The 144,179-nt window shown below is 33.0% G+C and overlaps 1 pseudogene; it reads right to left on the reverse strand.

The window, feature by feature from the left end:
- Positions 1-56,572: 56,572 nt before the first annotated feature.
- On the reverse strand, positions 56,573-111,535 carry LOC149543636 (uncharacterized; annotated as a pseudogene).
- Between the last annotated feature and the right edge of the window lie 32,644 nt (positions 111,536-144,179).

The raw sequence follows: 144,179 nt of genomic DNA on the forward strand, positions 1-144,179 counted from the left end.
GCTTTCCATAAATTGTAATTGCTCAATGCTCAAGTTACCTGTTATTGGTTTGGATATCTAGAAATAAACCATAAAATAGGGTCAACATATACCTCACAAGAAGACATGGCACCATGTCAATTCAAGATTAAGTTTCAACCTTAGTTGACCATTAAAATTAGTACTATAATTCACAATCTTATCAACAAACAATGCAACTTCAATCTAATCTATATTGCCTACATAATTTCATTTGATCCATGCATGAAACATAAAATGAAATCAAAGTCAAACAAAAACAAAAACTAAAATCAAAGGGATACAAACTTCCAGAGCAATATCTCCAATCAAGGTTGTCCACTATAATCCACATTTTTGTAATTTAATTCATGCCAAAACATTTTACTAAACCAGAATAAAATAACATCAAACAATCATCTGCTATAATTATGACAATTATGGTACAATTACTTTTTATAATGGAACAAGCAAACCCAACAAGCTTTGCAGTTAATGCAAGAATTTTACCAAAAAGTGTTCCAAATAATAAGAAAATATATTTGGTTGATATTGCTTTTCTGGCATTACAAATGGTTACAAAGAAGAAGATGATGGTGCTATGGCTTCACTGTAGTGGTGGCGAATCTTTCATCCCTCTGGACCACCCTTCTCTCTTTAGTTTGTAATAAAAAGATTCTAGAATGAGTTCAAATCTCTCTTGGCAAGACAATCAAATAGCCTTGGACAACCCTAGATGTAGTTTGAAGCATCAAGATAGTACAACTAAAGAAGAGGAGTTTGTTGATAAGAATAAAGTAGAGAACTTGACTGTTTGTGTTTGTAACTCAAAGAAATAGATACCAGTATCTAAGCTCTATGCTTTTTGATTTTGTTGTTGAGTCATTGAAAAGATGTACTAAAAGATAATTTAAACCTATCCTTCTACATGGACCTCTAAAGGGAACGAATTGAAATTATAAAGAATATCAAGCTCCAATCCGCTATCTATCAAAAATTGTACATTTTGTTTTACATCTGTCCATTGAAATTGTACACTTTGAAATGTTATATGTTTTGGTATTTATTGATAAGTATTTCCTCAACAGTTGAAAGCCTTTGTGCTTCTACCCACTTCTATAGGATGAAGGTTGGTACTTGTTTGCTAGTTATTTTATAATCTAGTTGAGCTTTGCTATATTTTTTGGTTGAACTTCAAAGAAATGTAATAGAAATTTGTAGACATCTAGGCTCTACCAAAAAGTATAAAATTTAGTATAAATTGTTATACCATTCAAAAACAAAGACACAATGAACAAATTCTAGGCAGTATTAAATTCAAGATTACCATACAAACATATTCATTTACTTTCTGTGACTATGTAATTGAAATAGAGGGTTGAAAATATTGATCAAACCTTCACAAGAAACCAAAAAAATTATGTCCATTGGTCATACACAATCAAAGATCTAGTCATGTAACACATATATAAAGTTACATGGAAAATAAGAACACCTAAATAAAAAAGGTAAGTGGTCTTCTAATTGCATAAATCAACAGGAGGATAAATTGAAATTCTCTAGGCTATGCATGGCATACACGTTGTTCCACTAAGAAAGGCTAGTTGTATACTCTTTAATTTTTGTAGAATTTCTATGAATGAAAAGAAAAGACTAATAAAATAAGTTCAACCAATAGAAAAAATATAATTTCAATTCTATACAATAATGCAATAGTCTCCAATAACTATAGGTTTAGGTAAAGTTTTATCATCTAACACATTTTCCAAGAATTGTACTAATACTATAAAAGTGAGTGAAAGCTATAGTCACCTCTCTTATGACAGGGACTAAAAACCTAGTCATAAATGCAGGGACATTGAAGTTTGTGGAAAAAGATAAAATAAGAAATGGGGGCAATTAAGCATTATTCCACATGTCCCATCATCATTCATTCCTAGAAAACTAAGCGCCTCCTTAAACTAATATGCCAAAAAAAGGGGCACCGGCTACGGTGCAACATATTTGCACCGTGCCGTCTGCGTTTCCGTCAGTCTCCCCACTCCTCTGACGGCTTCTCCGACATGCACGCTTTCAACTCTCCCGTACTCTGTTGAAAGTGCTGGACTTTCTGACATGTACTTTTACATCCCTCTTTTATTATTATGATGTTTATATTATTTTGTTTTTGTAAATTGTAAATGTTTAAATGAGTAGAATATGTATTATTTTTTTATTTTAGATAAGTAAAAAGATTTTAGATACATATTTTTAATGTAAATTTTAAATTTTAAAAATATAGAAATAAGATAAAAAAACATTTATTTTAAATAAGTAAATTATCTATAAAAAAATTGAATTTTTTAAAATTTATTTATTTATTATTATTATTTTTTAATTAATGGATAAGAAATCGAAGCCACAAAATTTGAATATCTTAATTAGAATGGGAGATTAAAAAAATTCAATAATTTCTTATATTTTATAATCACATTATTATCAATATATTATAAAATTTAACAATTTTTTATATATTATTAAATAAAAAATACTTTACCAATAAGTAAATTTTAATATATTTAAGATTTCTAAAAATCTTTCATTTATTTTATAAAATTTAATTTATTAATTTTATTTTATTATATATTCTATGTTTGTGTACTTGTGACTCTTTTATTTTTTATTTTTTTTATCTTTATACTATAGTTGTGCATCATCTTTAATTTTGAAATAATCATAATGTTAAGATATTAGATCATGACCATTAGCTATGTTAATTTGTTACGTTATTATTCAATTTTATTTTTTAAAAATTATAAATGAATTTATTTATGAATATATTATAAAATTTAATAATTTTTTTATATATTATTAAATAAAAAATACTTTATCAATAAGTATATTTTAATATATTTAAGATTTCTAAAAATTTTTCATTTATTTTATAAAATTTAATTTAATTATATATTCTATGTTTATGTACTTGTGACTCTTTGAATTTTTATTTTTTTATCTTTATACTATAATTGTGCATCATCTTTAATTTTGAAGGATAATCATAATGTTAAGATATTAGATCATCGTCATTAGCTATGTTAATTTGTTATGTTATTATTCAATTTTATTTTTAAAAAAATTATAAATAAATTTATTTAGAATTTTATTAAATGAATTTTTTAATTGTATTTGGGCATATCAATCACTATAATTATTATTCTTAAATTCTGAACCTATTGTCTATTGCATTATTGCATTTATTGGACATCGGAGATTAATTAACACAAGCATAAATTTTTTACTTTTTTTACATTTATTTAACTATATTATGTTATAGTTATTTCATGAATGTTCCACTTTAGATTTGGGATTCCTTTACTTGTATTTTATTTTCATGTTAAATGACTTAGATGAATTAGAGGAGTGGAAGTCACATTTTAGTACTTAAATGAATTAAATGACTTAGATGAATTAGAGGAGTGAGAGTCGTAATCTTAAATGAAGGAATTACTTAGATGAATTAAATGACTTAGGTGAATTAGATGAATTAGAGGAGTGAGTGTCTTTGAATGACTTAGATGAATTAGATTAAATGAATAAGTTGAAGTCTCTTTTAAATTGAATTTAAGTTGACCTTTTAACACTAAAGAATGACCTTTTTTAATATTCACGACTTTCACTTTTTTTAATACTCATGTTGTTTAATATGACTTTCACCGTTTTTATTAGCCATGTTATTTAATATTACTTTCACCTTTTTTATTACTCATGTTATTTAACACTTCACCTTTTTTAATATTCGTATTATTTTTTAATACTCGTGTTATTAACATGACTTAAATGAAATAAAATTAGAGGAGTGATCATTCTAAAAGAATTAGTGTTAAATTAATTAGATTAATTAGAATTAGAGGAATGATCATGTTAAAGGAATTAAAGGAGTGAAATGAATTAGAGGAGTGAGAGTCCTCATCTTAAATGAATTAGAAATCATGTTTGTGAGACACATTGTACGTTAAAATTGTTTCAAAGAAGATTTTAGATATATTTTTTAATTTTTTAATTTTTAAAATATAATGATAGAATAATTTTTTTTGGAGAAGTAATTTTCTTTTAGTGAAATTTAAGTATTTTACTTAGAATGGAAGATAGAGAAATTCAATTTAAATTATTGTTAATATATTATAAAACATAATGAAATAATTTTATATATTATTAAATTAATTAATTATAAATTTAATAAAATATATTTTAAAGAAGTATATAATATGAAAATAATTATTTTATTTTAGATATTAAAATAGATTATTATTTTGATTTTTATATTGTTGTAAGTTTTAAATTTTTGAAATATAGTAATTAAATAAATATAAGTAAAATAGTTATAAGAAAAAAATATTATATTAATTAGAATGTGGATAGATTAAACTCAATGATAAGGTGACTTTTAATTTTAAAATTTTAAAAACCAAGTAAAATATATCAATTAGTGAACGAAATATTAGAATAAATTTTTAAATATTATTGATATTTCAATCTCGTAGCACACACTGTAATTTATCATGAAAATAAGATATGGGTAAAGAAATCTGAATGGAACATTCATGAAATAACTATAACATAATATAGTGAAATAAATGTGAAAAAAGTAAAAACTTTATGCTCATTTTCATTAATCTACATCCAATAAATGCATATGAGTATAATAATTATAGTGATTGATAGGCCCAACATACAATTAAAAAATTTATTTGACAAAATTCTAAATAAATTCATTTATAATTTTTAAAAAATAAAATTGAATAATAACGTAACAAATTAACATAGCTAATGGTCATGATCTAATATCTTAACATTATGATTATTTCAAAATTAAAGATGATGCACAACTATAGTATAAAGATAAAAAAAATAAAAAATAAAAGAGTCACAAGTACACAAACATAGAATATATAATAAAATAAAATTAATAAATTAAATTTTATAAAATAAATGAAAGATTTTTAGAAATCTTAAATATATTAAAATTTACTTATTGGTAAAGTATTTTTTATTTAATAATATATTAAAAATTGTTAAATTTTATAATATATTGATAATAATGTGATTATAAAATATAAGAAATTATTGAATTTTTTTAATCTCCCATTTTAATTAAGATATTCAAATTTTGTGGCTTCGATTTCTTATCCATTAATTAAAAAATAATAATAATAAATAAATAAATTTAAAAAAATTCAAATTTTTTTATAGATAATTTACTTATTTAAAATAAATGTTTTTTTTATCTTATTTCTATATTTTTAAAATTTAAAATTTACATTAAAAATATGTATCTAAAATCTTTTTACTTATCTAAAATAAAAAAATAATACATATTCTACTCATTTAAACATTTACAATTTACAAAAACAAAATAATATAAACATCATAATAATAAAAGAGGGATGTAAAAGTACATGTCAGAAAGTCCAGCACTTTCAACAGAGTACGGGAGAGTTGAAAGCGTGCATGTCGGAGAAGCCGTCAGAGGAGTGGGGAGACTGACGGAAACGCAGACGGCACGGTGCAAATATGTTGCACCGTAGCCGGTGCCAAAAAAAGGTGGGGACAAGGTGAAATGCCTCCTCACATCCCAGTTTTAATTAAAAAGCTAATCATACATGCGGGGCCGGGGACACTGAAGTTTATGGAAAACCATGAGATAGGAAATGCTGGATAGCCACTATGTGAAATGGGAGCACGTATCTGGAAAGTACAAACAAAAGCTTAAGACACATCAATCACTTCAGATTTCTTAATCATACGGCGGCATCTTCTAAAGCGGAAAATCTTGGAAAATCTTGCCACACGGGAAATCTTGGAAAAATGTGGCTAGTCCGATCTTTATATTTATTATATTTATTTCGGAACAAGAGGGTATCATCCGTTTATGGCCCACTAAAACGTGGTGCACGTTAGAAAACTATATTATATCAAACATCACATAAAGTTCGGTCAAGGCTGTCAACTATTTTTACAATAGTAAATAAGAAAGCTCTCCAGAAAACAGGGTTAAAATATTAAAATACTTCATCTTTTCCACAGCAGTCATCGAATTCATGCATTATGATAGTGAATCTATGCAATATTTATTCGATAATTTATCATTAGGAGTATTATCCATTCTAAATTATAAATGAGAGAACGTTTGAAGTATTTAGGTATTCAATAGTCATTAAAGCATGGTTCAAAATTTCAACGTCAAAATAACAACATTATTTTTCCTTCAAATTTCTAGTTTGAGAAAAATAGAATTACCTAGTTCCAAAACATTTTAATTGTGAATTTTAGTCGACATCTTAAAACAAAGGTTTTGGTACCCAAATTGTGTTTTTTAAATAATGCAATCATGCAAGATGTTGGTGTTTTGAAACGTTATGGGTTTCAAATTACCTTGATGAGAATAAAGTACATCTAGGGGCAGCTAACTCCCATCTTTAACATACTATTTCAGACATCGGGCCAACTCTAAGGCTTGACTCTTCTTCTACTTCAGGCTCTGCAAAACCTAGGCAGGTGGACTTCAGATTCAATCAATATAGTACCAATGCAAAAACATACACCTGAATCTATTAAGCAGATTTAATCCTTATATCTCATAATACTTATGCAATAACACAAATCTACAGTAGCAAATTGCAATTCCATGAATTTCACATGTTGAGTGAGGATTAGACTTCTCAGCTCTTCAACATGAAAGGGGGAAAAGCATTTGATTAAAATGTTGAATTCAACAAAACCCTTAATATGCAGCAACATGAACAAGTGATCTTTTAACTGATTAGTGCCTTATCTATTTGGCAATTTCATGAATCAAACACATATATATGGATATCCGATACTTATTCATATATTCAAATATATGATCTATTCATTCACCTTGTAAATAGACATCTATGTTCAATCTAAATTTCATTCTTACCTAATAGCCTCCTCAAAAAACTTGCAACCTTGTTGATTTCTCTGAAGCATTTACATAACTCCTTGAATTATAAGCAACAATTAAACGACATACAGCCTTAAGGGGCTACAACTATGACCTAGACTCTTTGTTCAAAAATCATAAAACATTGAAAATTATCTGAGAAAGGAGACAAGATCTAAAATGAAAACTCAAACACTTGTTGTTCTTTGTATTGATTCCCTTGAAATAATACATTCATATGCCTAAATTTAAAACAAAGAAACACCTAGTAGATCTGAACTATCTATATTTATCTTTACTACTAATGTTCATACAAGAGAAATTGCTAAAGAAAATGTGGTGTCACAGTATGGAAACACATCAAAACTAGAACCAAAACACGGTCTCACATCAGTGAGTGATTTTTCTCCCAAGACTGGAACCAATGCCATGAGAAAGAAAGAGAATGATATAGAGAAAGAATTTCTAGATTTGCTCTATGTCTGACATCTATCCACTTCAAAAACCTTGTCAAGAAGTGAAAAGAATCTCTCTATTATCTCTCTATAACTGGTGAATCAAATCCTTAACTATTTTGGCTCTCAAAAGTATAAAGTATCTCAAAAACTTGATTGAAAAATAACCACTTTTGATGCCAAATCTCCAAACAAGGCAGAGCCAAAAATCAGTTAATGGGCCTCTAGAATGCAATACAATCTTTTCAAAGTTGTTTTTTCCACATTCAAGCTTCAACAAGTCTTTAAATCTACCCTTTAACCAATTTTGATGATCAATGATGAAATCTACCTATTCTGTTGAGAATGCCCCAGGAATCACAAACTTGCTTATAACTCGAACCGGTGAATAGTTGTGCAAAAATTGACTTCATATTTGAAAAGTTTGTCTCTTCCTAGTTTCAATGGTATATTGGAGTGCCCATTTTGGTGAAAAAATGCCCCTGTTATGCCCCTCTGAAGTTCAGGCTTCCATCTCATGGCTTTGCATAGCAATTGAAGATTTCAAAAATTTGATACATTATAAAGTTTGAACTATGTCATTAAATCAAACTTTATTTAAAATGAATACATGCATCTCAGAAGACATAATAAAAAATTAATTTTATGACTTTGAAATTTTCTACAATCTTCTACTTGGGTCAAACTTGGTTTGACCATTGGTGACACGTGTCATTACATGATTGGCTCTTTTCTTGCATAGCTATGAGATCCCTCCAATTGGGCACCACATGGCATCACTTGATTTGTCCTTCTTGCTGCCATGCCAACATCTCACCTCATTATGCCATGTCATGGTCGATATGTCATTATGTTAACTATCAAGCAACTTCACCTTAGCAACATACAAACATCCATCAGATCTATCATGTGGCACGATCTAGTGTATCTATGAGATCTACCCACCACATTACATCCTCTCTTGAAATTTGTGCCATATGGCAACTTGTAGTTTGCCCAATCATTGCCATGTTATCAGCTCGTTATTGCACAAATTGCCCTGGCTACCAGTTTTCATCATCTGGTTCACTGACTACATCTAGGTGGGACCCATGACCTTCTTGCCATATTTCCATGGTTTTCTAGTAGGTCGCTATGTCGTTACTGGAAAACCTTACCATTTTCTAGTTGCAACATAATGCATTGCCAGATTTTTAACTTTTCTTGCGACTGAGCTTCCATGCTAATGTCATAGTCTAGGTATTCATGTTCCTTCAAAATTTATTCAACTCTTGCCTCCAACTATCTGGGTCGGACCCACCACATGAGCTTTCCTTCCAAAAGTGATGCAGGAGCATCCAGAAGTATAAGGGCAATCCTGTGTCACCCAAAAAAAAAGTACTTAGACTTAGTTTCTGTTTCATGTGTTTTCATTTTTGGACACCCATTTGGGTCAAATAAAGGTTCCAACTCTCACAGTTCCACTATTAGTGTGCTAGTAAATCTCAAAAAAAATAGGAGTATGTAATTCAACCATCATTTTGGTAAACTAGAAGGTGTGAATTGGCCAGATGAATGTAATTGTGATTTAGAGCATTCTAGAAAAAAGAATCAAGTCAAAAGGCCCCACGGTTTGAAAGTTATTTCAGTTTTTCGAGTTTTGGAGACCTCCTAAGAATGCTTCAAAGTCAGGTTAGGGGCATTAAATGACCTCGAAAAGGGCCAAAAAATGGAGGACGAGCTAAGCTGGTCCATAGGGCTATAGAGCGCTTTGAGAGCTTTCCAGAAATGTAAATAGTTCGTCAATCGGAGCTACGGTTCAAAAGTTATGCCCCCCGGAAGTTCGGTTACCATTTTTGGATTCTTCTAGATTTGCGCCGACTTCTAACACAGCTTCTAGAGCCTTCTATTTGGTTGGTGGATGCCTACTAGCACTTTCTAGAATGTATTCCTAGTCCTTAACCCTCCGAGGTCTATTTAAGGAGATTCCTGGCATTGTAGAAGGCAGTTCGGAGTGGAGTTTGAGAGGAGGTACTGATAGGAGAAATTATCTCCACATTTATGCTATTGTAAGCCCTTAGGGCATGTTTCGAAGTTTATTTTCTCTATACTGAATGTACTAGCTTATTTTTCAGTTAATACAATTTCCCTTCTTCTGTTGTGTCCATTCTGTTCTTGAGTTGTGTCCCCATCAAAAAGGCTTGTGTCTCATAGACACAATGCAATGTGAGTCCAATAATATTTAAGGACTAAAACATTCCCTATACACCCAATGTGGGATAAAGGTTTGAAAACACCTCCATCTTCTTGCACATCCACCTATGATTGTATAATCGTCCATTTGTGCCCTCAAAACCTTTTCTTAACAAACCCAACAAATAAAATGAGTTGCAATTGTGGAGCCAAAAAGTATAGGTTGCTATAGAAATAGCTATGACCATAGCAGCTGCAACCAATCTCCCATTTGTGGGCATGCCAAGCTCGACAAATCCCTCTCAAATAGATTAAATGGATTACCATTTTTAGAAAATATTTTTCTGAACTTGAGGGTAATTTATATTGGCCCAAACCATATGCATTGCCTCTTCAACTCACATGGATGCTCACTGCTTGTAGATCTTGACACTCCTGCTCATGCCGCGACGACTACTTCCTTTAGCATGAATGTTGCTCTTGCTCTATTTTTATGCCATCTCCCTTTGTTTATGTGGGTTTTTCTTTATGCTTCCTAGGAGTATTATGAGTCCTTTCTTGCATGGGCCTCCTTTATTACTTCATAGCCCCTGTTTGAGTCTTTTCTCCCATACCTTTTGTGCAGACTATGGCATCTTCCCTATTTAAAACTATGGGCTCCATTTTTGAAAAATGTGGATCCTTTGACTTTGTGTGCTGCTTGTTCTCCTTCCTATCTATGGGTTCTTCCTTTCAAAAAGATTGTCTTTTCCTTCTAAGAACATGTACTATAGATACCTCATCTTTGGATTTTTAAAAGAATAACCCTCCATGATACAACTAATGGATTGGGTCAAATCCACTTGGTGCAATATTGATCGTCCTTTTATCTCATTGCTCTCTAAACTTTGAAGCCTTTTTCCAAATCAGTTTTCAATTGTGCACACTACCTCTACTTTATGCATAGAGAAAATTGGAAACAACTTTCTCCCATGCTACAGGCATCTAGGATGTGGAGTTGCTTATTATCACATGGAGGCTCATTTGTTCATGGTGTGAATGGCTTCTTTTCTAGACTCCCTTGCCTCTCCACGTGTTTCTTCCTTTTCTTTCTAAATTTTATAAGAATCTTCTAGCAAGGAAAATTTTGTGCTGCAAGATCTAATTTTCCCTTTAGCATATTAGAGTCTTCCCTCCACATTAGCACCTGCTCTACTTGCAATAGAATTTTCATGTAAAAAGTAAGCATGGCATATATTTGAGCTACATGTTGATCATATAATCATTCTTCTTTTATTGGCATAGCCTCAGTCTGTTTCATCCATTATGACTATATAACTAGCTTTTGTTCAATGTATCATTATTGAGTCAAGAACTTAAACCTCAAAACATGGAATTATAAGATTAGATAATAAACTCTTGATATTAATGTCTAATAATTATTATAGATTAAATTTAATCATGAGTAAGTGAAGATGGAGGGTTTTGCATCTTTGATGCAGGAGCATCCAGAGGTATAAGGGCAATCCTGTGTCACCCAAAAAAAAATACCTAGATATAGTTTTTGTTTCATGTGTTTTCATTTTTGGATACCCATTTGGGTCAAATAAAGGTTCCAACTCTCACAATTCAACTATTAATGTTTTGGGTTAGAGTTTTTAATCACCTTGGGATATGAGTAAATGCCAAAAATATAGGGGTATGTAATTGAGCCATAATTTTGGTGAGTTAGAAGCTGTAAATTGGTTGGATGATTGTAATTGTAATTTAAAACATTCCAAAAGAGGAATAAAGTCAAACGGCCCCACAATTTGAACGATATTGCAGTTTTTTAGCTTTTGGGGGACCTCCTAAGAATGCTTCAAAGTCAGGTTAGGGGCATTAAATGACCTCAAATAAGGCCAAAAAATGGGGGATGAGCAAACCTGTTCCATAGGGCTATACGACGCTTTGAGAGCTTTTAAGAAATGTAAACTGTTTGTCAATCAGAGCTACGATTCAAAAGTTATGCCTTCTGAAAGTTCGGCTACCATTTCTGGAGTCTTATAATTTTACACTAACTTCTAATGCAACTTCTAGAGCCTTCTATTTGGGCAGTGGATGCCAACTGGCACTTTCTAGAATGTATTCCTAGTCCTTAGCCCTTTAGGGTCTATTTAAGAATATTTCTGGCATTGTAAAAGGTAGTTCAAAGTGGAGTTTGAGAGGAGGTACTGAAAGGAGAAATTATCTCCAAATTTTTGCTATTGTAAGCCCATAGGGCATGTTTCGAAGTCTGATTTCTCTGTACTAAATGTATTAGCATATTTTCAAAGTTAATAAAGTCTTCCCTTTCGTGTTGTGTCCATTATGTTATTTGGCTTGATGCCATCAATCTTCTATATTTGCAACTACTTAATTGCAATCATGATTTGATCACAATGTAGATTATGTCACTGATAGAAAAATTGGCATGCGAAACAAAAATACATTTGAAGGTGATAAGGAAGCCTGCATGAATTGCAATTGTGTGCTTCAAATGGCTTCGACACTCCAAATACAACACAGCTTTGAGCTTCCACCCATATGAATAAATATAAAAAATTGATAGACAAAACAACTCACTTTCAAAAGGTATAATAACTAATGGGATCTGGAGACTAGTTTGCTAAGTTCCACATTCATATACAAGCCCAAATTTAACTAACTCTATCATTCTATGACATGATTTCAAGACATGCCATTTCCACTAAATGAGATTATTCCTATCAACTATTTAACTTGAAGTAGATAGAAGGATAACAACCAAAATCTCTCCCATATACAAGATTTATTAGGTACTCCTAAGGTTTGCACTTATATGGATCCACTTGGTCTCATAAAACTTGTTTCACATATTTAGAGTTTATAAAAATTAGAAACATTATGATCATTCTTTAAATTTATCTTAAAACCTTGTTCATTCTCAAAAATTTGATGAATTTAGCCAGGCCCCAAAGTGGGTCCAACTAAAAAAAAAATCATTTTTGAACTACTAAATTATCAAACTGCCTTACTAAACATCCAAAATTGATCAATGGTTTGCTATTAAAAAATCATTTTATCATTAATTTGCAACTTGTCAACTTCTTTCCAAGAGGTCCTTTGACTAGCCTTAAAGACTGACCCAAAACCTGATCGAGCTCTAAAATCTGACACATCAATTCATTATTTCGCATACTTGCACCCCATCAAATCTCGTCTCATGATGAAATCTCAATCAAAAGATATTGACTATCAAAGTTGCTTATTTAAGATCACCTACATAAAAACATGTTAGAAAACACTAAAATGCATTCAGATTCATCTTCAAAAACTTGGTAAATTGACACTTGTGGAAACAAAAATTGGGGCATTGATTCTCTGTCACAAGGGGAGTATGAATCTGCAATTAGGGCTCATGATGAATAACTAGGCACAAATGGCAAGTGGTCAAAGTGGGCTACTCAAATTTGTAGACTAGAAACACTTGACAAAAAATCAATTTTTGCAAATGGAATGGACCTAGGAAAGTGCATAGACGGATTTGTCAAGATTTGAAAATTGGAAAACTTAATGTATTTTTAGAGTACAATGTAGTGGTACAATCCATTCAATATCACCTATCATGGATTTGAAGGTATGACATCACGAACAGGGCTTCCAAACCATCTGCATTTCATGACACTAGTGAAACTTTATAAATTGAGAGCAGAATTGCATTTGAAAATTGATCAAACGGATTCGTCATAAGCTCAAATTTGAAACATAACAAGTCTCTGACCTCTAAAATGTAACATAATAGGAATTTTCTCATTTAGGTGAACTAGTTAAAAGTTATAACTTGTCAAACAAGGCCTTCTAGAATTTTGAACAATTCATATCAACATGACAACAATTAATGTCCAAAGTTGAGGGATTCAAAACATAGTCAAACAGATTCAAAAAAATTCAAAATTTAAATCATAGGCTCTCTAGTATGGACACTAAATTCTTCCAAAGTGGTGATTCATGAAGCATAACTAGGTGTGAGATATTTAGATGCAAGCAAGGCCTCCTTTCGCTATTTGACATGCAAAAAATGTAGAACTGATAATTGCTCAAAAAATGACTTCAAGAAATAGCTCTGAAAATCAATTTAACTTCATGAAACAAGTGGATATGATGAATTGAAGGTGTCAAAAACATTAAACACCTCTTATGCTTCAAATGGGCAATTGGGTACATATGCATTTAAAAGCATTTATAGGGCTTAATTTCTCAATGGTACTCAAAATTGAACCTTCAATTTTGAGTTCCCATAATAGCTCTATCTGGGGATGCATGTCCCTTGCAGGCATAGTAAGGATTCAAATCTCTTGAATAAGCAAACCACACACTTGAACTTCAAAAACCTCTCTTGCACAACTTTTATTGAAAATAGGAAACAACTACTTCTACTATGTACAAATGATGGCCACAGGCCACTTAACTTCAACAAAAACTTTTACCTCTATCAAACACTTGATTCTAACTTATGTCTCCCTGAGGTAAGCTAGAAAAAAACTTTTCCATCAGTTTCACCAAACAAGTTAGCATCATGAAACAAATCGCTTGGTAAAATTAAATCTACACCTTCACTTTCATAATGCATACAAAAACTAGCTTCACTTTCAACCGCTTGCTCACTATGAAAGTTATGATCAACATTCTTATAACTATTAGACTCAAATTGAAACTTTATTTCATTTAATGTGTTGGGACTAAAAATTGCATGTTTCATTTTTAGTCACATTTCGAAAATTTTGAGAAAATTAGGCCTATAAATGCTTTGTGAAGCCTATGTACCCCACTGTACCTTTGATCCCCAAGAATTGTTTAATGCTTCTAACACCTTCCTTTTAGTGTTTCCACTTGTTCTCTGATGATAAATTGACATTCTGAGTCATTTGGCGAAGTCTTGTTTTGAGTTGGTGTCATTTCTGCATTTTCACCTAAGTGTCAAACAACGATAGGAGGCTATGTTTGCATCTGAATATCTTTAACCCAAAATTTTTTCATGAGCTGCCACTTTGGGAGTATCTAATGTCTATATCCAAGAACTTATGTTTCAAATTTTGAGTCATTTCAAGTCCATTTGACTAGGTTTTGAATCCCTCAAAGTTGGTCATTTAAATTTTTCATGCTAATGTACTTTGCACCTAATTCTAGGAAGCCCTGTTTGACGTGCTATAACTTTTGACCAGTTGATCAAAATTCTCAAATTCCTTTTGCATTGAATTATAGACATCAAATACTTGTTATGTTTCAAGTTTCAGCTTATGACGAATTAGTTTTTGAATGCGATTCCAAATAGAATTTCTAACTTTTTACTGGTGTTAGTATTTGCAAATTATTTGGTAGCCCTGCTCGTGGAGTCATAACTTGAAACCCTTGATTGGCTGGATCAAATGGATTACAACCCTGTGTTGTCTTCTTATAATTCTCCAAGTGTGTTAGTTTTTAAGTCATGACGAATCCATATGCACACTTTTCCAGGTCAATTTCGTTTGCCAAAATAACTATCTTGCCATTGTTCCAATCTACAAAATCTGAGTGGCCTACTTTAAGCATCTTCCATTTGTGTCTTGTTATTCATCATGAGCCAAAATCATAGATCCATAATATCCTCATGACAGAGAACCAATGCCCAAGATTTCATTTCCCCATGTGCTCATTTGCCCAGTTTTTAAAGCCAAAGTCGAACCTGGTTTATTGTTTTTTGACATATTTATCTGCAAGTGTTTTTAAAGGTCAACTTTTTTGGCTAATATCTTTTTATTGGGAATTTGTCATAAGACGAGATCTAACAGGGTGAAAGTATGCTCTATTTTTATGCCATCTCCCTTTGTTTATGTGTGTTCTTCTTTATGCTTCCTAGGAGTATTATGAGTCCTTTCTTGCATGGGCCTCCTTTATTACTCCATAGCCCCTGTGTGAGTCTTTTCTCCCATACCTTTTGTGCAGACTATGGCATCTTCCCTATTTAAAATTGTGGGCTCCATTTTTGAAAAATGTGGATCCTTTGACTTTGTGTGTTGCTTGTTCTCCTTCCTGTCTATGGGTTCTTCCTTTCAAAAAGATTGTCTTTTCCTTCTAAAAACTTGTACTATAGATACCTCATCTTTGGATTTTTAAAAGAATAAACCTCCACGAAACAACTAACGGATTGGGTCAAATCCACTTGGTGCAATATTTATCGTCCTTTTATCTTATTTCTCTCTAAACTTTGAAGCCCTTTTCCAAATTAGTTTTCAATTGTGCACACTACCTTTACCTTATGCATAGAGAAAATTGGAAACAACTTTCTCCCATGCTACAGGCATCTAGGATGTGGAGTTGCTCATTATCACGTGGAGGCTCATTTGTTCATGGTGTGAATGGCTTCTTTTCTAGACTCCCCTACCTCTCCATGCGTTTCTTCCTTTTCTTTCTAAATTTTATAAGAATCTTCTAGAAAGGAAAATTTTGTGCTACAAGATCTAATTTTCCCTTTAGCATATCAGAGTCTTCCCTCCATATTAGCACTTGCTCTACTTGCAATATAATTTTCATGTAAAAAGTAAGCATGGCATATATCTGAGCTACATGTTGATCGTATAATCATTCTTCTTTTATTGGCATAGCCTCTGTCTATTTCATCCATTATGACTATATAACTAGCTTTTGTTCAATGTATCATTATTGAGTCAAGAACTTAAACCTCAAAACATGGAATTAGAGGATTAGATAATAAACTCTTGATATTAACATTTGATAATTATTATTGATTAAATTTAATCATTAGTAAGTGAAAATGAAGGGTTTTGCATCTTTGATGCAGGAGCATCCAGAGGTGTAAGGGCAATCCTGTGTCACCCAAAAAAAATATACCTAGATATAGTTTTTGTTTCATGTGTTTTCATTTCTGGATACCCATTTGGGTCAAATAAAGGTTCCAACTCTCACAATTCAACTATTAATGTTTTGGGTTAGAGTTTTTAATCACCTTGGGATATGAGTAAATGCCAAAAAAATAGGAGTATGTAATTGAGCCATAATTTTGGTGAGTTAGAATGTGTAAATTGTTTGGATGATTGTAATTGTAATTTAGAACATTCCAGAAAAATAATTAGGTGAAACGGCCCCACAGTTTGAAATATATTGCATTTTTTCAGCTTTTGGGGGACCTCCTATGAATGCTTCAAAGTTAGGTTAGAGGCATTAAATGACTTGAATAGGGCCAAAAAATGGGGGATGAGAAAAGCTGGTCCATAGGGCTATAGAGGGCTTTGAGAGCTTTTTGAAAATGTAAATGGTTTGTCAATCAGAGCTACGGTTCAAAAGTTATGCCTTCCAAAAGTTTGGCTACCATTTCTGGAGTCTTCTAATTTTGCACCGACTTCTAATCCGACTTCTCGAGCCTTCTATTTGGGCAGTGGATGCCAAATGGCACTTTCTAGAATGTATTCCTAGTCCTTAACCCTTTAGGGTCTATTTAAGAACATTTTTGGCATTTTAAAAGGCTGTTCAAAGTGGAGTTTGAGAGGAGGTACTAAAAGGAGAGATTATCTCCAAATTTTTACTATTGTAAGCCCATAGGGCATGCTTTAAAGTCTGTTTTCTCTATACTAAATGTATTAGCATATTTTCAAAGTTAATCAAGTCTTCCCTTCCATGTTGTGTCCATTTTGTTATTCGGCTTGACACCATCAAGTGGTATCAGAGCAAGGTTTTCTTGAGTGTGTAGACATAGCGCCGATTGTGAGGCAGTTTGCACCAGGACTGTGTGGTTGTGGATTTGAGTTAAGAAGATGCCTCCATGAAGAGAGCATGGTGGAAGGGTCGGAGCTATTAATCTTGAGAAGGTTAGAGCCCTCCAGAGGCAGGTTCATGCATTGCAGGAGGAACTCCGTAGAGGAACAAATATTGTTGCAAGTGGCAAAAGTGAGGACGATAATGAAGAAGAAGAAGTTGAAGGGGAAGTTGAAGAGGAAGTTCTAAACTAGAGGCAGAGGAGAGTCTTTTAGGGGCATTACTAAGTTTGGAAAAAGACCTACAATTAATGTGGGTGTATTTTTAGGAAATTTGAAACTGGATGAGTTGATCAACTGGATTAATGAATTGGAGGAGTACTTTGAGTATGAGGATATCAAGAACCTAGATAGGGTTAAGTTTGCAAAGGCCAAACTAAAAGGCCATGCCAAAATTTGGTGGCAAGAGGTTCAACTGGAAAGAAATAGAAGAGGAAATGAGAAGATCACAAGGTGGGATCATATGGTGGAAAAACTAAAGAAGCAGTTCATTCCTATTGACTATGAGCTAGATTTGTTTAAGAAGATGCATGTGTTAAAGCAAGCAGGAAAATTAGTCTAGGAATTATAGAGGAGTTTTACTGACTTTTGATTAGAGCAGGGCATGGAGAAGCAAATAAGGAGAAGGTTGCTCATTATATCAGTGGGTTTCAACCTAGCATCTAGGAGGAATTAAGTCTAGTAAGAATGACCAACATTGAGGAGGCATACCAATTTGCCCTATGAGTTGAGGAGAAACTAAATAAAATGTTTGAAGGGAGAGAAAGAGGACACGGTCAAGGAGGAAGGGGCAGTGGTAGGTCATCTAGAGGCCGAAATGAGACCCAAAAGAAAAATGAAGATGTGGGTACTAGCAAGAACCAGAGGAACAAGGGTTTCAACTACTCTCGTGATCAAGAGTTTGGAGATCAAAGAGGAAGAGGTAGAGGACATGGACAAGAGGCTTTCGTGGTATTTGTTTCCATTGCAATGAAGAAGGTCATCATGCCTTTGAGTGTCCTCAACAACAAGGAACGATACATAGGAGAGTTGAAGGTCAAGCTAGGGTTGCTCATGTGGATGAAGATGCATAGTCATCACATTTAGAGGATGCAGAAAGAGGAGAGACTTTAGTAAATGAAAGGGTCCTACTAAGTGGTGAGATTGAACCAAGGAAAATGAGGATTCTATTTCATACTAGGTGCAAGTGTGAGGATAAATGTTGCGATGTGATCATTGATGGTGGTAGCACTGACAACTTGGTGTTAGAGGAGATGGTTTATAAGCTAAAGCTCAAGAGGGAGAAATTCCCCCAACCCTATCAGATTTCTTGGGCGAAGGATGATCATAAGGTCTTGGTAAGTGAACAATGTTTAGTGACGTTCAAAATTGGAAGTTACCATGATGAAATTCTCTGTGATGTTATTCCAATGGTTGTCTACCATCTATTGTTGGGAAGACCATGGCAGTTTGATAGGCATGCAATATATGATGGTTGTGCAAACACATACTCTCTAACAAAGAATGGAGTTTGCCACAAACGAAAGCCCATGATAAAAGAAGGTGAAAAGGTATGCAACAGTGCTAGGATCTGTCTTGTTGATGGAAGAAAGTTTTTGGATGGCATGAAACATCAGTGTATCTGTTATGCTTTGATTCCTACAAAAGATAAGGAAGGTAGTAGTGAAATACCACTTGAAGTTTTAGATTTATTATGTGAGTTTGGAGCTATCATCTCTAATAATGTTCTAGAAGAATTGCCACTAGTAAGGAAAATCAGTCATTAGATAGATTTAATCCTTGGAGCTAGTTTGCCTAACAAACTTGCTCACATGACAACTCCTATTGAAACTGAGGAGCTAAATAGACAGGTTCAGGAGCTATTAAGGAATGGTTTGATTCGAGAAAGCCTAAGTCCATGTGTAGTACCTACAGTACTGGCACCAAAGAAAGATGGAGAGTGGAGAATGTGTACAGACTCTCGAGCTATAAATAGGATAACCATCAAGTATTAGTTTCCTTTGCCAAGAATGGATGATCTTATGGACTACTTGAGTGGAGCTTAGTACCTCACAAAGATAGACCTCAAGAGCTCCTATCACCAAATACGAATATGAGAAGGAGATGAGTGGAAAATTGCCTTCAACACCAAGGAGGATCTTTATGTGTGGCTAGTCATGCCCTTTGGATTGATGAATGCCCCAAGCACCTTCATGAAACTTATGAATGAGGTACTTAAGAAGTTCTTGGGAAAATTTGTTATTGTTTATTTGGATGATATTTTAATTTTTAGAAAGACTTTGGAAGAACATTTATTGCATATTCATAGTGTTCTTGAAAGGTTGAGGGAAGAGAAAATGTTAATTAATTTGAAGAAGTGTAGCTTTTCTAACAAAGGAGTTAGTCTACTTGAGGTTTGTTATATCACCTAAAGGTCTAAAAATGGATCCAGAGAAGGTAAAAGCTATCTTGGAATGGCCTAACCCAAGGTCTGCTACTGAGATGAGATCATTCCATGGTCTGGTTAGTTTTCATAGGAAGTTCATTAAGAATTTTAGTGGCATTTGTGCACCCCTGATTAACACAATAAGAGGGAATAGAAAAGAGTTCAAATGGACTGCCACAGCTACAAGAAGTTTTGAAATGTTGAAGAAGAAGGTGATAGAACAACCTATATTGGTAGTTCCTAGTTTTAGCAAGGTGTTCCAGGTGGATTATGATGCTAGTGGCAATGCTATTAGGGTTGCATTGAGCCAAGAAGGTAAGCCTATTGCATATTTCAGTGAAAAATTGAATGATGCGAAGAAGAAGTATTTAGTTTATGATCAAGAGTTCTATGCAATAGTTCAAGCCTTAAAGAAATGGAGGTATTATTTATTGCCAAAGGAATTTGTTTTTTATATTGATCACCAGGCATTATAGTACCTAAATAGCCAAGATAAATTGAACCAAAGGCATATGAAGTGAGTAGAGTTCTTGTAGAGCTATACATAGAATTGGAAAGTCTAATAGGGTTGCAGATGCATTGAGTAGGAGGCATTTGTTGCTTACAATAATGCATGTTGAAGTAGTTGGGTTTGATGAACTCAAGAATTTGTACCCTAAGGATCTTGATTTTTCTTCAGCATGGAAAGATTGCAAAGAGCATGTTGCTATAGAAAAAACCAAGTTGCTAGACTATTTGATTCAGGATGGTATGCTGTTGAAGGGTAGCCAATTGTGCATTCTAAGGAGTTCCATGAGGGAAAATTTGATTAAGGAGAAACACAGTGGAGGGATGGCAGGGCATTTTGGTCGAGATAAGGCCATTGTCATTCTTAGAGAACATTATTTTTGGCCTCAAATGTCATAGGATGTGAAGAAGTTTGTATAGAGTTGCCAGGTTTGCCAAGTGGCCAAGGGATTTCGTCACAATACTAGACTATATCAGCCATTGCCTATTCCATCAAAGCCATGGGAGGACATAAGTATGGATTTCGTTCTTGGATTGCCGAGGACACAAAGGGGTAATGAATCAGTATTTGTGGAGGTTGATAGGTTCTCCAAAATGGCACATTTCATCCCATGCCACAAAACTCATGATGCTGTCCATATTGCAGACTTGTTTTTTAGAGAGGTGGTAAGACTACATGGTCTCCCAAGGAGTATAGTTTCTGATTGAGATACTAAATTTTTGGGGTATTTCTGGAGAACATTATGAAAGAAGTTGAGAATGGACTTGAAGTTTAGTTCTACACATCACCCGCAGACTGACGGACAGACTAAAGTGGTAAATAGAAACCTGGGCAATTTGCTGAGATGTTTAGTTGGGGATAAGCCGAAGGGATGGGATTTGATTATACCACAAGCATAATTTTCTTACAATAACTCTATAAATAGGAGTACTGGTAGATCACCATTCCAAATTGTATATGGAAATAGCCTAAGGACTGCACCAGAATTGGGGAAGATGGAGCAAGGGGAGAGGACAAGTGTTGAAGCTGAAGAATTTCCTGAACTTATCAAGCATCTACATGAGGAGATCCATGCACACATTACCAAGATGAACCAACAGTATAAAGCTAGGGATGATCAAAGGAGAAGACATAAGGAGTTCCAAGTAGGAGATCTAGTCATGGTACACTTAAGAAAAGAAAGATTTCCAGTAGGTACTTACAACAAGTTGAAGATGAAGAAATTTGGCCCCTGTAAAATTCTAGAGAAACATGACTCAGGAAATGCATATGAGTTGGAGTTGCCAGATCGAATTCACATTTCTCCTATCTTCAATGTTGCAAAATTAACAAAATATCATGATGATGGTGCAGATGAGGGTTTGATGTTGGAGCCATGTCCAATTCCTACTTCTAGAAAGGAGGAGATAGAAGAGATTTTTGATAGTCATGTGGGTAGGAGTACCAGAATTAGAAGGTATGAAGAGTACTTGGTCAAGTGGAAAGGACGGTTGATAAAGGACTCAACTTGGATATCAGTAGCTGAGGTTTTCCATTTGGAATTTCCTCTACCATCCATCAAGTGACAGGGTCACTTTTCAATCTACCCTGTGTGCTTGATGTAGGAGCATCTAGAGGTATAAAGGAAATCCTATGTTGCCCAAAAAAAAAAAACCTAGATATAGTTTCTATTTCATCTAACTTTATTTCTGGATACCAATTTGGGTCAAATAAAGGTTCCAATTCTCACAGTTCCAGTATTAATGTTCTAGGTTAGAGTTATAGGGGTATGTAATCGAGCCATAATTTTGGTGAGTTAGAAGCTGTAAATTGGTTGGATGATTGTAATTGTAATTTAGAACATTCCAGAAAAGGAATCAAGTCAAACGGCCCCAGAGTTTGAAAGATATTGCAGTTTTTTAGCTTTTGGGGGACCTCCTAAGAATGCTTCAAAGTCAGGTTAGGGGCATTAAATGACCTCAAATAAGGCCAAAAAATGGGGGATGAGCAAACCTGTTCCATAGGGCTATACAATGCTTTGAGAGCTTTTAAGAAATGTAAACTGTTTGTTAATCAGAGCTACGGTTCAAAAGTTATGCCTTCTGAAAGTTCGGCTACCATTTCTGGAGTCTTATCATTTTGCACTAACTTCTAATGCGACTTCTAGAGCCTTCTATTTGGGCGGTGGATGCCAACTAGAACTTTCTAGAATGTATTCCTAGTCCTTAGCCCTTTAGGGTCTATTTAAGAACATTTATGGCAATGGAAAAGGCAATTTGAAGTGGAGTTTGAGAGGAGGTACTGAAAGTAGAAATTATCTCCAAATTTTTACTATTGTAAGCCCATAGGGCATGTTTCGAAGTCTGTTTTCTCTGTACTAAATCTGTTAGCATATTTTCAAAGTTAGTAAAGTCTTCCCTTTCGTGTTGTGTCCATTATGTTATTTGGCTTGATGCCATCAATCTTCTATATTTGCAACTACTTAATTGCAATCATGATGTGATCACAATGTAGATTATGTCACTGATAGAAAAATTGGCATGCGAAACACAAATGCATTTGAAGGTGATAAGGAAGCCTGCATGAATTGCAATTGTGTGCTTCAAATGGCTTCGACACTCCAAATACAACATAGCTTTGAGCTTGCACCCATATGAATAAATATAAAAAATTGATAGACAAAGCAACTCACTTTCAAAAGGTATAATAACTAATGGGATCTGGAGACTAGTTTGCTAAGTTCCACATTCATATACAAGCCCAAATTTAACTTACTCTATCATTCTATGACATGACTTCAAGACATGCCATTTCCACTAAATGAGATTATTCCTATCAACTATTTAACTTGAAGCAGATAGAATGATAACAACCAAAATCTCTCCCATATACAAGATTTATTAGGTACTCCTAAGGTTTGCACTTATATGGATCCACTTGGTCTCATAAAACTTGTTTCACATATTTAGAGTTTATAAAAATTAGAAACATTATGATCATTCTTTCAATTTATCTTAAAACCTTGTTCATTCTCAAAAATTTGATGAATTTAGCCAGGCCACAAAGTGGGTCCAACTAAAAAAAAATTCGTTTTCGAACTACTAAATTATCAAACTACCTTACTAAACATCCAAAATTGATCAATGGTTTGCTATTAAAAAATCATTTTATCATTAATTTGCAACTTGTCAACTTCTTTCCAAGAGGTCCTTTGACTAGCCTTAAAGACTGACCCAAAACCTGATCGAGCTCTAAAATCTGACACATCAATTCATTATTTCGCATACTTGCAACCCATCAAATCTCGTCTCATGGTGACATCTCAGTCAAAAGATATTGACTATCAAAGTTGCTTACTTAAGATCACCTACATAAAAACATGTTAGAAAACACTAAAATGCATTCAAATTCAGCTTCAAAAACTTGGTAACCTGAGACTTGTGGAAACAAAAATTGGGGTGTTGATTCTCTGTCACAAGGGGAGTATGAATCTGCAATTAGGGCTCATGATGAATAACTAGGCACAAATGGCAAGTGGTCAAAGTGGGCTACTCAAATTTGTAGACTGGAAACACTTGACAAAAAATCAATTTTTGCAAATGGAATGGACCTAGGAAAGTGCATAGACAGATTTGTCAAGATTTGAAAATTGGAAAACTTAATGTATTTTTAGAGTACAATGTAGTGGTACAATCCATTCAATATCACCTATCATGGATTTGAAGATATGACATCACAAACATGGCTTCGAACCCATCTGCATTTCATAACACTAGTGAAACTTTATAAATTGCAAGCAGAATCAGATTTGAAAAGTTATCAAACGGATTCGTCATAAGCTCAAATTTGAAACATAACAAGTCTCTGACCTCTAAAATGTGACATAATAGGAATTTTCTCATTTGGGTCAACTAGTAAAAAGTTATAACTTTTCAAATAGGGCCTTCTAGAATTCTGAACAATTCATATCAACATGACATCAATTAATGTCCAACTTTGAGGGATTCAAAACATAGTCAAACAAATTCAAAACAACTCAAAATTTGAAACATAGGCTCTCTAGTATGGACACTAAATGCTTCCAAAGTGGTGATTCATGAAGCATAACTAGGTGTGAGATATTTAGATGCAAACAAGGCCTCCTGTCGCTATTTGACATGTAAAAAATGTAGAATTGATAATTGCTCAAGAAATGACTTCAAGAAATAGCTCAGAAAATCAACTTAACTTCATGAAACAAGTGGATATGCTGAATGGAAGGTGTCAAAAACATTAAACACCTCTTATGCTTCAAATGGGCAATTGGGTACATATGCATTTAAAAGCATTTATAGGGCTTAATTTCTCAATGGTACTCAAAATTGAGCCTTCAATTTTGAGTTCCCATAATAGCTCTATCTGGGGATGCATGTCCCTTGCAGGCACAGTAATGATTCAAATCTTTGGAATAAGCAAACCACACACTTTAACTTCAAAAACCTCTCTTGCACAACTTTTATTGAAAATAGGAAACAACTACTTCTACTATGTACAAATGATGGCCACAGGCCACTGAACTTCAACAAAAACTTTTACCTCTATCAAACACTTGATTCTAACTTATGTCTCCCTGAGGTAAGCTAGAAAAAACATTTCCATCAGTTCCACCAAACAAGTTAGCATCATGAAACAAATCACTTGGCAAAATTAAATCTACACCTTCACTTTCATAATGCATACAAAAACTAGCTGCACTTTCAACCACTTGCTCACTATGAAAGTTATGATCAACATTCTTATAACTATTAGACTCAAATTGAAAATTTCCTTCATTTAATGTGTTGGGACTAAAAATTGCATGTTTCATTTTTAGTCGCATTTCGAAAATTTTGAGAAATTTAGGCCTATAAATGCTTTTTGAAGCCTATGTACCCCGCTGTACCTTTGATCCCCAAGATGTGTTTAATGCTTCTAACACCTTCCTTTTAGTGTGTCCACTTGTTCCCTGATGATAAATTGACATTCTGAGTCATTTGGCGAAGTCTTGTTTTGAGTTGGTGTCATTTCTGCATTTTCACCTAAGTGTCAGACAATGAAAGGAGGCTATGTTTGCATCTAAATAACTTAACCCACAATTGTGCCATGACCTGCCACTTTGGGAGTATCTAATATCTATATCCAAGAACTTATGTTTCAAATTTTGAGTCATTTCGAGTCGGTTTGACTAGGTTTTGAATCCCTCAAAGTTGGTCATTTAAATTTTTCATGCTGATGTACTTTGCACCCAATTCTAAGAAGCCCTGTTTGACGTGCTATAACTTTTGACCAGTTGATCAAAATGCTCAAATTACTTTTGCATTGCATTATAGATGTCAAAGACTTGTTATGTTTCAAGTTTTAGCTTATGACGAATCAGTTTTTGAATGCGATTCCAAATGGAATTTCTAACTTTTTACTGGTGTCAGTATTTGGAAATTATTTGGTAGCCCTATTCATGGAGTCATAACTTGAAACCCGTGATTGGCTGGATCAAATGGATTACACCCCCATGTTGTTTTCTTATAATACTCCAAGTGTGTCAATTTTTAAGTCATGACGAATCCATATGCACACTTTTCCATGTCAATTATGTTTGCCAAAATCACTATCTTGCCATTGTTCCAATCTACAAAATCTGAGTGGCCTACTTTAAGCATCTTCCATTTGCGTCTTGTTATTCATCATGAGCCAAAATCGTAGATCCATAATATCCTCATGACAGAGAACCAATGCCCAAGATTTCATTACCCCATGTGCTCATTTGCCCAATTTTCAAAGCCAAATCCAAACCCGGTTTATTGTTTTTTGACATATTTATCTGCAAGTGTTTTTAAAGGTCAACTTTGACAGCTAATATCTTTTGACTCGGAATTCCTCATAAGACGAGATCTAACAGGGTGAAATTATGCAGAATAGAGAATCAGTGGGCCATATTTTAGAGCCTAGTAAGAGGTTTGGGTTAGTTTTTAAGGCCAGTCAACGAACCTTCTGGCACTAATTTGATAGTTTCCAGATTAGTGATAAAATGGGTTTCAGTTGATCAGTCAATGATCAAATTTTATTGTAATTAGTTCGAAATAATCAATGGATTACTTCTGCATTTCAATCATTTGGAAACAAATTTTTTTTAGCCAGACCCACTTTGGGGCCCAACTAATGCTATCAGATTTATAAGGCATGATGAAGTTTTCAACATGATTAAATTACGATTGGAATGGATTTGTTTTATTAAAGTATTGTAATGCAAAAGCAATATAGGGGGTGATGATATAATTGAAGTATGAGGGTAAACCTATTCTGACTAAGTAATGAAGATATTTGTTGTAGCATATAATACCATTTTATTTGAAAGTGTGAGAGGAGTTTGCTGTTGCTCTCAAGGCTGCAAAGGAAGGACTTCTCCACTTGAAGTGTGAATGCCTCCTTCAAGAAGTTGACAATATAAGAGATGTGGAAACAGTTGGCTCCATCTTGGAATATGAAGATGCCAAAGTCGTGCTATCAAAACTAGTGGATGAAGTAAAATCTATAGATATGTCCCCACTTGTAGTTGGCTCTAAATGTTGATTGCTCTATATAGAGGGCCAATGATATAATAGTAGAATGTTTGAAATAGGATGTGATAAGTTGGCTAAGGGTGCATTCTTGACATTGACATCCGACTATGTATAGGTTAAAGAACTCAAGGTAGAGAATTGCAAAGAAGGTGATTCAGAAGTGGATTGTAGTGGAATAGAAAGATGAGGTTTTATGGGCCATCCAATTTGTGATTTTTGTCAGAAAAGATTCTATAGAGAAAATAAAATTTATATGCTTATGCAAATAGAAGATTATACTTGCTACATATGCTAGAGAAGCCACCCTGGCTGCTATGATTATCATCGAAACTACAATGATTTAGAGGTGCACTTCAATTAAGATCACTTCCTATGTGAAAATTCGGAGTGCCTTGCAAAACAAAATTTTATTGTCTTTTCTTCAAACTTTGAGTTGAAGAGGCATAATCCAATTGAACATACTAGAAATATGTCCCACTCTCAATGCAATACTACACTTCAAATTCTTGTTAGCTTTCAATATAGGTGAATCGGAGATGAGCGTGAGTCCCATCAAGGCAGTAGAAGATAAGGATGCCTAGAGCAGAATAAGAGGTGAGAGGAGGAGGTAGGGGATTAAAAGGCCATAAACAGTGTATCCGTGCATCCAAGACAGAGTGTCCTCAATAGAAGCCATAGTTTTAAGGCGTGATGCTAGTCAATATAAGAGAAAGACCATGCAGGAAGAAGCCATTGAAGCCTTGCATCATATGAGGCCTCGCCCCGACCCTTCGTAGCCTTAGTTATTACTTTATCATTTTGATACTCACGACTTGAGATGTCGAGATATTATCTGATACTTAGAACATACTATATGATTTCATGTTCTGTGATGTTACTTTCAGATATATTGATGTTTGTCATTTAAGGCTTTATGTTTATGTATGATGATGAATTAAGTAAAATGAAGGATTAACACATTAATTTTTGGAATCTTTATGATTAAGAATTAAGTAGGATGAAGAAACCCTTATTGATGTACGTTTTAATTTATATGATTCCTGATACGTAAATATATACATATGTACATGTGATTTTACGAGACTACTGATGTGTGCAATGAGTGTGCATATATTTTAGCCGAGGAAATCGACAGAGGAACATAACTGATCTCTATGTGTTAATTTTGGAAACCTGTTGTTCGTAATTCAAGTATTGTATTGTGAGACGTATGTATGTATCTTTCCGTGATCAGTAAATGTTAATGTTCATAAACTATGTTCTTTTAGTGTCACTTGACACTTGTGAATTGTGTATGCTCTTCAGTGTGCTGATTAGGGTTAGTTGTGTACCCTTTGGACCTTAGTTGTTGTTTTTTTAATAAAGTTAGATTAAGTTATGATGTTAGTTATAGTGTTTGGTTTAGTTTTTAAATTAAATTAGTTAGTTTTAAATTCTAAGTTAGTTTTAGTTTAAGTATTATGTTAGAATGTAAGTTAGTTAGTATATGTTAAGTTAATTTACATTCTTTTGTTAGTAAGTAGTTAAGTTAATATTTGTTTTAGTTTTAGCATGTTAGTATCTAAGTTAGTTAATTTATTAAAGTTTTATGTTAGTTATTGTTTGTTATTTGTTAAATATTAATAATTTTAGTTAATTGATTAATATGTTTGTTTTAATGTTAATTGGTTTAAAGATATATGTTAATTCATAAAGAGTTTTAGTTTAAAATTAGTTTAGTTTAGTTGCTTGTATTTTGTTAAGTGTTAGTTAATAGATTATTTTGGTTGCTTATAAAAAGTATTAAATCTAGAAAGTTTCCTTAAATAATTTAAAAATCAATAGTAGATATAATGTTAATTAAGTAATGGTTATAATAAGAAATCAATTAGTCTTAATTTAAAATTATAGATGTAAGTTAGTTTCGATTTCGATTCATTCAATTGTTAGATATTATGGATATAATTGTTAAATTTAGATTTGATTTATTTTAATTAATTTTTAAATGTATTTAGTTTTGGTATTGAAGTAAGTCTGGCTTTTTGAGTACTAATTAGTTTTAGACTTCAGGTCATTGTCTATTTAAAATAAGTTTTAATATCGATGTTATTTGCTTAGTTGTTTCATTAAACTAATTTTGTAGTCATCTACATCATTTTTTTAAATAAATTTTACTATAATGTTGTATAAGAAATGTAAGAACATAAGTTTATCGATATCAATCTTAACAATGTAATCATCCTCATGTTTATAATCTTAAGATGTAATGTAGAGAACCTGTACTTAAAATGTTATCTCAATCATTTCAACTTAGAGCACTTTAATTAATAATTATAATTTATAAAAAAAAGTGTGTGTGTTTTTGCCCTCGTAGTTTGGGCATGACACATCAGTAGCACCATCTATACCCACTAAAGTCAGAAAAATAATGCTAAACAAAAACATAAATACAGAGGAGTTCAATATAGTAAGACATGGAACCCACGCACAAAGAGAACACGCAGACCAAATTTAGAAGTTCACGCCATTGAAAAGGTAGACTCCATGTTGAACTACAGGCAAGACATGCACATAAAGATGGAAAAGTCGATTATCAAAGGAGAGAAAATGCTGGAGCAAAAGGAGAGCTCCATGCCATGTTGAAGCAGCTCAACACTTGAACAGAGGTCCCAATCAAAATTGGTGCCCACACTAGAAATAGGAGCAGCCTATGCAATAGAAAGCCACAGTGGATGAAGAGAGCCCATGTTAAAGTAGAGGTTCCAATTACAAGCAAATTTTGTTGCAGTTATAGTTGAAGTAGAAGTTTACATTTTCTTTTCAAACGCCAAGCAATTAGCACCCATTGCATTCAAAGCAAAAGGAGAGCCAAGAGCAACAAAGAACAACCAATGCATAAAAAGATCTTGGGAAATGTTATTGTAGTTTCACCTTTGCCACGTTGAAGTATTCTCCAGGTAGTTATACTCTTCGCTACTCTTTTCCTTGCGAGATGTCGATGAGCATTTGTTTGTTATGGCTTACCATGCTGAGAACCCATGGTAAGAGGAAAGCGCCATATGTGAAGCCGCATAAGCAAAAGATCACCACAGTGTTGGAAACGTAGAATAGAGAAAAAGGCCATAGAACCATATTTATCCCACACTTGCTGTGGGGAAGAAATTTTTGTTTTTAAATTGTAAAGCACTAGTATTACATCATGAATTAAAGGCAATGGCTTTTGAGAAGGCGAGCAGATGTGGGGTCCCTAAGTGTGATGTTAGCAAGGCATAGACATAAATTTTAAATGAATCCACATGCATGAAGGACCACAGGATTGCGCCATGTGGCATATCCTGTGGTGCCCGCTTCCCCACATTATCAATTTGCAAGGAAGATAAGTAATGCGGGAATGCCGGCTTGCGCCACATGGCAGTGGGCCCCAAGCATAATAATGTGGCATTTCCATTAGCAGATGATAGGCCGAATGATATGGTAACAAGTGGTAGATGATCTTCCAGCTAAGCATGGATTTTGAGGAATTGATGTGGCGTAGTGTTCCACATGTCTCAAAGGCACATTCCCACATGCAACATGGCAGTTGTTGACTGTGCATGCAGGCATGCGAGATTGCGCCATGTGGCAAGCGGGTCTCGCATGGATGGTGATGTGAGGAATATGCAAATGATGTGTCGATAATCCAGCCAATAAAGGAATGCCACGTGGCATCAGTCAACCCCTGTTGACTAGATGGGGGCATAAGAGAGAAAGCAAAATATTTTTAAATGTCTTATGAGAATAGATGCGTTCAAAGAAGTTTTAATTTCAAAAAGGGATTTAATCTAAAGTTGTGACTTTAGATTTTTTAAAAATTTTTGAAATTCAAATTTTAAATAAGTGCAGACCTGAGTGTTCTAGTAGAGGGGGACATTTTCAAAATGAGATTCTAGAGGTTCTTGGTGTGTGATTATAGGCATATTATATAGCGGCGAGATTGGGAGAAGATGAACTTTTCGATTTCGGGGTCAGTTTTTGCATAGGAAGCAGCTTGTTCAAGCTATAGGAGATTTTCTCTCAGATTCATATTTTGCAACTGTATTCAAGTAATGAAGTTCCAAACTGCCTTATAACATAGAGATGACCTAAATGTGGTTAAAAGATAGTTGAAATGTAGTTTAGATCAAATTCTGATAGTATTCACTTAGTAAAATCTCAAATTTTACAAACATTTTAGTGAGCAAATCAAATATTTTGGCAAACAATTTTTCATCATTCAAAAAAGGATATTTACAAATCAATAATAGAAAAATGATGAAATCAAATGAAATCAAAGAGGTAGAAAGATGAAAGAGGTGATTCAGTTGCAAGAGATGGAATTCCAAGTGGACATATGCCAGTTGCATATCAGATCCAGGAATTCCATCTTCTCCTATATCTTTCATTGTAAGGGTCCCAGTTTTTGTTACTGAGGAACTAGTTGGTTCCAGTCTTGGTCATTAAGAAACCAAGTAGGTTAGCAGTTTTCTCTAGGTAATACCAGCAAGGTTCCATTGATTTACTGTGAAACCACATTTCTTTCAGCATATTCTCTCTTGTATGAACAACATTAGGAAGACTAATACATATAGTTCAAATCTATTAGGTTTCTCTGTGTTTTCATTTCATGCATATGACTATATAATTTCAAGGAAATAATACAAAGAACAACAGGTTGAGTTTCAGTTGACTCCTGTCTCCTTTATCAGCTAATTTTCAATGTTTTACAATCTTTGACATAGAGCTTAGGTTGTAGTTGCAGTCCCTTAAGGCTGTATGTTATTCATTGTTTCTTATGACCCAAGGGGTTGTGTAAATGCTTCAGGGAATTAACAGGATTGCAAGTTTTATGATGGGGATATGAGGTAAGAATGAGGTTCAGATTGAGCACAGATGTCTATTTACAAGTTAAATAGATAGATCAAATATTTGAGTATATAAACAAGTATTAGATACCCATATGTGTGTTTATGACTCATGATTTGTCCAATGGTTAAGACACTGATCATTTACAGGATCATTAGTTCTTATTGCTGCATATTTGAAGGTTTGTTGAATTCAACATTATTAAATCAAACGTGTTTTACCCTTACATGTTGAAGTAGGCTAAAAAGAACTAATCATCACTCAGCTTATGAATAGCATAGGTTTGCACCTAGCTACTGTAGATCTGTGTTGTTTCATAGGCCATTAGGAGATATAAAGGGTTTTTATCTACTTTATATTAGATTCAGTGTATGCTTTGATAATTGGTACCATATAAAGAATCTATAGGTCCACTCACCTAGGTTTAGCAGAGCCTGAAGTAGAGGAAGGGTCATGCCTTATAGTTGGCCTGTTGTTAGAAATGGCATGTTGAGAATGGGAGTTAGCTGCCCCTAGACATGTCACTTTCTCAATGGGATAATTGAAAGCCCTCCAGTGTTTTCAAAGACCAATATAATGAATCATGCATGCTATCAACCTTGAATATGAAGGCTTCATACTCAACTTGGGTAATAGAATCACACCTACCTTGAAATTGTGTATCCTTGTGTACAATTGGATAGTACTCGAAGGAGCAGTCAGATTTATACTCACATATATCATCAATGTCCGAATCTAAAACTAATACAGAGTCCTTCAATGATTCTTCACAATCAACAAATGGATTAATTGTCACATTAGAAAGTTCATCATTAAACTCATTACAAGGTGCATGATAATTTTCATTAATAACCTCATCAAACACCTTGTTATCCACATCATTAGATGCAATATCATCATAATCACTATCAAGCACGAAAGAAGAACAATTTGATCTCTCACAATAGTAGGATAATGTATCATCATTAAGCCCATCTTCAATCAAATCTAAAAATTCCATGTCTTCTTCAAACAATGGGTTGTTAACTCCATGTAGTGATCCTCTTTGAACATTTTGACAAAAAATGGGCTGATCATCATCAAGGTTTTCATCATATAAAATGTTAGTATACACTTTAAAACCATTACCCATTTCATCTTCATCGAGACTTTTAGCATGTGAAGAAAAATTAGAACCATATGAAGACACAACATCCACTCCATCAATGAAGCATGTAGAAATTAAATTATTGTTAATCTCATTATCTTCATCAAGGTGATTCAAATGTCTTGCAAACCTATCATTATTTATCTTACCAATATGTGTTGATGCATTGATCTTAGGATCACTCATGTACTACTGATTATTATTGAATGCACCCTTATGGCATTTATCCACACAACTAGTCAATCCATCCTTATAGATAATCCCTTTGTCCTCATATGGTCTAGACAAATCTTCTTTACAACTTTCAACCTCAAACTGATCTACACAATTCTAAATGGAATTTCACTTTTAGATTTAAAAATAATACTCATACCTTTACTTGCATAAGAGCACTCACTTCTATCATTACTTTCTTCTTCCCAATTTACATCAAATTCATGTGAAGACGAACATGTAATAGCACTTTCTTCTTCTTGATATGAGAAAAAACTCTTGTCATTATCTTAACATGATGCTTCTTCACAATATGTTAGATCAACAACTTCGCTTTCATCACTTGAAAGATCACTTCTAGCTTCTTCTTCCTCGTAATGTTGTATGCATGATTCATCAAGTGAACTAACTTTATGTTCTACTGCTGTAATACTATAAACATGTGCATTCAATTTAGTAAGAAGGGAACCATTTCTTCTTTGCAACAAAGAGACTTTATCTTTACATGTCTATATTTCTGAATTTTCAACAAAATTATCTACAATAGCAGGGGTACCTATTTGCTGATTTGAAAATAAACACTCCTTCTAACATTGATTTTTCCTTTGCACCTCATCTTGCCGGCAAACATTCCTAGAAAAGTGAGTCTTGGTTAATCCATATTTTATGTTATTTTCAATCTCTATTTCTGTCATGAATGCCTAATGTAAAGTCTTAGGTTCTTTATCTCTCAATAGATAGCTCATCTTTTTATCAAATGCATCAAGATAAACAACTAGACACACTTGATCATCTAGCTTATTACTTTTATGAATTTCATTTAAAAACTTTGCAAATCTAATATTAAATTTAGGAACTAGCTCATCATTCCTAATTTGAATTTTTAAAAACTTATCAAAATAATCAAAGATGCTTACTCTTTCCCCGAACTGCTTCATGAAGGCTGAAATTAATTCATTCTAGGATGAAATAGAACGTGCTATTAAAAATAAAAACCAATCCCTAGCATTGCCTTCTAAATTTTGAACAAACAACTTCATAAGAATGTCCTCATGAGCAATTTCAAAATCACTAACCAAGTCACTGAATAACTGAACATGATGGTTAGCTAAATTTTCATGGTTTGCACTGAACTTAGGTAAATACTTTATGAGATTATATGGCATAGGGTTAGGAAAACCATGAATTCCATCAAAACAAAATGGCATGTATCTCTTGGTAGAAACAAATCTATAATTATCACTAATCAGTTGCATACTTGATGAAGGGAAACTTGACATTCTTCAAACTTAAAACTCATTCACCATAAATACTCTTAGAATACATTACTTGCAGCAAATCTGGAATTCTTTCTATGAATTCAGAACTTCAAACATACTTCAAAATATAAAAACACTTTTATTGAATCTATCTCTTCACAAAGTATGCTAAAATGTATTAAATCATTCTCCTACTTAGTGCTGAAATTACCACTTGACAGAGAAAATTTGCAAAGCTTACATTCATGGAAACAAAATCACATGAAAGTGTAAAATACTTTTACTATTGCTTTATGAAAACAATGATCTATTGATTGGCATAGGTGTTGATCTCAATTCCTCACACCACTGATCGAATCCTTATAGAGCTGCCATCTCCTTGAGGAGAACTAAATGAAATCACTCATGTGATTCATTTTTATCTTTCATATTTCTTATAATAGTAGATCACATACAAAATTTCAAAACTTTTCAGTCAAGAATTCATATATTCTCTCTTCTTGCTTTCAACTTATCATAACTTTCAAATCTACACAATTCACTTGAAAAGTCATAAAAACATTAATATAACCAATTTGCACTGGTATAGAGATCTCTTAGAGAGTCATCAATCACAATTGTGAGAAAGATTTAAAACCTAATTCATAACATGACAAATCTAAACTAGATTTTCCACTTATAGAACTTTTTAAAACTTCAAAAACTTAGAAGAGAGAAACCACTTTAAAACATTTCCGACTCTAACTTGACAACAACAATTTGAAAACCAAACCAACTGAATTGATTGGAAATCAAACATAGTAGCAAAACAACCTATACTCAATCCTTTAAATAAAATGTTGTCTTGAAGAAAGCATCACTAGGGTACATGCCTTTTAAGTAAGGAAACTAGAAAAATACCTTAGAGAACTTACTATTGTAACTTTTTCCATGCACTTCTCTTGTTGTATTGAGCCTCCTTTCAAATTCTCAAGGTTTGTCTACCATTCAAATTCAATATAGTCCATAGTAGAGTTGCCATTTTTTTAATGTTTTGAAATGTTATGGGTTTCAAATTACCCCAATGAGAATAAAGTACATCTAGGGGCAACTAACTCCCATCTTCAACATACTATTTCAGACACTAGGCCAATTATAAGGCTTGACTCTTCTACTTCAGGCTCTGCAAAACCTAGGCAGGTGGGCCTTAGATTCAATCAATATGGTACCTATGCAAAAACATACTCCTAAATCTATTAAGTAGATTTAACACTTATATCTCCTAATACTTATGCAATAACATAGATCTACAATAGCAAATTTCACTTCTATGATATTCACAAGCTGAGTGAGGGTTAGACTTTTCAACTCTTCAACATGAAAGGGGAAAAAACATATGATTAATAATGTTGAATTCAAAAAAACCCCTAATATGCAGTAGCATGAACAAGTGATCCTGTAATTGATCAATGCCTTATCTATTGGGAAATTCCATGAATCAAACACATACATATGAATATTTGATACTTATTCATATATTCAGATATATGATCTATCCATTCACCTTGTAAATAGACATCTGTGTTCAATCTAAATCTCATTCTAACCTGATATCCTCATCAAAAAACTTGCAACCCTATTGATTTCTTTGATTAGCATTTACATAACTCCTTGAATTATAAGCAACAATGAAATGACATACAAACTTAGGGGACTACAACTATGACCTAGGCTCTTTGTTCAAAGATCATAAAATATTGAAAATTCAATGAGAAAGGAGACAAGATCTAAAATAAAAAGTCACCCACTTGTTGTTCTTTGTATTTATTTCCTTGAAATAATACATTCATATGCCTGAAATTAAAACAAAGAAACACCTAATAGATTTGATCTATCTGTATTTATCCCCACTATTTCTATTCATACAAGATAAATTACTAAAGAAAATGTGGCGTGATAGTATGGGAACACATCAAAACTAGAACCAAAACATGGTATCACAGTAGTGTGTGATTTTTTTCCCAAGACTAGAACCAATGCCATGAAAAAGATAGATTTGTTCTATGTCTAACATCTGTCCACTTGAAAAACCTCCTCAAGAAGTGAAAAGAATCTCTCTAATCTTTCCCTATAACTAGTGAATGAAATCCTTAACCATTTTGGCTCTCAAAAGCATAAAGTAGCTCAAAAAATTGATGAAAAAATAACAGCGTTGGATACTAGATCTCCAAACAAGGCAAAGCCAAAAATTAGTTAAAAGGCCTCCAGAATGCAATACAATCTTTTCAAAGTTTTTTTTTCCACATTTAGGCTACAAAAAGTCTTCAAATCTGCCCTTTAACCAATTTTGATGATCAATGATGAAATCTGCCTATTCTGTTGAGAATGCCCCAAGAATCACAAACTTGCTTATAACTCAAACTAGTGAACAACTATGCAAAATTTGACTTCATATTTGGAAATTTCATCTCTTTCTAGTTCCAATGGTATATTGGAGTGCCCATTTTGGTAAAAAAAAAAGCCTCTGTTATGCCCCTCTGAATTTCAGGTTTCCATCTGATGGCTTTGCATAGCACTTGAAAATTTCAAAAATTTGATATATTATAAGGTTTGAACTATGTCATTAAAGAAAAATTTATTTAAAATGAATATGCACATCTCAGAAGACATAATAAGAAATTAATTTTATGACTTTGAAACTTCCTTCTATCTTCTTCTAGGTCAAACTTGGTTTGACCATTGGTGACACGTGTCATTACATGATTGGCTCTTTTCTTGCATAGTTGTCAGACCCCTCCAACTAGGCACCACATGGCATCACTTGATTGGTCCTTCTTGCTACCACATCAGCATGCCACCTCATTATGCCACATCATGGTTGCTATGTCACTATCTTAACTGTAGAGCAACTTCACCTTAGCGACATAGCGACATCCATCATGTCTATGACATGGCATGATCTGGTGTATCTTCAAGATCTACCTGACACATCACATCCTTCCTTGAAATTTGTACCATGTGGCACCTTGTAGTTGGCCTAGTCATTGTCACATCATTAGTTCATTACCACACATACTGCCATGGTTGCCACTTGTCATTATCTAGTTTGCTGACTACATCTAGGCGAGACCCATGACCTTCTTGCTAGATTTCCATGGTTTTGTGGCAAGTTGCTATGTCACCATCGAAAAACTTTGTCATTTTCTAGTGGTGACATAGTGCCTTGCTAGATTTTTAACTTTTTCAATGGCTAAACTTCCATTCTAACATCACAGTCCTTGTATCCGTGTTCCTTTAACATTTATTCGACTCCTCTCCTCAAGCTATCTGGGTCAAACCCACCATGCAAGCTTGCCTTCCAAAAGGCTAGTGTCTAATAGAAACAATGAAATGTGAGTCCAATAATATTTAAAGACTAAAACATTCCCCATACATCCAATGTGGGATAAATATTTGAAAACACCCCCATCTTCTTACGCGACCACCTATGATTGTAAATCGGCCATTTGTGCCCTCAAAACCCTTTCTTAACAAAGCCAACAAATAAAACAGGTTATGATTGTGGAGCCGAAAAGTATAGATTGCTATAGAAACAACTATGGCCATAGCAGCTACAACCAATCTCCCATTTGTGGATGTGCCAAGCTTGGGGAATCCCTCTTAGACAGATTAAATGGCTTACCATTTTTAGAAAATATTTTTCTGAACTTTAGGGGAATATAGTTTTGTCCAAACTATATGCATTTCCTTTGCAACTCACATAGATGCTTGCTTCCTGCAAATCCCAACACTCTTGCCCATGCCATGGTGACTACATCCTTTAGCATGAATGCTGCTCTTACTCTATTTTTATGGTGTCTCCCTTTGTTTGTGTGGGTTCTTCTTTATTCTTGTTGGGAGTGTTTTGGGTCCTTTCTTGCATGGGCCTCCTTTATTGCTTCATAGCCCTTGTGTGAGTCTTCTCTTCCATACCTTTTGTGTAGACTATGACATCTTCCCAAAATCATGGGCTCCCTTTTTGAAAAACATGGCTCCTTTGACTTTGTGTGCTACTTGTTCTCCTTCCTATTTGTGGGTTCTTCCTTTTAAAAAGACTATCTTTTCCTTCTAAGAATATGTACTATAGATACCTCATCTTTGGATTTTTAAAAGAATAACCCTCCATGGAATAGCTCATGGATTAGGTCAAACCCACTTGGTGCAATATTGATCATCTTTTTCTCTCACCACTGTCTAAACTTTAAAGGCTTCCTCCAAATTAGTTTTCAATTGCACACACTTTCTCTGCTTTATCCATAGAGCAAACTGGAAACAACTTTCTCCCATGCTGTGAGTATCTAGGATGTAGAGTTTCTCATTTGTTGTGGCTCCCATCAGATGGAGGCTCATTTGTTCATGGCATTAATGGCTTCCCTTTTAGACACCCCTGCCTCTCCATGTGTTTCTTCCTTTGCTTTCTAAATTTTATAAGAATCTTCTAGCAAGGAAAATTCTTTGCTACAAGATCTAATTTTCCCTTTAACATATTAGAGTCTTCCCTCCATATTAGCACCTACTCTACTTATAATAGAATTTTCATGTAAAAAGTAAGCATGGCATATATTTGAACTGCATGTTGACCCTGTGATCATTCTTCTTCAATTGGAATAGCCTCAGTCTATTTATTCCATTATGACTGTATAGCTAACTTCTATTCAATGTATCACTATTGTGTGTCGAGAACTGCAACCTCAAAACATGACATTAGAGGATTGGATAATAAACTCTTGATATTAACATCTGATAATTATTATTGATTAACTTTAATCATGAGTAAGAGAAGATGAAGGGTTTTGCATCTTCTATATTTGAAACTACTTGATTGCAATCATGAAGTGATCATAATGTAAATTATGTCACCCACAAAAAAATTGGCATGCAAAACACAAATACCTTTGAAGGTGATAAGGAAGCCTACATGAATCACAATTGTGTGCTTCAAATGGTTTTGAAACTCCAAATATGACACAACTTTGAGCTTGCACCCATATGAATAAATATAAAAGATTGATAGACAAAGCAGCTCACTTTCAAAAGGTATAATAACTAATGGGATTTGGACACTAGTTTGTTAAGTTCCACATTCATATACAAACCCAGATTTAACTAACCCTCTTGTTCTATGAGATGATTTCAAGACATGCCATTTCTAGTAAATGAGATCATTCCTATCAACTATTTAACTCGAAGCACATCCAAGGATAGTAGCCATAATCTCTCCCATATACAAGATTTACTAGCCACTCCTAAGGTTCGCACTTATATGGATCCACTCAATCTCATAAAACTTGTTTCACATATTGAGAGTTTATAATAATTAGAAACATTATGATCATTCTTTCAATATATCTTAAAACCTTATTTGTTGTCACAAATCTGATGAATTTAGCCAGGCCCCAAAGTGGGCTCAGCTAAAAAAACATTTCATTTTCGAACAACTGAATTCTCAAACTGCCTTACTGAACATCCAACATTGACTAGATTCAAAATTGATTAATGCTCTGCTATTAAAAACTCATTTTATCATTAATCTGCAACTTGTCAAATTTTTTCCAAGACGTCTTTTGATTGGCCTTAAAAATTGACCCAAAACCTAACCAAGCTCTAAAATATGACACGTTGATTCATTGTTCTGCATACTTGCACCCCGTCAAATCTTGTCTCATGAAAAATCCTCAATCAAAAGATATTGATTGTCAAAGTTGCTTACTTAAAATCACCTGCACAAAAACATGTCAGGAAAACACTAAAGTGCATTTGGATTCGGCTTCAAAAATCTGATAAATTGACACTTGGGGAAACAGAAATTGGGGTGTTGACTCTCTGTCACAAGGGAAGTATGAATCTATGATTAGGTCTCATGACAAATAACTAGGCACAAATGGAAAGTGGTCAAAGTGGGCTACTCAAATTTGCAGACTAGAAACACTTGATAGAAAAGTAGTTTTTGCAAATGGAATGGACTTGGGAAAGTGTGTAGATGGATTTGTCAAGATTTGAAAATTAGCACACTTAAATTATTTGTGGAGTACAATGTAGTAGTACAATCCATTCAATATCACCTATCACGGATTTCAAGATATGACATCACAAACAGGGCTTCCAACCGATCTGCATTTCATGACACTAGGGAAACTTTATAAATTGCAAAGGGAATCACATTTGAAAACTGATCAAACGGATTTGTCATTAGCTCAAATTTGAAACATAACAAGTCTCTGACCTCTAAAATGCAATTAAAAAGGAATTTTTTCATTTGGGTCAACTGGTCAAAAGTTACAATTTGTCAAATAGGGCATTCTAGAATTCTGAACAATTCATATTAGCATGACATCAATAAATGACCAACTTTGAGGGATTCAAAACCTAGTCAAATAGATTCAAAATGACTCAAAATATGAAACATAGGCTCTCTATCATGGACAATAATTACTCCCAAAGTGGTGAGTCATGAAACATAACTGGGTGCGAGATATTTAGATGCAAACAAGGCCTCCCATCGCTATTTGACATTTTAGCAAAACATGCAGAATTGACAATTGCTCAAAATGAGACTTCACGAAATAGCTCAGAGAGTCAATTTAACTTCATGAAATGAGTGGATATTCTGAATGGAAGGTGTTAGAAACATTAAACACCTCTTATGGTTCAAATGGGGAACTAGGTCCATATGCAATTAAAAGTGATTATAGGGTTTAATTTCTCAGTGGTACTCAAAATCAGGCCTTCAATTTTGAGTCCCAACATAAGAGAAGCTAAAATTCATTCTTTAAGTATCATTGGAATTTCTTTAAGTGTATCTAACTATTTTCCTTTGACTTATCAAGCTTTTTCTGCTTGGATTAATTATGACATTACTAATTATAACTCTTGATTCAGTCTTTTTGAAGCCCTTCTCTATGTATCATGGGTTTGGTTAAGAGATTGAGCTATTTTCTTTCATTATAATCTCTTCAAAATGTTGAAGTGAATATTAGTTCTTATAATAAAAATTTATTTATAATTGAAAAACTAAAAATGAGATTGATTCACATTCAATTTGCAATGTAGTTTAGTGGGCATTCAATGATTGAAGTAGGAAAAACTTTGTAGATTTTTATTGTTCATCTATAACTGTTTTTAAAATCAAATATCCTATTTAGGCAGAGAGTCAATTTTCTACAAAGGATTTTTAATGCTTCATAAGTAACTCTATACGATATGTATATTTTCTCGAATAGAACTCCATTCTTTACAACCACACACATTTTTCTTATATTTTACACCTTATAGGGGTTTCTAAGTGAAATATATTCAACTAGAGATTTCATGTGGACACGACCTTTGGAAAATTGGGTAAGCATATCTAGTTCAATTGAATAGTTATTGTAGGGAATTATTTAATGTTGACATGACATAAGAGTCACATTGCAAGGAGAGTCATACGAAAACAGTGTTGTCAAAATGATATCATCAAATGATTATAAAAATGTGAGAGAAGGAAATTGAAACAAATATGTTTAAAGGCAAGTGAAAAGTTTCTTTTATAATGTTAACAATAATATTTACAAGGCATATGAATGAGGTACACTTTGAGCATAGGTGAAGTTGAGTGCATTTTTTTATCCATTAAAATCATGCTTAATTGTTGTTTCTTCTAGATTAGATTGTGTCTATATTTTTGCATGAACATTTTAGATTACACTCCATGATGCAAAAATAGGTAGTTGGTGTGGCTATGGGTTCTCATTTTTAACTAGTCATTCCAACCTTTACATTGAGTACATTGAAGTCATCACCCTTTCCTCTTGCCTTCTTAAGTCAAAGTGGTAGACTGACTATGTAGATGACACTAATGTGTGTTAGCCATGTGACACAGATAAGCTAGAGAATTTCCATTCCCACCATAATAGCATAACATTGTTCATCTCCTTTATTGAGGAATTAAAATCTAACAAGAAACTTGTGTTCCTTGACATCCTAATCACCCAAAGAATCAATGGTTCCCTAGGTCATTATTGTTAGCAATGGCCCAATGTACCTCACAAGGTTCATGGTAGAGCTTAATCACCTCCTTTGGTTCTATAAAACTATTGGTTGTATTGGGCATTAACAAGTCAATCTTTTGGTGTGATGATAGCCCTAGCTTTTCTAGCAATTAGTATTAGAGATTGGTCACAGGTTCAAATCCTGCAAGCCATGATGAGTGACACTAGGAGGGGGGTTGTTTATAGTCAGTCATCATCCCTTGTATGGTTCACAACATGGCTTAACTACCTCCTATGACTCTATGAAACTATTGGTTGTATCAGGCATTAATAGTTTGATCTTTTGGTGTGACAAAAAATATGGCCTTTGTAACAACCACGCTTACTAAAAATCCACCCACATGGACCACTACCTTCATTTTTTGTTGTGTCACCACCTTGGTTAACAAGTTTGGGTCCTTAAGGCTTTAACCACAAGATACTACCAAATTTTTTTATGAGAACAAAATAAACCAAGAGTTGGCTCATATTTGTCAAAATTTAAGGTAGATTGGGACACTTATAAGCAAATTGGTAGAGACATGAATAAAAAATCTCAATTACCTTCCAATTCTCCTCATACTACTCTTTTTGACATACTAAGCATTTATCTTCTCTATATTGAAGGGATATCATACAAAATATACAAAATACTTTAAAAAAGACATATCTAACATGTCTTTAAATCTTTCTCTTTGGATGAGTGTTAGTTTCATCCTCTCATAGTCTTGAAGGGAAATTTCTCTAAATCTAGAGTCTACTCAATCACATATGCATGTTTATCTTACCTTATGTAGGTGAAAACAATAACTTATTTGAGACTAGAAGAAAAAGAACATGGGAACAACATTAAAAATGAGCATCTCCTTATATCTTTACTTGCATATCCATTTACATCTATCAAACAACATATTTTTTTGGAGAAATTGAAATATTTTACAACAAAGACAATGTCTTCAAGAGAAAGTTAAAGGAAGCTATAAAATCAAGCAACCATCCCATGAACCTCAATTTTTTTGAAGGATGACGCTTAATTAATTCATGGAGACCCTTACTTTTGACATAAAATCCTCCAACAGTCAATACATTGACCTCATTTCTCTTGATGATAGGTTTTGATAGGTATTGACAGTTTGTATTGGATAGTGACTATGAGACGTATTTTGTTTGATAAACAAAGACCATGTGGTATTTTCATTCTAAATTTTACTTTGATTATATTTTTTGATGAAGGCATGTGGTATTTTAGTATTTAACAAAGATTATACTATTTATCTAGCTCATATTGCCACTAGTTATCTTATTGGTTCATATTGACAATGGTTATGTTGATTCTCTCATTTAAAAGTGCATATCAACATCGCCATGTTGATATTTTCTTAACATGGTACATATTAATTGGTAATTGCTATTTAACTTAAGTGGCACTAGATGGGTTGAAATTTTAGTATATTAATATTGGTTGTAGTATATTGACATGTTGATTAATGTACATGTTTTGTGATCATATTGATTGATTATTGATTTTATAGGTTGACTTGCTTTAGATAGGGGAGTATATGTTCAGGAGTGGTTATCCTTGTGTTGGTATGTTTTTATTGATACTTTGTGTATTAGTGGCATGATTTTCCATCAAGGAAAAAGGGGGAGCTTGTTGACTTCTTACTCTTTTATCCTTGATGACAAGGATAGCAAATAACCATGCAACTTTGACCAAACATGCAATAATGTTAGGTTTGGATTGGGACCTAAGTTTAAAGGATGTAATAAAAACTATAAAGTTGGTTGTGTTTCATATGTGTTATACACCAAGTTATGTGACTTATAATACAAAAATATGAATCAAAGAGTGAGGATGGTTCTATTGCATTAAATATGTAATATTAAAACAACAAAATTGACATAGAAACTTAGTCTTTCTAACTCCACATGGACATTATCTTATGAATAGATGTTAAAGGGACTAAAACTGAGTTTGGTACTTCTTATACAAGAAAATAACATTAGATAGTAACTTGTTTCTTTTTTTTCAAACCCTATTCTCATTGTAACCACCAAGAAGGTTCTGGATAATAGTTTCATGAAGAATTTTGGTCAAAGTATCTTGTGGGTTTTGACTATGAATATCAAATTTTCATAGTGGATCAAAAGATGGTATTAGTATTCAAATATTATTGAGATCCCATGTAGTCTCAAATTGATTAAGGTATCATAGGTTTCTTGGTTACAGGTATTTTCATTCCCTATATTGTTCATTCAAAATTTTCAATAAAGGAAAAGGAAAAGAGGAATTTCTATTGTATATTGTTATGGTAACAATTAGCATCTCTATTAAATTATCTAATGATTTGTTATACGATGTTGAAAATACACATGTTTTTTCAAAAGATTATTTTAGAACATATAATCATGGTTAATTTTTTAAATCACATTTTTCTTCTTTTCAACATGAGCATTAATGTTAGTTAAACCCTAACACGAGTTTATGTTAAAATATGAACAATAAGATGTGCGTAAGAGTTTTTGACTTAACACTAGCAAGGGTTGGTTACTTAGTTTTGATTCAAAATAAGATTTTTTTTTTTGATAAAGATTTCAAGTGTTTAAAAGATAAAACTAAGTTTGTGAATACCCTATTATAAAAACTTTAAAAATTAATGTAAACTACTTTATAATTAAAAATTGATTGGTAGTAAATTATATCCCTTAGATGGGCTTGTCTACTCTTGGTCGAGTGTAATAAAAGAAGATAGATATACAAAAAAATTTAAATACAATTAAAATAAATAAATCATTAGTCATAAAAGGAAGTTTTTGAAGGAATATATTTTGATTATAGAAAATATCTCCCTATAAATTGAATTTTTCTATCCACGTATCCATATGTAAATAACTATATATTTGATTGATTTAATTAAATATTGAATATTGTTAAAAATGTAAAATGTTCTTATAACTATCATTTGTTAATGAAATTTTAAGGTCACTAGTATTCCCTATTGTTCAACTACTTCATGAGATAGGAGTTGGCGCTCCTTAGAAATAGTGCTGTTAAATTCATTGTAATGAGTTGGTGTTCTGTGAGTCAATACAAATATGGGATTATAGTGTTTTTTCATCCCCAAGACAAAACAAATTTTTTTTTGAGGGCTTCCTACTTAGGAGATACATGTGTCATGTGATTTTATATCATGTCTTTTTTTATCTTTCTTTCATCACTATAGTTTTTTTGAAATAACTAACAATATTTCCTATTGAGATTTGTGACATTGATTAACCACCTTTTGTGTTCTAAAGTCAAGTGGTTATATTGGGCATTAGCAAGTCAATCTTTTTGTGTAATGAAAACCCTAGCTTGTAACAAGTGGTATGAAAGCTTGGTCATATGTTCAAAGCTCCTTGGGTAATGCTAAGGGAGGATTGTTGAGCTAACTATCAATTTTGTCCTTTAGGATTTGTGACATCGATTAACTACCTCATGTGTTTTGTAAGTTTAGTGGTTCTATTAGGCATTGCCAGGTTGATCTTTTGGTGTAACAACAACCTTAGCTTGCAACACGTTTTACTTTGGTCTACAACTTTGGATTAAATAAATTTCTCATCTTGCGATTGTGTAGTTCTTATATACATCTAAGTCTTCCTTCCTTAAGATATTATCATTTCATTATTTCACCTTGCCATTGTCTATATTTGCAAGAAAAACACAATTGAATCTATTACTTGTCTTGGTAAAAGCATAAACATTAAGAAGTGGTATCAAACCTTGGTCAAATCTTCAAAGCTTCTTAGGTAATAAGATGGAGGATTGTTGGACTATTTGCCAATGTTCCCCTTTTGGATTGGTGGTATGGCTTAACTACCTCATGTGTTGTATAAGCGTAGTGGTTTTATCAGGCATTAGCATGTCAATCTTTTGATGTAACAACCCTAACTTATCAAAAGTTGTACTTTGGTCTATAATTTGTATTACAAAAATTCATCATCTTGCAATTGTATAACACTCTGATTCATTTAAGTCTTCCTTCATCAAGATATTATTATTTCATTGTTCCATCTTGTCATTGTCTATTGTTATAGGTAAACAAAAAAGGAAAAATCCCCTGACTAGAGCAGGAACATCCACTTGATGCTTACCATTGCATTTCCTAGCACCCAAGAATGCACATAATCAATGTTTTGTCCACAACCAATTAACTCACTAAATGGTGAAGAGGGAATTGAATCTACTCCTTTCTTAACCAAAAAATCTAGTATCTCTAGCAAGTAGGAACTAGAAGAAGCATCAACTAAATGGATGATTGGAGAAATAGCTTCCCCTTTAACTTAGAGCTATACAAGTTAGACCATGAAAGTTACTACCATAAGGGCCCCTCATTGATAGGTGTATCCTTAGGGGAAGACCCCATATTGTCAACACCCACGTAGAAAACCTTGGAACATTCCTCAAAAACTCACACATTCACAAAAATATGGGGTGGATCAGAATACCTATTAGCATCAACTAACCCTTCTCTGAACTCCTTAAGGTCTCCATTCATAGCATTGTAGACGTTCCCCACCCCTACTTCAAAATTTATCCCTTTCCCATAGTCAACACATTTGTACATAGAGAGAAAGTTCATAATTATTAGTTTGGTTGTGTGTGTGTGTAAATTGAAAGACACGTGACTTGTAGGTTATGAGTGGATTTATTCTTTTATTTTTCACAAATTTTGCCTATATTTATTAACAATTAAAAATTCAAAATTTCAAAAAATTATTGAATCAGGAGAGCTTGAATTTAGATGTCTAACAATTCAATTTTTAATTTTTTTTTAATGATTTTAAATAATGAGAACATCTTAAACCTAAATATCTAAAAAATGATAAATTGATTGTATACTTTCAAACCTTTATAATAATTTATGAAATTGAATGGTAAATACCTTAATCAATTAAATATAATTTTGAAAGTGATACAATTAATTTATAATTCTACCCTTATAATCAAAGGTATTAACCTTGAATTATTTATTTATATATTGAAAAAAAAATTACAACTGTAAGGGCAGTCAAAAGACTGTCAAAGAAGAACAGAGGAACAATGGCAATAAATTATACGACAACTGGAACACTTCGCAAATCAGGGCATGCAAATATGATTAAAAGCAATGCTACACGGTGTCAGTAGCACAAAGCTGAAATAACAAAATGATACGGAATGTAATAGTAGACAATGCCATAGCAAGCCTGTGCCAGCTGTAAGATTCCTCGACCTTCACCTCGATTCTCTTGTATCATCCAACAATGTCAAAATATAGAAGTTTAATAATCACAGCAGTCTATACTTAGATTATAGCATGCATCCGAATTACACTGCGCTTCGCCATTTTTGAAACGCACTAAATTCACGACAAACACATAGGAATCTCCTACTTATCAATCACCTACCTAATAATTCCCTTATTTCGTTCTCTAAACAAATTAGAAGTAGGAATTAGTATATCCATACATACTGAATTACGTTTTACATTCTACAGAGACAGAATAAACAACAAATATAAATAATTATAGCTATCACAAAAGAAGATAAAACTATCTACTCTCCTGGAACTATTGCTTCACTTTTCATGTCTAAATTCTGCATGATCAGCCTGGCTTTTCCTGCACTTTTCATGTCTAAATTCTGCATGATGAGCCTGGCTTTTCCTGCTGTATAAAGTGCTTTCCCCATTCTTTTCTCGTCGCTGTTTCGGGCCCATTTCTTGGAGTTCAACAGAAGGAGATGTTGGAATTTCTTTAGGCATTCGTTAATTATATCTGCCAAGGAGCTTTCTAATTCTTTCAGTAGCATTTCCATATTTGCATCATCATCAATCTGAATGCTGTTACAGAGCTTGTACACGGCATTCCCATATGCGGCCTTTTCCCAATCAAAAGAGTCATTGCCTCCAAAATTCTCCCATCGGTTCAAGCGGCCGCCGCGTTTGTTTTTCTTCTCTTTGACGCCAAGTGCATAGAACACAGTCGATATCATATTGACTCCCCCGGGCGGCTCTGTTTTGATTTGACATTCCCTTTTGAGGTCTTCCAATGCTGCTCGCACACATTGAGGTGTTGCATGTCTGAACGTGCTATCAATAAGGCGCCCTTTCTTCAGTTTCCTCTGCAAGATGTCCAAGAATCTATCGGCTGCTTCACTGATCTTGAAGTTGCTTTCTGTGTCCGTTTCCTCTACGAAATCTATAATTTCCCAGGCCTGAGAATACGCCTCCATGCAATCCGTAACTTCCTTTGGAGGAAAGTCATGTGAAGTGGAACAGTCTCCCTTATCCAATTCCGCATAAATTGGAGCGAAATGAATGATGATACTAAGAAGGGACACCGCTGTCATTTTCCAAGACTTTGTGCTCACGTCTGTGAAATGCTCTTCTACAACTAATGACCAGTTTTCTTCTTGTTGTGGATGCTGCTGAATCGGCTTCGTCTTCTTCGTGCAGAGGAAGTTCAATCCTGTTTGAGGCTTGTAAGGCTCCAAACAGCTCAACCCTAGACCGCGACCCGTTCTCTTGTTGATCAGAAACTCTAAGAGAGTTTCACACATGAATTCACCGTCTTCGTTGCCTTGAATAATGAGGTTCTTTGCCTTCGTTATGGACTTGCGGTTAGCTACCCACAGGGTTTTTGGACTGCGTCGTAACATCTGCAAGCCCTTCAACATTTCTTCGTATTTTTTGTAGTCTTCTAATGCATGCATGTCATGCATCGACAGTATGAACGACAACAGCTTACTCATTACTCTGTTGTGGAAAATCATCAAAGATGCGAGCCAACAAGCTTTGCTGAATGCAACCGTGACCCACTGTAGGACGACCACTGCACACAACAATATTCTTGGTACACTGAATGATATCTGCTCCTTGGCGACGATTCTGTTTACTTTGGACTCAAGAAATTCCTTCTGGCGTAGCTTGGGCTTCTGCGCCTGGAGCAACTCTCTCAAGTGTCGAGTCCAGAAATCCTCTAGCCTGAAGTCGCTACGCCAGGTGCTCTCTTTCCATTTTCTGTAATAAGCCACTGCTGTAACCCACCTCCATTCTATCACGAGCCATCCTATCAATATGAATACACATTGCAACACAGTGGCAGTGAACCTCAACTTGTCGTAGATATTATCAAACCTCAGGGATACTTTAATTCGTACTCCGCCAATGATGGTAATCACAATTTGAGTGGTGACTATGAGTGCAGCGGATGAGACCAAGGCAGATCTGGCAATGATATATTCAAGGGAGTACGCACGTGCAACGATCCAGTTTCTGAGCACAGCATCTTCAACCATCCGCCAGCAGTGTTGACAGTGACGATGATGACGTTCATCCTCCGCCTTCTTTGCTCTTAGCAGAGCATCATCTACTGTTCGCCAGCAGGAGTGTTGGTATAACGCCTCCACCTTCTCCGTAACAACATCTTCAACTCTCTCTAAACAGATCTGACGGTGATCGTGGTCCTCCGTATTCGCTCTTTCAACCGCAACCTCAACCTTAACTGTCTGCCAACAGGAGTGATCATGAGCGAGATCCTTCTCCCTCTCCTCAGCCATCAGCACAGCCTTTTCAACTGTCCGGCAACAAGAGTGACAGTCATGGTGAGCATGAGTGGCCTTCTCACCCGATTCAGAATTCATATGCCATGGGTCCTTGAGAAGCAGAGGAATCTTTTGGGCCAAGATGCGTTCAATACCTCTGCCAGCAATATTAGCGCAACCGAGGAGGAGGAGGAGCATAACAAAGCAGAGGGAGATCAGCGTGGCAAAAACAATGTAGAGAGTCATGTCGATGTCATTTCTTTCAAGGCATCCCGAAACAGAGCAATAGTAGCTCTCATGCTGATTTCTACGACGTACAATATAATACTCTGAGCTTAAATGAAGAAAGACGGTTAACGCTAGAGCCATTAACTTACCCCAGGACTCCTCAGCACGAGGATTTGCCATTCCAGGCATCAAATAGGCTACAATTACACACAACATAACTCGACTTGTATGGACCATCCAAAACTCATTCCACCTCATGTCATGATCTGTAGACACATCCAATGGCTGGCCCTGAGTACTAAGCAAATTCAGCAGTTGTATTGTGAAAGCGCTGAGCACAAGAAGATCACCAGGAATCCAGTGTGCTCTCCTCTTCAGAGCCTTTAGTACATCCCCTGAAATCAGAATAATAAATACAGCTATTACTGAAATTAACAAAAATAACTTCAGAACTTGACCAGCAGACTCCCCAGAATTAATCAACCCTCCACTGCTATTGGAAACCGGAGTCGTCGTATTGAAAGACATGATTTAACTCACTCAAAGCTCTTCGCCCTTGCCAAGATAATGTATAATACGTATGGCAGATTAAAGTTATGACAGTGTGTCACTCTTCACGTATCAAGAAGACTGCTTGAGAGCAGCGATTCAGTTTTAGGACCGTAGGATCACATTCAATTTTTTATTTAGTATTATTGTTTGTGTTCTTTAATTTAATCAATAGGTGTCAAAAACATTCTCAATCATTTGTTAAGGCTCTTGAATAATCTCTAAAGAAAAAATGTTGTTTTTCTAATTTATATTTTAAGTAAATAATAGTTTTATTATAATCCCATATGTGTTAAGTAGATGTAAGATATTTGAACATAATGTTAGTTACAGCATAAGAATGTTTTGAAGAGCATAGTTATTCATTTGGTGAATGTAATCATGTATTGTTGAAAGTGAAACAAAACTTCTATTTATGGAGATAGAGATCTTAGATGAGGATGTAGAAAATGTGAATATTAGACAGGAGAAATAGGAAGCTAATTTTGATTTCTAATTTCTAAGGTGAACTCATCTTTCCTTGTTTGATTCAAAGATTTCAAAGAAATAATGTGGAAATAAAAAAATGAAATTTTAAAGAATTTAAGAAGATGATCATGATTGTAGAAGTCCAAATAAAAGAGAAAAGAAAAAGCAACAAGTTTTACCATCAAGTTTTACCATCTCTATTGAGAATAAAGAAAATGATTACAAGGATATCAAATAAAAGAGAAAATATTTGGAGAAAGAAAATTGTCATCTATATAAATACTTAATTATTTTTAATAATAAATAGGAAATTATAAATATTCAAGGGTCATCCTTCATCAAGATAGATTTTGGATTTGAAGAAGGTTGCTATATATAGTGAAAGAAAATGGAAATAAATCTAATAAAAATAATTTAGTCCTTAGAATGCTATTAAACTGAAGAGAAATGTGATGCTTTAAAGCAAGTTAACAATTAAAGGAGTAGATTGAGGATATCAAATCTTGTAAGAAAAGGAAAAAGTACAAAGTTCAATTATTTATCTTTGTATTGATTTTTTACTGTATTGTCAATTTGTTTATAAGGATCTAGATTGTAGACTGATAATAAGGAGGAACTATTTCATTAGAGAATTTAAATCATTTTCTCCTCTATTTGAGGTCTCTGTCATATGTTATAAGTGCAATAGTTCTAGACACATTGGACTTTGTAGAGGTAATTTTATGAATCCTTCGATGAAAGATAAAAATAAAGTTGGCATATTTGTTTTTATATAAATGTAACACTGTTTAATGGAACTGAAATCCTAAACAACCAAAAAGTCTAGAATATAAAACAATAGAGAACCAACCACGAGGCCACAAGAAACCATCAATCCAAAAACTATGGAAACATCCTACAAACTAGAAAACATTATAAAAGAAAAGGGACTTAACATATAGATTAGCAACACAAAAATATGGGAGTACCTTGAGGAAACCTATCATGACCCCCTAAAAGAAACTCAACTATTATAAATAATTAAATAGGAAATTATAAATATTCAAGGGCCATCGTTCATCAAGATAGATTTTCAATTTGAAGAAGGTTGCTATAGAATTATTTTTTATGTATATAGTGAAATAAAATGGAAATAAATCTAATAAAAATAATTCAGTACTTAGAATGCTAATAAACTGAAGAGAAATGTGATTCTTTAAAGTAAGTTAACAAGTAAAGGAGTATATTAAGGATATCAAATCTTGTAAGAAAAGGAAAAAGCACAAAGTTCAATTATACAAGTAAAGGAGTAGATTGAGGATATCAAATCTTGTAAGAAAAGGAAAAAGTACAGAGTTCAATTATTTATCTTTATATTGATTTTTTATTGTATTGTCAATTTGTTTATAAGGATATAGATTGTAGACTAATAATAAGGAGGAACTATTTCATTAGAGAATTTAAATCATTTTCTCCTCTATTTGATGTCTATGTCATATTGTATAAGTGCAATAGTTCTAGATGCATAGGACTTTATAGAGGTAATTTTATGAATCCTCCTACAAAAGATAAAAAAAAGTTGGTATCTTTTTTTTATATAAATGTAACATTTTTTAAGGGAACTAAAATTCTAAACAACCAAAAATTCTAGAATATAAAACAATAGAGAACTAGCCATGAGGCCACAAGAAACCATCAATCCAAAAACTATGGAAACATCCTACAAACTAGAAAACATTATAAAAAAAGGGATGCACCATATATTGTAGCAACACAAAAGTATGGGAGTACCTCGAAGAAACTTGTCATGACCCCCTAAAAGAAGCTCAACTATTATAAATAATTAAAACAATAAATTTGGTAATTATATAATAATTTATAATATGATTAAGAAATAATTAAATACTATTATGATATGTATTTATAATCATAATTTACTAATAATAATTGAATATCCAAATTATTAATAGCTATATCCTATGATTACATTAAGGAATTGAAGATGGAGACATTAGTACAAGAGAAACCCATCAAATGATATGGATAGAACTAAAGTAAAATAGGAAGTTTGACTATTGAAGGTATAAGGAATATGAAGGGAACTCATTAAGTGAGCATGTGAACTTAGGGCAATAGAACATAAAACATCCCATCAATAAGAAAAGTGACAAACATTAGTAAGGTGGAGGATATAATTAAAGGTGGAAAAAGGATATGAACATAGGAGGAGCAAGATGATTTTAATAGATGTAGGATATTAAAAATAAGTAGAAACCAATAAAAACAAAAAAGTAAAATTGTCACCATGCATAAAATTTGAAATTGAGTAACCCTCTAAAATAGTGGATGAGGCATAAGGAAGTAAGGAAAAATAGGTAGAAAACACAGAGCCTATAAGGAGGACTTAGTAAGTAAATAATAATTGATATAATATGGAATAATAAACTAGGTTTTTCACCATATCATTTGAAACATATTACATGTAAGGAATTTGAATGGGATTTGGGGATTCCTAAAGTTAATAAAATCTTAACAAGGAAATGAGATAAAGTGATTTAAAGAGGTGAGTATAGAGAAGCATAATAATAAGGAAAATAATTTTCTTTTATATCTATTTGCTATTTTATAAATTTATAAATTTGTATAAATAAATTTGCATGTTTGTATTAAGGAAGGAGTTTTAAACATATTACAAACATAAATTTGGGAATTAGAAGTGTGTTGATGTTAGATCAAAAGAGGGGTCATTAAAAGTGGTATTTGAGCAATATCTTGCCATCTTGGGTGGTAGAAGAAACTATCTAAAAAATAAATAAATATAGATGGTAAAATTTATGGATCAATGAAAAAAATTTCACAACCATATTGTTGAGCATTGCACCTATAAAAGAAAGATAAGTTCAACAACATCATAGCAATTACAATAAATAGAGATAAGTTCTTTTTTGAACTAAGCACATATATTTTAAGTTGAATAATATGCATAAAATCATTGTTGAATATTTAAAAAATCTCTTCATTTTGCATTAATTTATATTTATTGTGATGCACAAAGCTACTCAAATTAAAAATTATCCACATAAGTGGCATGTCAAAGAATATAGGATGGAGGGTATCATGACTTGAGAAAGATGAAGTGTCTTAGTCAGAGTAAGGAGAAGATTCCTAATATTGGATGTTCTCAATAAGGATCCTCTTGAAGATTATCTCACACTTCGTTAGCATAATGATTGCACCATGCTATGTTGGAGTTAGCAATGGAGTTTTGAGAATGTTCAACCCAAGAAATATCAAGAAATTTGTAAGTTGGACTTATTTGGTGTAAAAAAAAATTAATAATCTAATTTTTATTCTATCACAATAGATATATTAAAAAGAGTAAAGAAAGCCTTCTATAAATGACTTTCCTATGGAGTCTGCAATCAAAGGAGAACTATTACATGCCCTATTATAGTACTAGTTAAGAGAAAGTCAGCAAGGGAAATTTCAAATATCTTTCCTATGGAGTCTACTATTAAGGAAGGATCATGAGAGCACCCTATCATAATAATAGTTAAGGGAGAACTATTAAGAAACCATCCTATTACTTTGTGATTAAGGGAGAATGGCTAGGGCACCCTATTTTAGTACTAGTTAAGGAAAAGACAACTTAATGTACCCTAACACAAATTTGTTTCCTACGGAGTCTACAAAAGGGAGCACTACTAGGACACCCTATTATAGTACTAGTTAAGGGAAATATGCTAAAAATTTATAACCCACACACTAGCCAAAATATAGTCATTTAAAATCAAATAAAAAAAATAAAACGAGGGCTCTATAGAGCTTAAGTCTCTACATTGTGTGAGGAAAGTGAACAAAGAAAAATTAAAGAGGATATATAAACATATTTTCTAAGAGAAAAAAAGTTGACTAAAAAAGTTGTACATAAGTATCAATAGAAGCAATATTAAAAAAAGTTTATTAGAAAAAAAGATGATAGTGATCATTTGTTTGGCTTTTCTCCTTTTTTTTGGTCAGAAATATTCACAACCTATGACAAGATTTGGTGGAATCAAGAGTATTGTTGATCTATCTATTGGGGTAGAAGGAGGGGAGGTAGGAGGAAAACTTGTACACACTGATGACCCTCTAGTTTTAAGAGTAGATTATCTTCTTTGTGCAACCATATAAGTAATAGGTGAGAGTACCTATGGAATGATATATAAGGTCACTCTAGAGGATTGTATTAAAATACCAGTAAGGATTTCCTATAATCTAATGAGTTTTGATACTAAAGGTAATGCAGTTGGAAATATATTGCATTCTAAAATGCTTTTCCTAAGAGATTAAAATACTAAAGATGAATATATATATATATATATATATTTGACTACATGTAAGGTGGAAGCCTTAAAACATTCCTTCATGCTAATTCTCTCATTGAAAGTTTTTTTTCTTTTACAAATATATTTTTTTAGAGACTATCATGTTTCCCACCCCTTCTAGCTCTTGTACAGGCTTACAATTCTTCTATTATTTCTTATGCTAAAAACATTAGTGTCCTATGATAGGTAATAGATCTATTTGAAACCACATTGCTACAAGATTGGAAATCTGTAAAGATTCATCAAATTAAATAACATAAATTATGAAATAATTATGTGACATTTTACCTCAACACCATTACAATTCACTTTTCATGATTTGTAACAATATCCTAAAATTTGAGAGTACACCATTAGAGGGAAAATGTTGGTTATATGAAAATCACATATTGAATTCTTTGGCTTAATACTTTCTATTAATGAAATTTTTGCACTTGATATTCCAACCAAATAATTAATATTTTCAAGGGAGATTTTCATTTCATGGTGTTACTATAAAGACAAGTCCCATTTTTGTATGTTTGTCAACAATAATATTGTTCCTAACTTTCTATTAGGGTACATTAATTGGCACTAGATGTGTTGAAAGGATTGGAGAATGTAGAAATTAATAATATAGTTAACTTGTAAAGAAGAATCTCTACCACCAAATATGTATTATGTATATTGATGTAAATATGAACTATATTCCCTTAAATTTAGTCATGAGAACCCTAAACTATGATGCCAAAAAAATTCATATGTCTCACATTTATGTCTTTACAAAGAGTCTTGACCATGTGATCATAGATACTAACATGCATTGGGAAGTGTCCGCATCATGTTTGAAGTCGTTCTCCTTAGGCATAGTGTAATGTACTGTTCAATGCAAATGAATGACACTGTAATTACACATAGTTGATTAATGATGGTTATACTTTGTTACTTTGAAATATTTTTAAATTCTAATCATCAATAATTCCACATCTTCTTGAAATGTCAGGCCTATCTTAAGTTTAAAAAGAAATTGGTTTAAGGAAGAAAATAGTTAACAAAGAGGGCTATAATATGAGTGGTTGATAATTACTAACCTAATGCAAGGTCAAATTTTCATTTTTCTATTGATTCTTTTCATGCCATTTTACAAAACCATAAAATAATCCCACAAGAGACACACAATTTAAATGTCAAGAATATTTGACTCTCTAGGCTCTATGGTATTGCTTAACATTTTTGATTACATCATCAATATCACTATTTTAAGTAATGAAGGTGATTAAGGCAGCCTTCAGCTCCTTCAACTTCATATCAAATTTTTTCTTTGCCTTGTACACAACAATAGCTCTAAGATCCTACTTGCTATCATAATGAATAATATGGATCAATAAAAGTTAGCTTTCAAAGTACAAATGTCGAGTAAATATAATCTTCTACATTGCCAAACACTTTCCTACCTAAAGTGATCTAGAAAGGCCTCAATAGTACACTTTTGCACTAGAAATAATTCAAGAATATTATCTTCCATTTTCCCTCTCTCTGGTAATCCTATGAGATCATCAAGACTTCTATCCACTAAGTACTCCTTGAAAAATACTGCAATAGATGAAAGCACACTGCCTTTAGCCACAAGATTATCTTTACAAAGAGGTTGAAAAATAGTTTCTAGTGGTAGCATTTAAAATTTAAAAAAGAAAGGTAGTGCACTAAAAACTGTAAGCTTCTTTCATTCATTTTCTTGAAACATTTCAAGTTGACTATAAGAAATTTTGCACAACATTTTCAAGATTCTTGATAAGAAAACATCTCCCGCATTGTATCTTCTATATGTAAATAATAAATGGAAAAATATTCTTCCTTGAAGATTTATAGTTAAAAATAGAAAAGGTATGTCAATTACATTCTTCATGATTTATGGTACCAGGTTGTGTGAAACCTCTTGTGAAGACCACCTAAAAAATATTCATACTATGAACATGGATACATTATTTATCCCAATGAGCCATAAATTGTTGGTACAAACCAATTGGTCTTAACCATCTTTTGTCATCCAACTATTTACTAGAAATGAAGCTATCCATGATAAACATGTTCTTAGTGTTTCAACTATCCAACATTAATATTGAAACTAACTCCTATTATAGATTTATGATGAATTTTCTTATAAAATAATAGAGTGACCTTTTGTTTAGTAGAGCCCTTATTTGAGTTTCTTATTTGTTTATGTCTCCTCTGTGCTTACTTTTTAACTTGGCATAAGAGTAGTTTAGTGTATTTGACTTGGCGTTAGAGAAATTAGTGCTTCTGATTTGGTATTAGAGCCAAAGATGGTAATGGAGTATTTCAAAGGTAGAAGATCCATTTTTATTTGCGGTTTGCAAAAGTTCCTATGATAATAATAGTGTATGTAGCTTTGTTGTAGAAGCTTATGAATATGAAAAATGTCAAATTGATGATGAAGAGTATCGAGAGGAAAATTCTAAAAACTTGTGGACAAAATTAGAAGAAGCCTTGAAGTGATTACCAATTGTTTTTATGTAGTGGTACATCATATTTTGTGTTCGATTGATACTGTGTTCTTACTTCACTCCAATAGAATGAACTAGTATGGAGAAGGTGTCAACAAATTTAAGAAACATGGGCTTTGAAATGTTCATTGCAAGGTGGGTAAAAATAATTAAAGTGAGAGATTGCAGGTCTACTATAAAAAAGAGAGAAGTTGTGAAAAGAAGGAAACTAAAGTTGAAGTATGTTTGAGTTAGCATTATGTGAAGCTGTCAGTCAGAGACTATTGGTCTATACAACATTTGTGTGCAAGTTGGAGTGCTAGAGAGTGCATACACAATTCTTGTGATAGAAAAAGATCTTAAAATGCTACAAAGTGAATGAAGATAAAAGTTAAGGTTGAAGTTGTTTGAGATATATAATTCAAATAAGTTAATCAGATGTAATGCCCACTCATAGTTTGCTTTATATTATATATGTTGAACTCTTTTAGGCCTATTTTATACATGTGTTAGTTTCAAAGATATATGGTATGATGTTATTTCATGACTTGAAAATATTATTTATGATTATATAGTTGATTACATTTCATGTGTTGTCTAATGATTATGATTACTTACATGTTAATGTTGCTTTAATGATTCTTAGTTGGTAAATGTGATTGCTTTCATAATGATGTCAGATGATATGTCTTTAATGATGATTGATTTACATTCATAGTAATGCATAGTTATATTTGAGCCTTTGATGTGTTGACTCATGATTCATTTTGGTACTTACCCCATACTTGTATGTGTATGGTGCACATGTCTATTTTACTTTTTTATCTTACATGTCTAATGTGGTTAAGGGAGGGAGTCATAGTCACCTACTAGTTGAGATCTACATGACATACCACTCCCTATCATTGCCTGTCTAGTTTAGTTATATATTTGCATATGTTCATTGTCATCTTTTATGTAGGTTTTAGGTACTGGGCATCAATTTCCCTAAATTGCCAGGATGAGCTTACCCTATCACAATAACTCAATGGTAAGAATGGAAAGATAATGATCAGCTCTAATCCCAATTATAGCCTAAACACTTGTCCTAGAAGGAGGACTCATTTAACTCTCTACCCATTTTTAAACCTGCAAATTTGTCTTTGTGTGTGTTGTTTGAGTTTGGGTTTTGAATAGTTTTGCTTGCGTGGATTTGACTTTGTTATTTATTTGGTAAAATGTTTAATTCTGATATTTAGATCAATCACATAATATCAAAATTATTAAATATTATTTAAATAAATGAAAGAAGTATAACATCACTTGATATTTAATTAATTACATACTTATTCTTTTATTTAAAAAACTTGATTTAAAAGGTCTAAATGTGAATGTTGGAGAAAATTAAAATTAAAAAATTTTAAGACTAAATATTGATTTATCATGAATATTTAATCAATGATAGTAAAATTATAGTTGCAAATAATTAGTGGGCTTTAATTATTATTAATGATTAAACCAATAATATGCAATTTAATTACACATTAACTGATAAAATTAAAATAAGATTTTTGAATGGGGAATAAATTATTTAATTTAAAGTTTATTTATTATAAAATGATAAACCTATTTCGTGAAAGAAAGTATATCAATAAAGAATATTTATCTATTTAATATTGAAAGAAAGGAAAAAAAAGAAAGAAAGAAATTATGTATCTATTTTCTTAAAAAAAAATAAAGTGATTTTATTAATTTTTGAAATATAATAAAACAAAGGAAAACTATTATTTCATTTTAGTTGAGTTACATTCTTTTGTAAGTTTACTCATTTTAGAAACTTTAGTTTTATTTGTTATATTTATTTAATTTTCTTTATTAAAAGGTCATTCTAGTCATTTTGAGTGGGAAGATTTCTAGAGAACAATCAAATAATTTAGAAAAAAGATTTTAGAAGACAAGTTACAGGTTATGCATTAAGATTTTGAAGTAAAAGTTTTTTTTCAAGCTTGGAAGTGAAGTCTACACTTGAGTTTTCTTCTTCTTCTTAACAAATTAACTTGGTGTTTGAAGGTAGGGGTTTTCAAATCTCTTTTCAAATTCTATAGGAAAGATTGCATTCTCTATGTATCCTTTATTATGAACAAATTTGTTTGCAGTTACTTGTGTGTCAGATTGAGGGTTTGAAATATGCAATTTTGCTATAAATTTTATGTAATAAATTTTATAAAAATTGTAAAGATACTTTTAGACATCCATTTGGATTTTATTTAACATATATAAATCATATATGATTGTTTTATAAATACATGGTTAAATATTGATTGCCATGCTAAAACTAGGCCTATTTGGGCTTGATTTTTCAATTAGAGACACACAAACACTCACTCACAAATTTTGGAAAATATATAGCTATGAAAATATCTTCCTTCTTATTGTAAATAAGTATATTATGAGTAATTTTATTTTTTTTCATGAAGATCCAATAGTTCAAACAAAAGTTAATGTCTTTCTTCTAAACTGGTAACCTTCAAATCTGAATAGTGCTTCTAGGAAGATTCATATTTTACACCATTCAAATGAAATTTTCCTTAGGACTAGTAACAATGAAATATATTTGAAATTAAATTATCTTCCCATTGATATAGATTATAGATCCATATCATTCAATATGAGATTATATCATCTAAATTACTGACTTATTTAGATAGAGAAAATGCATAAAAAAATCACTATTATGAACTTCAAAAATGTTTTATCTTTATTGTTAAATATTATTGATTTAGAAGTAATAATAATTAATTATAAAATTATTAGATAATTAATATACTGAATTTATCTACACTTACATACCCCTTTATTTAATCAAATAAAACTTTTGAAAACAACCTATTCCAAATCATTTGATGGAACCTTGCATTATTTGATGTGTGCTTATTTGAGGTTTTATAGTATTTTTATTGTGGTGGGTTGTGGAAATTTAATTTGATATTTTATTTTGTGATGGCTTTTGTGTGAACTATTCAACTGGCCAAACTAGGATGTGCACCAAAGGCATCTTTTAAAATTTCATTTTTGATGGTTATTTGAATAGATGTCAAGATGTAGTTTATGATTCAAAATTGAGGCTTATCTTTATGAGATTTATTTGGTGAGAATATACAATGGCTTGATTTTTGAGAATGAAAATATTTTTTGGTTTCCTTTTAAGGAACCGAGTTCTATCATTATGAGTGTTGTGGTATGGGACACAATTGTGGTTTATATCATTAGGGAAGGTTCTCTAGATACATGTCTTTTGGAGTGGATTGAAATAGGGGTCTAGGACCCAGAATGGTCAGTACCAAAGTAAGATATTGTAAGTTGTGTAATAAGTGATAACATGGTAATTAAAATATCTCACCTAGAGCTTTTCCTTGAGATACATTAAAAATATAAGTTAGAGATGTGCCTCACCCATTCCTTGAGTGCTTGTAGAGGCTAAGGGTGGGAATGGGATGATACCTAGTGAGATGTATTAGTAGTTTTCCTAAGCTAAATGAGAGGGTATTCTAGTTCCCCATGTGTCACATTGAGGGTTGGGGGTCCAGGGTGACTAGTCCAATGTAACTCAATGCTTGAGGGTCCAAGGTCTAATGAGAGACCAGTCTAGGGTAACTCAACTCTTGAGGGTCCAGGGTCTAGTGAAAGACTAGTCCAGGGTAACTCAAGTAGTTTGACCATGTGATGAAACTCCCTAGTATGTAGCCTGAGTCTCTTTTGTAGGTTTTTAATTTGCTTCTAATGGTGTGGTTATTGATGTTGTAGTTATTGTTGGTGTTTACTTTCATTGATGGTGATTGGTGATTCATGCTGATTGGACTTTTGACATGTGTCTTTTGAATTGAGGTGGATATGCTTTGTGGACTTTACCTCATGATTTTGGTACTTGATATATAAGTTTGGTATATGTATGTTGACTTGGTATGTGGTTTTGGTATTGGATGAGAGTTCTTTCATCTTTGGTTATCTTTTCTTCTTGAGTGGTTTGTGTTTTCAATTAGATAAACAGGTTTTACAAGGAACCTCAAACCCGAAAGTTAGTACAATTGAGTAGTTTGTGTTACCCTTGAAGTAGATTTGGCTATTAGGATTCCTTGCCTAGGAATATTTTATGGATTTATTAGTTGTATGTGGACCATTCATAATCTTTCCTACATAGTGGGAGTGGAAGCCTAACTACGTAACCATGTGGTTAGGAGGTAGTGACATCTTACTATTTGGGTTCCCCTCATATTTACATATGTTGGAAGCTCAATGATGTAGTTGTACCTTTACCATTATTATCCCTACCTTTGAGACTTCTATTCAATTTATGTATTTATATGTTATCATGTATTTTGTATTTTGATGTACTTGTATCTATTCTCACATACCCTATGACATGTGTAGTGGATGCTATATTCCATTAGATATATTTCATTTTATCAATTGTATTCATGCATTTTATTATAAGATTAATACATTATATTTTATTAAATATGGAGATTGCACTTAAGACTTAAATAATTAATTACAAAAATCTTAAACGTGACTCAATGTGAAGGAACCCTTGAGGAATGAAGTCTATATTGTAATTGAATGTGAAAATTTTATGTTTGTGTATATTGCTTCCACATTGTTACTTTTATGTTGTGTAATTTCTTTTTTATAAAAATAGTCCAGTAAAATTTGTAACATATTAGGTGTATTTCTTTTGGGTTCTTGAGTGGGGGTGCTATATCAGATGTATTTGTAATACCTTTTTAAAGGTTGTGAATGGATCATGTATGAGTATCTCAAGAATTATAGATATTAGTTGCAAAAGTTAGTTGTGATTATGTTACCTAGGTTTTTAGAACCCTAAGTATTCCCCTCCCACTCAACTATGTGAGAAATTAAAAAGAGATTTTAAATTATTTTGCATTCATATAATATTTAATTCTTCAAAGAAGTTAAATATTAAAGCACAAAGTAATTAGGTATTAAATTATTATATAAAATTAATTTCTCACCTATTTCATTCTAGAAAAAATTAATTATTATTTCAACATATGAATGCCCATAAGAAAATAGAAAATACAAGTGGGTAAGTTGATAGATAAAAAATAAATTAATTCTTTGAGAATTAATATTATTGTAAACTACGAAATAAATATTGCACTTAATCATAGGAATGGAAGTTGGGAACATAAGAAAAAGGATAAAATGAAAATTGGTTCGGTAAAAAGAAGTTGGGGCTAGTTGAACATTTTGTAGGGGAATTATTTAATGGGTGAAAAAGAATTGTAACAGTTTCTTCTTGTGTTTTAAAATATCTATACATTTTTCAAGAAAGGGGAAGGCATTTCGAGTTGGAAGTTTTGTAATAGGGAAAAGTAGAGATTTATTTGGTTTTAACATAATTTTATTTGATTTTCAAGAATAGGGTAATCCTATGGTTATGCTATTATGTATTTGAGATGTAGGAACTTCATATGTTAGATTTTGGAGTCTGGATATGAATTTCTTAGACTAATTTTGATTATCTAGTAAGTTTTATCATATCTAAGATACATTTCTTGTATCATCATTTATTGTTTGTAAAATGAAGAAATCGTCCTTCCATTTTCTTTGTAATAAGAAAGATTGATCAGGAAGTCTTGTGGCTTCTTGTTTTTCTTTCTTCTTCTATACAATTTATAAATCTTGAAATTGCATTCATTTCATGTCAATAGATGGATGTCAGTAAACCTCAGTGCCTTCCAAGTTAAAGGTATATCCTATCATTAAATTCATTGCAAATCTATAAATGAGGGAGTTGCACCTCTCAATTCAGAGGGTGGTTATCAATCAATGATAACTGATACAACTGTTAGCTTGTCTGTTCTTCCTAATTAGACATATTAAGTCATTATACACATTTCTTTTTGAAGGAAAAATCTATTCACTAACAGTTTTGCCAACTCTATTGGGGAAGAAAGAAAAGTTCCAGCGCTTTCCTCTCCTTTGATATTTGAAGGTACATCCCGGTGAAAGAAGTCTAGTGTTATGGCTTTGGTTGTAGCCTAGCCATGGGGAGCTCAGGTTGGGCTATTTTCTTTTTCTCAACACTCACCTAAAAGTTCAATAGAATATCTCTTAAAGTTTTTTGGCAATGCATATCAAGACCCTAATGATCACATTAAAGAAACTACAATCACTTTTGCTATTCTTGGTGTGTCAAAAGAGAAGATATTTGTAAGACTATTTGTAGGGAGTCTCATTGGGAGCGTTGCTAATTGGTTTCAAAATTTGCATAATGGTTGTATCACCTACTAGAGTGACCTTGAGGTAAAATTTCTCCAGAGATTTAAGCCCATAGTTGACATTGTTGAGTTATTATTAAATTTCTTTCAAATTCAAAAGAAGGAGATTGAACCTATGAGGGATTTTCTAGATAAGTTCAATAGGTGCGCTAGTAAAATTCACCAAAATACCCAACCAAATGAAAATAATCAACTGTGTATTTTTATTGTTGCTTTACAAAATGAAATCAAGTTTTTGATAAAGTGCCAGAGACTAGAAACATTGCAAGATGCATAAAGGGACGGTATTCTTTTAGATGATTTCTAAGTGGAATGAAGTGTAAAGAAATTACATAGGTAGGAATTTTTCTCGGTGAACAATAGAATTATCTAAGGGAAAAGCCTACATAGAAAATGCTCATTCTTAAAGCAGTAAAATCAACACCTCCTATTTATCAAAGTCTAACAAATTTCAATGATAAAGATCTCCTAATCGCTCTTGTGATTGAAAGTATTCCCTATAATGTAGCCAGAGCCTACCATCTACATGTTGATTATGATGATGAATACACCTCATAGTCAACTGACTCAATGATTGGCCTCAATATACCTCCTATTGAACAAATCCTGGAGGGTGAAAGATCATTTGAAAACTTATTAGGAGAGTTTCAAACTTTAGAATTTGATTCTTTGATATTTGGGACTACTAATCCTATTTGATCGAATAATGTTGTTCATGAAGATATGAAGGATAAACATATACAAGAAAAGATTGATGATAAATACTCTTCTAAAATTATGGTTGATCACACAGTGCAATATCTATCAGCATGCTTCAATGACTCTTCCTATGAACATGAAGTTGATTATGAATTATTCTTGTTTGATCTCTTTGAGATTAATGAAGCATTACTATAGCCTAAAGCACTAAATGATGGACAAGAAGCAGAAAAAGATTCATGCATTTTTCAGCCCCTTGTAGATCTTTTCCCCTCTTCCTTTGGAGGAATCAATGTAGTAAATTACAATGGAAAAATCACATGAGAGATCCAAAAATCAAAGAACTCAAGCTATAGAAAAAGTTGTTGAAATTCCATCTATCTTTTTAAAAGATGACATTGATTTGAAAAATGTGGAAGAAAATCTTGAATCTATATTTATTTTCCCTCCTGTGCATTCATTTTCCATACATGAGTTAAAGATCACATTGACCATGTTGCTCACTTGTGTGTAAAACATTCTTCCATTCTACCAAGGATTGATTCAGAAAGGCTAATACTTTTTCCATCCTATAAATGGTCACATTTAGTTTTTAGGGTTTCCCCCTCTCCATTGTAAATAACAAATTTTGGCTTGATTAATTTTGTTTTGTTTTCTTTATGGTTTCAATAAAGGCTTTGTCATTTTTGAGCCTTTCCCCTTTCCTTGAGGTAATGCATACTCTAAGGAGTTTCAAGAAATAAAGGCCCTCCCATTGATTGGTCATATCCCATGCTCGTCTACTGTCACTATCCAAATGGGTCATACCATGTGATTTGAAAGAAAATTCAAAACTTTATTAGGCCATATGAAAGTTTTTCTTAAGGAATGGGATATTTTTCAAAAGGTGGAGTTTTCTAATACTCATATGTATGAATGTTGCACTTTTCTAAATTTACATCAAGAGGTGCTTGGGATTTTGCAAATATTTAGGGCTGGAGGTCTCAATCATGAAGTTATGTTTAACTTTTATGATTGTTCATTAGTTTTTCATGGCTCCATTTTACAATAATGGGCACAAGATTCTAGCCACTACACTTTTTGGGGGCCAAAAATTTGATTCATCATGAGTCACCTTTTGTGTAAAGATGATTTAGAATAATAAGAGATGACACTATGGATGCATATGTGCTTTTGATTGCAGAAGAGGTTTCAAGTAACCCCTTGTATGTATAACATATTTATGGGTTAAAACAATCAATTCAATGGCATATAGTTACTAAATGGCATATATCAATTCAATGGGAACCATATTTTGGAAGCCAGTCTATGGAATCAGAGTGCACTACAAGTAGATAATATTCTTCAAAGTAGTCTACCATTAAGTTTTGGGCATTTGAACTGAATTGTTAGCACTAGCTGGAGTGCAGTTTCGAATAAGATAAATATATCTACTTATCTCATATGGTAACTGGGTCAAAATAAAACACACATGGGATAAATACAAAGTTCATGGAATATATAGTAATAAATGTTACAGACATGCATAGACAGGAGATGAAACAAATTTCAAACTAGCTACCTTGCCATCATGTCAAATTAGAGGATTATCAAAATAATTATAATGGATAGATAATACTCTAAACCATTCAATAATATTATTTCCCATGATCATGTTGGTGCCTAAATCTCTCGATGTCATGAACCCTAGTCAACATAATGATGCAAATTTTAGGGACAAAAAGTTTGAAAGGTCAAAGTATACAAATGAACATAGCCATGTGCAAATGGCTCTCCATCTCAAACTGCACGTACTTTATTTCTCTCAAGAAATATCTTGAGCTAAAAAGAAGAAAAAAAGTACTTTTACCAAAGACATGCTCTAAAAACTTTCAATTATATTAAATTTTCTATATTTTCAATCCCATTTATCTCCACATGGAGTGGCTTAATGTCTGGTATTTTATGGGCATGGAAAATGGTTTCTACAGTGACCAGAATCTAACAAAGACCAATTCATATTGCAAAATAATCAATCAAACAGATTAGCCTCCTTCAGTAGGAATTGATGCAATGTACCATGTTCAGATGAAGGCATTTATGTGTTAGTAAATGACTATGGTTTGACCCTTCAAAAATAGTTATTCAAAGTGCGGAGATGATGAGTTTCCATTAGAAGAATTATAATCAAGGGAGATTCAAATTTTGGTTTATATTGTAGTTGGCCACTCCAAATGCATTGGCAAAAGTTTTGAAATATGCTTTGATGGATGTTGTTGTTAGATGCTTGCATCTAATGCATAAGAGAGGTTGTAGACATATTTTCTATTTGTATTCATCATCACATACCCCTTCCATCAATTATCACCCTTAGATTACAATAGAAGTTGTTGTAACATCTTTGAAGTTGAGAGGTTCATTAGAAACTCCATTTATCTAGTGTTTGGACATGATTATTCCACATGAGAAAGCATTCAAATAGAAGTTTTGAATGGTCACAAGTTTTTTAAGGAAGACAAAGGATCTTAAAGAATGATGGGTGAGATTGTTGGACTTGGACTAGAATCTATTGAAATAGCAGTGCATCGAGATTGCATAGGCATAAGACCTCAAGGAAGAACTATTCTTGAAGAAGAAATGCTTTGGGAGATAGCTATGCATGGTAGGCCTGCACTATTAAAAGGTGAAGGCTTATGATCAATATTGATCTAGGTACTGTGCAGGTCTAAAGAAACATGTTAGGGTTGAAAATAAAGCTTGAAATAAAGTATTGATTCCACCTCATGGTAGTTGTGAGGAGGATTTCTGATTCTTAGCCACTATTTGATCAAGGATTCCTCTAGATTGGGAGCTTTCTATAATTCAATAACTTTTCTAAACTTATGGAAGTTGATGAGAGCATATTCAAAAACTTGGTAGTGTAAGGCCTATCTACAATTTTTTTGGAATATCATAATAAAGTGTGGAATGATGCTTGCATGATTGAGTCAACATATGGTGAACAACTTCAAGTTGAAAGAAATAACATCTTCTTTAATACACATTTTTATATCACGATGTGGAAGGATGTTCATTCTGCATTTGCATTAGGTCTAGCATCAAGGGATTCTATTAATTCTTAATGGATATTGAGTAGCACATGATGAGCTCTATAATATTTCCATTTATTACCCTTCTTCAAAAAAAAGGTAAAGCTAGACTACAAAGAAAAGCTTATTGATAGTGACTCTATAGCCAATGGACGAAGCACTAGATTGTAGCACACAAAGATTGTGGAGTTCTTTGAATTCTTGCACAGAATGTAGCCCCAACCTAGAGCCACTATTACCTAGGGTTTTAGAACCCTACATATTTCCCTCCCTCTCATCTATGTGAGAAATTGAAAAGAGATTTTAAATTTTAAATTATTTTGCATTCATATAATATTTAATTCTTCAAAGGAAATAAATATTAACGTGCAAATTAATTAGATATTAAATTATTATATAAAAATTAATTTCTCACCTAATTGATTCTAGAAACAATTAATTATTATTTCAATGTATGTGCCCATAAGAAAAATATAAAAGAAAAGTGGGCAAATTGATAGATATAAAATAAATTAATTCTTTTTGAATTAATAGTATTGTAGAGTGCAAAATAAATATTCCACTTAATTGTAGGAATGGAACTTGGAAACATAATCAAAAAGATAAAATGCAATTTGGTTTTGTAAAAAGAAGTTGAGGGTAGTTGAACTTCTTGTAGGGGAATTATTTAATGGGTGAAAAAGAATTGTAATGGGTTCTTCTTGGGTTGAGAAATGTCTGTACATTTTTCAAGAAAGGGGAAGGAATTTTGAGTTGGAAGTTTTGTAATAGGGAAAAGTAGAGGTTTATTTTGTTTTACTGTACTTTGATTTGATTTATAGGAATAGGGTAATCCTATGGTTATGCCATTAGGTATTTGAGATGTAGGACCTTTATATGTCAGATTTTGGAGTCTTGATATGAATTTCTTAGACTAATATTGATTATACAGTCTATTTTATCATATCTAAGATACATTTCTTGTACCATCATTTATTTTTTGTAAAAAAAAGAAATCTTCCTTCCATTTTCTTTGTAATAAGAAAGATTGGCTAGGTTTTCTTGTGGCTTCTTGTTCATCTTTCTTCTTCTATACAGTTTATAAATCTTTAAATTGCATTCATTTTATGTCTATGGATGAATGTCAGTAAACCATAGTACCTTCTAGGTTAAAGGTATATCCTATCATTAAATTCATTGTAAATTTATAAACAAGGGAGATGTACCTCTCAATTGAAAGGACAGTTATCAATCAGTGATAACTAATTTCACTGTTAGCATGTTTTGTTCTTCCTAATTGGACATATTGTGTCATTATACACATTTCTTTCTAAAGGAAAAATCTATTCACTAACTGATTGCATCAAGTGAAAATAGTTTGGATTGTTGGTGAGATGGTGGGCTACATATTGTTGCCATGGTGCAAGGTCTACTTGGAATGTGTTTTCTAATTTGGGTTAAAAGTGTTTCATTTGGCTATAAGTGATTTTGGTTAATTGTAAAGTCTATGTTAGTATCAAAAGTGGTCTTGTAATATCCCTCAACTAGGTGATGAAGATTGAATTAGTGAATGTTTGTTGATCAAATACATGAATGTATGGGATGCATTACTAGTTATGCCTAACACTCCAAAGGTTTTTTGTTTGACATATTGATGAACCATGTATCAAAAAAGGATTAATATACAACTATCTAAAGTACACTAGTTGGGCACCCTTGTATCTTAGTAGATTGGATTTCTTTTTATATGGAGTCAATAATTAGTATTGATGCAAATAAAGAAGGAAAAATGCCATAAGTGATGATAGTTTCCCCATAGTGATGGTTTGTGCATAATATGTACTTGGTTTATGGTGAGCCAAAACCATTTTAGTGTGAAGTTTGTAGTGATCTTGAAATCACTTATTTGATGTTTGTGGAGTTTGTGGGGAGATCAAAACTACATCAAAGAAATTGTTATGGATAATCTATAAAAAGCTACAACTATTGTGATGCTAGGGAAATAAAATGAATGATTGAATTTTATAAGTGATTATAAATGGATACCTAACAATGCTTTAGGCCAAGACTATTCCCTTCTCAATTATGGAGGGATATCCAAAAAAAATGGATTATCAATTAATGGGGGGATGTGGACAAGGATAAATTGATTATCCCAATGAGCCATTTATTGTCAACTCAAACCAAATGACCTTAGCCATCTTCTACCATCTAAGCATTGGCCAATGGGCTAACTATCCATGATAAACATATTCTTACTATTTCAACTATCCACCATTAATATTGTAGTTTCCTTCTATTATACATTTATGATGTATTTTAGGTTATAAATTAGTAGATTGGGCTCATGTTTACTAGAGCCCTTATTTTGGTTTTTTATTTGTTTTTTTCTACTATGTGCCCAATTTTCAAATTAGTACTAGAGCAATTTGTTGTATTTATTTTTGTATTAGAAAAATTAGGGTTTTTAACTTATACATGTTTGTATTAATGCATAGCTATAATGAGAGATATCAAATACCTATTAATTATTATGCAAAGAAAAGATTGAACAATTCAACAAACTAAAATATTAAAAGATTTTTTCAAAAAAATGGAATTTGATCAAGTATATGTGAGGGAGTATGTCTAGTTTAAAAAATGGAGTTAAGATAAATGTTATAAAAAAAATGGAAAAATAAATTCATAGATGCATTTCTATAGAAATAATTAATTGTTTTGCCAAAAAAGATTGTGGCAAATACATGGTTGTATCATAAACTACAAATATGATCATCTGCTAATTAAATTTCTTATCAATATGATATATAATTATTTTATGATACTTAATCATGAAAATTTTATTTTTTGATAAATCCCAAATTTTAAAATGTTTTAAGTAATATTTACTACTAAATGTGTAAATCTTATAAATACTAAAATAAAAGTTGAATGGCCCATAATCTAATTAGTAAAGAAAAATAAGGTGACATATATAACTTTAGTAGAAGCAAATTTAGTGAATGTCCATAAGGAAAAACTAGCTCTTTTATTTCTACATCAAAATAATAAAGTGAACTAGTATTGTAAAGTGAATCTTATTCCACCCCACTATATAGAAGGTTAATATGCAAAAACAAGTGATAAGGAATTGCAAATAAAGCCAACCCATGGATTCCAATATAAATAAACCTCAAAAAAAAATCATCAAGAATGAAGGATGGTAATGGGCATAGTACACTTCTTAAAGAAGATATTATCATAAAAATAGTCTCCATCCAAGCAATAAATAATAACTTAGACAAATTGGTAAATTAGGTGGATTTTTTTATTTTTCCAAATCTAGAAAAAGGTTTCACCATATCATGAGAAGTCAAGATCTACTGACTCAATGCTCTTGACAATAAGCTGCTTAAAAAAATATCATTTATGGCAAATCATAGTTCTAAGTTTGAACTTTTCTTTGAAAATGGCTAAATATGTCCACCAATTCTTTCTAGTAATGAAGCTTTGCAGATTTCACTTACTAATTATAATTTCTATTATTAGTTTCAATCAACCATACAGAAATAACTTTTAACACTGCATGCCCCAACACTTACAAAGTCATGAGCATGCTCAAGGTAAATCTATACCATTGCATACAAAAATGTTTTGGGTCCAAAGGAGATGCAATATTCCATTGATGGGCCTTAATCTATGCAACACTGAAAACTAGCCACAAAATGTACAAATAAAAAGCAAACTTGTCAAAATAATTAAACTTAGATGATGTCTAGTGGTGAAATAGAAACTAGATAACTAGTCACCAATTAGTCAATCATATCAAGGGATCATGAGCTTCATACATTTATAATATATTTCATATCTACACAAATACAAAGGCATGATACATAATGCACTTTCTATGATTAGATTCTATTTTTTTAGTTCCAATAAAGTATGGAGTGAAATCTCTTGAGAAATGTGTTAAAAATATAATGCATAAGTAAAATAAAACAACATAACTAAAAATTAATCTAATAAAAATAAATTAAAGTCAAAGATAACATTTCCAATTATAATCTCTATAAAACAAATTCTACCGATTTAGCTCCAATATTAAAAAAAATTGAAGAACTAAATGAATTGACAAAGTGCCATAATAAGTAACCATGACTCCTATACTATATAATTAGTTAACAATCAATAAAAAACTAATCTCAAAAGTTAACTAATGATGATAGTACTACAAATTTTAAAATGATCACTTAATATTGTTGGTATGGCTAGATAACCCTTGAAAATATAGAATAAACAATTCTCAAAGTATATGGTGCTCCCTAAGATGTATGCTACTATGTGATGGCTAGAGGAATGAAAAATAATTGGCTAGAAAATATCGATTGCTTCATCGAGGACACAATGAAATGCAATGATGAATAGTTTTATAGTAACACAAGAGGCTAAGTGAGAAATACATATCTATACAAATGATTTCACAACTATGGAAAATTTTGTTTAGTTGTTAAACACAATAAATGCCAGGGAGAGGAAGCCACTATATCTATATAAAGAGCCTCAACAAAATACTGTCTTAACTTGCAAGGAATTAAAACAAAAAAAAGAAAGAAAGTAAATGTCCTCATTCAAAAATAGTGGGAGAAGTTGAAACCTCTAAAAATAATAGAAAGCACATGTCAACTGGAGTGATTTTTTTTTAAAAGTCTTATTTTACAATGTGTTTACATTGTAAATTATTTTTGTCATGGGAATCAATGTACAAAACTATCCAAAAATCTACACCTCATTGCATGCAGGGAATGTTTGTTCTCCAAGTTTTGTTCCTCTACAACTATTACATTTTTCAAGAATTGCAACAATAGACATGTAACCTTAGGTAAAAAAGACAATTGTTGTACTCAAATATTTGAGATAATTTTTTTTGCAGAAAAAACAAAAGACTTCTTGGAAAAATAGTAAGAGCCAATAGGACAAATCCTATTTATATAAATGACATCATTTAAATTTCATTATAACTTGTAAACTATAGTGTATGATTGTATTATCTAAGAAGCACATTTTTCAATAAACTAATTAATACTTTGAAAGAGATTAATAAATTTAGTCTCCTACCTTTACAATAGGGACTAATAAAAATATTGATCCCCACTTTAGGTTTGGGGGTCCATGCCAAACAAGGTGGCAATTCCTTTGCGAAATTTTACCCCATATGAATGTTGCCTCTTTAATGAATATATAGAAAAGAAAAAATGGATATAACATAAACACAATGGATAAACCCATTAAGGAGTTGAATATAGGGACACCAATAGATGGGAAAGCCATTGAATGTGGTGGATAGAATTAAAGTAAAATGGGAAGTTTGACAACTAAAGGCATAGGGTATATGAGTAGAATCTCATAAAGTGAGCACGTGAACAGAGGGAAATAGAACATAAAACCTCCCATTAATAAGAAAAATGACAAAAAATAGTAAAGTGGAGGATATAATTAAAGGTGGGAAAAGGATATGAACATAGGAGTAGCAAGATGATTTTTATAGATGTTGGATATAAAAACTAAGGAGCATCCAATTAAAAAAAGTAAAATTGTCACCATACATGAAATTTGAAATTGAGAGAGCATATAAAATAGCTAATAAAGGAATAAGAAAGTATAAAACAATGAGCCTATAATGAGGATTTAGTAAGTAAATAATAATTGATAAGTATATGGGATAATAAAGTAGATTTTCACCCTTATTAAAAAAATATTACATGTAAGATAATTGAATGGGATTTGGGGATTCCTATAGTTAATAAAAGATTAACAAATTTAAATAGAAAATGAGATAAAGTGATTTAAAAGGGTGAGTATAGAGGAGCATAATATTAAGGATTTTTTTTTTTTAATATCTATTAGTTCTTTCAAGAATCCATAAATTTGTCAAAATAAAATTCCATATTTGTATTAAGGAAGTTGTTTGAAAGATATTACAAATAGAAACTTGGGAATTAGAAGTTATTTGAGGTTAAATCAAAAGAGGGTTCATTGAAAAACCTTACATACATTTAAATATTTTTTAAATTTTTATTATCATTTTACCATTGATGCCCTATACCTTGTTAACCATAGTATTTACTAGTGTATCCTCTTTGTCTTTGATTCCAAGTCTTGTGGCAAGGTTCGACAATTAGTCTGAACCAATCCCTTGTTTCTTTAACTTGCAACTCCTAGCTATTGAAAAAGAAAAATCTTTCGATAGTCTTCTTGAAATATCAACTTGAACATTTAGCCTCCACATAAAATCCAATTTTTTTTTCCATAGTCCTTTGACTAACTACAATTACAACTAACAATCTAACATAATTTTTAAGATTTTCATCTCTAACGGCCTTGGTTTTACTACTCATGATATTTTCTTAAGATTCTTAACCCTATTCAACAATTTCAAGGTTATTATAAGAAAATTATTAACCTTCTCATTATGATGGGTGGAAATACCTATTTAGGTGAACTTATAGCTTTGGATGTGCTAGTCATGATGTATTGTATGTGACTGTGAAGAAGTTCTAGATAGTTGGAGCTATTACCGATATTATTGACTTGTAAATCTGAGTAGAAGGCTTAGTCGAGAAGAAGTGAAATGAGATTTCTTCAAGGTTTTCCAAGTGAATCCAAGTTTTAAGATGACAATGGAGGCCAAACAATGAATTATTATTGAGAACTAAATAGAGATATAAACATACAAAGTGAGTTCTAATAAATAGATCAAACCTATTGTTACTTTCTAATCATTGTAACTACTATATGAAATCCTTTAATCAAGGTTGACCCAAGATTCTATGTAAATTGATGTAGGAGCATCTTGGGTTATGAGATATGTAAATTAATTCATAACTGTTTGATGCATGCGTTCTGATTCAATTGAAGTTATGAGATATCATATTTTTTTATTGAATATCAATTTTTGGATATTTGTTGCTATCGTAGGCTGACTTATCTCATTTAATTTATGTATTTGTATTTAATTTGTGTTATGGGCCAACTTGTGGCTTAGATTGGTATAAGTAGGGGTTGTGTGGAGTCTTTTAGGGATTTAGTAGAGAGATTTAGAGAGTTTTTAGAGAGGATTGAAGAGTAGAACTAGAAAGTGTGAATTTTTAGCTAGATCTTGGATTTGAATGTATTTGTATCTAGTTGTAACCAAGAAGGCCTTATAGCTAGACATGTATTATGATATTTTCATGAATCAATAAAGAATATTGCTCTCTCTCTCTCTCTCTCTCTCTCTCTCTCTCTCTCTCTCTTTAAGGTGCTATTCTCTTTTGTGTTTTCTTCCATTTTGTTAACTCTTGCCAGCTAGTTTTGATAGCTAGGTGTGCCTTTGGCCTTCGTTTATTCGGTCCTTCCTTGCATTAGGTGGTATCAAAGCTTGTGGTTCATCCTTGTGGTGATTGGATCATGTAGAAACCTATTTCAAATTTAGTTATATGGTTGTAGATCTATAAATTTGACCTATAACTTCCAGAGTGTTATGATCTTGTAGGAACCTAACTTATAAAGATGGTTCATGATAGAGGAAATGCTAATAATACTATATTGGATCAATTGAGACAAATTGCAACCAGATTAGATTCTATCAAGATAGCCCAAAGGAGAAGAGCACATCTTGATGATGTAAATGATGATGAAGCAACAACACCAAACCTAAATCTAGAACCTAAAGAAGATCAAGATGAGGAAAGATTGTTGAGAGTTTTGTCTAGGAAAAATTCAAAGCCTCATGTAGAAGTTGTTCCTTATGATGGAAAATTGGATACCAATGTTGTGTTAGATTGGATCTTAGATACAGAGAAGTTCATTGAGTATGAAAACACTCCTGATAATAGAAAGGTGAAGATTACAATTACTAGGTTGAAAGGGCATGCTTCATTATGGTGGGAGCATTTGCAAACTTATAAACAAAGGAGAGGAAAGGAGAAAATCAAAACTTGGCCAAGGTGGTGAACAGGGTAAAGAACAAATTCCTTCTTGGTGATTACCAAGTGAGCTTGTTGAGAAAGATGCAAAGTGTGAAGAAAAAAGACATGATTATGAAAGAGTATATTGAGGAATTCTATAGATTAGACATTAGTTCTGGACATGTGGATGATGATTTTGAGAAAATTGCAAGGTATATAAATGGATTGAGATTTAGAATTCAAGATGAAATAAGTTTTGTGAAGTTGGAAAGTGTGAAAGAAGCATATCAGTATGCCTTGAAAACTAAGGAGATCTTGACAAAGAAGCATGAAAAAAGACAAAGAGGTAGAGGTGATAGATTATAGAGAGGTAGAGGTAGATCTTATGGAGAAGGTAGCAGATCTGATAGTTGTATGCAAAATAAAGGCAAATCTAAATGGAAGAATGATGACAAAGACAAGATCAAGTGGAAAGGTGGTAGTTCATATAAAGGAGATACTGGATCTTACTGAGGAAGAGGTAATTCTTATCCTAGAGTTTGTTTTCATGGTAATTATTTCAGATGTGACAAAGAAGGGCATAGATATTTTGAATGTAGATTTTCTGAAAGTCGATAGAATAATAGAAATGTTGTGATTCAAGAAGACATTGAGAGTTCACCAAGTGGACTTGAGGCTGGAGAAAATATGATGTTGAGAAGAACATTATGTAATAAGGGAAGTGATGAGGAACCTATTTTGAGAAGAAGTCATTTCATGGCCAAATATAAGATGGATGGAAAATGCTGCAAGGTAATCATTGATAGTGGAAGTTCAACAAATTTGGCATTAGAAGAGCTGGTTACAAAGTTGCAATTGCAGAGGTTGAAACATCCCAAACCTTATCATGTTTCATGGATCAAAGATGAGCATAAGGTAAAATTGGACATTACTTTGATGATGTTTTGTGTGATATTATGCCCATGAATTGTTGTCATATTTCTTTGGGTAGACCTTGGAAATATGATAAATATGTTTTACATGATGGAAGATTGAATCAATTGATATACTCTTTGGGTAAATGGGAAGAAACAAATATTGTTGCCTTTGATTGAAATTTTGGATGAGGTCTGTTGTACTACAATAAAATTTTGCATGGTTAATGGAAAGAAATTTGAAAAGGAAGTAAAGAAGTACCAAATTTGTTTTGCTATAGTTCCTAGAGGACCAAGTGTTGGTAGTAATGACCAAGAAGAAAAAGGTAGTAATGACAAAGTGACATTAGAAATTGTAGAATTGCTAAATGAGTAGAAGGATATTGTTGGTAAGGATATTCTTGATGGTTTACCACTAGTAGAAAGTATAAGTCATTGTATGGATTTGATTCCTAGAGCTAGTTTTCCAAACGAAGCACAATATAGATTGACACCTATAGAGAATGAAGAACTTAACAAACAAGTGCATGAGTTGCTTCAAAAGGGATTAATTAGAGAAATTTTGAGTCCATGTGCTATACATGTTGTATTAGCACCTAACCATAAAGGAGAATGGAGAATGTGCAATGATTTTAGAGCTATTAACAAAATCATAGTAAAATATAGGTTTCCTATGGCAAGGGTGGACGACATAATGGATTGTTTGAGTGGAGAAAAGTATTTTACCAAGATTGATTTGAAGAGTGGCTATCATCGGATCAAAACTAGAGAAGGTAATGAATGGTAGACTACTTTCAAGACAAAAGATGGTTTGTATGAATGGTTGGTTATGTCTTTTGGTTTGAATAATGCACCTAGTACTTTTCTGAGGTTGATGAATGAAGTTTTGAAAAGATTCTTGGGTAAGTTTGTGATTTCTTATTTGAATGACATTCTAATATTCAATAAGACTAAAGAAGAACATCTTGAGCACATTAGACAAGTATTGCATAGGTTGAAAGAATAAAAGGTGCTAATTAATCTGAAAAAGTGTTCTTTTATGCAAAAAGAGATTGTGTATTTGGGATTTTGTATTTTAGATGATTTTTTGAAGATGTATCCGAAGAAGGTTAAAGAAATTTTGGAATGGCCTACATTGTAGAATGTGTGTGAGGTAAGATCATTTGATGGTTTGGCTAGTTTTTACAGAAAGTTATTAAAGAATTTTAGTTCTGTTTGTAATCCTATGACTGAGACAATGAGAGGAGATAAAAATAAATTCAAGTGGACACATGGGTTTGATAAGAGTTTTGAGACTTTGAAACAAAAGGTTGCTAAATTACCTATATTGGCTTTACTGGATTTCAATAAAGTATTTCAATTTGAATGCAATGTGAATGGTAATGCAATAGGAGTTGTATTAAGTCAAGAAGGTAAACTTGATACTTTCTTTAGTAAAAAGTTGAATGATGGTAAAAGGAAGTATTCTATGTATGATCAAGAATTTTATGCTATTGTCCAAGCATTGAAGAAGTGGAGACATTATTTGATTCCTAAGGAGTTTGTGTTGCATACTGATCATAAAGCTTTACAATACATGGGAGTCAACATAAATTGAATCAAAGATGTATGAAGTTGTTTGAGTACTTGTAGAGTTTTACATTTTTCATTAAAAACAAGAGTTGAGTTACTAGTAGAGTTGTTGACGCATTGACTAGAAGACATTCTTTGTTGACTGAAATGAAGGCTAAAGTTCTTGGTTTTGATGAAATGAAAGAAATATATGATGTTGATCCTAATTTTTCTAAGGCATGGAGAGAGTGTAGAGTGCCAAATATGATAGATCACATAAGTAAGTATGATGAGTATTCCATTCAAGAAGGTATGTTGTTCAAAGGCATTCAGTTGTGTACTCCTAGAAGTTCTATGAGGTTGAATCTAACTAAGGAAAAGCATAGTGGCGGATTGGCTAGAAATTTTGAAATTGATAAGACATTGAGTTTTTTGAAAGAGAAGTATTATTGGCCACAAATGTATAAGGATGTTCAAAAATTTGTAATGAGTTGTGAATTTGGTCAAGTTGCACAAGGAGTGAGTCAAAATACTAGTTTGCATACACCTATTATTGTTCTTGAGAAACCTTGGAGTGACATTAGTATGGATTTTGTTCTTTGATTACCTAAGATAGTGAAGGGATGTGATTCCATATTTATTGTAGTGGACTGATTTTCTAAGATGGCTCATTTCATACTATGTAAGAAAATATTGTTGAACTTTTCTTTAAAGAGATTGTGAGATTGCATGGATTACCAAGAAGTATTATTTCTAATAGGGACATTAAGTTTGTCAGTTATTTTTGGAAGAATTTTTGGAAGAAGATGGGTATTGAGTTGAAGTTTAGTTCTACATTCCATCTATAGATAGATGGATAGACAGAGGTTGTGAATAGAAGCTTGGGTAATTTGCTGAGATGTTTAATTGGGAATAAGCCATGTAATTGGGAAATGATATTGGCACAAGCTAAATTTGTGTATAATAATTGTGTGAATATGAGTATAAGGAAGACACGTTTTGAGATTGTTACTGGAATGAAGCATAGAGGAGTATCAAATTTGAGAGATATTGTTGGTGAAGAAAAGAGAAGTGCTATAGGAGAAGAATTTTTTTATTTTATGGAGTCTTTGCATAAGGAAGTGAAGTTGAGGTTAGAACAGAGTAATTAAAAGTATAAGAAGAATGTTGATCAGTCTAAGAGACATCATGATTTTTAAGTTGGTGATGAGGTAATGGTTCATCTAAAGAAAAGAAGAATTCTAGTGAGAACATATAGTAAGTTGAAGATGAAGAAGTTTGGACATTCTAAAGTCTTGAAGAAATTTGACATTGGTAATGCTTATGAAGTTGAGTTACCTAATGACATGGAGATATCCCCTATATTCAATGTTGCTAATTTATACAAGTATCATGAGTTAGATGAAAATGTTCCTATATCAAAGGATTATCCTAAGAAGAAGATTGAAGAAGTTGAATAGATATTGGATTAGAGAGTTGGTAAGAGAACAAGGGAAAATGATTATTATGAATACTTGGTGAAGTGGAAGAACAGACCTATGGAACATGCTTCATGGATTTCTCAATTTGAGTTGAATTCAACTTAGGTTGTGACATTTCAATGATTTAGGAGAATAATTTCTTCTAATTCTAGTTGTCTGATGCAGGAGCATCCTGGGTTGCACTACTATCCTGCATGTTGTTAGTTTTTACTTTGTTGTTGAAAGTGTGTTATGTTGAAATTGTGTTTTCAAGTTACTAGGTGTCTATTGTAGATCATGTAACTAATTTTACATAATGAATGAGGGTCTATAGTACTATCTATGATCCAAGGTGCAAATTCTAACTCCTAATGAGTTGGGAGAGATAGTAATTCTCTTAGAGTATCAATTTTTGGTAGTTCTAAATGAAAGTTTTTTGTCCTTGACTTTCAAAGTGGATGCATACTTTTCTTTGGTGAATTAGACAATGTAGATTTAAGTGGTTGTAGAGGACCTAAAGTAATACCCATATTTCAAAATCCAACTTCTAATTCAATCAAAGCTATGAGATATCAAAATTTTTCTTGGATATTGATTTCTAGACATTTCATTACTATCATAGGTTGACTTGTGGCATTTAATTTATGTATTTGTATCTAATTTGTGTTCTAGTCCAACTTGTGGCTTAGATTGGTATAATTATGGGTCTTGTGGACTCTTTTAGGGATTCGGTAGAGATTTTAAAAGATTTTTTAGAGAGGATAGAAGAGGAAAACTAGAAAGTGTTATTTTGCTACTAGATCTTGGATTTGAATGTATTTGTAGTTGGTTGTATCCTAGAAGGCCTTACAACTAGGCATGCATGATAATATTTTCATGAATCAATAAAGAATATTGCTCTCTCTCTCTCTCTCTCTCTCTCTCTCTCTCTCTCTCTCTCTCTCTCTCTCTCTCTCTCTCTCTCCTCTCTCTCTCTCTCTCTCTATGGTGCTATTCTCTTTTGTGTTTTCTTTTGTTGTGTTAACTATTGCAAGGTGGTTTCGATAGCTAGGTGCACCTTTAGCACTAGGTTATTCAGTCCTTCCTTGTGTCATAAATCCTTCAACTAGGTGAAATTATAATCAAATGTTTTAAAGTCCTTCAATAATGTCACTCCTAATAGGGTGATTAAATCCTTTAACAAGTTCACATTTGATAGTGTGTATGGTAACCTCTATCTAGGTTGGCTCTTAACAAGGTTGACTTTAGAAGAGTAAAAATTGGTGACATGTTGATGGTGGTTATTCCAAAATTGAGTTTCCACATAAAATCCTAGTGTCAACTTGTGCGAATGTTATTGAAATGTTTTATAGGTTTGATTTTATATTCTATAAGTCTATTATTTTATGAATAGTGGATAGCTAGTTAATACTACTAATAGTTTATAGTAGAGTCTGACCAATGGAATGATGGAATCTAAAATTGATAAAGTTTTTTTTTTTTCAATTAGTACATCTGGACCTTGGATAACTAATTCACCCCACCTCCCCTTTTCATTTATTTTAAATATCCTAATAACTATTACTTTCTAACCATTGTATCAGTATTGAAAACCTTTAATTAAGGTTGATCTAATAGAAATTTTTAAATCTTTTAATCAAGTTGACATTTTAATGGCTAGTCCTAATAGGTTGATTAAATCCTTTAATAAAGTCACAATTAATAGTGTATTTTATAACAATTAACATGCTTGGCTCCTCATAGAGCTCTCTTTAGGAGATTGAAAATTTGTAGCATGTTACTAGTGGTTTTTCCCAAATTGGGTTTCTATGTTAAATCCTAGTACCATACTTGTAAGGATGTTATTTGAGATGTTTGACTATTAATGTTATAGATTTTACAAGTTTGTTACTACTAAGATAGTGGACTACAATTTTTATGTTACCGATTATTTTCAAGAAATACTGAGCTAATAAATGTTTAGATCTAAATTATTTGAAGTGATTAAAAGTTGAATTGGTACATCTAGACCTAAGGATTGTAGACACCTAAATTTGATTACACTATTTTAGTAATCCTATTTAGTTATCTAAAAAGGCATTATTAATTAAATTTCTACTTAATTAATCCTTTGTCATCCCCTAGTTGATTAATTTAATTAATCACCTATAGTCCTAATTGATAAATCAAATAATCTATTATTTATCAATTAAATCCTATTCTTCTATCTAATTCAAAAAATCCCCATTTATTAAATCAATCTATTTGATAAATGAAATCCTCAAATTCAAAAACCCCTAACCTATCTCTAATCCTCCATTTAGCCTAATCCACCCCATCCACCCATACTAACCAAGCTTAGCCACTAACTCACCCACCCTCATTAATGACATCCACTTGCACATCTCTAACATCCCTAATCTAATCCTAAACCCAAGCCTAATCCACCCCCTAATGTTTTCACATTCCTTAAACAAGTTTAAGACTTTCCTAATCCAAACCAAAGTCTCCCCTCAAAAAAAACCCAACCACTAAGTCATGAATGCTCTTACAAAACATAAAAACTCTTACAAGCCCACTCATGACTCTTACACCCATCTTCCACACTCTTCCCTCTTCCACACTCATTCCTCTTACATCCCTCTTACATACTCAACCCCACTCATCATGACTTTAACCAACCCTTAACCCTACCCTCTCACACTCATCCTCCTTGTGACAAGTGTCACCTTCCCATTGGTGCTAAACAAGCACAATCCATGTGCTCCCCTTTGAGTGCATCTTAGCCCTCCTTAAGCCTTCATCCATCCTTGCATCTAAGCCCTCCATCCCTCTACCCCTTAGCCTATAAATTGAATCCCATCCCAAGCCATTTCATCAAAAATCTTTGAGCTAAAGTTACCATGCTATTTTGAGAACCAAAGCCATCAACCATACCCTTATAATGCCAAATTGAGAGCTCAGAAAGCTACCAATTTTCCATTACCCATCTCCATTGAAGCAACTTTTGAGCATCTTGAGCATACATCCACAGCAAAAGGACACATCTACAGAATCAAGAAAGCATGGAGTGTTTTCTCTTGTGAGGTTTGCACTTCTTATTTTCTTTCTTAGTCTAAGCATATATGTGAATTTAGTTTTTGGTTTGTGAATGTTTACTTCATTTGTTAATGTTCTTTGCATACTGATTCTGGTTCTACAAGGATAACCGATTTACCCCCCCTTCCCCCCTCTCTCAGTTATTATAAATATTCTAACAATACTCCACCTCTCTCATCTTCTCCTCTGTCATCAATTGAACATAAAAAAATCACATACATCTACATAGTGTGAATTTTTCAAAATTATTTTAATATAAATACTGATTTTAATTTGAGGATATTATGATGAATCAAATGTATAAACTTACCATAACAAAATTGGATTTCATGGCTCTATCTATCCCTAATCCTCTCTCATAGGAGTCATACATGCCTTTGCAACAAGGTTTGTTGTATCAATATCCCAAACTACAAACTGAGACCCCACTTTACTAAAGTGACTTGGGAAAATATTTTCACATACAATGCAAGCAAGGGGCACATAAACATGTGGGATACTGCCTGATGTACTAGCTTTAACATCATGAGTAGGAGGAGGCAACATTGACCTAACATGTGTTCCTACTACATGGTTGAAGCTATGAATGACTCCAATAGATTATAAGCTAAACTTAGAGATAACATTAGGATGTTGTAGTGGAGGGGGAGATATAAGTGGTGGCATTCCTTCATTAGACAAATGGTCTATCTTGTAGAGATCCTCCTCCTATGCCCATGGTGTCCCTAATGCTCCAATGGTTTACTTTCTTCCTAATAAAAAACTTAGTATATATCTTTCTTAAGAAATAAAAGGATACCTTTGTATTGAGTTGTTCTTGTTTGTCAAAAAAAATTCACCAATGATCCAAAAAATGAGTCTTAATTGCCTCAGTAGTGCACCATTTTATTGACAATTTTGGTTTCTTTTGGTCAACCATTTTACCATTTTTGGGGTCATAAAATTGGCCAACTTATTTTTTTGTTTTGTAATATCATGGGTTGCAACCCCATCATAATCTAAGGCATCATCAAATTGGGCATGCATATAGTCATGCCAATGAAGAGTTGCATCATGTTACTTGGTAACCATTTGAAAATTACCCACAATAGTATTGAGGGTGGATAGGATGAGAGATAATGCAAGGATATTATTATAATATTTTTGGATAGTCTTCAATTGATTTTGGTTTTCTTTTATTAAATTAGGAATGCATAGAGGGTTTTGCAGGGGTAATAGCTAATTTGGAAGTGGTTATGGATTGTTTTAGGGATCATTGTTTAGTAGGGAAGTGTTTCAAGGTTGGTTGGTGTCAGCCATGCCTATTTATATTGTAAATAAACATATAATTATAATTTGAATGAATATTTTATAAACCAAAAATGAAAAATACTTACATTTTGATTAAAATAACCTAAATTTAACAAGAATGAATGAAATGAAGCACAAAAACAAAACAAGAAGTCAATGTACTTATGATAGGATGAAATCTTGGGTGAAAAAATGATTTTAGAAGATTGTATACCTAATCAAAATGCTCAAACTCCCTAAAAAATATGTTTAAAATAGGATATAGTGACAAAAATAAGTGCTCAATTTTTTTAAAACCCATCGATAGGTATTGGGTATGCAATGTATTGGGCATTTGATATATCAAATACTTAATACATTGGGTACCCAATAAGGCTAATAATTTTTTTTTTTGCATTGGTTATAGGATTGGTAGAAAAAAGTAAACATGAATTGCAAAATTCTTTAGGACATTTTAGGACTATTTTTTCACATCAATAGTTTTTGGCCCACCCTAATCCTACACATACCCTAGAGATGATTGCTTAAGTCATAGGGTGATGGACTTGGGTATGCGTCCCAAGTTTTATAAAGTTTGGGTGACATACCTTGTTGAACATGTACAATTGATTTTCCAAATACTAGTTTTGTGATGTGCAAAATTCATCAATTGCCTAATATTGGACACTAAAATTATTCCTAGTCATGGTTCCTTCTTAAGTACAATTATTACTAGTTGCTGGGAGCCCATTTTATTTTTTATTTTTATTTTTTCTCTTCTTAATTCTTTTTTGCTATTGGTTTAGTATTTGTTGTTGGATTTCACTTCTTGTAAAACCCCTTTTTAGTATCTACTAGATATGATGTTTTATTGTTAAGGGTTTGGGTCCCATCCTTCTTTATCTAATTAGAATTTATCCTTTGGAATCTATTTGAAAGATTGGAAGACAAAATTATGTTATAATGAATATGAACCTTTATATTGATTTTTTCTCACTAAGATAAAGGTTTTTGTAAATTCTTATGCTCTATTAATGTTCTAATTATTAATAGATGCAAAAAAATGAATTAAATGAAAAGCATGTAAAATAATGAATTTGAGCATAATTATGTGACATTAAGTCATGCATAATACATGAGATAGGAGGCAAGAGCCTATATCACAATGATAACTTGTAAACCTCTTATACAAGAGGTCTTGGATTCGGGCTACATGAACTTAACATATAATAATAGTTAACTTCAACAAATAATAATTAATCTATGCTTCAGCCTCTTCAATAGTGGACCAACATGAGTGATAGTGATGGTGATGGTGAGTGCTATCAACCATGATATTCTTAGTTGGTTCTCTTTGGCCCTTGAGAATCAAAGGAATCTTTTGGGCTATCATGTGCTAAATACCCCTTCTAGCAATATAGGTGTAGCCAAGATGTAGAATGAGGATAACAAAGTAGATTAATGCTAGCATGGAAAATGGAATGTAGAAATTGCATGTAACTCTAGAACAAGACAAAAAGTAGTGAGACAAAAAGAAGAAGGCACTACGATAAACAAGATAGTGTGAAAAAATAAATCACAACCCTAAAATTTTGCTCAGCAAAAGAAGGTGTTGAGTGACAGTTTTACTCAACACTAATGGATGCTAAGTGACATGTAGTGGGTGCCAAGTAAACTTGGCACAAGAGAAAACTAAGTGAACTCAACACACAAGGGTAACTCAACATAGTAGATGCTGATTGAGCTTGGTAGTGTGGATGTTGACTGAGCTTGGTAACCACTACAAGGTGATGCTTAGCAATAAGGTATGTCAAATGAACTCGGTAAAAACTTTAGAGATAGAACTCGTTCAAAGACTAGATCGAGTGAGCAATATACCAAACTGTCATTAAAACCCAGAGAGCTAAAGGATCAAGCATTCAAACATGAACTCATAAAATAAAAAATATTATGCAATGAAGAATAGAAGAAAAGAAAACCAAGGATTTGTATATCTACTTGCTTACTTTCTATTCAAATACTATAAAACTATTACAAAATCTGAGAGCATTCAGCTTCAACTAGAAAACCCTAAAAACTTCAAACTAGTAAAAATTCAAACTTTGCACTTTAAACTTATAGCTCTAATGGATGCATACATCAATGCCTAGAGAAATTACTAATTCATAGGTCAAAATAATAAGAACTTATAGAATGATAGAAGATCCAACATGTGTAACATGAAACTAAAACTCTTCTATCTTCTGAACACTGACTTGATCTACTAATTGATTTTCGTCACAACTCTGTAATTGATCCAATCCTTCTCTCTGCTCTTCTACAACTAATCTCTCTAATCTCAATAAATGAATGTAATGCATTCCTTTTTGTCTTTTTTCAAAAAAAATTCCCCCTCTTTTCCAAGTTTGAAAACTCACCTACCGTACATTAATATTTTTGACCATTCTGTAGGCCATCAGGTGGCAGGTGGGCATTTGGCTCTAGAAACAAATGTCTATGTGCATTTAATATTTCAATAGTCTTCCTTTGTCATGATCCAAACAAACAAGGATCATTCTTGATCTAAATCAACTACACCAAGGCATTCTCTTAGGGGTTCAAAAGTTCCAATGTGTAATGGTTTAGTAAAAATGTTTGCTAGCTACTACTCAAACTTACAAAATTCCATTTTGATATCTGCATTCTCCACCAACTCTCTGATGAAGTGATATCTAATATCTATATGCTTGCTTCTCCCATGGAAGACTAGATTCTTGGACAATGCAATTGAAGAGATGCTGTCACAATAAATTGTCTTTCTATCCTCTTGCCTTTCATTCAAATTTCTTAAGGTCCTCCTTAACCAAATAGCTTGACATTATGCTACATTTTCTGCTATGTATTCAACCTTTGTTGTAGATTGAGAAATAATAGGTTTCATCTTGGATGCCCATGAAATTTCACTCAATCCCATATGGAACATGTATCTGAAAGTGCTCTTCCTATCATTTAGACTTCCATCCCAATCACTATTTGTGTAACCAACCACCTTGAAATCATTTGTTGCAGTATACAAAATCGCAAATCCCTTGGTACCATTAGCATACCTTAGGATCCTCTTTCCTACTTGACAATGGGAATACTTTGTTGTTTCCATAAATATGGAAGTCAAACTTATGCCATGCATCATGTCTAGCCAAGTTGCAGTCAAATACATCAAATTTCCAACCACGCTCATGTATAGTGTTGGATTCACACTTTTGCTACAATTTTCCTTGCTCAACTTCAAGCATACTATTGTTGATGTTGGGGTTGCCTTATTGTTCTACATTTTGAATCTCTCCAAGATCTACCTTGCATACTTTTCTTGAGAGATGAAGATTCCATCATGAAATTGTTTTACTTTTATGCCTAGAAAGTACTTCAAGAGACCTAGGTCTATCATTTCAAATTCATTTTTGATGGCCTCTTTGAACTCAAAAATTAGGAAATTATCATTTCTAGTGAAAATTAAATCATCTACATTCATGACAACAATCAACACATTATCATTTTTTTTCCTTGATGTAAAGTGTGGGCTCACCATCACTTTTGCTAATTCCGTTTCTCATCAAAGATGAGTCAATCTTGCTATACCATGCCCATGGAGCTTGCTTGAGCCCATATAGAGTTCTCTTCAATCTATACATTTTGTGTTCTTCACCTACAACTTCATTACTAGGTGGTTGCTCCACATAGAAATCTTCTTTAAATACACATCTAAGAAGGCAAACTTGACATCCATTTGATATACCTTCAATTTGTGCTAGGCTGCAATTGCTATGACAGCATGCACAGTTTCCATTCTTGAAACTGGGGCATATGTCTCACCATAATATCTACCATGTTGTTGCTTGTACCCCTTGACCACTAAACATGCCTTATGCCTATCTATTTTTCCTTTAGCATAGCACTTGGTCTTGTATACCCATTTCAGTCCAATTACTTGTTTCTTGGGAGGCAATGTAGTTAACTCCCATGCCTCATTCGTTTCAATAGAATCTATTTCCTCATCCATGACATTACACCATTTCTCCTTATTCACAACTTCTTCAAAATAAATTAGATCACTATGACAAAATAATGAAAAATTTACACTCTCATCATAATCTTCATCATACCTTTCTTCTTGGTATATCTCCCTTCAACTTTTAGTCTTTCTTGGCAATAGGGAGGTGAGAGTGGGATCTAAATTTTGAGTATTGCTGCTACTACTATTTTGCATACTAGCTCGGGGTTGTCTTGATGTGCTTGGAGTTGTTACTTGACATGTTAAGGGCTTCTTTCCTTTTACACTTTATCTACAATCTATGTTTGCTACTCCATCTTCTTGCTAATCACCAATGTCATCTTCTTCCTCTTCAATAGTAGGCACTTTACTTAAAGTGGTTGAGGATTCAACTACCATGCTATCCCATGACTTATTTTTAAGGAACTTAACATCTCTTGAAATGATGATCCTCTTATCAATTGGATCATATAGTCTATAGGCCTTTGATTCTAAGCTATACGTTGTGAAGATGCACTTCACACATTTGTCATCAAACTTTTGCCTTTGTTCTTTAGGCACATGTGCATATGCTACACATTCAAACACTCTCAAGTGCTCAACTATCCATCAGTTCATTGAGAAAGCCTCAAGAGATATCTTGTCATGAACTAACTTTGTAGGACACCTTTTGATCAAATATACTACTATTTCTATGACTTCTCCCCAATATTCAGTTGGTATTCCTTTTTTTTTTCATCATGTTTCTTGACATTTCAATAATGGTCCTATTCTTCTACTCAGCCACTCCATTTTTTTGCAGAGTATAATTGGCTATTAACTCTTTCTTGATGCCAATTTTCCTTCAAAAAATTACAAACATATTGGAGGTATACTCCCCTCCTCTATCTAATCTAAGGACCTTAACATAGCATCCACTTTCTTTTTCAGATAGGACTTTAAATTCAACAAATTTGTCAAATGACTCAAATTTGTTCTTTAAGAAATACACACATCCTACGAATGAAATCATCTATGAATGTCATAAAATAAGTACTCCCCCTAATAGAAGAAGTTTGCATAGGGCCTACCAAATCAGAATGCACAAATTCTAATGGTGCTCTAGCCCTTCTAGAATTTCTAGAATTAAAGGGAAGCCTATGTTTTTTACCCAATATACAAGACTCACACTTGTCATATGAATCTACAATGCTTGGCAAACCATCTACCATTCTTTTCTTGGATAACAAATTTAAACTAGCAAAGCCAAGATGTCCAAACCTGAGATGCTAAAGCTTGGAGGGGTCTTCAATCATGCTTCCAAGAGCTGATTGCTAGTGTATTGTTGTACATGCATGCCTGGGAGGTGCAAGAATGACTTGAGAAGAGAAACATGTCTCTATCCTCAATGGGAACATCTAGTTCTTTATCATTTTGACTACTATAAGTAATTTGTTACTCCCATCTTCTCATGAATGACACAGATGTCATTTTCCATATACATTTTATATCAATTTTGAATGAGTTGTCCAACACTCATTAAGTTGTGCTTCATACCAAGGGAAAAATACACATTTTGTATCTCCTTCTCACCTTGATTGGTGTGGACAATAATAGATATTTTGCCCACTATGGGAATGATTTGATTATTTCCCATTTTAATTTCAAACTTGAAAGTCTTATCAATGAAAGAAAATAAACTTTCATTACTAGTTATGTGGTTGCTACTTCCATTGTCCAAGTACCATACCTTAGGGCTTCCTTCTTCACCAATGTTACACATGATGAAGGTTGTGGGATAGTTTGCATTTCCCATGTTCACATCAGCCACATTAGTATTCTACTTTGACTAATCAACATGTTTCTACTGACATTAACTTACATAATGCCCATACTTATGATAGTAGTAGCATTCAACATTTCTCTTATTGGAGTTGTAATTCTTCTTACCTCCTCTAGAGTTGTTTTGAGAGGTGCTTTCTCCCTCTTGGTTGCATACTCATCTTGAGCTTTCTACACCAGCATTCCTTTAAACATTCCTTCCATGACCTCTACTTCTTGAGCCTCTACTAGATATATTTCTACCTCTCCCCCTACCTCTTAAATTCTCTTGAGCCTTGAAGGTTTGCTCTTGGGAAGTAGTTGTCAATCTATTTATTTGGTGCTCATGGGTTTGAAGAGTTCCCATCAACTCATCCATGGTCAATGTGGTGAGGTCTTTTGCTTCCTCTATGGTCATGACAAGATTGTCATATTTCTAAGGTAAAATCTTCAATATCTTCTCTACAATCCTCTACGCATCATAGTCTTCTCCATTTGAACTGAGTTGGTTTATCAAAGTGGAGATTCATGAGCTGAATCTACAATAGGTTCATTGTCCCTTATCTAAAGGTTCTAAAACTCTCTTATAATCATTGATAACTTCACTACACTGACCTTATTAATCCCCTTGAACTTCATCCCAAGGATATCCCATGATTCCTTTGTATAATTTGTTGCTGCAATCTTGGGAAAAACTATCTCTATCATTGCTTCCTCAATTAGACTTAATGCCTTAGCATCCTTTCTCCTTAACCTTTTCAACTAAGTCTTTTGTGGATTTGTGAGGGCAATATATTGAGTTGGGTATATCATGTTATTGAACCCATTAATCATGAACTCCAACAAATCATTTGCAACCATTATGGTTTTCATCTTCTTTGCCTATGTATCATAATTTTGTCCATTAAGGGATGGTGGTTGCTACCATATCTTTCTTGTATCTCCTGCCATGTCAAATATCCTAGAAAAATAAATGGCCTAACTCACTATGGATGTGGGGCCTCAAAGTTTTGATACCATGTGAAAAAGTCACAACCCTAAAAATTTTCTCAGCACAAGAAGGTGCTAAGTGTTAGTTTTAATTGACACTAATGAATGCCAAGTGATAGGCAGTGGGTGCCAAGTGAACTTAGCACAAGAGAAAGCTAAGTGAACTTGACACACAAGGGAAAATTAGCATACTAGATGTTGAGTGAGCTCAACAATGTGGATGTCGAGTGAGCTCAGTCACCACTATAGGGTGATGCTTAGCAATAAGGTATGCTGAGTGAGCTTGGTACAAACTACAGAGACAAAACTTAGTCAAAGACTAGATCAAGTGAGTAGTATACTAGATTGCCACTAAAATCTAGAGAGCTAAAGGACGAACCTTTCAAATATAAACTTATCAAATGCAAAATATTATACAATGAAGAATAGAAGAAAGGAACATCAGTGATTTGTATGCCTTCTTGCTTAATTGCTTTCTATTCAAATATTATAAAACTATTACAAAGTATGTGAGCGTTCGACTTCAACTAGAAAATTGTAAAAACTTCAAACTTCAAACTTCAAACTTCAAACTTACATCTCTAATGGCTACATAAACCTATGTCTGGAGCAATCACTGCTTCACAAGTTGAAATAATAAGAACTTATAGAATGATAGAAGATCCAACACATGTAACATGAAATTGAAACTCTTCTATCTTCTAAACACTAACTTGATCTACTGGTTAATTTCTTTCATAGCTCTACAACTGATTTAATCCTTCTCTCTACTCTTGTGCAATTGATCTCTCTAATCTCAACAAACAAATTTGATACATTCATTTTTGTCTTCTTTCAAAAAATTCCCCCTCCTATTTTCAAGCTTGAAAATTTAACTACCCTACACTATTATTTCTGACCATTCTATAGGCCATCAGGTGGTAGGTGGGGATTTGGCTCCAGAGGAAAATGTCTATCTATATTTAATATTTCAACAGATAGAACTTGGATGATATATGGAGCAATATAGTTAATGCCAAAGTCATTAACATACCCTAGGAACCCTTAGAGCCAAGATTTTCCATTCCCGACATCATATTGGCTACAACTACACACAACATAATTTGACTAGTATGGATCATTGAAAAAGTCACTAGAAAGGGTTCGAAGGGCTATCAAGGTATCAAGATTATGATTAATCAAGCCATTCAAATTGGAACCTCCTTGGGAATACTATTTGGGCTACCCTGAGCATTGACTAGGTTTAGCAATTGGATTATGAAAGAGTTGAGGTAAAGAAAATCACTTGGAATCCAATGTGCTCTCCTCTTGAGAGCCTTCACTACATCCTTTAAAATCAGAAAAATGAATATGGTAACTACTACAATCAACAAAACTATCCTCATAATATTACCAGTAGACTCTTGGTCATCATACACATAGTATGTTTCATCCATGATTCAACTCTCTTGATGCTCTTTCCCCTAGCCAAGCCAACATATAAATATGTAGAAAGGCTCTTTTAATTTAATTTATTTGGGAGCTTTTAATTGTTATGTATTTAAAAATATTTATAAGTGTGAATGGCTCTATGTTCTACCGGTGAAGTTGAAAGGTGTTTAAAGAGTCCATTAGAGATAAAGTCTTCTTGAGTGTGTGACTTCTAATTTGGTTGAATGAATACCCCTTGGGCCTTGGCTCTTAGCCAAAGAGGTTCAACTATAAGGCCCATACTCTTGACAATGATAGTAATGTTTACCTAAATTTATAAATCGTATTTGTGCATATTTATTAATCGCATCATCATTAGTCTTAACTTATCTTCAAATTTACACAAGAATAAATTTAAATTTTGAAGTTTCTATATTTCTACCTTACATAGTGCATTCATAGGATTTTCTATTGGAATTATCTTTATCTATCATTATTTATCACTATTTATAGCTTTTCTAAGATAATTATTTAATATTCATGCCTTTTAATTACACTTGTATCTATATATTTCAAAATGTCTTTATGCATATTTATATTAACCACATTATTATTAACTTATCTTGAAACTTACACAAGAATAAATTCACATTGTTGGATACAACTGATCAATTATGTGTTGTCTTTGATGTTACACAAATGTCATATCAGGTATCAGATAGAGTCTACCAAGCTCACTAAAGCACTGAAGGATTTTATGGTAGATGACAGTTTCTGCCAAGCTCACAAGGTCAGCGAAGGAAGGTTAGTTCTTACCGATTTCACTTAGTCTCTAAAGGATTTTGTAGAGTTTGCAGTGTTTACTGAGGTTCACTTGGGTAATACTGGAAATCATTTCTCAAGCAGTATTTACTGAGCAAGATCAACCAATGAAGGATTTCATTATTTTGGGAAATAAAGTTTTTTTACTTCATGTAATGCTTGTAGCCGATTGTTGTATTTTTTATTGGTAAATATAACTTGTAAATGGGCTAACTTGACAATTTGTAATGTATAAATAAAAGGTCAAGTTGTGAATTCAAATTTATGAATGAGTAATGAGCAAGTATGCAAGTGAGATAATTGTGTAAAGAGGAAGGTGTGAGAAAATTTTGAAGAAGGATTAGATATCCTTCAGGAGTAGCAAAATTGTATTTGATCAGTGGGGATCTATTGAAGTAGAACAAAGATCTGTAACAACAAAGTTTAGTTGCATCTCATTTAGATCACTTCATTATTACATTTTCATCATTGTAGCAGTGATTTGTAAATCTTTTAATAGATTTGGTTTAATAGCCATTTGTAAATCCTCTAACAAGGTGGATAGTTCTATTGAATTGTTCTAAAGTCCTCTAGGAAGGCCACTCCTAGCAGGGTGATTAAATCCTCTAATAGGGTCACACTTAATAGTGTGTTTTGTAACCTTTAATAGGGTTGGCTCCTAACAGGGCTCACTTTAGAAGAGTGAAAATTGGTAGCTAGTTGCTTGGTAGTTTTCCCCATATTGGGTTTTCATGTTAAATTTGGTGTCTCTTGTGTTCATTTTATTTTCTTTTTCATGCATGTTAATGATTGTGAATGCTTAAAGATCAATAACAAGTTAATCTACCAAGTTACAACATTTTTTTGTGTGGCTACTGAGTGATAACAATAACTAGTTATTTAAGATTTCAAAGGGATTTGTGAATTTTTTTATTTGGTAACCAATTCACCCACCCTCTAAATTACTCCATCTATATTTCCAACAATTAATAATAGAGCTTTTGGTGCTTACAAAAAGGATTTCAAGGATTTAAGCTAATGATCAAAATATCTTACAAGAGGTAAATCCCAAGACTTAACAAGGATAACTTTTTAGCATGGAAAGGTCTCATGAGACTCCATCTAGCATCCATTAGAGATACAAGTTTGAAATATCTAGATGAAGCATATGTAACTCCTACTAGAACTTATCTGTAAATGACATTGCTAAGAAGAAGACTCATAACACTATGATGATAGACATTGTATTTGCCCTAAGCTATGAAGAATTTGATGATGTCAAGGATTGCAAAACTACCTTTGAAATGTGAAACAAGTTGAAAGATATCTATGGAGGAGATGATGATGTGAGAAGAGCCAAAACAGAAAGTCTAAGAGGACAATTTGATCAGATGAGGATGAGAGAGGATGAAAACATTGCCAAATATGTTGAAAGAGTCAAAGCTATTGTTAGTACTATCAAGGCTTCTAGAGGAGACATTGAGGAGGAAACAATTATAAGTAAAGTTCTTACAACGTTACTTCCTATTTATACAATTAGAGTTTATACAAATCAAGAAAGAAGATGTGAAGCAAATCATAAGATAAATTTAGAGGCCATAGTAGGAAGATTGACTATATTTGAGCTAGATAACTATGATAACTATGTTCCAGCTACCAAGAACATTGAATCGACATTTGAGGCCAAGCTTTCACTTAAAGAAAAAGGAAAGAGGATAAAGGATTCTTAGTTAGAAAGTGAAGAAGAATCAGAATAGAGTTTTGATAGTGATCTTGAGGTGGTCGAAGCTCTACTTATAAGGAAATATTCAAGAGGAAGAGGAATACAAAGGGAAGGTTCCTATAATGTGTTTTTCATGTGAGGAAATTGGACATATTGCTACTAGGTGCCCAAATAAGCAAAACAAGGATGAGAAGAATGGTCACAAGTACAATGGCAAGAAAGATTTCAAATCATTCAAGGATAAAGGTAAGAAAACATGTTTCATGGCTAAGGATTCTAATGATTCTGATGAAGAAGAAGATGAAATTGTTTACTTTGCTATGAAAGATGAGTCTAACAATGATGAGGAAATGGAACTTATCTCTCATGTGAGCAAGAATGATACATGGATCATAGATAGTGGTTGCTCTCATTATATGACTAGTGATAAAACAAAGTTTGAACAATTTGAAGACTATAATGGTGGTAGTGTAATGTTTGGTAATAATGAACCTTGTTGCATAAAAGGAAGAGGGAGAATCTCACTAACCAAAGAGCTTGTATGTGATAATGCATATTAGGTAGAAGGACTAAAAAACAATCTATTGAGTGTGGCTAAACTACTCAATAATGGATTCAAAGTGGAATTCATGCATGGAAAAGAAAGACTACTAGATAAAAAAGGAAATTTAATTGGATCAGGCATATAGACAAAAGGAAACTTTTTCTAACTTGAACTTGGTGAATGTTCATGTTTTATTGCTTAAGTTGAAGAAAGTTGGTTATCGCATAGAAGGTTGTGTCATGTGACCTTTGATAACTTAGTAAAAATAAGCAAATTCAAGAAAGTAAGAGGCATTTCTAGTATAAAGAAACCAAAGGTTGGTCTATACAAGAATTATCAAATTGGTAAGATGTGAAAAACTAGCTTGAAAAGTAAGAACTATGAGTCTAAGGAAGTTTTAGAAATTGTGCATATTGATTTGTGTTAACCCATTGGAATTGAAAGCTATACTGGAGAAAAGTTCTTCATTCTTTTTGTTGATGATTACTCAAGAATGATAATTGTCATGTACTTAAGAGAGAAATCAAAAGCATTTGAGAAGTTCAAATGGTATTTGGCTAGAGTAGAAAAGGAAACAGGAAAAAGATTGAAATTTTTGAGGTCAAACAAAGGTCGTGAATTTGTCTCTCATGAGTTCAATAACTTTTGCATTGAAAGGGGAATCAAAAGATAGGTATCAACACTTGGAACTCCTAAGCAAAATGGAATAGCTAAAAGGAGGAATATATTTATCATGGATTGTGCAAGAACCTTAATGATTGAAAAGAACATTGCTATCACATATTGGAAGGAAGCTATCAACACTATAGTTCATACCTTGAATCGAGTAAAGTTGAAGAAGGACTCATTCAAAACCCTCTATAAGTTATGGTATGGCTATAAACCTAATGTAAGTTATCTAAAAATATTTGGAAGAAAATGTTACATTTTGAAAGAATCTAGAAAAGGTAAATTGTATATGAAGGGTGATGAAGGAATATTTTTGGGATATTCTTGCAAGAGTAAAACATATAGATGTTTGAATTTGTCTACTCAAAAAGTCATAGAAAGGGCACATGCGAAAGTTGATGAGTTCGCAGAAAGGGCTAAAGAAGAAAGAAAAAAGGAACTAGAACACTATAGGAGATTTGTTTTCATTGAACTTGATATAGTGCCAGACACACCTATCAATAAGGAATCTTCCACTCTCAAGTCTTCAGAAACTAAGTTATAGGAAGTTCAAACCATGATATAGGAACCTGAGTCACATTCTGATGCTATCGAGCCAATGCCCACCGAGTCTAAAGGACCTAAGTAGTAGACAGAATAGCCAAAACCTAAAGTTGAAGTGAAAGAGAATGAAAATGCAAAACATTCAAAAGGAAAGGAACCTATATTAGCCAAGTATGCCAGGAGACATCATACACTAGATCAGATCATTGGAGACAAATTTGAAAGTACTATGACAAGAAGTAAGTTGAAAGGTACTTTTCTACTTGCTAATTTTGAATGTATAATTGTCAAAGATGCATTAGAAAATGAAAGTTGGATTGAGGCTATGAATGAAGAAATAGAATCGGTAGAGAAAAACAAAAATGGACTCTTGTACCTAGGCCTAAAGATAAAAATGTGATTGGAGCTAGGTGGGCTTTTAGAAATAAGTTGAATGAAGATGGTAAGGTATCAAGGAACAAAGCTAGACTAGTATGCAAAGGATACTCTCAAGAAGAAAGAATAAATTATGGAGAGACTTTTGCTCCTATTGCAAGATTGGAAGGTGTTAGGACTCTACTTGCATATGCTACATACAAAGGATTTAAGGTTTATGAGATGGATGTCAAGTTAGCATTTCTCAATGGTATACTAGATGAAGAAGTCTAGATTCAAAAACTTAAATGTTTTTTTGATCCAGACAAGAAGGACATAGTCTAAAAATTACACAAAGCATTGTATGGTCTGAAACAAGCCCCTAGAGTATGGTATGAAAGATTGCATAACTATCTTATTTAGATTGGTTTTCACAGAACTAACGATAATAGTAGCTTGTATATCAATGATGGACTAGATAATAAGATTGTTTTGGCAGAAATATTTGTGGATGATACTTTGTTCACAAGGAATGATGATCTTTGCAAATAATTTTCAGAGCAAATGAACAACAAATTTGAAATGTCAATGTTTGGTGAGATCAAATTCTTTATTGGTCTTCAAATTCAATAGAGTAAGAATGGCATCTACATCACTCAATCTAAATACATCAAGGAGATACTAAATTTTTTTGGTATAGTAGGTTGTAAACTAGTTGGGACTTCTATGTGTACTGGACTGAAACTTACCAAGGATGATAAATCAAAGGTAGATTAGGCATTGTATAGATCTATGATTGGAAAGTTGCAATATGTAGTGGATACAAGGCCAGATATTTCCCTTGTAGTTAGTATTGTAGCAAGATTTTCAACAAAGTCAAGAGAAAATCACATGATGGCAATCAAAAGGATCATGAGATACTTAAAAGGCACCGACGATTATGGATTATGGTACAAATTTGGAGGTAATCTAGATTTGAAAGTGTTTATTGATGTAGATTGGGTAGGAAACATTGATGATAGAAAGAGTACAAGTGGAGGAGCTTTCTTTCTTGGAAAGAGGTTGGTTTCTTAAACAAGTAAAAATAAAAATTGTACATCCCAATCTACAGTTGAAGCAGTGTATTTTGTAGCAATAGTAAAAAGTTCTAATATTGTTTGGATCAAACAATCATTGGAAGGTATGAAGGAAGAAATAAAAGAACTTGTTGTTATATTTTGTGACAATACAAGTGCAATTAGTATATCTAAAAATCTAGTGATGCATTCAAAAATCAAGCACATTGCAATAAAGTATCACTTTGTTAGAGAATTGGTGTAGGATAAGGCGATCAGACTCGAATATGTCAATACAAAGGAAAAAATTGCTGATGTATTCACAAAGCATTTACCTAAGGATGCATTCTTGTATCTAAGAGGTAAGTAAGGGGTCATTACCCTATCTAAAGCTCACTAAAATGAAGTTTTAGTGATACATCAACAGGTACCAAGTTGAAGATCTTTTAGTTGATGTAGTACAGTCATAAGAATATTGCACATGAATCAGTACATAAGGTACATTGTTCTTCATTTGGTTTGTGTTGTCTTTGGCATGTGTTGTCAAAGAGGGAGAGTATACTATGATATCTTTCTGAAATTTGAAGTTGTTTATGAAGAGTTTGATGTTTGCAAAGAAGTTATGTAATTCCTTCACAGAGGGAGATTGTTGTATTTGAGAAGTTTTTGAACATTCTATTAGAAAAAGACTTGTTCTCAAATTTTATTTTGCTATGACATGTTGTGTTGCCATCAATGCCAAAGAGGGAGATTATTGGATACAATTGATCAATTGCGTGTTGTCTTTAATGTTACACAAATGTCATATCAGTTATCAGATAGAGTCTACTAAGCTCAAAAATTTAGCAAAGTGAATTACAGAGTCTACTGAGCTCACTTAGGTGCTAAAAGATTTTATGGAAAAAGATAGTTTCTACTGAGCTCACAAGGTCAGTGAAGGAAAGTTAGTTCTTACCAAGTTCACTTGATCTCCAAAGGATTTTGTAGAGTTTGCAATGTTTACCAACCTTTTCTTGGTTAACACTAGAAATCATTTTTGGAGCAGCATTTAATGAGCAGGATCAACAAATGAAGGATTTCATTGTTTTGGGAAATAAAGTAAATGTGTCGACTTGACAATTTGTAATGTATAAATAAAAGGTCAAGTTGTGAATTCAAATGTATGAATGAGTAACGAGCGAGTATGCAGGTGAGATAATTGTGTGAAGAGGAAGGTGTGAGAAAATTTTGAAGAAGGATCAGATATCCTTTAGGAGCAGCAAAGTTGTATTCGATTAGTGAGGATCTATTGAAGCAGAAGAAAGATTTGTAACAAAAAAGTTTAGCTGCATCTCATTTAGGTTACTTCATTGTTACTTTTTCATCATTGTAGCAGTGGTTTGTAAATATCTTAATAGAGTTGGTTTAACAACCATTTTGTAAATCCTCTAACAAGGTGGATAGTTCTATTGAATTGTTCTAAAGTCCTCTAGCAAGGCCACTCCTAGCAAGGTGATTAAATCCTCTAATAGGGTCAGACCTAACAGTCAATTTTGTAACCTTTAATAGGGTTGGCTCCTAATAGTGCTCACTTTAGAAGAGTGAAAATTAGTAGCTAGTTACTTGGTGGTTTCTCCCATATTGGGTTTCCACGTTAAATCTGGTGTCTCTTATGTTTATGTTTTTTTTTTTTTACATGCATGTTAATGATTCTGAATGCTTAAAGATCAGTAATAAGTTAATCTGCTGAGTTAAAACATTTTTTTGTGTGGCTATTGAGTGATAGTAGTAACTAGTTATTTAAGACATCTAAGGGATCTATGGATTTGTTTTTGTGGTAATTGATTCACCCCCCTCTTATTTACTCCATCTATATTTCCAACACACATTCCAAAGTTTCCATATCTACCTAATAAACTACATTCTTAGGATTTGTTATTGGAATTATCTCTAGCTACATTAAATTTATCACTATTTATATATTTTGGAGGATAATTATTTTTTTTAGTGTGGAGCCTGATTAGTCCCTAAGTGGGAGATTATTAGATTGTGGTGACTAATCAGGAAAGTACTATACATACTCCATAATTTTTCGGGGTTCAGGGCCATGGCTGATGTTGTAGCTGACATATGGCTGACATATGGTCAAAATGTTGTAACCCTAAAATAGGATAAAATACTTGTATAAAAGGGTTTAGGGTTAGGTATTTTTCATTTTTATGTTGTGATACAAAATTGCTTCTTGTGGCAGTATTGAGCTATAAGGGATTACATATTGTAATAAGGTTGTAATCACTAGATTGTAATAAGATCAGACATGCTATTTGGTGGATGTAGCCTAGGGATTGGGTGAACCACATTAAATCTTGGTGCATTGTGTTCATTTTTGTGTGATCTATTATTTTTTTGTTATTGGTTATATTTGCATGTAGTTTTTATTTATGTCTGTGGTTTAATCCTAACAAGTGGTATCAGAGCGAAGTTGTCTTTCAGTTATCCTTTGTAGGAAATTTTCACAGATAAGAAGGAGTCTCACGGTTGAGTCGGAGCGATGGAAGATGAGGATAAGCTGAGGGTTGATAGGTTTAATGGGCATAATTTCCAGTTATGGAAGATGAAAATGGTAGATTATCTTTATTAGAAGGATTTATGGAAGCCATTGGAGGGCAAAGCCAAGAATCAAGGATCTATGTCAAATGATGAATGAGATCTTTTGGATAGAAAGCCAATCGAAAGCATTCAGTTATGCCTAGCTCCATCAATGGCATTTAATATTACAAAAGCAAAGATGATAGAAGAGTTGACGAAAACCCTTGCGACATTGTATGGAAAGCCCTCTGCTTCAAACAAAGTATTTCTCATGAAGCATTTATTTAATATGAAAATGGCAGAAGGAGGATTTTTTGTAGATCATTTAAATGAGTTTAATAGTATTACTAGTCAATTATCTTCTGTGGGTATCAATTTTGATGAAGAAATTAGGGCTCTCTTGATTTTGTGTTCTTTTCCTAAAAGCTAGAATAGCTTGGTAATGGTTGTGAGTAATTCTATTCCTCGATCTAGTACCCTAAAATGTGAAGATTTGATCGGTGTTGTTTTGAGTGAGGAAACTTGTAGGAAATCCTCAAGTGGATCTACCTCAGGAAGTGCTTTGAATGCACAAAGCAGTGGCAGAACAACTGAGAGAGGAAATAACTCTAGAAATCATGGGAAATCAAGAGGAAAGTCAAAGGGGAAGAGGTCTCAATCAAGAGGACCAAATGACTGTATACAATTTTTTGGAAAGATGACTAATCATTGAGGCTCATTAGTAGTCATTTTTAAATCAGCTTAAATATATTTTAACACTTGTAATTTAATTATATATGAGACTATTATTGTAGGATCTATTTGTGTGCATGTGGATTTCTAGTCATATGTAACAATTTATGCTTATATTCATTAATGCACATATTTATAAATTCTTATGTGGCATTGATGATTATGCTACATGAATAAGCATGGCATTACATATTTTTTTTAGATCATAGTATAGGGTGCACTATATATAAGAATTTGTCATTCTATTCTATGATGAATGTATCCATGATGAATAGATGATGTTAATGAAAAATACTATTGGAAGGATGTCCCTAATATTATTTTCTTTTCATTATACTCAATTATTCAATAAAGGCTATCAAAAAAGTGAGGAGAAAAAAATGTGACAAAAATAATATGCAAAATATAAACAATAATTAAAATAGTGTGCTTCTCTTAGACTAATCTTATTGTATCCAGACGATGGAATCAGTTTGATATAGGTTAGAACCAAATGATTTTATGTACTACAACAAGAATTGAAAACATGTTAGCTAAAAAGGAATGCACTATTTCTCACTAGAGCCATATGCTCTCAATGGTCTTAGACAACAACATCATAAGATGAGACATCGTGTTACAAAAGAACAACCCAAAAATAAAAATCAAGTTACAAAGCCCCTCATCATCTCTATAATTGAAGACATCTTACAAAATCACAACTTCTCTCATTAAAGATGTTCTAGAGAAATGTTTTTAGGAGGATCCAAGGTATAGGATAAATATTAAATCATAAAAATAATGTAATGTTTTCCCCCTTTTAAAATTTTTTCTTTAGTTTTATGGAGTCATATTTAATAGTTAGAGTTTTAAATAAGAAAAAAATAGTCACACCATATTTTCATTATTATTGCTTATTTTAGGTCATGTGGTCACAAAAATTGATCCTAAGGACTATAGTTTAGAAATAAGATGATTGAAAATATATAATTTAACTGAAAATCACAAGCAGCTTGAAAGATATTATTGCTTTTATCCCAAAATATTTATCCAATAAGACATAAAACTCAAAATTGAATACATTAGAGGACCCAAAAAGGTTTGAAATCTCAACATATATAGATATGTGATGTCACAAACCTCTATAGAAGTTTTAAAATAAAAAATTATATAATAAAATGGATATCTAAAGTATAATTTATGGCTTCCAAAAATTGTTCCATCAAGACTCAAGTATCAGCGAAAAAGTGAAGAAAGAGGACAATAACATAGGTGCGAACTTGAACTAATGAATCACTATTTCTAAAAATGGATAATTTTCACTTTATAAAATATTCTAAGGATCTTATTAGTGCTACATATACAAGGATAAGGGATGGTTTCATGAATATATTCCAAAAGTGTAGATTTTGGCTATGATTGTAATAAGAAGTCCTATGTCGTTGTAGCAAGTTATTTTCTAGAATTTTTTAATATGAATTTATTTCATTGAGGATAATAAAAATAAAGTATTTATTTATTTATTTTTCAATGAATAGACCATTTCCATTAATTAAAATTTAAGGATACATACTTAAAGTTTTTATTTTATTTTTGTTTAAATATTCATTATATTCTAGGTGTTTACTAAAATAAGGGGACTACCCTTAAACAAACATAGAAACTAGGTCACTAAATATCAAACCAAAAAGAAAATAAAGACTTTAAAAAATGGATACTAGGTTTCATGTTGAGTTTTTCCTATCACATTTTATGTTTTTGTTTTGATGTATATTTGTCATTTTTGGTCATGATGTTTATCTTTTCTTAACTTATAATTTATTTAAAGTTTAAAGTTGTATACATGATTATCTAATAAGTGTCTCCAAATCCATCAAATAAGTTTCTTTATTGTGAAGTATCATTGAATTTTAAACATCGATTAATGGTGTATTTAAGATATAAAGTGAGGTGAGGTGAGGTACAAAGGTGAATTTCCTTTAACCACAAGATGTAAAGGATCCCAACCCACCACTAAGTCAAAGAGATTCTACTTGACAAAAATAGAACTATCTTATTATGAATGTGTTTGAAAATTATTCTTTCCTTTGATGTATTATACAAATGGATATTCTGAGGATTTCTATGAATTTCTTGCCATCTTGTGTATTTGTGAGGACCTATCATATTTTGCAATTCTTTTAGCAAGGAAATTAGTCTAGCCTCCTTAAGAGGATGTTGACACTTTGCATACACGTATTATGAATGGTGGCATTCATATATTTCAAAGTTACACATACTTGACTTATGTCCTCATGTATATTTAATTGATGCCTCTATCTCATTTTCTACACAACACATATAGATGTTATTGTAAATGAGCTCCATGCTCCCTCTCTCTTTATTTCTTAGGCTTTTCCTAATTCATAATATCATGATTTTTCTTTTCTTTTCCCCTTCAAAATGATTGTGTCTCCTTGTTAGCTCTTTAGGTGCAAGATCCTAGTGTTTGGTTTCCTCATGGTAACATTTTCTTCATTGTCTTGCTCTCTTGGGTTTTCATATTTTGTTGCTCCGTTTACTTTTCCTTTCAGCATGGTGAAACTATATATGATCTATGGAGATGTAAAATAGCAGTAGCCATGTTGAGAAAGCAAGGTTTCTACTATGATACGATATTGAAGTGAGATTACATAACATAACTATAGAGGAGGGTGGGGAAAACACTCTACAAATTGTAGGATTTCTCCAATTTTCACCATGATACTTTCCATAGATACCATCAAAGTGCTTTTTACCATAGGATGTATAATATTTCACTTTATTTATTTTTCTTAATATTATGATTTTTATATTTTAGGAAGTTTTACATATTTTTTGATATTTTCAATAATTTTGAAGGTGGCACTCTTAGAAGGTCATGCTCAAACATAAAATGGTTCATGTTATTGATTCGATTATCTAGCGCACCACCCATAAAGTTAGATGATTTATTGTTATAGGCTAGGGTTGGCGTTACACCAAAAGATTGACCTATTAATGCCTGATATAACCACTAGACTTATAGAACAAAGGAAGTAGTTAAGCCATGTCATGAATTTTGAAGGGGAACATTAATGGTTAGTCCAAAAACCCCCACTAGCATTACTTGAGAAGATTTGAACCTATGACCAAGCTTTGATACCACTTGTTACAAGCTAGGATTGTCATTGCACCAAAAGATCGACTTGTTAATGCTCAATACAACAACTAGATTTATAGAATGCAAGAGTTAGTTAAGCCATGTCATGAATCTCAAAGGGGAACATTGGCAGTTAGTCCAACATTTATATGCTCCTAACTCAAACACAATAATGGTATTCTATGGACTGAGATAATTAGGTTTGAACTTGTCCTTATTTTCTTTTTCTTGGTAGTTTCATGGATTCTCTTTCATGAAAAGATTGCTAATGAGAAACTTATGTGTCTTCGCCCAATTATTATATATTTGACACATATAGTTTTAGTAAGCTCAGATATGGTTAAATGTATTCTATCGATATTCATCTAGTAACTTTAATTTTCACAAGTGACAAATGTGTTAGTCTTCATCACTTATTAGATGACATAAATAGATGCATAGGAAATAGGAGTCCACCCAATGGAAGTTCAAACATTCATGTGATAAGCCCAATAGGCATAGTTGAGTTGGATGTGTTATTTGTAATAAACATAATAAATTGTCTTCTTAAGGATTTTTAGTATCTTTTTATTAGATTCTTCATCTTAACTATTTCCATAATGATGCTAGACAAGGAATTTGTCACAAAGTTTGTGAACATCCTAGTTATCCTAGACTAACCACAAGAATTTGAGCACTAGCTAGCATAATACTCCAACAAGGATAGTTATTGAATGTAAGGAATGGAAATTTTTGCCCCAATAAGTACTAAAAATTAAATAGGATCATTTTTATATCATCAAATATTATGACACTCATTAGATGATTTTTTTTTATCAATGGTAGGAACTAAATATTAGAGACATGGCCCTGAAGTAACTAATCATTATGATATATTATAGGATAATTAATTTAGATTTCTATATAGCTTATACAATTTATATCAATCGAAATTAGCCATGTATTAAATATTGTGGAGAATCTTAGAGTTTTAATTTTTCTTTAAATAAATTATCGAGTGGCTTTAATATTTCTAAAGTAAAATTTGTTAAAATGTTGGCATTTTAGGTTGCCTTAAATCTTGAATGAATAGCTAAATATGAATTCTAAAATTTCAAAGACTAGCCAATTGACCAATGTTAGCAGCTAAAAAAATTTACTTCATATACATCAATAAGATATATTGGAAAGGATTAAATTTGGCAAAAAGATGTTAACTTCTTAGATTCCAAAGGCTAAGTCCAAGAATTTGATGTGGAATTCAACTCAATTAACAACAAGAGCATCACTCTATGTGAAACAAGAACATAAGTTGGAAAAGACCTAGTTGGTTTCTCTAGTTAATAATCAAATAAAGAGAAATCAACTAGCTAAAAAAGTTTCCAATCCCAACAATAATATCTTCATCACATAATTCTACTAAGATCCTTTAGAGGTTGATCCATGTGAAGATAACACTAGGACAATAATCCTAATGGTCAAAACCCAAACACATAAAATGATGTATTTCTTGCTAATGAACTAAGGCCTAAAGGAATGGATTTGGAAATACTATTTATGGAAATAAAAGGAGAAGAAAAAAACCCTTTAGGAAGAACAAAAATGAACATGCTACTTTAAACTTCTCATTGATTAGCTACCATTTCATTTAGAAATATAATACTAATCTTTCATCCTATAAATCTACCAAACAAGGAGTTATCCATTTTAGAATTGTACTATCTAATGTATGGCCTATAATCCTTAAACATGTTACAAACTCAAAATGTTCAATAGAAGAACCAGTTGTACAAAAATGTTTCCCTTCATTAAAAAGGTGCTTCCATGTCCTAGAAGGTTCATCACAAAAGAAATATTCAAATGAAGGGAGAGGACCAACTTCCTTACCTTTAGGAAAGACAATCTTCTCATTTGTTGCAACTTTATTCTTCATGGAAGTGTAATGAGGAATAGAGGGAAGGACCCATTATTGCTGAAGGGGATCAATACATCAAATAGGGTGTTACCATCCACTAATTTTTTATATACAATCTTAGAATAGGAGAGCACCATGAACCTTTACGTACACACTTGAAGGTTTATTCCTACTACAAGAAGAGCTTGTTCTAAAATTTTCTAAAATATTTTGAAGTTTAGTTTAATTTAGGGCTAAATAATTGAAATCCACGAGTAAGAAAATAATTATTCTTTTTGTTAATGTATATTTTGCATCTATGTATTCATTCTAAAATGGGAGCGATATAATTCGTGTCTCTACAATAATATAATTTTCTTTATTGATTTAATATGTCTTTGTTATACTTTCTAGGCTATGCATTTGAAAGTAACTCCATAAGATACTTTGTATGACATAACATAATATGCTGTCTTGGGTGAATAAAAGAACTACAAATAGCAATATGCACCCTTAAAATAAATTTTAAGCACTAAAATAAAGTTAAACTAGATGTGAAAGAACAAGATAAAATAAACACAAGCAAATACTTTTAAATACAAATATATAGTATAAAATGTTTATAAAATGTTTAAATGTGTCTTCAATAGATCTATGACAACTAGCAAATGGATAAGAGTAGTGCAAATTCAAAATTTGAGACTTTAGAGTCAACTGTACCACCACCAAAATCTTAAGTTACAATCATAAAGATATCAAAGAAATGTAAATGATGAATCCAATAATTAATAGATGCATTGGAATAATTATGTAGAATTTTATACCAAATGCACACTCTAATTACTTTCATGTATGAGACGAGCACATCGAATCTGTAGATAAACAAACGAACTCAATTTTATATAGGATAACCAATATATGTCATCATTATAACAATATTTACTAATAAAAAATAATATGAGATTACCTTCATCTTGGTGTCGCGATCTATAAAAACTGCATGTGATGACCTGGAAATTTGATTTACGGATACGAATCAAACATAAACATGAACGGAGAAGATTTTAGTGGCCAAATGCTCCCTGGCCCAAGGAAACAAGCATGCCTAGTGCGTTGCTTTAGATGATGTTGCCATATGAAAAAGAAATTGGAAGTGATCGATGTGCCTAAAGCGTTTCTTACTTTCTCTTGCTATGGATGCGATGTAAGTTCACAGTAGTGGCATATTTCCGACAGAGTCTGAGTAGCGTGGAAAAATCAAGGAACGCACATATAGGTAATGCGCTGCTTTAGGAGATTCTGCCGTATGAAAAGGAAATCGAAGTGATTGAAAAGCTTAAAGATTTTCTTAATTTTTATAGTCATGTTTACATGGCCCACCATAGGAAAAACCTTTTGGAAGTGATTGGAATTTTTGTCGGAAAATTATTATCATCGATTATAGGATTGACAAATTGTTTTTGATGAATAGTCTTTTTTAATTAATAAAATTTACTAAGATTACAATTCACAAAAAAAGGGTCGGGGGATACAGGATCACCCCACGAATGAGTTCAAACGGCCGAAGCCGGAATAAACAACATGGCCTCAGCCAGAAACTATAAACTATTTATCAAAAAAAAAAATAAAAATAAAAAAATTTAACAACCTCAGGCTGCCAAGGTAGTACCAGCAGAGGGAGGATGATCATCTTTATTAGGAAATTCCCACGCATCAGTGGGATTGTGAGGCGGACTGGGAACAGTCCAGCCGTCAGCAGCATCAACAGGATCTAGGGTAGTCGTAGTCTTCGCATCCTTCTTGTCTGGCCGCGGAGGAGAAATTGCCAAGGCCAACCGAGGAAACTTGCCACAGTGCGCCCGTCCAGGGGGAGGAGTAAGAGACCGGCCAGAAGCCAGCCCAGGGGGGGGAGCCGGGGACCAGCCAGAACCACCACGTGGTGGGGATGCAGAGCGGTGCCTCCAACTCCCATGACCACTGCTGGGAGAGTGGTGGCGGGGACCTTGGGAGTGTGGCGTGTGTGAAGAGCGGCCAGAGGACTGGCGTCGGGAATGGCGACTGCGAGACGAGGAGGCATCGGCCGAGGCATCCGGAGGCACACTGGCAATTATGCAAGGAGCATTGCCTCAATGATTTAACAATTCCTGTAAGTGTGCAACCTCCAGAGCAACTTTATTAGCTTGCACCTGTATCTACATAATGACATTGTTACAAATGCATGTCTTAGTGTACATTGCAATTTTAACATCCAAAAAACTGTGAGTGAATAAAACTGCATTCTTATATTTCCATAGAGAAAACAAAATTTTCATCATGAAAGTATGCCAAATCTGGGATAACTTTCGAGGAAATCTAGGGGAATCACCCAGCAAGATCGTGTGCCATGAAAAAGTTTTGGGCCTGAAAGGCTTGAAAAAATCATGAATCCAGTGCCAATAATTCTGAGCACGCTTGCAGAACCAAAAAATATGCAAAAAGGACTTAGGTTGGCCACATAAAGGGCATCTGGGATCAGGAACCCCAATGTGCTTGAGCCGAGGCCCCAGGGGAAGACCTTGGAAGGCAAGGCACCAAGCAAAGTGTGCAATCTTAGGTTCTGTAATGGCACTCCAAATGGTGTCGAACCGTTTTCTCCATTGAGAAAGCGAAGAATGCAAATGCCACTGTTGATTAAGTGTGTCCACCATCGGAAGGTGGGGCAAAAGCCATCTGTATCCCATATTAGGCTTATAATTGGTAAATGGAGTGGCATGAAACCACTTCCAATCATACCACCAAGGATGAACAGACTGAATCCCCACTTTATGAAGTAAGTGCACAGGGATGGAAGACAATAGAAGGTCATAAGTCTGGCGATCGGCATGAACAAGGCGGTATTGAACTTGCATATCCTCCCATGACCTGAAATTCATGGTGACTCTTGAAAAAATGTCCTTGGTAGTGCGGATGCCACGTTTAAACAAACGCAGAGCACTGGCACCTTGAGTCTTGGCAAGAGGAGTACCCTGGAAGGAAAACAAGGGAGACCACCAAATGTTCTGTTGATTTAAGGACAACCCATTGCGAAACTCATAACCAACCCAACGAAGCCAAGGTTTAACAGCTTCCCAGGCTTTCCAGATGCTCTTTATAACAAAAGAGCCCTGTATGACCATTGGTTCACGCATAGTGAGAAGGGTCTGAAAACCAATCCCCTTCTACGCCGGTCTGTTAGCCGGGAAGCCTGAAGAGATGCAATGCCTAACAAGAATTTTCCAGGCTTCATCTCCAAAAATAGCTTTGATAATCCATTTAGCAAAGAGGGCAAGGCCCTGCTTCCGAGTGGAAAGTAGGCCGAGACCCCCAGATTCCTTTGGGAGACAACAGAAATCCCAAGCAACTCTGTGAAAACTATGATGGTCAGAACCAGAGGCCCAAAGAAAATCTCTGATCATACATTCTAATTTGAGACAGGAAGCTTTGGAGGGAGCCCAACAAGAAGAATAATACACATGGGTGGCAGCCAAAATCTTAGAACGAATCTGGAATTTACCAGCAAGAGAAAGCGGCTTAGTGATCCAATAATCAAGATTTTTGCTAATCTTTGTAAGCACAACATTCCAAAGTTCCACAGGGGAAGACTGTAAAGCAAAGGGAATGCCAAGAAAGCAGAAGATTTCTCCATGAGTAACCCATTTCCATTGAAATTGGCTGAGCCAAGGTGGAGCTGGTAAAAAAGACTGTCGGTAGCAGAGCGTTTTATGCCATTGAATGGCAGAGCCAGAGGCTTGACAAAAACTGTCCAGACAATTTAAAGCATTTTTGATGTTTTCGTCATCTTCAAGAAGAGTAAGAAAAGAATCATTAGCAAAATGACCATTCACTAACTGGGAGGAAGAATCAGGCAAGGAAATGCCATGGACCAGTCCTGAAGACATAGAGTGAGGAAGTAAATAACCAAAACCTTCAGCAGCAAGGACATAAAGCGCTAGAGCTAGCGGACAACCTTGTCTGTTGGAACGCAAAAGTCCAAAAGCTTCAGATTGCGAATTATTGATGGTGATGCAAGCATTAGCATCACCAAAGAGCATCTCCACAGACTGAAGGAAATTGGGAACAAAACCCAGAGCCTGAAGCATAGCCAAAATGAAAGGCCATTCAATGCAATCATAGGCTTTAGCAAAATCTATCTTTAAAAAGATAGCCTACTGCTTGGACTTACGGGCCCATTCCATACCTTCCTAGACAGCAATGATGTTGTCAAGAATATACCTGGATTTGATGAAGCAAGTTTGTTCAGGCAGCACAATTAGAGGAAGCATATGCCGGATTTTTAGAGAGAGCGCCTTAGTAATGATCTTATAAGACACATTCAGGAGGGTGATGGGCCTCCAGTTGTAGATGTCCTTAGGATCACCAGCTTTAGGTATGAATTTAATATTGCCTTTATTTATGATTGCTCCTAAGCTTTTAGAATGGTATGCTTCAAGATAGACTTTGTGCAGATCAGGACCAATTTGCTCCCAAAGATGTTTGTAAAATTCATAGGGAAATCCATCACACCTAGGGGATTTTTCATCCGCCATGGAGTAAATTGCCTCTCTAAGGTCTTGGAGGGAAAGAAGTTTCTCATAGAAAGCGCGTTGCTCAACCGCGAGGTAGTTTGGAGTAACAGTAATACACTTTCTGAGAGCCTCCTCCTGAGCAATCGAATGGCCCTGCGAAGCAAAGATGTTCTCATAGTGAAGAACAAAAGCTTGCAGGATGTCAGGCAGACTAGAAAGAACATCAGTTCCCTATTTTATCTTTTTAATCTCAACATTGGTATGATGGGCTCGGAGAGCCTGGAAGAACTCCTTCAAGGCTTTGTCGCAAACCTCCAACCAGTGGAGACGGGCTTTGATTTGAGCTCCTCGAGCAACATAGTTATCAGCAATTTTCTTTTCATGGCGAAGCTTGGCAAGCTGAATTTGTAGATCCACATCAAAGGGGTTGAAGGTGAGTGCTTTAGAGGCTTTTTTGAGGGCAAGGGTGTTGGCTTCATAAGACCATTTTCTGAAAATTGCCAGCTGACGCCCGTAGATGTGCAAAAATCGAACCGTTCTGGTAATGGCGTCATTCCACTATTGAATCCAACCTCAATGGGAATGTGGATGTGGTTCCAAATTCTAGACACGTTGTATGTGGGAGATGGTGGAAGCATGCAACAACACAGACGTGTTGAGGAAGAATTGAGACTTGGCCACTTTGGGGACAGCTGTTTGCCAAAAAATGGCAAAATAAATGGGATAGTGGTCTGACAACGTCACATCTATCAGGGGAATGATAGGTAGATCACGATCTTCAGAAAAGGAAAAAAAAGATTGTGCCGAGATCATAGCATGATCAAGATGTTTCAATATGCGGTCAGGATCAGCTCAAAAATTGGACCAAGTGTGCCAGGCCCCACTATCATGGTGGTGACTACTATTGGGATAAAAAAGGCTCAATTTATGACGCATGTAAAACCAGGCTTCTCTTTCCCCAGTTGTCCAACGGAAAGGCAGAATGCCATCCTTTTCAGAGGCCACTTCAACCATATTGAAGTCCCCACACAGGACCCAAGTAGCTGGCGGCAAGTTGTCAGCAAGCCAAACCCACATTTGTGCCCTTTCCACAACATCATTGGAGGCATAAACATTAATGACTCCAAAAGAATGATTGTTAATGGAAAGCAAAAGCCAAATAATACAGTGTGTGGGCTCAGAATCATGCGAGATAATAGAAGAATGAAGGCGAGGTGATAGGAGAGTAACTACACCACCTTGACCAGCTTCATGCTGAGAAGAAAAAATGACACTATCCTGCCAAATGATGCAGCATGCAACAGAAAGCATGAAATCAGAAATCTTAACTTCTTGCAGGCAAAGAAAATCTAAATTCCCAAGTCTATAACGGGTATCCTGGACATAGAACGTTTTGGGGAGGTTTGTAAGACCTTGAACATTCCAAGAGAGGAAGTTCGTGAGAACTCTTCTATATCATCCTCATTCTCCAGAGAGGATTAAGTATTCTGCAAAAAGGTAGAAATCGGGTGGAAGTCAGACAGGAAATCCTCTAGACTTACAGCCTGCCGTTTTACCCTTGATATCTCCACACGTCCAGGAGAACTGCGAGAACACCTTGTTGTTGGTGGTACTATGGAAGAGACTGCAAGAGGAGAACGAGCCCCAGCCAAGGACGAGGCCCTAGCGTCCACCTTAATCCCCTGTGAACTAGCAAGGTTTGAAACCTGTGAAACTGGAACAAGTGCAATGGAAGCCGCTGGCATCTCCACGCTAGTAGGCACTGACACTTCGGTGGAAGCAGGAGGAATCACGGTAACTGTCGCATAGGATGGCTTAGGGGCCAAAGGATTCAAGGCAGGCTTGCCCTTGTGCCCAACAGTAACCCATTCTTCTTTTTTTCCTTCGACCTATTTGACAGGCATCGCTTTAGGCTGGGGTTTGACCCTAGGCATAGCCAAAGGGCAATCCCTGATCTTGTGTTTCGTAGAATGGCACCTATAACAGGTGTTAGGTAGGTTCAAGTAAAGCACCTTCTGTGAGAAGGCTTGAGCGCCAATCTGGATTTCCACAAAATCCTTGAGATCTTTAGAAAGATCAACTTCAATGCAAACACGTCGCTGAGGGCGAGCATTAAAAAATTTCTCTGGCTCCTTGGTAACAACTTTGCCAAGGGCTTGGGCAATAGACTCAATAAAAGGCGAGCATGGCAAGGGTAGACTTGGGTAAAAGCGTAGATCTGTGTCACCGTTTGTGATACAAAAACCTATTTTGGTCAAATCTCATTTCTCTATCAAAACTCAATTTTAAAAAAAAACTAAAAATACCCTTTTATAGATTTCAGATTCAATATCATCATTATATAAATTTTTGAGTGTTTTGATTAGTTATAATATGTTATAATCTCAAAATATTATAAGTCAATATTTCAACATTTCAGAAGATGCTCTCTCAAAAAATGATAAAAAATAGTAAATCATATCAAAAAAATAAAAAATATATATTTATCACTAGAGGAGAGAATCCTCTTTATGAATATGTAATTTATTTTCAAGAAGGTATAGATTTGATAGGGAAGTTTTGATAGGAGGAGAAAACTATTGGATTCTGACAAGGTCGAACTTGAGTACCTATAACAAAGAAAATATACATCAAAAATAATTATTTCTATTTTTGTGCACTAGCTATACATGTCATCTATAAAATATTTTCAAATTAGAACAAAAAAAGGTGATTTGCACATACTTGTTTGATGGGAACTACATCCTATATTTTTTATAGTTAAAAAAGGGACTTCAAAATAAAATAAAATGAATAAATTTTTAGTCAAAAAAATTATAAAAATTATAGGCATAAAATTCATACAATTTTACACATTTCATTAGTTTACATCATCTTCATATTTTAAACACAAATACCATTTTTTTTGTCATTAATGTTGAACTGTCACATTCTGATATCACATTTCTTTATAAAAGGTGACACAGGTTTGTGCTTTTACCCACCTAGGAATTTGACCCAAACAGGAACCCTAAGCTTTTTATCATCCGAGACAGAGAAGTTTCGAGACCATTTCTGAAAAACAAGCAGAGAGGAATGCACAGACCAAGGGTCGTTGGTAAAAACTGTGTCTGCTTGCGACGGGTTAGCAAAGCGAAATAAAAAAAACCTTTGGTAAGGTTTTGCACAGCGTCAAGGTGAACTCCATGAGGAGTCTAGCTTTTGTTGACCCATTCTCTAAGCATAGCTTCAGGGGGAGTCCTACCAACAAAATACACTATCAAGGTATGTTGTTCTAACCAGTCACATGCAGCATCAAATTCTTGCAAAGGAAGGACAATATTAGGATTACCTCATGGAAAACCTTCGGGACAAACTTGCATGGGCGTTTGTTCGGTGGCAGTGCCATGGCAGTCTGAAGCAGCAACGTGAATAGTATAAACAACTAGTGTACCGCTGGCCGGAGCCATTATATCCTAACCTAAAGCTCCCATAGTAAATGTTGTCTGACAAGTGCCGACAGAAGGGGAGTGCAGGCGAAGGGCTGTACACAAAAAAAATTGAAAGTTCGCATGAAGCAAGAAAACCCTAGCAGAGACAAATTGTTTTTATTAATGGGTCTTTGGTTTATTGGTGAAGTTGAATGACTTTAAATTAGTCTACTCAAATTTTGTTGATTGTAACACTCTAATATCATAAGCACATTAAGATCATGCTCGGGGTGAATTTGGTGAGGAGGGTTCAGCCTATAGACTCATGATCTTGTATCACATAACAAAACTTCTTTGTGATGACACTCATTGATAATAAGTTGCTTAGAGCCTTCATACCTTGCTCATTGACATGTCTAAACCTTCATAAATTTTTTCTGTCAATCTTTACTTCTATTATTTTCAAACTTTGAGGAGTCATATTTGACCTCCTTCGGTATCCATTTTCAAGCACTTATCCTTATAAAATAATTGGTAATAATTGGGGATGTATTTTTAATATAACATTATAAAGATCTTATAGTAGATTTACTCTTTAAATATTGGTTCATCAAAGTTATCCACTTTTTATTATTTTTTGAAGGAAGATAAGTTTTCCTAGTTTTTTGTGGGATCTTCTGTGTTGACAATTGATTTGATAGTGATTCACATTCTCCCTAGTTTCTCTTTGTGTGACATCACCTCTCGAACAATCAAGCAATAGGAGTGATGGTGGTCGCAAGTGTTTTCCATGATCTTCTCAAGTGACTCTCTTTTTCTCTTAAGAATCAGAGCAAAATTTTGAGCTTTGATGCACTCAATACTTTGTACGAAAATATTGGCATAGCCAAGGTGAAGACTGGAGATAGTGACGCAGATCAATTCTAGTAGGGAAAATGGAATGTAGAGACTCCATGTAACTCTAGAGGAAGACAAAAAGTAGCAGGTATTGTGATACACAATATAGAACTCAGATGTTATATAGAGAAATATAGATCACATTTCTCCTTCTTTTCCTTCAAACTTGTGCCATGTATTTCATTGCCTTCATCAATGCTCCTTTACAAAAATGAGGCCTTTTCATAATTAACTATATCTTTAATTTCTTAAAATGTACCGAACATTCTAGCAACATGTATTCCTCCTATTTTTCTTTCTATTGATTCCACCATTAAAGCCTTGGCTCATGTTTCTTTCTTGTAGTAATAGATTGTTTCAAAAAGTCAATCCAGTTTTAACATTCCTACTTGTGACATTTCTAATTTTGGACCAGCGACAACGTTTCCCTTTAGGATTCATCGCATGGCTTAACTGCCTCCTATGTTCTACAAGTCTAGTGGTTGTATCAGGCATTGACGGGTCGGTCTTTTAGTGCAATAGAAACCCTAGTTTGTAACAAGTGGTATCAGAGCTTGGTCACAAGTTTGAATCTCCTTGGGTAATACTAGGTGGGGAGGGTGGATTATTGGACTAACCACCAATGTTCCACTTTGGTATTCATGACATGGCTTAACAACCTCTTGTGTTCTATAAGTTTAGTGAATGTGTCATGCATTAACATGTCAATCTTTGGGTGCAATGAAAATCCTAATTTGTAACAACTAATCCTTTGTCTTTGGCTATTGTTTGTGTCATTACTCCATAATATATTAAGATTCATCACCTTGAGACTTATAATGGTAAGGTTGATCCTTTAACACATGTTAAAACCTTTCAAACATTGTGTAGTGATTTCTCTTATGAACATAGGTTCATGCAAAAGTAGTTTACTAAAACATTTCAAGACAAAGCATTGCAATTGTCATTCTCTTTACCTCATTCTATTATTTCATTCCAAAACTATGTTAATGCTTTCATTACAAAATTCCAAAACAACTTTGGTCCTAAGACTTTTGACTCATTTAATTCATTGTAAACAAGGTATTAAAAAAAAGTGACTAATTTTATTAGTAAATTTAAGCTTACATGCTTATATTTCTTATCATATTCTTGATATTGATAATCAACATATTTTTGTTAGTAATATGAAAGCTAAATTAGAGATCAGATCCTACTTTATGAGTTCTCTTCATTTCCTTAATTATGTGCAATGCTTCATAACTATCATCTTCATGTGAGTCATTTTGAGAGTATCACTCCAATGGCTCTAGTTAATAAAATTGATATCACATTTAACAATTTTAAATAAATTTCAAAAACCAAAGACCTCTGTTAAGACCAATAATTCATCCAACAAACTTGAAGAATAGTGGTAGCATTCAAATGTGTGGCTCCTTTGTCATCTATTATTAGATATTCTCATAATTTGACTCAACTTTTTGAATCTTTTCAGAATGTTATGATTAAATTTATTAATGCTAACATTTTAACTATTTCTCCTATAAAACTAACAGACACATCCAAACCTTTACAAAATCATTTTGATCATAAAGATTTTTATCTATACCATTGTCAACCTAGTCATCACAATGAAAAGTATTTTTGTTTAAAACCTATTATCCAAGAAAATATTTATTATAATGCTATATTCATTGAGGGTGTTAATGATCAAGCTGAAAAAATGATACTTACCTTCCAACCAAAACTTGCAAGTTTACACTAACTCCTTGCCATCCCATTCAACCAATATCACAAAGTCTAATAAATATTTACCTTCTTCTTTATGATGATAATTTTTTAGATAATATTATCAAACTCATTGATCAATACCCACCTGAACCAAACTCTATACAAAAACCTAATATTTGAATTACCTTTGACCTAAATGAGACAATTAAAGAACTTGATAGTCATCTTTATACTATTGTAAATGCTAATGGCCTTCATTCTCAAGGTCTTCTTGTTGACCCTACTTGAATGGTGAATGTTTTAATTAAAAACATATTTTTAGTAGATAATTACAACATAATTTATATGATAAATCTAATACTTATATTCAAATATGTAATGATTCATTTTTTGTACTTATAGTCCTATTTCCTTTCTTGTTGGTGATTGAGGTAAAATTCTAGATGTTACCTTCACTTTGATTCCAACTTTTGATCAATTCCAAGAAAAGTTGGTCTTCTTTGGCTTATTTCAATGACACTTGTGGTCTCTCCCATTCATAATGTGTTAAAATTTCCCCACAATAGATAAATCATGACTCTCAAACACAATCTCTATTAGAATTTAGTGCCTTGAGCATCTATTGATCTTGATTTATTTTGGCCTTCTATGACACAGCCTTGTAAAGATAACCTCTTTTGATCAAATTAGAACAACAAAATCAAAAATATTTGTGAACTAAGAAAACTAAGAATTTTTAATGTCCTTTCCTTGAACTTGTTCTTTTCCATATATCACCTACACCTCTTACATGTGTTTTAGTTCCACCTTCTACAACTTATACATTTTCTACCAATGATATCCATAAACCTAGTATTGTTCCTTTCATTTTTCATCCTAAAGAAGATAAGTGAATGATTTGATTGATCTTGGAAAAAATAAAATTTAAAGAAAAAACAAATATAACCTTGTGCTCTTGACTTCAATCATAAATATTATACTAGATCTTGTCAATGTTCTACCAAAAATTAAAAGTCACCTAAAGCACATATTTATACTTTGATACTTTTCTAACCTACCTAAGCTTGATCCAAAGGACGAAGTTAATTTGAAAAAATAAAATTGAATGAATATTATACCTATATTTGAATCTTAAATTATATTGAAGTCAATTTGGATATATACTATTGATTTTGATAATTTTAATGCTATCCATGATATATGTACTAGTTATTATGATCATATGTATTAACTTATTGATGTTAATGATGATTTATTAACTACACTTTTCACAACAATTATCTATCATTCCTAGTAAAAAACAAAGCAACCCATCTCCATACCATGGTTCTTGTTTAGAATTGGTCATTGGTCTATTAGATCTAATTAATAATTCTCCTCTTCTACGTAGTCTCTTAGCTTCTTACCTTTCCTAAAGGATATAGACTTTGATAGGAGGGAAGGTATATGCTTGACTAGATCCTCTTGTATGGTGGATTTTATGTGATCTCTTGTTTAAATGTGTTTTCCCAATGATGTTTTCCATGCTATATGTTTTATTTAGATATCCTTAAATAACCTTTGTTACTTTGGTGTCAGGTGATAAATTAATCAAAATATCACAAAAAATCCTCTATATGTATCTCACTTCTTCTATATGTTGTCGCAATTTCTAATTGAGAATTATACAAAATCAAATTTATCTCTCCTTTTGGTCTTCATGATGACATCCCAAAAAGACTCTTATGTGACATTCTTCCATTTTTATTTTTATTCTTCTACCTTTTGGGGATGATGAAAGTTTATTTTGCTACAATATTTCATGTATTACCATATCATCATGTGAACTCCAAAGTTACTATGTCCCTTTCATGTTATATTTTATCATGTGTTCATTTCCCTTGATTTTTCCTTTCTTGTAGCATCTCATAGTGGAAATATTTTTTTATGCATACAAATGTATACTTTGTTAACTACAATTCTCATCTTAAGGCATTTTCAATCACTTTAACATGGGAGCATACATCACTTTGTGTTTCATATTTTTCACATGCATACATGATGATTCAATGCAATCTCTCTTGTGGATAACCAAGGAGATAATATTTTACTTTACTTAAATCCTTTTAATTGGTCATTTTATTAAAATAAGGTTTTTCTCGAGGGCCAATCCTTTTTCTTTCATCCATAAGGAGATAATATTTTCCTTAGGCCTGGTCACTTTATTTAATCCCCATGTAATAAAATGTTCTCCCTAATCTTGGTCATTCCTTTTTCGAATCCTTAACAAAGACATTCTTTCTTCAAGGACTGGTCTTTTTTGAAGGATTGACTACCATAACCCAACTTACTAGAACTTTCTACATCATCTTTATCATCCCTTGTTTTGTCTGATCCATAGTAAGATAATCTCTTGATAGGTTAGTGATCACATTTATTTCTCCTTTCCTTCTCTTCCTATTGATTTGGATCTTATCTTGGCTTTGACTTGATGAAGACTTAAGTTACTTGGGGTTTTTATGTTTCTCTGTCACATTGACCTTAATAATATTTTAATCATGCATTGATCTATTTAACATAAATATGAGTTCATTTTATACTACTACTAAAACGGGGGATAAATGTATAGTCTTAAAAATTCATTTCCCATGATTGGATGCTTTAGCACCTATTATACTGCCTTCTAGTGATTATGAGGTTTTAATGTCTATATTATACTTGACCCTTAGTGACTTGTCTTTTTTCCCAAAACACATATTCTCTCTCCCTATTCTCCCTATGAAATTTGGTTCTAATTATCCTAATATGTGTCTCAAATGGTAAATTGTAACTATAATACATCACCAATAGTGACATTTCCCTAGGACACAAATGTACCAGTGGTGACCTATCCCTATGATTTTGGGTCCATAGTTTCTTTGAAGCCTAATGTCAGGGTCTTCTTCTAAAGCTATAAAAAAATTTCATCTTGGATCAAGTTTGAATCTTGAAATTCAGGATCTAAAGTATAAAAGGTCTAGTTGTTCTCTTATTTGGGAAGATCATAAATCAATTGATGAAGCAATAAAGTGCAAGCTATCTATCAAAAAAATTCAAGAAATTAAATGAAATCGAGGATTTAGATTCAATGTTTGAAGGAAAGTATTCAATTCAAGATTTCCAAATATCTATTTATCCAAGATCCATCAAATCAAAAGTAATATTCTCCTATTAATGCATGTTTTTTTTGGAATTAGCAATGGGAAAGTAAGTTCTGGGAGGAGAGGTGAATCTGTACTTCAAAACATTAACCAAAATATATTCACCACACAGCCATCTCATAACCTAGCATGTAAACTAAAATAACTAACCATGTATTCCATCCATAGCATAAAGTAAATAACACATGACCCAAGATATTGGTTACCCAAAAACCCTCCAATGAGAAGGTAAGACTAGGCTGGGAATGAAACCTACAAATCTTCACTAGTGAAGTTGTAAAGTGTAACCAATTATGCTTACAAAGTGTTTCATCATAAACTATGATCTACCTTTTGAGGGGGCTTTCCTGTCGAAGGTTACCGAGACTATTAGTTCTCACCTTGTTAGAGGATTTTAACATAAAAATAAGAAAGCACTGGGTTAGGACATTTTACAAAATCATGTCAAGACTCAAAGCCTATTAAGACTACTCTATTAGGAGATTTTATCTGCACCACCTATTAAAATGATTCAACACCATGATCCTTTGGTTAGCATCTCACTACTAAATGCTAGATCTTCTCTTTCCTAATGAATCCTTTGATCCTTTCGATCAAATATGTCTCCTCTATCCTTTCTCTTCTCTTTTCTTTTCTCTCTAACTGATCCCTCAATTCATAGCTCCATCACAACCTCCTTAGCCACCATGATTGAACTTGTACCTCTTAGTGTTCATCTCCTTTCACATACAAATGTTTAGGAGTTGATCTCTTTAAATAGCCATACTCATGAATGGGCTAGGACTTGATTAGTGGCAATGATTGATCCATATTGCCACTTATTTCATCCCTTTTTATGACTAGTTGCATGTCATTGCATAGGGATTCACAATATACAATCATACTTATCTTCTAAAATCATAAACAATTATTAGGTTGGCCCAAAAATAGTTTGCATAATTTTTTGTGTCAGTACAACTAACTATGCAAAAAGTTGTACACTCAAAACCTAAAGACTCTAATACTTTGTCATCACTATATATTCAATGTTGTAACTTGGCTTTTGAATGACTCAGCATACATTGTTTACTCAACACCTGAGTCACTCAACATATATAGATTTCTTGAGACTTGAGTGATTCAACAAATACTATCTACTTGGCACATATTAGTGCTTGACACTCACTAAGAATATTGCTTTGAATTCATTGTCTAGCAGCTTATGCTCAGCTTAGTCTTTATGACTCACATTTTAATCTCGATAGAGTATGACTTAAGTGTTTTATCACTACCTTGTCAAAACAAAAATGGGATACTATCTCCACCTTTGACATGAGTGAAAAAAACACTTGGTCATTGATGTACAACCTCAATATGGGTATAACTTGGACAATCTATATACATTACTCAGCTCCCATACAAAATGTTCAAAATTTTCAAAAATGCAAAAGTGATGAATTATCTATGATACCTTATTTCATAAAAACTTCATAACTCACCCTGAGTAGATGTTTCCTTCTTGTATGAAAATTTTGTACTCTTGTTGAGTAAATGTGTTCTTGTTGTCCCCTATTTCTGCATTAGTATTACATGATACTCCATTTTGTACTATGCACATTCATTTGGAATGTTCTCCCTTTTATATTCTATTCCCCCTTTTAACTCATTTCCCCATTTTTTGACACTTATGTCTAGGGTTGTACAACTAATAGTATGTTTAACCAAAAATGATTTATGGATTTCCATGATTATTCTCATTGTTGCATCCTAGTTGCTGAATGCTACATCTAGAGATTGATATTGGATGTCTAGCTAAGCAGCAAGGTTAGCAAAGCCATCATGAGTAGAAAGTTGATTATCTTTTTTCATCAACCTCTTGGAAAAGGCTAGTTCCTTATGCAACATTTCTATGTGTGGAGTCAACATGGATTGGATGCTTATTAAGGTAGCTCTTATATTTGCATCTTGTGCTTATAACACAATAAGCCTACCTTGTGTGGATAATGACCCCTAAAAATGAACATTAATTTTACCATGAGATACTTTCAAGGTATTACCTATGAGCTATAGATCTCCTTGTAGTTGGTCAATACTCCTATGTACTTCTTGTATGAAGTTTTCCACATTGCATAGTGTGGTGAATAGAGAGAAAATGATCTCTAACACATTTTTAATAGTCTTGAGCAACTTACTTTGCTAGATCAACCTATCTCTAAGTGCAATAGCACTAGATATATTTTCAAGCACCTTAGAATGAAATTTCCCCGCAAACCATTATCAAATTTTTACATTTGAATACAGGTCTTTATCTCTAACCTTTTCAACAATGTTTGCTAGTTTCTCAATGATGGGTTTCTCTTCATTTGGTTCTCAAAGGCTAAAAGCATCAAGAAATTTTTCTTTGATGTCATGTACCATTTTCTTTTCCTTGTGATCCCTTCTGAGAAACTCTCTTTATTTCTTTATTTGTAGAGCTTCCTATAGAATTCTCATCTTCTCTATGGTGATTATGTTAAGATAAAAATTTGGTAGTTCAATCACCTCATGTAGGCTCACTATTGAATATAATTGGTAAATTGTGTATCATCTTTAATGTTACAAAAAATGTCACATCTTTGTCAATCAGTGTATGCAATCTCACTCAGATGATGAAGATAGTTTCCTATATCAGCTAAGCATTCCAAAGTTTTGCAAGTTTAGGAGTGAGCAACTATCGATTTCACTTAGGTGTCAAAGTAAAGTTTATAGAAATTGAGTGTTAACCTAGATCACTTAGTTAATGAAGAAAAGTTGGATGGAACTAGTGATAACCAAGCTCACTTGGTTAGCAAAAAAAGTTTGTTAAGATGCAATGTTAACTGAGCTTACTTGTTTAACATGGGAAAATAATTTCTAAGTTACCATCCACTAAGTAGGGTTAGGTAAAGAAGGATTTTTTATTTTTGGATTATTAAGCTCAATAGATTTGGTTTTTTCATTCTAGCTAACTGAGGTAATGAATATCAATTATTCTAAGATATATTCAAGCTGACTTGAAAATGCATAAGGTATATGTACAAGTTCATGTTGACGATTAAATGTGTGGAAGTGAATCAAAGGATGGAAGATGCTTAGAAGAAGCAAATTATAAGGATATGTAGAATATCTTTGTGGAGGTGCAAAGATACATTTGATTAGAAAAGATCAAGTATGCAAGCCAGAATTGAGATCTATAATTAGCAATTTAGTTGCATCATAAATCAGGTTATCTTATTGTTATTCTCTAACCATTGTAGCAATGACCTAAATCTCTTAATTGATTTGGCTTAACAACTATTTGTAAATCCTCTAACAAGGTGGCATTTCTAGAATGCAGTGTTTAAAGAACTTTAACAAGGCCACTCCTAACAAAGTGATTAAATACTATAACAAGGTCACATCTAAAAGTGTGTTTTGTAACCTTTAACATGGTTGTCTCATAATGCGGCTCACTTCAAAAGAGTGAAAATTAGTAACTAGTTGGATAAACGTAAAAAATTGTGTCACCTTTTAGGCTGACTTATCAAAATGACTAAATTTGAGTATTTCTATCTAAAAATCAATTTTGTTCAAACATATGACCTAGATAAATTCATTCTAGCTAAGTTATATATGGTTTCACACTTTTCCAATTAGAAATGTAGTTAAATGCATGTTTTATACTAGTTTGCATCCAATTACTAAAGAAATAAAATTATTTTAGAAAAGTGCCATTTCAATAACTCTTATTATTTTTTATGATAATTTTTTAATAACATATAAAGACCATTGTATAGAGATTAGAGTGAAGAATATTCTCATATAGAGTTTATAGTGTTTTAATTAGATATAGTATATTATTATTTAAAAATTCTACAAGGACATATTTTAAGGCTCGAATAGATGTTAGTTTTGATAAAGGAAAAAATATTATCGCATAAAAAAAAATTAAAAATTACATGACATTCTAGAGGAGAGATTCCTCTTCTAGAATGTATAATTCTTCTCCTAGTTAGAATATATTTGTTTTGAAAAATGTGGTGGGAGATGAAAACTATTGATTTTAGGTGAGTTGGAATTTGAATCATTATAAAAGAAAAAATATAAGTCTAAAGCTTATTTTTGTTTTTGATTGTTCTAGATATATATGTTATCTATAACATAGTCTGAGATCAAAGGAAAATAATTTTATTTCCATATAGTTTTGTGGTGGGAACTAGACCCTTAATTTTCAACATCTTTTAGCAGATACAAAATTGTCTATAAAAATTAGAAAAATATATGATTTCTTATTCCAAATAATTATTAAAAATTATAATCATAAACTTCATCCATTTCTACACATTTCATTAGTTTACTTTATTTTCAATTTCAAAATAATAATGCCAATTTTATGTCATCGAAGATGGACAGTTATACTTTTGGTAGCCTTTTCCTTTACAATTGGTGGTTTTTCCCAAATTGGGTTTCCACATTAAATATTGGTGTCACTTATGTTCATGCTATTTATATTAGGTATATGAAACTAAGTTAAGTAAGGTTAATCATAGATAATATCTTAAGATCTCCATGTTAAGCATTTGTGGATTTAGTGTTTATCAAGTTACAATATTTACTATTGTAAACTGAGTGCCTATATGTTTATCAAGCATCAATATTTTCAGAAAAAATTATGTCTTCTACTGACATCTATGGGATTTGAGATTTATTTTTTTGGCAATTGATTCACCTCTCCCCTCTTAGTTACTCCTCTTATATTTCCAATAATTTGTATCATAGATTCTTGGTGCTTAAAGAGAAGGTTTCAAGGACCTATGCTAAAGATCAAGATGTCTTACAAAATAGAGATTCTGAAGTTGAACAAAAATAACTTCATAGGATGATAAGGACTTATGAAGTTGCATCTAGAAACTATCAGTGATCTAGGTTTGGAATTTATGGAAAATGCTTACAAAGCTCCTACTAGAGAATTGACTATGGAATAGATTGCTGAAATGAAAAATCATAATATCATGATTATTGATATAGCATCAACTCTTAACTATGCTGAACTTGATGAGGTCAAAGGGTGTGTTATTGCTCATGAGATGTGGAACAAACTAAAGGATATCTATGGAGGTGATGATAATGTAAAAAGAGCCAAGGTAGAAAGCTTGAGAGGTTAGTTTGATCAAATTAAGACTAGACAGGATGAAAACATTGTAAAATATGTTGACAGAATCAAAACCAAGTTTTGATGTTGTCAAACCTTTTGGAGGAAAAATTGAAGATGTGAACATTTGAAGCCACAGTATCACTCAAGAAGAAAGAGAAAAAGTCAAATAGAAAATAATTTGAAAATGAAGAGGAAGACAATTATGACAATTATCTTGAAGTCATTGAAGCATTACTTGCAAGAAGGTATCCCGAAGGCAAAGGAAAGTACAAAGTTAAAATTTCTTTGATATGTTTCTCTTGTGAAGAAGTTGGACACCTTGCTACAAGATTTCTAAACAAAGAAGAACATCAAATTGAAAGGAAAGAAGCATTTCAAAAACTTCAACAACTGCAAGGAAATAGGTAAGAAATCTTGTTATATGGCTAAAGATTTAGATAGTAGTGAAGAGGATGAAGTGGTGTATAATATTGTAAAAGATGAATCTAATGATGAAGAAGATAAAATGACACTTATCTCTCATTATAGAACAATGATACATGGATTATTGATAGTGATTTTTTGTATCATATGATTGGTGAGGAAATAAAATTTGAAATATGGAATATTATGATGGTGTAAATGTGAGATTTGGAAACAATGAACCATGTTGAATAAAGGAAAAAGGTTGTATCTCACTAACCAATGAACTTAGATGTAATAATGCTTATTGGGTTTAAGGTCTCAAGAATAATCTATTGAGTGTGGCATAGTTGAATAACATTGGATTCAAGATAGAATTCATGAATGGGAAGGCCAAGATACTAGATGGAAAATGAAATTTGGTTGGATTCGGTAAACAAACCAAAGGTAATCTATTCTACCTAGATCTCATTGAAAGTTCAGGTTTCATTTCTCAAGTAAAAGAAAAATGGTTATGGCATAAAAAGGTTATGTTGTGTGAATTTTGGTAATTTGATAAGGATAAGAAAAAAATAATAGAGTGAGAGGTATTCCTAGCTTTAGGAAACATGATATGGGCCTATGAAAAAATTATCAAATTGGTAAGATGGGGAAGACAAGTTTCAAAAGAAATAACTATCATTCTAAAGAAGTCTTGAGAAGGTACATACAAACTTATGTGAACCTACTAGAATAGAAAGACATAGTGGAGATAAGTATTTTATTCCTTTTATTGATGATTATTCTAATGTATTTGAAAGAGAAGTCATAAGCTTTTCAAAAATTTAAGTGATATCTAGCAAGAGTAGAAAAGGAAATTGGAAATAAGTTGAAGTGTTTGAGATCAGATAGAGGTAATTAATACATCTCCACTAAATTCAATGAATTCTATAGTTAAAGAGAAATTAAAAGACAAGTATTAGCCCTTGGTACACCTTAGTAGAATTCTATATTTGAAAGAAGGAAGAAATCCATCATGGATTTTTCAAGAAATTTGATGATAGAAAAGAGTGTTGCAATCAAATACGGGAAGGAAGAAATAAGCACTATAGTGCATATCTTGAATAGAGGATAGTTGAAGAAAGACTCAAATCAAACTCCTTATGAACTATGTTATGGCTACAAATCTAATGTAAGTTACTCTAAAATATTTGGTAGCAAATGTTATATTCTGATGTCAAAGGTGATGAAGGTATATTCTTAGGATACTCTAGCAGAAGTAAAGCTTATAAATTTTTGAATTTATTCATTCATAAGATCATAGAAAGTCTAGATGTGAGAATTGATGAGCTTGTAGAAAAGAGTAATGAAGAGAGCATCAAAGAACCTAATGTTTATAGAAGGTTTATTTACTATGAACCTGATACATTGCCAAATCTAATTGAAAGTCAAGAGGCCTCACCTCCTGAGTCCCCAAAATCTCATAAGCACTTGAGTTGCAACTAGTAAAACTTGAGTCACATTCTAAAGGACGTAAGTAACAATTAGAGGTTACCAAGTTATAGCCAGAACATGCTAAGTCTGAAGGATCTGAGTCATAGATAGTGGGACCCAAGCTTGATATAGAAGATCATGGTGAGGCTAGTGGAACAAGTTCTAATTCCAAAGTACCATTGTTTGAAAGATACGTTAGAAGACACCATGCACCTAATTAGATCATTGGAGATAAGTTAGATGGTACAATAACAAGAAAAAAATTGAAAGGTACATGTTTTCTTACTAAATTTGAACTTAGATTAGTCAAATATTCTTTGGATAATGAATTTTGGATTGAAGCTATGAATGAAGACATAGAACATATAGAGAGAGGAATAGGACTTGGAATTTTGTTCCTAGACCCAAGGATAAAAATATAATTGGCACAAAGTGGGTTTTGAGAAATAAGATGAATGAAGATGGAGAAGTTTCCAAAAAGAAAGTAAGGTTGATATAAAAAGATTATTCTCAAGAAGAAGGTATTGATTATGGTGAAACTTTTTCTCCTATTGCAATATTAGGTATTATAACTTTAATTTGTTATGTTGCACAAAGAAGATCTAATGTTGATCAAATGGATGTGAAATCTGCATTTATTGATTGGAATTCTTGAAGAGGAAGTATACATAGAACAACTTGAAGGTTTTTTGGATCCTAGCAAAAAGAATATAGTTTGTAAATTTCACAAATCATTGTATGGTCTCGAGCAAGCTCCTAGAGCTTGGTATGAAAGACTTAATAACTACTTGATAAAGATTGGGTTTCAAAGAACAATGATAACAACAACCTGTATATCAAAGAAGGACCAAACAAGAAGATTGTATTGGATGAAATCTTTGTAGGTGACACATTGTTTACTAGAAATGATGACTTCTACAAAGCCTTTTCAGAAGCAATGAGTAAAAAATTTGAGATGTCCATATTTGGAGAGATAAAATTATATGTTGGATTACAGATTCAATAGAAGAAGGATGACAACTCCATTATTCAATCCAAATATATCAAGGAGATACTAAAGAAGTTTGGAATGGAATATTCAAAACCAGTTAGAACATATATGTCTATTGGACATAAGCTTTCCAAATATGATGATTCGAAGGAGATAGATAAGACCACATACAAATCAATGGTTGAAAAATGATAATATATAGTGCACAAAAGGCCTAATATTTTATTAGTAATTGGTATGGTGGCAATATTCTCAAAAAATCCTAAACAAATCCATATGATGGCAATAAAGAGAATCAGGAGGTATCTAAAGGGTACTAAAGACTATGGGTTGTGGTACAAAAATTAGGCAATTTGGATTTGAAAGCATTCACAGATATTGATTGGGTAGGAAATGTTGATGACAGGAAGAGCACTAGTGGTGGAGTGCTCTTTCTTGGTAAAAGAATAGTGTCATGGACAAGTAAGAAGACTAATTGCATTTCTTAGTATATAGAAAAGGCAAAATATGTGGTAGTTCTAGTCAATTGCTCTAGTATTGTTTGGTTCAAACAACTATTAACAGGTATGAAGGTAGTGATCAAGGATCCATTAGTTATCTTTCATGATAACACTAGTGCAATTAATATATCAAAGAATCCTATGATGCATACCAAAACCAAGCACATTACTATAAAATATCATTTTTTGAGGGAATTGTTGTAGGATAAAGAGGTAAGGTTGGAATATGTGAATACTAAAGAAAATTTGTAGAAATATTCACTAAGCCATTACCTAAGGATGCCTTTTTGTTCTAAGAGGTAAGTTAGGGGTTATTCCCCTATCTGAAGCCTACTAAATGAAGTTTAGTGATACATCAACCATGTTGGTGTTTTAAAATGAACTAAAATTACTAAGCAAAAAAATGCTTAATACCAAGATGACAGTACTCATACAATCTAAAGACTAGCCAATTCTTGTTAACAATTGCATGTGCAAAGCATTTGGGCCTAACTTCAACCAAACCAAGGGTGGTTTTCTACTCTTCTGGCTTTGCAAAACCAAGGTGGGTATACCCAGGGATGATTCAAAATTGGGAAAATCATATGAGGATTATTTTTAGTTTCATTCTGATTCTCATCTCAAATCCTCAAATACATACACAATTCTTGATAAATTGATAAACACGTCCCATATAACAGATATGGCCAAAAATTCTTCTATAGATTTGCAAGTGCTCTCAGCAAAAGTGGCTAACTAAAGCTAAAATATTCGATGTAGACAAGTACTGGCCAAATTTTAAGATCTATAGGAAACAAAAGTAAAATTGATTTAATTCTGCATTTTTGACAACCATTTGTGACATATTCCTCTTTCAGCTGGATCAAATTTGATCAGTGCCTAATCCATTAGGGCTTAGAGTCTAGATAAAATCCTTAGATCTAATTTGTTTCCTTACAAAAAATATTATTGGCAATTCTTTTTAGAATTCATCATTCAAAATCCTTTTCACTACTACAACAACCTTATCAAATTCATTAGAGCTTTTACTTAATCCATTGAATTGACAATAGTGATAAATAGATATACAATCTAACTAGATTGCATTCAATTGCACAAGCCTTTACTTATATAACATCAAGATAACCAAGTAATCAGAAGGAAACAAAGTTCAAAAAGAACTGATATGGGGACAGTTAGTAATTTGTATTCATTTTCCTTGAAAATTGTATACAATTTACAATAGACTCAGAATAACCTTCAGAAATAAATACAGCTCATTCTATATTCATGTATTCTCAGAGAAATGACAGAGAAAATACATCACAAACTTGCTTCCAAAACATTGGACCAAAGATAGACTAAGTATATCACTTAGAAAGAATAGAATTCAGACCATTCTCTAGCCCTGGAATCTCACTTAAATAGTGTGAGATGCAACAAGCTTCAGGCTAAGAGAAAGTGATAGGTTTCTTTTACAAGAAACATTTACATACACTTATCACAAGATGACAAAAATGTGAGTAACAAAATTTTTTTTACATCAAACATTCCTTTTGTGGGCCCTTTCTGTTACATCCTCTGGAATTGGCATAATACAATAATTTGATTCTTTTATCCATATGATTCCTTGGAATAAGTGACCATGAGGCTTTAAAGTGACATGTCTCCTTCAGTTATCTGCAAGTTTACTTTAACTTGGGGATTTTCTCTATCTTTATCACCGACTGTTAAAGTAACAGTTACACTTGCATGATCTTCTACCTTATCATCTTCTGACATCTGCTCTGTAGACATGAATTTGTCCATCCACTTATTATAAAAAATATCATTTGGCCAATCAAAACTCAGAACTTCTCTTTGTACAGTTATCAAGGAACTTGCAATTGCCTCCATATTAACCAATTCTTTTCGGTTGGAGTTATAAAATATTTGCACTTTAACTAACTCCTCATTTGTTACTGCCCACAACAGATGACCTGCTTCATTTATAACCTTATTTATTCTCTCATAGAAGGCTTCATCCAACTCCCTCTTTCATTCCTCCTTTTCCTTTATTTTATCAACTATCTTTAGGGCACAAGGGAATAAATCAAAAATTTCCACAAAATACTTGGAAAGACAATTAGTTAATCTCATGTAGAAAGAATCTTGTTTATCATCAAAATCCTACAACTTATTTAGTAATTCAAAAATTCCTTCTATCTAATGATATGTTAGATGAATAACAAATATGCACATAGCAGTGATATCTGAACTTCTCTGTGTCCACTTCTGTACAATGGGTCTAAATATAGCTTCATTTTTCTTTAATTCATCCCTGATTGCTGAAATATTTGATAATTGATTAAAGAATGTGGGCCACTCTATGCTATCTATTAGATACATAATACCATGCCTTAGTTTTTCTTCATGTTGATTGTTAAGCTCTACATGCATTGCATACAACTTATTCCTCTCCTCTTCAAAATCATCTGTAGTATAAAACTGAGGCCTCTCTGGAGTATTAGGTATCTCAATGATTGGAGTGGACTTGAAAGGTTCAATAGGTGGCCTTGGGGGGTATGCAATTTTGGGTTTGCTAGTCTCTCCTAATTTTCTTTTGCCCAGAATCTTCTCCATTTGGGCTACTTTATTTTCCAATGACTGTATTTGCATACCCCTCTCCTTATATGCTTTCAATACCTCCTCAAATCTAGCATTGAGTTGGGAAAATTTTTCTTCTTCTTGGCCAAACACCATGCCACCAAATTTTAGCATCTTTGATGCCATCCCAATTACTTGCTTACTACTTACCTCACCAGCCCTGAATACTGTCAATGTACCAATATGCTTTGCAGTGGGAATCTCATCCATCCTAGTATTTCCCCTCTTTTCCATGGACCATATAACAAGGGCTTGGTGGTCATCACTAAATTTGACTCCTCTATGAGCCTGTAATATTTCTTCAGCAGTTGTTAGTTGAACATCCTTCTACTTCCTTATTGAATAAAAAAAAAATAGCATTTTCTATATCCGATTCTGGTAGAAGGAGGACTCCTAACTGTCTAACTATTTGCCTCCCAGCTTCAAGAGTAAACTGGGTAAAATCATTCAAAAATTTTGATTTCACCTCTTCCTTAATAATTGGGTCAGGTTTATTTGGTTGCCGAGCCTTAATTTTTTCACAAGCTTTCTCAAAATTTCCCAAATTTAATCTCCACAAAAACTGAGAAAAAGACCTAGATCTTACAAAATTTTCATCATTAATAAATCTTTTAGAAGCCTGGGCAACTATTGAGTCAATTTCCTTACCTTGGTAATCAGAAATGGTTAGGTCCAAGGAAGGTGTAGGAGTTTCTTGTGGCTCTCCAACATCCAGGTTTGTAGAAGTCACAAACACATCACCTTCTCCACCCATTTGTCTAAGTTGTTCCCTTAGAGATGCTTCATCATCTATTTGGATTGGGAACTGGCTTGGGGAGTATTGTTCCTTTTGAGAAGAAGACCCCTACTCTAATTTTTTCCTTTTTGGAGAGCTAGGTACAGATGTACTTCTTGACCTTGGCTTCTAATGAAGGGGTTCATATTGCACATTTTGAATCATGACATAACCTTCCCTTCTCTGTAATGTATATTGGCCAGGAGCTACCACATTTCTACTGGTTATTCTTCTTTGTACTTCTGCAGCCTTGTATAGATGTGTCTCAACATACATAGCTTTCTTTTCATTCATGGTTTAAATTATTACAGCAAAATTATTTATTAATGCTTGTATTTTAGCCCCCAGTATTTCTTATCTTTCAATGGGTCATACTGGGGGTCAAAAGCATTAATGAATTCTAATTTCTTACAAAAGACAAAGTGCCAATTTTAGCAGCATGCTCCTGCAGTGGCCCTATTCTTAGGTAAATTCATTGTGCATCATACCTTTCCTGAAGGTCATTTATGTCAATATTTTTGTGCACAGCATGGTTGGGATTTAGGTTAAAAACCTCACTAAATAATTTAGGAGAAACCCTAAACAAATTTACTCCAACATGGTTTTTTACCCACCCGATAATTGGATCATATTTCTTTGCTAGATCCATCAATAAATCACTATCAAAGAAAACTGCAGGGACTATTAATTTAACAATATCAAAATTCCAAACATTGCTCATAGGAGTGTCCAGTTTTCACTCTGAAAACCATTTCTTAAACAATTCCAGACCCCCCATGGAAACTTGGGCATCTCTTACCCAATTAGCTTTGTCATAAAAACCTTTTGCTACAACTACTCTAGGATGTTTTAGAATGATTTCCCTCCCCTTAGTTATTTCATGTACTAATAAGGGGAATTTTTCAAGAAAGTCATCATGTACAGAATGTTTCAAATAATCTGTTTGCCTAGTAAACTCTTTTCGGAGATACATTTTAAATAAACCCTAGGAATTTCACAATAGCAGATACTTTGAATTTTCTTAGAAATTCATAGAGTACTTACCCTCTAGAATTCACACTTCTACACTATGTGATATCTTCTGCAATTTTACTGGAGTGTTAATTAAGGATTTTCGTGCCTTGGTTCTAAATTTTTTGTATGCCCTAATGTTCTCTCTACGCTTTGGTGGCTCATTAATGGTGAAATCATGGGCTCTTTTCATACATTGAAATCACACGCATAAGGTCTGAATCATATTTACTCTCAATAACCGTTACCTCCAATTTGTACCCAAGTTTGAATCCCATCTATAAATTTTTACTAGATTGGATGGTTCTAATTTAAAAAATGACAAGCTTTATGACATTTAAAACAATGCTACATGTCACAATTCTGCTTCCCCGCATTATTTAAATTCCTTGCATCTTAGAATTATGGGGAAGCATTATTTGTTGATCAAGACAAGATCAACAATTAGACTAATCCACTTTCTAATAAAAACTAGTTAGCTGTACTGACGAATAAGAAATCGCCATATGAGTTCATGCCATCTAACAACATTCCACGCCAGTAAATCCCATATCTTCTTCTTAGTGAGAAAGTACTTGATATCATTCAATCTACGTGTTGTGTTGGCACATTCCTGCTTTTCCTATCTAACGAGCATTTTCAAATTGCAGGCTTGTGCTAGTCGTCGATCTTTGAAAGATAAACGGGGATACTAATTTTACCCTATAGGGCATCTAAGAAAAAACCTTTAGACGTCACCATGGATACATGTCTGTATGGCACATTCCCGCTTTTTTTAAACTTCACTCAAATTCAAAATGCAGGGAAGCACTTTTTGTTGATCAGGACAAGGATCAACGGTCAGAAACAACTCTTCATTCTACACTCGCATCATCCACTTGGGCCAATGACATGAATTCTTTTAATCTAAATGTTTTGACTATTGTATTTATTTCTACCACTTTTCAAACACACATCATAAATAGCTCCAGCTAAGCACAAGTGGAAAACCACATGGCGTGACTTCTGCATTTTTCCATAATTTGGCCCCATTGTGACATGTGTCGCAAAGGCACATTTCCATTTTTCTTATCTAACTTGTAGCTTCATAATGTGGGATTGCACTAACTATAGATCTTTGAAAGATCTATGGTTGATAAGACTTCATTTCCATTCAGTAGTCAAACTTCTCCAGTGGCACATCTGGCAGTACACGTCAGCAATCATTTATAGTGTGGCACACTGCATCATACAATTAAAACTATCTGATCCTACCTTACCACATATCAAAAATCCACTTGCCTACATTATTTAAATCTTGTGTAGCTTCAAATTTTGGTCATGCACTGGCCTTTGATCTTTGATATATCAATAGTTATAGAAACTTCGCATCCTTATCACCACATTGGCCAAAATGACCAATCAAAGTCTCCAATCATCCCAGCTTGTCTGACACTTGCCATAGAAGAAATCCATCCTTGAGAAAGGTGGGTCCATATTGTCAAACCTTTCCACTTGTCCAATTTCCACTTCCACACATTATTTATTTGATGAGCATCTCCTTCTTGCAGGAAAGCGCTAGCCCTTGATTCAAATGAAACCAATGGTTAACGCTTCTTGGTGATAAACTGGATATCTCTGCTGGTGAATCCATCAATGATATCGCAGGAAAATCAAAATGTGTGCAAAAGTGCTGAAAAACCTACAAAATTTCTTGACAATTTATGATTCATTGGAATTTAGGAATGTAAACTCTACGTGTCACCAAGTCGCATGCTCGCATTATTTAAAAACCTTGCACCTTAGAATTGCGGGCATGCGATACCTATTGATCTGAATAAGATCAACAATTGTAGCAAATTTGCATTATCAGAGGTATTTTCAAATAAAATGATTAAGAAATTTTCAAACCAAGCACAACCATGTAAGGTTTAAAATATGAAACCATGCTTGCACAAGCCCTTCTTTAGGTGGAAAAATATATCATTAAAACATTTTTCTGAAAATATTTCCAAAGGGTTTTTCCAAAACTAGGGCAAATCTAAGGATTTGAAAATACAAGGAACAAAACCAAAATCTGCAACATTTTAAAGACTTAAATGATTTTTCATAAAATTTTCCCTTAACCTCTACATAGTGAAAAATCAAACCAACAAACCAGATCATGTAGAAGATCAATCAATTGATATAGTATTGAAAAAAAAATTGCGCATGAATCAGTACATAAGGTACATTAATATTCACTAAATATTATCTTTGGCACGAGATGTCAAAGAGGGATAAGTTTGTGTGTCATATCACAAAAAAATTGCTTGAAGATGTAAAAAAGGGAGAGTTCATTAGAGGAAGAACTTTTTCTAATATCAAAGAAGGAGATTTTTCTATTAGAAGAAAATATTAAAGATAGATTTTTCTTACAGAATGAGAAACTAAAGGTAGAGGGCATTCACACTATTAGAGGGGGTTCTTGTGGATGAGAATTAGAATGAAACTAAGGATATTTTCCTTACTACTATTTTTTCCTAAAATTTCATTGTATTATGACATGTTGTGTTGCCATCAGTACTGATGGGGACACAACCCAAGCACAAAATGGACACAATAGGAAAGGGAAAATTTTATTAACTATAAAAATATGCTGGTACACTTAGTGTAGAGAAATAGACTCCAAAACATGCCCTAAGGGCTTACAATAGTATAAATCTGGAGATAAATTCTTCTCCCAGTACCTACTCTCAAACTCCACTCTGAACTGCCTTTTACAATGCCAAAATTGTCCTTAAATAGACCCCAGAGGGTGAAGGATTAGGAATACATTCTAGAAATGCTAAATGGCATCCACCAACCAAATAGAAAGCTCTAGAAGCTGCGTTAGAAGTTGGTGCAAAACTAGAAGAATCTAGAAATGGTAACCAAACTTCTGGGAGGCATAACTTTTGAACTGTAGCTCCGATTGACAAAACATTTACATTTCTAAAAAGCTCTCAAAGTGCTCTATAGCCCTATGGACTAGGTTGGCTCATCCCCCATTTTTGGACCTGTTCAAGGTCATTTAATGCCTCTAACCTGACTTTGAAGCATTCTTAGGAGGTCTCCAGAAATTGAAAAATTGCAATAACTTTCAAAGCGTGGGGCCTTTTGACCTGGTTCTTTTTATAGAATACTCTAAGTTACAATTACATTCATCTGGCCAATTTACACCTTCTAGTTCCCCAAAATGATGGCTCAATTACATACTACTATTTTTTTGGAACTTACACGTATCCCAATGTGTTCAAATATTCTATCCTAGAACATTGATAGTGGAACTGTGAGAGTTGGAACCTTTATTTGACCCAAATGGGTATCCAAAAATGAAAACACATGAAATAGAAACTAAGTCTAATTACATTTTTTTGGTTGACACAGGATTGCCCTTATACCTCTAGATGCTCCTACATCAAATACCATAGAGGGAGAGTGTTAAATACAATTAATTAATTGTGTATTGTCTTTGATGTTACATAAAATGTCATATTTTTGTCAGTTAATGTATCCTAAGCTCACTCGAGTGATGAAGATAGTTTCCTATGTTAACCAAGCATTCCAGAGTTTGCTAAGTTCAGAAGTTAGTGACTACTAAGTTCATTTGGGCATCAAAGAAATTTTTTTAGAAGTTGAGTGTTAACCAAGATCACTCAGCTAATAAAGGAAAGTTTTGGATGGAACGAGTGTTAACCAAGCTCACTTAGTTACCAAAGAAAGTTTGTGAAGATGCAGTGTTATGAGTTCACTTTATAAACATAGGAAAATCATTTTTGAGTTAGTGTCTACTAAGTAGGGTTGGCCAACAAAGGATTTTCTTGTTTCAACATATTGAGTTCAATAGATTTGTTTGTTGATTCTAACTGACTGAGGTGATGAATATTAATTATTCTAAGATGTACTCAAGATCACTTGACAATGCATAAGGTATATGTAATAGTTCAAGTTGAGGATTGAAGGTATGGAATGGAATGGAAGACTAGATTATGCTTAGAGGAAGAGAAGTAGAAGGATAAGCACAATAGCCTTGTAGAGATGTAATGATTCATTTGATCATAAAGGATCAAGTATACAAGCAAGAATTGAGATCTATAATTAGCAATTCAGTTGCATTAGAAATCAAGTCATCTTATTATTACTCTCCAACCATTTTACCAGTAATCTAAATCTCTTAATTGAGTTGGCTTAACAAATATTTGTAAATCCTCTAACAAGGTGGCATTTATAGATTGAAGTGTCTAAATACCTCTAACAACACCACTCCTAATAAGGTGATTAAGTCCTCTAATAGGGTCACACCTAAAAGAATTTTTTGTAACCTTTGACAAGGTTGGATCCTAACAAGGTTCACTTTAGAAGAGTCAAAATAAGTAACTAGTTGCAATTGAAAGTTTTTCCCAAATTAGGTTTCCATATTCAATCTTGGTGTCACTTGTGTTCATGCTACTTCTTTTATTTGTATGCACCTAAGTTAACCAATGTTAATTACACATAATATCTTAAGATCTCCATGTTAAGTATTTTATGAGTTACAATTGTTATTGTAGTGTTTCCTGACTTACAACATTTACTATTGTAAACTGAGTGTAGTCTCCTTCACCTCTTCAATCTTTTATTTATTCACTTCTTGTAGAGCTTTACCTTGAACTCGTGAAATAGGTTCAGGAGTAGCTCCTTGATCATTAGGGTTTAACAGATTGACAATAATATAAGAATAAATAATTATATAAAGAAATACTAAAAGAAAACATAAAGAACATAGATAATGCACAGATTTAATGTAGTTCACCCAAAACTTGGACTAGGTCCAACTACACAACCTTCAATGTTTCTATTATCTAGAAAAAATATTTACCAACATTACAATGCATTATGCATCTCAGCCTGTTATAACAACATTTTACGAAAACCTCTAAAATTGACCATTTTATGGTTCTTACAACATTTTCAATTTTTTTTTTCAAAAAAAGAGAGCATTAACCCTCACTACATGATCCATCTCCACAATATCAATAATCTCCAACTTGGAGATTCATCAGGCTCCACACCAAACGTTCTTCCATGTGGAGACTGAAACTAGACAACAATTAAGTATGTGCAAGTTCAACTAGATAAAAGACTTTTCTCTATAGTACCTCCATGATCACCAGTCAAGAAGCCAAATAGAAGGTAAGAAAGATGCCAACTTCTTCTTGGGGAATACCTTCTTGAACATATCAACAAGATTTTTCATTTATGTGAATCTTTTCAATCCCCAATTGGCCATCCTCCAAAATAGACCTTATAAAATGACACCTAATTTGTATGTGCTTTCTCCTGCAATGAAAATAAAAATTCTTTGATAAATGAAAGGAATTCTTGCTATCATCGTACAATAGGTGATCTTCCTACTTCTAACCCAACTCCTCTAGATAAAATTGTAACTAAATAATCTCCTTGCTAGCTTTCATAGTAGCTACATACTCAACTTCAGTGGTTGAAAGGGCATTAACCTTCTGCAATCTAGAAATCCAAATGATTGCAGTACCCCCTACAATGAAAAAAATCCATGTAGTACTTGTATTCATATCTCCTACAAAATCAAAGTCAAAATATCCACTTAGAGAATAGTTAAATCATGTCAAACATAATGCCTTTGTAGTAGTACCTTTCAAATTTAAAAGAATCCATTTGGCAACATTCCAATGTTCCATACCTAGATTTCTCATATACCTATTGACAACTTCTATTGCATTGGAAATATCTAGCCATGTGCATACCGTTACATACACCAGACTGCCAATTGTTGATGGATATAGGATGTTAGACATTTTATCTACCTCTTCCTATGCCTTTGGGTACATTTCCTAAGTAAATTTGAAATGACTAGCCAAAGGTGTACTAACTTCTTTTTCTTAGTCCATATTAAATCTTTTCAACACCTTCTTTTTATACTCACTTTGGGACAAATTCAAGGTTCTATTTTTCTTGTCCCATGTAATCCTCATACAAAGGATTTTCTTCGCAACACCCAGATCCTTCATATAAAATAACCTTGCTAATTTATATCTAAGTTCATTTATTTGTTGCATATTAGACCCATCTACAAGCATGTCATCAATATAGAGTAATGGGATAATGTAATTCCCATTATCCAATCTATTAAAATATACATAGTGATTAGAATGACATTTATGGTATCCTTGTTCAACCATGAAACTATCGAATTTTAAATATCATTGTCAAGGTGCCTGCTTCAGGCCATATAGAACTTTGCTTAACCTACACACCAAATTATCCTTACCCTTGACCTCATAGCCCTCTTGTTGTTGCATGTAAATTTCTTCCTCCAAATCTTCATGGAGAAAAGTTGTCTTGACATCTAGTTGTTCGAGATGCAAATCATTTGTAGCCACAAGGCTTAGTACAATTCTAATTAAAGTCATTTTTATAATAGGAGAGAATATTTCATCAAAATCTATACCCATTTTCTGTGCAAAACCCTTTATCAAAAGTCTCGCCTAATATCTTTCTTTCCTACATCTTCCTCCTTTAGCTAATAAAGCCATTTTTTAGGAAAGACACTTTTTCGTTCAAGTAGAGGGAATAAATGCCATGTCTTATTTTTCAATAAGGAGTCTATCTCCTCTTTCATGCCTAGCTTCCACTATTGTTTGGCATCCACTTGCATTACTTCTTCATATTCTTCTGGTTCACCAGAATCGGTTAATAAAAATGAATGTAAAGAAGGATAAAATATTTCTAGAGGTCTACTTGACCTTTAGAACACCTAAAAGTTACAAGAGTTTGTGGGACAACCTATTCTTGTTGAGCATTAGGTACTAGCGGGGTTTTAGTTTCAGGAGTCTCATCCAACACCACATATTCTTGTTTGACTAGTTCATGCCTTTTTTCATGCAGTTGCTCTTTATACATGACTCATTGAATATAACATCTCTACTTCTAATTATTTTAAGATTTTCAAAATCCCATAAGCAACAACCATAGTCATCTACTCCACATCCAGTGAAGGTACATTTTAGTTACTTAGCATCAAACTTTATTCTATTTTATTTATCAACATGGATAGAAGCTTCACAGTTAAAAGTGTTTAGAAATGAATAATTTACCTTTTTTCTAGTCCATGCTTCCTCTAGAATAGGACCATACAAAGGGGCTGAAGGTATTCTATTTATCAAATAAACAATAGTTTTTACAGCATCTACCCTGAAATGAAGAGGCAGTCTATCATGCAACCTCATGCTCCTTTGCATGTTTCATGATTGTCCTCTTCATTCTTTCTAACACCCCATTTTCTTGTGGGGTTCCAATAATTTTATACTGCCTTTAAATTCCATTAATAGAACAATAATCTTCAAAGATTGTGCTACAATACCCATATCCATTATCAGATCCAAGAAACTTCAACTTCTTTCCAATCTCATTCTCAACCAAAGCTTTCCATTTCTTAAATGTTTAAAAAAAATTAGATTTATGTTTCGAGAAATGCACCCATGCTTTATGAGTTGAATCATCTATAAAAATTTAACATTATAATGAGAGACACCAAGAAATGATACCTGAGTCGATCTCTATACATCTGAATGCACTAGATCTAACTTCTTACTCCTCTTTTCTTTCCCAACTTTGAGAAATCTGACTCTTTTTTGTTTTCCATAAACACAATTTTTATAGAGCTCTAATTTGATATTTTTGAGTACTAGCATTAGATTTTTAGAGTGAAGAATTTTCATCCCTTTCTCACTCATGTCTCCAAGCCTATGGTACCACATTTTTGAATATGTTCTTGCAACATCTATAGTAGATTTTCTTGCATTAACATTATCAATAGTAGCTAATGTAGAATAAGTGTTACTAGTAAATAGATATAATGTGCCCACCTTTGCACCTTTAGCTACTATTAATGAACATTTAGTCCCCTTCTAGATATTTTCTAAAAACATGAATATGCATTCTTCACCACCTAGTTGTCTAGCAGAAATTAAATTTCTTCTTAAATTAAGGACACGCCTTACCTTCTATAGTATCTAGTCATTTTTGTTTGGAAACTTTATCTTCCAAACATACCTATCCAAAATTACCTTGAACATAATATTGTGAATATTTTCTAAGGGGTATAACATGGAACGAAGCCTCATAATATGTTACCTAGGAATCATTAATATTATCCAAATATAAGATTAAAGCATCTTGTATAGTATTACTTGCAACATTAGTTTCTATACTATCATCTTCATTTTTATCTCCTTGTCTATTTTTCTAATACTATCTTTCTTCTTCTAACTAAGCTTTCTATAGTATAAGAAACCTTTCTTTCCTTTAGATTAAGAATGGTCTTTCTTTGACTTCCCTTTTGACTTGTCATGCAAAGGCCCTTTTCCTTTTTCCCTTGTTCTTCCTCGGTTCTCCACATTTAAAGAGACACCTAATGAGGTCAATGTTTCACCTATGTTTTTCCATTGCATTTCTTCACTTAGGATAACACCTACAACATCAAATTTCAAAGTACTAGATATAGATTTATTTACATATTTCTAGAAAATAAAATATGGATAAGAGGTCCCTAACTTCTTCATTGAATGAAATTTATAGAAATGAAAATTGATTGGTAACTATGTTAAATTCATTTAAATGATTCAATAGAGATCTCTCTCACCCATTTTCATATTAGACAAATGCTTCATAATAAATGCCTTATTCAAAGCTGAAGGTTTCTCATATAGCATAGCCAATGTCTCCATCATCCCTACTATCATTTTTCCATTTAATATGTTGAATGTTATAGATATTGCAAGGCACAGTCGAACAGATCCAAGTGCTTTCCTATCCAAGATCTTTCAATATTCATATGCGATGGTTGCCTGTGTCTTTGCTTTCCCTTCCAATAACTTCCAAACATCCTTCTAATATAAGTAATATTCCATCTAAATTTTCTATAACTAGAAATTTTAGCTATTCAATTTTTCAATCTTGAATCTTGAATCCTCCATTGCTCCAACTAAAACTTTAAAGTCCTATGAATCTACAAGAATAAACCTTTCTTTAGTACCATTTGTTAGGGTTTTATAGATCTAAAAAATATAAGAATATAGAGTTATATGCAAAACAATAGAATAAAACAAGAAGAACATAGATAACACAGATTTAATGTGGGTCACCCAAAACCTGGGTTGTTTCAACCTACATAGCTTTCAACTTTTATATTGTCCAGCAAAAGTATTTACAAACATTAAAATGGATTATGCATCTTAGCCACTTATAACAATATTTTAGGGAAACCTAAGAAATTGACCTTTTTAGGGCTTTCACAATGTTATCAATTTTATTTTCTCATAAAAGCACAAAAATAATTGGTGTTGCATGTCCATCGGAGGTTCATGGCTACTGCTCCTCACCTTGAGAAACTATCAAAGAAGGCACCACAAAATCAACCCCCACTACATGATCAGTCACCACAATATCAACACTGAACTATGTGAACTTGAGTTCTACCTTTTTCAATAGTTAATGTGGCTTGTATTCCAAAAATTTTTGGCACTAATATGTTGACATTCTTTTTCAATGCCTCCTTCATTTGAAATACCACTATAGGCATGATAACTTGTCTTTTAGTGGTAACACTTGTCTAATCAGTTTTTTGACTTTGATCCTCTTTTTGTCTCTCTTTTTCCTTTTATAGATTGAGGGGGCACATTAGACATGTCTTGTGATTTATACCTTACATATTCCAATTCTTCCTTCTAAATCTTATATACTCTCACCAATACAATATTGGTGCATAGTTTTGTTGCCATGGTGGAGTTAGTAAAAACTTTCTTTTAATCTTCCTTAGTCAAGGGATTGATATTCTAAGATGAATTATTAGGAACATAATTTATTTTTACTGAGTCATGTTGACTCACTTGGTCTACATGTGGAGGACTGGGACTTGACATTTGTACATCTAGTAAATTTTGATCATCTTGTTGTTCTTAATCAATTGTGGCCTCTTATGCTACTATCTCCTTAGTACCTCCCATATTATCATCCTTGACTTGGACTTCTTCTCCTTGTTCATATTTTTCCTCTACAACTTCCTTAGGTTCATTCTCTTTAGCATCACGTACCTTCTCTACATCCTTTGTAGATAAACCATAAATAATTTTCCAAATTGTTGTTCTTTGTTTCACTAATTCAACAACTTAATTTTGCAATATGTTGAAGGATATCATTACAACATTTGGGGTCAAATTGTGATGGTAATTCATGAAAGTGGTGTAATTTGTGGTGGTTTTCATCCTTTGTTTTACAATTTTCCCCAATGATGTCATGATACTGACATTGGCATCATAATTGTGACACCCTCATGATGATAAAAGAAAAAAGAAACATTGAAATCATTTTCTATTTGTTTTGATTTTGGAGAGAGTTGCATGCGAAAGAGGTGGAGAGGTATCAACATTGTTGTGGCACCCTTGTGATTGATGTATTTGGTTATTATGCCCTCATGATCTCTGCACTTCATCGTTGTGCCCTTGCTTTGTGATTTCATTGTCATGTTGTGCCCTTGCATTATGACTTCATTGTTGTGGCATGCCCTTGTCTATGATTTCATTTTCATGTCATGTCATGTCATGGTTTTATCTACATCCCCTAGATTTGCAATTTTCTTCAAGGGCAAGAATGGTTACACATGTAATTTTTCATTTCCTTTCCTTACAAACATGTATGTCTTTATATTTCCTTCCAAACATAAATCTCTTTATATATTTAGAGAGATCTTTTTCAAGGTTATTATTACATATATGATCCAATTGCATACATACTCCAAAATAAAAATAATAAAATAGTAAAACTTTAACATTTAATTGGCTTATTGCAAGGGAATGAGCCTTGTGATTATGCATATGCGTTTGGTGTATTTCTTTCCTACGATATATATCTCTACATTTCATTGGTGTGCCCTTGCTCTATGATTTAGTTTCCATGCCATTGTGATCTCTTTATTTCATTTTTGTGCCCTTGCTCTATGATTTTGGTGGTGTGTCCTTACTCTATGATTTTTTTGTCATGCTATGCCCTTTCTATATGAATTTTTTGTCGTGTTGTGCC

The sequence above is a fragment of the Cupressus sempervirens genome, chromosome 8, assembly GCF_028749045.1.
Source record: "Cupressus sempervirens isolate cs-2001-9-10 chromosome 8, ASM2874904v1, whole genome shotgun sequence".
Classification (NCBI taxonomy): domain Eukaryota; kingdom Viridiplantae; phylum Streptophyta; class Pinopsida; order Cupressales; family Cupressaceae; genus Cupressus; species Cupressus sempervirens.